Genomic DNA, 107,500 nt, shown 5'->3' with positions numbered 1-107,500 from the left:
GTGCAGAATCTCAAGCACAATTCAACTCAGTGGAGCTGCTGCTCCTAAACACCTGCAAGATGCTGTTGGAAATCAAACTAAGCTCTGAAATCAGCGCTAAAAACAGCACATCAGTAAATCATGTCATACATTACCCAACAGGGCATATGTGTTATGACTTCTTAGTTCTGTCTTTGTTTGTGTTGTGCAGAATAAATTTAAACTGCCCTCAGGAAAGAAGTGATGCTAGTCATCCTAAATGACTGCCTATTTAACTGTTCATAGGGAGTCATACTGTGTTGTAAACCACTGGATTCATGAACTTGATTACATAACATTAGGTGCACTTTGTAGTTCTATGACTACAGACTGTTGTCCATCTGTTTCTCTGATACTTTGTTAGCCCCCTTTTACCCTGTTCTTCAGTGGTCAAGACCCCCATGGACCCTCACATAACAGGTATTATTTGGGTGGTGGAACATTTTCAGCAGGTGGTGGTGTGTTAGTGTGTGTTGTGCTGGTAGGAGTGGATCAGTCACAGCAGTGCTGCTGGAGTTTGTAGACTCAGTGTCATGGCTGGACTGCAAATAGTCCACCAACCAAAAATATCCAGCCAACAGCGTCCTGTAGGCAGCGTCCTGTAACCACTGATAAAGGACTGGAGGATGACCAACACAAACTGTGCAGCAGCAGATGAGCTATCGTGGACTGACAAGGTAGGACTGTCTAATAGTGGACAGTGAGTGGACACAGTGTCGGATCCACTCGTACCAGCACAACACACACTAACACACCACCAATGCGTCAGTATTATTGCAGTACTGAGAATGATCCACCACACAAATAGTAGCTGCTCTGTGAGGGTCCATGGGGGTCCTGACCACTGAAGAGCAGGGTGAAAGGGGGCTAACAAAGTATCAGAGAAACAGATGGACTACAGTCTGTAATTGTAGAACTACAAAGTGCACCTATATATTTCAGCACAATGCTGAAATGTCTGTTCTATGCCATGTCTTGCATCTACTTAGTAGGATGCAAGGGGGTCCAGCCTTTTAGCTCTAGGCAGAAGCCACCCAGAGCTCCAGCCCACGTTCTCAGATTTCTCAACCTCCCTTAATCAGTCTTCCCTGAGTCTTCCATCAGTCTTTTTTTTTTTTTCTTCTCCTTTCTCTGCCGAGCTGATCAGCTGCCCATCCTGTGCGCCTGATGCTGTTGCCTCTACTGCCTTGATTGGTGCCGCTGCTCACCAGCCTTCTGGACCGGTTTGACCACCACTGAGCTTCTTGCTGTACAGCGCTGTGAAGTCCTCACCCTCAGATCTCTCTCTTTCTTTTCCCACTTTACTATAATACTTCTTACTAATAATGTTCGCTGTCCGGTGTCGACCATAGGAGGATGGGTTCCCCTTCTGAGTCTTGGTTCCTCTCAAGGTTTCTTCCTCTTTTAGGGAGTTTTTCCTTGCCACCGTCGCCGCTGGCTTGCTCATGGGGGCTCGGACCCGGAGTTTCTCTCTTCTTTTCTCTTCTCTCTGTAATGCTGATTGTTCTGTAAAGCTGCTTTGTGACAACACCTGTTGTAAAAAGCGCTATATAAATAAATTTTGCTTTGCTTTGCTGCTTGCTTCCCGTATACTATGACCTTGTGATCAACTGTATCCAAAGCTGCATGAAGATCCAATAAGACCAATACAGAAGGATTTTGTACATCAGTGCTGAGCCCACTGACAACATCAACCTATGCTGCCTCAGTACTATGGTTAGAAACCTGACTGAAACTTCTTATATAATTGTTTAAAGACATTTTTTTCTGAGACTTTACTTTAAAAATGAAGGTTTGAGATTGGTCTGAAATTATGAAGTACGTTTTTGGAACCAGCTGCAGGCATCAGTTACAGAATGAGCGTATTTGACCAAAAACTATGAATTTCAAAAGGTAAATCATTAAATATGAAGTATTTATACTGTTTTCATTTTTTACATTTTAGTCCAACTTAAAATCAATTTTAAATTGGGTGAGCTCGTTCCAATTTTTTTTTCAAACTGTAGTTGAAGCCACTTTGCCTCTTCACACCACTTTGACCGTTTAACACCCTTGCTAATGGTCAGTGCAAATTGATGTGTCATTCCACATAGACTCTATCAGCCATACTTACCTCTACAGAAAAGTAGACAGCAATAAATCCCAGCAATGGAAACAAGGCGAATATGTTCAGGATGGAAAAAATTAAGTAATCGGGAAAGGGCTCAGCCAAGGGACCAGAGGCTGCAATCTGCACAAAGACAGCAGGCTGACCAGCATTAGTTCCCTCAGACTGGTTGGGGTTTCCTCCTGAAGGTGGGTTGTTTCCAGCCTGGTGTGATGGACGATGTTGATTCATGCCTGACATTTCTTTTGGATACCTGCCAACCGGAGGGTTAAGTGGTGACTTGTTGGTCTTCCTTGCTTGGTGCTCTGCTTGTCAATAAGCGTAAACTTTGCACTTCTATATGTTCCTACTCTTTTTTAAATATATCATCGTCGTAGGCGAGGCCACTGGATGGGAGGGACGTCAAGGACTACATGGACAAACCTATTTCCCTCTGGTGAAAGAGTGCTTAAGCCTCACATGCTCAATACTACCATAGCAAAACATTTTATATCCATTGTGAAATCTTGATAGGAGAGGGATTTAAAAGGATGTAACCGAAACAGAGCAAGATTTTATTCCATGTCATTTAGGAATATTCATGACAAAATAATTACACAGTGTAAAAGGCAGATGTGTTAAATGAAGAATATAATCAAAACAAAAATACAGGGCTTTGATATGACAATGATGGTATGTTCAAGTTGCACATTCCAAAGAAACGTCAACTATTTCCAGGAACTATCCACCTGAAGGATGTAAAGTCTTTGCTTCTGCCCTATTTCCTTTCTTAAATGTCTCAATGTTAAATTCTAGCTTCAGGCCCGGATTATGGGTTTTAGGGAGCATGCTGAAGGGCCTGTGCCTCTAAGGGGCCACTGTGAATACGACAAAACTGAAACAGCTGTCTTGACTTAATGGGAACTTACAGCAAGAAAGTTCACTTACACTCACAGAAACAAAATCAACTAATTTCTACCTTGTACTACAGACAGTTACAAATCTGATGTCCACTTTCTGTCCACTCACTGCTTAACTCCAGATATTCAAAGGATGTGCCTGGGGAATCTGTAAAAGCGAAACCCAAAACCCAAAGTTGACAAAGGTAAGATACAAATGGTAAGTGGTTCCCAGGTGTCCGACGAAAACAGTACTATTTAGCAACTCGCTCTTTATTCCACCAGGTAAGGCCAACACAGCTGTTTTAGGATGAAATAGTTGAGAAGATATTACTTAGTGATGCCACATATGGTGTACTGTGGAACCTGGTTTGATTTTAATGTCTATATTTATTGGCAAGTACAGGTTAACATGATTTCAAATGTTTTTTTTAATAGTCATCAGATAAATAAAAAATAATTTGACTTTACTTTGGGCTACATTAGGCCCATTTGGGCATTATGCCTTATTAACTATAGATGAATTGTTTTCTTATCATATTCATTGAATAAAGCATACTTTGTCATATAATCTGTATATTTTTAAATTAGACTTTAAATCATACTTAAAAGTACACTTGGTTTTCATATAAACGCTAAAGGTAACTTATTTGAAATTGTAGTTTGTATCATATTTTATACTAATACTAATTGATCCGAAGTCATATTTCTATCTGATCTATTAGTATGTATTAAAAACAACAAACATCATATACCAAATCTTTTAAAAAAGTAAGCGATCAATAATCCTGTTGTACCCAATGTGACATTGTCAAGTTCATGAGCATTTCAAGTCCCTTTGAATGTGATGATAATTTCATTTTAGAATAATACAGCCCTGTCAATCTCTCTCTACATTATTTGCAAAAGAAATTACATTTTTATCTTTGTTTATGATCATGACAGTTTTCTTCAAAAACTTTGCATGTACGTAAACATCATTTGATTCAGATGATTCATGCAAAAGTCTATTTTCCGACTTAACAAATTCCTTCACCACAACGCAGCACCAGCTGCAGTGTTTAAAAATATCCATCCATCCATCCATCCATTTTCTAAGCCGCTTCTCCGTCAGGGTCGCGGGGGGATGCTGGAGCCTATCCCAGCAGTCTTCGGGCGGAAGGCAGGATACACCCTGGACAGGTCACCAGTCCATCGCAGGGCAGACAGACAGACACAGACAGTCTGTGTCAAAATATAATTTCTACAATTAAAAGTTACATTTTAAGATGTTTCGGTTCAAGTGCTTATACATGTCTTTTTATTGTAAAAACATTTACTGATAAAGAACTTTGTTTCTAGATTAAAAGCTAAAAGCGTCTTTACCAAACAATTTACTTTTACTTCTCAGCACATTTTACCTTAAAATTCATAGCCTTGTTTCCTTTGGCATCCAACCAGAGCTTCATTGGGTCATCAAAATGTATGAGCTTATTTACATGAGGATATTGATTACCTAGAACACAGGTGAAAATACAGGCACAATAAAGTAAAAAAAACTTGTTTGCATGTCCATGTGGTGTCTTTTATATTCTATAAGACTCATCATGAGCTAAATGAGTAGTCAACATCCTGGCTGAGTTGTATCACTTTACTGTTACCAAAAGATCTGAAAATCTGAGAAAAGTTTAGTTGGAAAATCGGACTGTCCCAGGCAAACTTCCAGAGAAAACTGTTATACAAATCCCAGGCCAACCACACATCAGGAATAACCCAACCAGTAGCAAATCTTAGCTAAAAAAACTGTTGTGCACTTGTCAACAACTTGTGTTGTGAAGATGGTTGACACAATGTTTAAAAGCTATATATTTAAAGAAAACAGCAAGAAATAGAAATAATGTCTTTTTCTTTTAAAACAACCCAATATAAAAAATAATAAATAAAACATTTAATGGCAATCAAACATTATTAAAAAAAATGTGCAAATTGCACCTGATATCACTCTAAAAGACGTTGCCTTTGGTTTCATGTAGTCATTTATCTCTCCCCATGCAAAACTCTATTGCACATGTACTATTTGCATACAAACCAGAATTGTTTTGGAAAAATATACAATGCAGTACAGTTCTTGTGTTATGATACACACTGTTTTACACAGACTCCTATGAATTGTTTATTTTTGTTATACACTGGAAACAAGGCCAAAAGATAAATATAGGATGACACATCAGAATTTTATTATATTTACATCTCAGTGTTTTATCTTGACTTCTTTGGTTTTAACCCACTCATTTTTAAGTAAGTAAAAATACTGGAACATGTGACTAACAGGTGTTACCCAGGTGCACCCTGCTAGATTAAATATTTAACCAATATCTCACACTGGCTACTCTTGCTTGAGCCTTAATTTTCACTTGTGAAGGCAGCATTTGCTGTTAAAAGGGATAAACCAACCAACATGAAGACCACAAATTGGAGAAAACAGGGACAATCTATCTGAGCCGTTGCACAAACACAGGGCATAGCCAATAAAACAATTTGTAATGTCCTGCAATAGTAAGAAACCACTGCTGTACTAACCACCAGACATCGAACAGGTCAGCCAAAGAAAAACAGCAGTTGATGACAGGAATACTGTGAGAGCTGTGAAGAAAAACTTAAAAACAACAATATCAGGAACCTCCTCATGGCAGGGTTGAAGGTATCACTACCAGCTGTTCGAAGAATACTTTGAGAGCAGAAAAATATAGAGGCCATACGACAAGATCTAAACCACTCATCTGCACTCATCAACTCATGAGGCCAAGATTAACCTCTACCAGTGGTGGGCGAAGTACACAAATCATGTACTTGAGTTAAAGTAGAGACACCCAAGGTAAAAATTACTCCAGTAAAAGTAGAAGTTCCTCCTTTTAGACCTCCCCTTGAGTAAAAGTACAAAAGTATTTGCCTTCAAATGTACTTAAGTATTGATAAAGTATAGTAAAAGTACTAGAAGATTAATTATGGCTCTAATGTCCTGTTATGCATCTCGTGACTGTACTTATCCTGGAAAGATAGTTCCAGTCAAAGAAATCTTAATGCTTTAACATAGGAAGACCTTTTGGAGAATTGTACGATTCTAACTTTGTGACAACAGTTTGGGGAAGAACCTTTTCTGTTCCAGCATGACTGAGACCCAGTGCACAAAGCAAGGTCTGTAAAGGCATGGTTGGGTGAGTTTGACGTAGAAAGTCCCATACAGAGCCCTGACCTCAACACCATCGAACACCTTTGGGATGAACTAGAATGGAGATTGTGAGCCAGGCCCTCATCAGTGTCTGTCCTCACAAATGCTCTTCTGGACGAATGGACAAATATTCCTACAGACACATTCCAAGATCTTGTAGAAAGCTTACCAGAAGAGTGGAAGCTGTTAGAGCTGCAAAGTGGGGAACAAATCCATATTAATGCCTGTACATTTAGAATGGAAAGTCATAAAAGCTCCTGTGGAACTAGGTATCCCAATACTTTTGACCATATGACATTACCTCATTTGACATCAACAGGCTAGTTTATCATTGCTGCATTTTCATTTTTCTCATTGTTGTGACTTTTTACATTTGGCTGATGCTCTTATCCAGAGCAACTTACAATTAGATTATTTTTACATAGGTAGGCCAAGGCAGTATTAGGAGTCTTGCCCAAGGACTCTTATTGGTATAGGGTAGGGTGTTTGCCCAAGTGAGGATTGAACCCCAGTCTACAGTGTAGAAGACAGAAGTGTTAACCACTACACTATCCCAACCACCAGCTTGATAGGTACAGGTTTATACACTGGCATGCATATTTGTTGAATGCTGTATTGATTTTGCGCTGCTTGTTTATACACTGGCATGCATATTTGTTGAATGCTGTATTGATTTTGCGCTGCTTGTGATAGGGTTCAGTTTTTGTCATGTGCTCCATTAGTCGTCCCAGTTAGCAAACCATACAAATGATTTTTTGTGGGGCAAAGTTACGTTGTAGTTATAGTTACGTTGGTCTTTTAGCTGACAGCCAAAGCAGCTAGAGGATCATGTCGCTTCGTTGAGTTATTCCACATATTTTAAACTAAGCACTGTCAAGTTTATTGTAAGGATTATCATCTCACTTAATTTGCTTGTATATATATTTCACTTTACATGCATCTCACTGTAGATCTCTCTAACCGAGAGGAGGTCTGAACTTCTATACAGGAAATAGTGGGTTGTAAAGGAAGTCCACTACTGCCAAGAGTCATTCACTCTTTTCCTGGTTGCCTGTCTTTAATCTACTTTTAGTCTCTTGCAGCTATTTCTGGTCTTACTTTGTCTCTCACTTAACAATAGAGAGCTTATGAATGCTTAAGTATAGTAATAACTGTTAAAGACATGCTGTCTCTCTCAGTGTGAGAGAGAAATGAGCAGTTATTACTGGGTAAAGTTTAGTCTGCTGTTCTTTAAGTTTTCTCTGAGATTTATGTAATACAGGCATCCCAAAAAAATGGACATCATTTGAGATGTGAATATCTGAGTAACTACATGTCCGAGGCAAACGAAGTGAAACAGGCTTCATGTTGAATAACAGCAATGGCTGTAAAAGATTTATTTATCAAAATTCGAACTAGAAATTCAGATTGATGTAGATTTTATATCCGATTTCACAGCTTCACAAATGTTCGATATCCATACCGCCTGTGACACGATGCGTCAAGCTGGTAGTCCAGCTCCTGCCAAACACTGTAGCATGTCTTGCATAACAGTCTCCAGTGCAGTCCCAGTTGGTGCATTTTTATTGAATTTTCTCGAAAAATGCACGCTGCTCACTCTTGTTTGACTGTGTTTGAGCGCATTCTAACACACAAAGTGCCTTTTCATTTCTAGTGAACGCCATTCATCAACCAGAAAAAAAAACATAAAGAATTCAACTTGGTTGGACACATTTTGTTAAAATTTGAGATCATTTGAGGGAGAGTTGGCTGTTATTAGACCACGAAATTATGTCGATTTTTTAAAATCTTGTTTTAAATAAAGTTATAGGTATCTTTTGATCTGATTAGAAGAACACAGGTATGGTTCTGTTTATCCTCAGCACAGCCCAGGACTGAAAGGATTTCTTTAGTTCCACCACCATCTGATTTTTCATAAAGAAGTATTGCTTAGCCCAGCCAGGTATTGGATGGTAACAAATACTGGATTTGGCACTCTGGCAAATACATAATCACAATTTATTATATTTATTTAAATTATGATATCATATATTATTTCATGACCAACAGAAATGCTCTTACGTCGAAATGAAGTAACGTTTTGCCTTTTCCTGCAAAGTTGCCTTTTGCAGATTTTTGTTTTTCATTTTTCTGTGAAACAAAGCATAGATAAGTAGCTGTAGATAACACTTTCTTAATGACTTTTGCCCATTTTCATGCATCCACATCTTTGTAAGTGATTCCATGAAGCCCCTTGATTGACATTTGCTTTTTATTGCTCTTTAATTGTCAGAGGACCTAAACTTTGGTGAGACAAAGACATACTATGAGTTCTTGGTGAACCAGACAGCGCATGTCCCATGAGTGGTAACTGATGTGGAGATCAACTGGTATCGGTATGGTCACCTTGCGAGCAATGACGGTAGGACCCTCGGTACAGGCTATCCATGTGGTACGGGAGTGTCCTCGCCTTCCTCATTCTCTGTGATGCCTGCAGCTGGCAGAGCAGAGGGTGGCGATGGTGGACGACAATGGTTATGGGGTGGGAGGTCATGTTATGACCCAATTTGTTGCCAAATGTCTGATCAGTGGCTGGACATCTTCACAGCTCTGTCCATTTGATCAAATATCTCATCCATCTAACACTCACAGTGAGAGAATACTAACTCTAAAAATGTGAGCCAGGTTCTCATCTATCTAACAACGAGAGTGAGCGAATACTAACTCCAGAAAAGCTCATGTCACGAAATGCCACCATTGACAACCTAAGTAGTGCATGTGCTTTATGGGCCTTCATTTCATTGTAATGAAAAAAAGAAGGTAGGGGTCAACAGTGATGACTCCGTCACTCCTTCTTTTTCCACAGGCAGTGGTCATCTCACAGTTCTGCCGAATAGGAATCTGCAGATTACAAACATTCGTAAGAGTGATCACGGAACCTACACCTGTGTGGCAAACATCAAAGAATGATCAGCCATTAAGAAGGAGCTGGACATCTCTGTTGTTGGAAAAGGTGAGTTGTGAGGGTCTTTATGGGGGACAGAGACATTGTTGAACAAGGAGCTAACCCAAGAGCAGCAGGCTCCTCTGCATTTCAGGATCTGGTGAAAGATAAATATTGCAAAGATTTATTTACCTAAAGGTTTCCTCAACTTTGTTGCTCCCCAAGTCCAACAACTGTGATGATTCGCAAACCATCAGTCAGTGGTGACTCTACTGAAGCACAATTCCAAAGGCTTTCGTTCCTTGTATTCCTAAAGACACGTAACTCAAGCCAGAAATAATGGCTCAAGAAACATAGATGATAAAGTGTGGCTCAAGAAAGTAGGACGTCTGTATGATAGTATACATATACTTAAAGGTGGAGTATTATGCTTTTTCAGTTTGTACTAGAAAGTTTAAGCAATTATTATGGAAGTATATTATTTCACATACATTTTTAGTCTTAATTTTGTGTTATATACTGTAATATATATTTTCTAAAAAATATTGTGGTCTGTGTGAAATTTATATATTTACAGTTATGCTCCAAAATGTGACATTAAAACAAACCTTTTTGTGCATAAATCTGATTTTGTCAAGTTATTTTGTCTCTCGCGTTGCCGTTTTATGTGTTCGAAAGGTGCTGTAGACCAAGTCCAGGTCATTATGCTGCTCGGTCTATTCTTAAATCAAATGCCTGAGTAGCCTAATATCCAGAGATGCTAATTTGAATTGAAATTGAAACTTTTGTCCAGAGATGGTTTTGTTAATCCTGTCTGAAGTGACTGGTTGGAGTCGTAGCTCTGTGAAGGTCAGCTGTGTCTCAACAGTGTCTGAAATGTGAAGCCCAGCATCTAATTGGAATTCAAGGTTGAAATGATTTCAATACATTATCAGACAAAAAAAAAGAGTCAAAACAGAAATGATGTTCAAAATGATTAACATAATGCTCCAAATATTCAATTAAACATTTTTGTCACAGCCTTTTTTGCTAGAAAAAAAAAACAGCATAGACCAGCAGCAAAACCATCATGTCGTCACTGTTGAAACGAAACCTCTTCTATCTGAAAGAGTAAATTTCAAGAAGAAGAAAAAACCTTCTTAACTTGGAGATAAATGTACCAAGTTATTTTTGGATGAAACACAAATTACAACACTGGGGACACAAGTTAATATACCACAAATTACTGAAATGGCGTGGGTTAGGATTTATGCAGGTGTTATATCAGCTGTTTTTTCAGTAGGGTTAAGAATCTAAAGGTCTTCCAGTGACCAACAATATCCTCATTCAGTTAGTTTCTCCATCCCTAGAGATCCCGAGGCAGCATTGTGACACAAAGGGATTATTACTGTCATTCTTTTATTTACAGGAGAAGTGTATAATTTTGGGATATCAGTTATAGAGTCCAGCACAATGATGATTTTCCCACTTTTTCTGTGTGAGGACCATGAACTTCAATTTGGAGGTGCTGATCTGCAAAACAGCTGTTTCAAACTCAGCTGCAAACCGCTCCAGTGCGCGCTGGAAGAATCCATGTGATGGAGCCAAAAGGCCTCCATATGGAATAGAATCTACATTGTTCCTCCTCAAGCCAAGGCTTGACTCTACACCTGGCGGCTTCTACAATGGAAGTTTTGAACAGGATTCATTTGCACTCCATGTCCCCCACTTCTTCTGGCATGTGAGAAAAAAAATTCCTGGAGGTAGGAATTAAACCATTCCAAACAGGTGCCTCTGCCAGTCGTTTTTTCTTCTTCTGTAAAGTTACATGCATGCATATGCTGACTATGTAGGGGCAAAACTTAGCAAATCTAATAACAATGATTAGCTAATAGAACAATCAGAGGAACGGTTGTTAAGCAGTGACTGGGAAAGAACACAAAGTGGACGTTCACGAATGATGGAGAGAACGTCAGGATTGTGATAGTGTTTGGTGGTTACTAATGTCAAGACAGTTCTTTAAATTTTGTGAAAATTACTCATTGGGGCCCCTTAATAAAACAAGCTCCCGTATGTGTCCGTGGGATAATCCAGGCCTGATGCTGAGGGTTGTACATAAACACCCTTAAGAAAAGAAACAGGGAAATTGCAGAGACTTTACTTCCCTCAGGTGGATTCCTCCAATAAATATATGACGTTTTTATTTTATGACATTTAAGTTACACCCTGTTACAACCCTCTCCTATGAATGTTTAACAATTCACTGAGGCTTAACTAGTCTTTCACCAGAATGTTCATATAGTCATTGGTGCCCCTCCTAAACAGTGGCCTCACCCACTGGGATGGTTTATTTTAAAAAGACTAGGAACATATAAGAGTGCAACATTTATACTTATTGAGAAGCAGAGCACCAACCAAGGAAAACCAACACGTCACCAGTTCCGCCTCCAGCTGGCTGGAATCTAGGAATGGAAAAACAGCCTACATCATATTCAGACAACAGTCCTGGTTACAATCCAGCTCCAGGCTACCCCAACCAGACTGGCTACCCTCATGGCCAGCCTTATGGAGCTCCGTATCAGGGTCAGGCTCAGGGTCCGTACCCTGGTCAGCCCGCGGTGACTGTGCAGCCTACGATCTACATGGCCGCCGCTCCACTGGCTCAGCCCTTGCCTGACTACCTGGGCTACTCCATCTTCACCCTGCTGTGCTGCTGCTTGCCACTGGGCGTTGCTGCTCTCGTGTTCTCGATGAAAGTAAGTATGGGCTATAGAGTTTGCGTGGAATAACATGTCCATTTGCACCAAGAAGGGTTGGGATGTAATGCAATAAAAGTATCATACATATGTGTTCAAAAAACAGAAATTGGGTGTCTGCATACAGTACAAGTTACACATTGTAAAGGCAGTGTTTAGAATACAATCACTTAAAATTTTTAGAAGCATACTTTTAGAACACTGGCCCACTAAATTTTAAATATATAACGTAAATAAATTAATATCTGTAAAAGAAACACCATCTTGTTTATTATCTATTAACATGCAGCGTGTAAAAAACAGACACTAAAGTTCCTACTAAAGCTTGTGTAGACTGATTATTAATTAGTGTTACTGAGCTCTGCTAAAGCCTGAGTAGACTGATAAATCAATGTGATCAGTTATTAATCTCAGCGTTACTGAGCTCTGCTAAAGTCTGAGTAGACTGATAAATCAATGTGATCAGTTATTAATCTCAGTGTTACTGAGCTCTGCTAAAGTCTGAGTAAACTGATAAATCAATGTAACGATTGTCACACTGAATTGTCATCAGCTGAAGTTTCTTTTCCAAAGTGTTTTGAATAGCATCATGCTCTACACTACTTGCAACACCACCAGAGGTGGATGAAGTACACAAATCATGTACTTGAGTTAAAGTAGAGACCCCCAAGTTAAAATATTACTCCAGTATAAGTAGAAGTCCTTACTCTAGACCTCAACTTGAGTAAAAGTACTAAAGTATTTCCCTTCAAATGTACTTAAGTATAAAGTAAAAGTACTAAAAGAGTAATTCTGGCTCTGATGTCCTGTTATCATTTTTATAACCAGACTGGCTTTATGAACTCATTTCAGGTGAAAGTCCTCCAGCGTCTCTCTTGGTAAACCAGTCTTTTAATAGAACGTCATTAATTAGTGACGCTGACGTCTATTAAAATGATCAGCAGCACAAAACACTGAAGGTAAACAGTTTCCATCAGGGAGAACCGAGTGGCTCTGAAATCACTTTTTACACACAAGCAAAGTTTCAGCTTCAGATTTATTTACAACTTAGTTCCAAGTTTAAGTTGAATAAAAACTGGCTTTAAACTCAGGATCACAGATGAGCTCCTTTACTATGTTGATCTGTAGGCCTCTGTTCATAAACATAATTTACTAATTTACTATAAAATGAAATGGTGTTTGTATAAATTCAGAAAAAAGCCGCGTCAGTCTCGACTGCATATGTGGACATATTTCTATATTGTGGTCTATTTACACAAAGTTAGGTTAGTTCCATCATGTAGGTAGACTTGAACCGTGTGCTGCACTGGGTCGGTATGACCAACAGGTCAAAACCAGCTCTAAACAAAGTGACCGCTGGGCCCTGATTGGTGCTCTGGCTTTGCGCTTCTTTCGTTTTGACATGTTACGTTTTTATACACACAGAAACCAAAAGGAACGACAGATTTCTCAAAATGTAGGAGGAAAAAGTCGGATATTAGACTCTGAAATGTAGTGGAGTGAAAGTAAAACGGCACCCAAATGGAAAAACTTAAGTAAAGTACAGATACATGAAAAACTACTTAAGTACAGTAACAAATTACATTTACATAGTTACTGTCCACCACTGAACACCACCACCACTTGGTGGTCTATGTGAAGATGAATCTATTTATGTAGATTTGTACATTTTATACTTAGAGTTTATATGTATTTAAACCACCCTTAACACTACATACAGTAGAGAAAATAATATAGTACATTCACTTAAGAATAAGTTCAAAATTTAAGAGGAACTGAAAAGTAGCATAGCGAAAACTACGAGAGCTACAGGAAAGCGGCTTAATGCTATACTGCACACTGTAGTACATTTTAATACACGTGCATTTCAATATGTGTTCAGTTCAAGTGTTGGAATACTTTACACCAGCTAGTAGTTCACAAGGAGCCTTGTAAGCCTCAGCTTTCGAGCAGTTCCATAAATATTGATCAATATTGAATTGATCAGTTATGAGTAGTTATTCATTCAGTTATTAGTAGTTCACTGTTGCCTTCTGAGTAATTAACTAGCACTCCTAACTAGTTAGTAATACTTCCCTATGTTAATGCAGTCCTATTCATTTATCCCTGAATGGTTATCTATTAACTATGAAACCATAATCAGAAGTGTTGCCAGTGCATCACTACCTACAGCATTACAAAGGTCAGTACATTCCATTCTGTTCTTTATCAGGTCTCATTATATGATGGAAATTATAACTTGTGGAGAATACTGCATCACTGTGTTAATGGTATATTAAAGTTTAAGCAGTTTTATTGTCTCATTCTTCACTCTCTAAACTTTATTACATACACAGACCTCGTATCTACATTTATAGTCCTTTTTATCACTTCCACTTACACTACAGTTACAGACTGTAGTCCATCTGTTTCTCTTTATACTTTGTTAGCCCCCTTTTACCCTGTTTTTTAATGATCAAGACCCCCACAGTCCATACAATTGGATCAGACACAGCAGTACTGCTGTCCACTAACTACACTTCACACAAGTCCACCTCTCATCCGTTGCTGCACAGTTTGTGTTGGTGATCCTGGTCATCCATCTGGTCGTCGGTGGTCATAGGATGCTGTTGGCTGGATATTTCTGGTTGGTGACTATTCTCAGTCCAGCAGTGACAACGAGGTGTTTAAAAAGTCCAGCAGCACTGCTGTGTCTGATCCACTCGTACCAGCACAGCACACACTAACAAGACACCACCATGTCAGTGTCACTGCAGTGCTGAGAATGATCCACCTGCTCTGCGGTGGTCCTGTAGGGGTCGTGATCATTGAAGAAAGAGGGCTAACAAAGTTTGCAGAGAAACAGATGGAATTTGTGAAGTGAAGAATATATTTCTTAGTGGAAAACATATTAAATAGATGCTTATTGCTCAAATAAAAGGCTTTACATGTAAGTGAAATTTACATCAGATTTAAAAAGTCAACTTCTTTGCTAATCCTATCCACCCCTCTGACTCAGACCTATGGATCAAACTTTTGAGCTAGATAGTGATTCACTGGTTTAGATCCATAATTTGAATCCAGTAAGAATCTGCATTGAAGTTCCTGTAGCTGGTGAATAATAAGCCTTAGCGAGATATTCGCTTGGGATTTTAAGGAAGAAATTATTAGCCATTCTCGGGTAAAACTAATCCAGCTTGAATAGGGCTTTAGAGTTGGTTTTTTCTTGTTCCAAATAGGGGTTCGAAGTAATAGGTAATGCACGCCAGGGGATGCAGTGACACAGCATGCCTCTTTTCAGTTGTTATATGTATATAGATTGGGAAAGCATTGCACTACATATTGGATTTTATGAATGTAATTTGTGAACGAGGTGCTTTGTTCTGGCACAATTAAGCCCTGCATTAAAACCACACAAACATTGAAAGCAGTAAGATGCAAGAAAAATGCAGGATAAATATGCCTGTTTATGGTGGATGTTTCTTGAAGTTCTCACAATCTCTAAAAAATCCGAAAAGTGCATTTTATAAAAAGATGTAATTTTTTAGGGAAGGTATAATCCACCTGACTTTAACAGAGAATAACTTGCAAACTGAAAAGATGCTAATTTGCCACCAACAACACACAAGTACAGCTGATTTGGTTACCGCCAAGATAGGCCAAATTCATTATCTGCTCATCTGCCAAGCTGTTCTGTAAACAATTGTTAATAATTTGCAAAATTCAATTTGCATTTTTTGTGCAAAATGTACAATATTCTCCAACTGGAGAATATTTGGAGTTCATGACAGGTGCTATTGGGAAAGTTTTGACCAAACACATGAAGACATTAAGGCCCAGTTATTTAGAGAAGCAGTGCTCTATCGGCTTTGTGTCGTTCAGGAATGGCTTTGCTTTCTGTTTGTTTAAACATACTGGCTTTATATCTGTATTGTTTATTTAGTTTGGCTGATGTGAAAAAAAAAACATTTTCCAAACCCAACCACGCGAAATCTTGTGAGATTATACAATTGTGCAGTGGTTCATGAAATTGATGACATTTGCTCAATGTTGGTTTTCAACAGTGTCTTGCAGGTGTTGAATCATGTTGGACGTTCTCTCTATTCTTTCAGACTCGAGATGCCAACACGTCCGGCAACAGACCTGTGGCCGAGAGAAATTCACGGACAGCGTTCATCTTGAACAACACAGCGCTGGGGATTGGAATCGTCTTCACTATCGTGTACATCGTGCTTATCGTCATAATCAACATGTCATACTAAACCACTGTACATCATCACCACTATGCATCCTCTGCAGTGAAACTAAAGCCAGTTAGAGATGAAGGATGTTTCTGAAGACCATACAAACAGTTGATGCGTTTATTTTGCATATGCATTTGTTTATTACAGATGATTATACATAAATCAATGGTTTAAAGACACTACACATCTCCTTATAGACTTTGTAGAAATGTATTAAGTGTATATATATATATATATATATATATATATATATATATATATATATATATATATATATATATATATATTTCTTGTGTTCTTATGCCATTTCTGAATTGAACCCAAATAAATGGATCCAAATAAATTTCCAACATGCTTAAATAAATATGAATTACAGTTCATATTTAGAGCTGAAGCCGATGTCACCAACTGGATATGAATTAAACATCCTTCTGATTTCAAAACACAAAATCAATGCTAAATAAAGGCTTTTTGCAATGATGCAAAGTGATGTGGGGGTTTTTTTTGCACTATATTACACACACGACTGATTAAATATAACATGAAATGTGGTCGGTGCAAAAGTTATGGCACGTTTTATATTTTATGATATCCATTATGTTAAACTTATCAGATAAATTTAAAATGTGCACTAAAATAATCTATCCTCAGACTCTCACTATGGTAACCCAGGCTGTGAGGCAGCAAAGGACCCGTGTTCTTATTGTGGAATGGTATGTTAGCTCTACGACAGACGTAATGGGACCCCCATGTTCCAAAAGGCTTTGGGGTCATCAAGGTATTTTTTGTCAAATGTAAAAAAAAGTTACAGCTTATTTTCTGAATTTCTGAATTCTGAATACAGCTTATTTGGAATTTCATTCCAAACTTTTTTTGGAATGAGTTGTTGGCATCAAATTCAAAATGGGTATATATTTTTCAAAAAACAACAAAATATCTTAGTTTCAAGATTTGAATGCTTGTCTTTGTACTATTTCCAATTAAATATAGGGTTTAAGACATTTGCAGGTCATTGAATATTTTTTTTTTCCAAAAAAAAAGTCAAGTTTTCCATGGATTAGAGCGGAGAGAGCAATGAGCAAGAGTCAGCATTTAACACAAGATGAGGTCAAAGTGTTCACTGTAACCTGCTGTCCAGGCAACATCTTACTGTTCGTGTAGGTTTTCATGAGTGGCAGAAGATAATAGGACCAGCTGAGGGGTCCATAAGGAAGGAAGATATTTTGGCTAATGTAGAGATGTTGTGTGAGCAGTATAGGTTATCCATTAACCCTACATCCTGATTCACTCTACATCACTTGATAGTACAGAGGTTGAATCATTATGACCTAGACAGAAAAGGGTGTGACTGTCTCAGTTCCTGTTCTATTACAGTAAAAACTGTAAAAGCAGAATACTAGGGCAGAGACTGGTGGTATAAGCAAAACTCACCAATGGTGTATCATACATAAAGCCACAGTCCATAGTCCACCTGTGCAACAACTCCTGCACACAGAAATTAGATCCCAATGAATTATGTCTACTGTTAAACGCCTTGGAACCACCGGTGGGTCCAAAACACACTTGGTCATGTTCTTCATAACGTTCATATTCCATAAGCTCCATTCAGAAGCTGGGCGTCGTATGAGGCTGTAGCTCTTCTCTCCAGTCTGATAGACGGTGATGTCATTTTAAACCCTTATAATAAAAGAAGCTGAACTTTGTTTTTCTACTGAAAGTCGAACCGTTTTTCCCCAAATCTGGGCTCTAAACTATAAACAGACGGCGTCTCTTCAGTGATCTGCTCTGGAAACATCACTTTTAGAAGATAACAAAGAGCGTCGGAGATTTTTGGCTTTCAGCAGTAAATTGTGAGCATATAGTGATGTGTAGATCATAAAACACATGTTCTGCTAATTTGAGGGAGCTTTTACAATAAATAAAAGATAAATACATAAAATAAAAATGGACATTTATTTCATGCAGCTACTGTATAATTTGCCCTATGAATGCCCTAAATTCAGACAGACAAACCACAATATACCCTGGAGAATAAAAGGGTAACTTTCAGCGCTATTATATAATAACACCAGCTGCTCCTAATGTTCACTACTTTTGCCAAAGCTTGCTGGTTTGTTTGGGGTAGTTTGGTGTAGTTCCCAGTTATATGATTTCAGTGCAGTGTGCTTTCACTGTTTCATGTAATAAAATTCATATTTCAGCTCTTTAACGACGTCGTCATTCAGGGGATCCAGTGAAGTATCAAGTTTAGATTTTGGCCAGAGGGTAAGATACTGGTCATTTCCAAAAATCCCTTGATGGCAATTTGAGAATGTCAACATGACTTCGGTGCTCTGCATGGAGCTGTCTCATGATGTTGTGTTGGCGTCAGTTTGAAAGATATGGTGGATCCGGTGTCTGGGAAGAAGATGTGCTAGCCTCTATCCTCCTGGCTTGGCAGCAAGTGGGTGGAAGAGGTCACAATTAAATAGGTGAATTAAAAATAAGACAAAACGTGGGCAGTTTTGTGTTTCATTGTGAAAGTTTTTGTCACTAAAAATAAGTTTTAATTGACTAAACATGCAGACATGATACTTTTCTTTTGCATTGTCACTGCAGAACTTCACATGTGTGTTTTCACCACAGGCTAAGTAGAGACAAATATCTCAATTTTCTTGCTCGGCTCGCTGTCTGATGGCTGCCATTCCTCATTTTACTGTGACTAACCATTAACATCTTGTCATTTGGGTCATGCGGTTTTGCTACAATAGCTTAACCACAGTGATTTTGATTATGACATGTCATATGGGGAAATAAACACCACAGATGAGAATGTTTAGCACAATTACCTTAGATCACATCCCAAAGGAACTGAAATCACCATACCGTGAGAAAGTGTAAAGATTATAGAAGACCACAGCAATAATAATATTGTGAAACACATTGTTTGTGAAATAATATTGTGAAAGTGAAACAACACAATTACAATATTAAAAAATGAATATAAGCACAATTTTGGAAACAACAGTGGGAAAAAAAACAGCATGAAAGAGAATTTGAATTAATGTTATGTTACAAAACCAAGAGAAACAACAAGGGTGGCACGGTGGCATGGTTGGTAGCACTGTTGCCTCACTGCAAGGAAGGCCTGGGTTCGATTCCCCGGCTAGGCGACCAGGGTCAGTCTCTGTGTCCGGTTTCCTCTCACGGTCCAATGACATGCTAAATTGCCCCTTGTTGTAAATGTGTCTGTCTGCCCTGTGATGGAGTGGCGACCTGTTCAGGGTGTATCACAGCTGGGATGGGCTCCCCCACAACCCAGAAGGAGAAATGGCTTAGAAGATGTGTGTGTGAAACAACAAAGCAATCGAAATATGTCTGAAAAAATCTTTCCTGGAATGTGCAAATATCTTCCCATCTTAATTTACATACAGTGAGTAGCATAATAACAGCCAGGATGGTCCAGGAAGGAAGAATGGACTCTGATGCCTCCTTCTGGCAGCTAACGAACACTGTATCATTTGGTAACAGCCTCCATAGCAAACTCACCCTTTCACTCTCATTCTCTCTCTCCGTCTGTTTGCTCTCGAGGTTGACTGATAGCGCAGGCCATGTGAGATAAGAACTCTTTCAAATGTAACAGGACTTGGCTTGTGATCGGTGTCCAGTGTGCATATTTCAGCAAAAGGCACAATGAACTGAACTGCAGTCTGTAACTTCTCAGTGACATTCTCAGGGGGAATTTCCACGTCTATAACCTCTAGTTTGCTCTCTCTTAGCTAAAGGCTAAATCATTCCAGTGCTCAAAGATTCTTCAGTTCGTCATTACAGAACATACTCAGAACGAAAAACTGTTCAAAAACCTAAAAATGTCAACTCAACACACTGAAATACCAGCAGAAAGACTGGGCACCAGAGCACCAGACTCATGGGGAGGTCACCATTACCATACAGGCTTCCACCCTGTGGTGACCAACACAAAACACCCACACCCCTCAACACAGAATAAAACAAGTAAAAATATACACATACATGGAATGTCCCTTTTACAATGAGCAAGCGTCTCCCATGAGCCTCTTCAGTGACGCAAGGGGTAGCATCACGTCTTTCAAAGGTTGAATGTCCCAGCGGTCCACCAGTTCAAGTGAAGTCCCTGGGCACACGCTTTCCTGGCCAGCTCAAACCTTCCAGCCCTGGCCCCATCCCCAGGCCTCAGGCTTCGTCATCAAGCCTTTCACTGTCATCTTTGATTAGAAAAATTTGGTTGTGGTAGAAGTATCATTTCCTGGAACCAGCTGCTATATTCCTCCCCTAAAGCATCAGTAGTATTTTTGTTTGGGTTTTTTTTTAAGTTTGGTTGTTTTAATAGGCAGCAGTGGTTGGGTTGGGAGGCCATATGAGGTGTGAGGAGGAAAAGGTGAGAAAATGGATGTGACTGCATTGTAATGTATTATCTTGCTCCTTGTTGAATTAAAATATATTGACAAAAAAAGCTGGTATTCCTGATCATAGAGCTGGTCTGAATCCAGGAGAATGAAAAGAAAAAGGAGAATGTCATAGAAAAAATAAAACTCACTCCAAGTTAAAAAAAAAAAAAGTCTCAAACACCTCATCACATTAAGGCCTAAAAAGTCTTGTCCTCCCAAGATGTTTGCAAAAAAAATCTCTGTCCACGTGAAAACGCAAAAACATAAGGTCTAGTGCTGTCAAGAACAAGCCAAACCAGCAGGCAGCGATATGCTCCTAATCACAAAGCCACGTTGACCAATCAGGGGCCTAAAAAAGTTATTACTGGTAGGTCAACAACAAAGGCACATCAGGAAGGGCGAAATCTGATCTCTGGACTGATAACGAAGTGGAGTTGTTATGCCAATCCAAGCATGCCAAATTCCTAGCTCTTTTCCTTGGGCAGTGCTCTTCTGAGATGTCCCCAGAGTTTCTTCATCATAAGGAGGACATAACCAGGCCCATAATCACCACCACACTGAAGGTAATACAGGGGAAATACAGGCAGACAGTAGACCACTTTGACCTACACTTGACCTCTTGGTTGTGTCAGATGTGTCTGATCAACTACGAAAGTTGGATGGCAGCAGTTTGGCCTCCACGGTGGTAGAAAATGAGAAAAGAGATCTACTTCATGTATGTAGAGTCTAATCATGAATTGTTAAGTAGTCTAAAAGAAACCCAACACAACACCTGGCACATTTCCACCCAACACATCGCCTGGCACATTTGAAGTGCACCTGCTGAGGTGTTAAATGCGTTGCATTAGCTTTTAGTCAGCTCCAGTGTCGTATGTATAAAAGAGTGTAGGAGACGTCATTCATACTTATTTTGTACCAGCGTATCATTTGCAGGTACTTCTGTCATTTCATATCTTAATTTCAAAAAAAGACAGAGTCTCTTATTGATTTCGTGTTTCACATGATGTCAATGGCAACAATCTGAAGAGTATTAAATAGAAAAATTGTATGAAAATTGGGCAGATGTTTGAGTGTTTAACACAAATAAAAACACAAATAAAACATAATTCTGTGAACAATGGCTACTGTAAACTCACAGCTCAGAGGAAATGACGACCATATAGAGCGTCCATCGTTCTCATTTTAAACGCTGTTGTCTTAACAGAGCAACTTTTACCTTAAGGCATCATACCACTTTCTTTTAGCACATGCTCAATATCACACTGCAGGGCTGACAGCTGTGTAACACAAACACACACACACACACACCCATGCTGCAAAGAAGACTAAGGCCAACAGAAAGATCTGCGTCCCTTTTATGGATCAAGGAATTTAATAAGGACTCTCCAGACTATCTTCCCCTTTGTAGTGATGTCTGTGTAGTTGTCTGGTTGTCCTTGTTCATGCTGAATTGGCTCAATGACTCATGTCATCCATCATCTCCTTGGTGGCCTCACAGTAGTTATGGAGCACGAAACAGGCTGATACCAAAGGGAAGGTCATTCTCTGCCAAAAGTGTGTTCTCAGCATGGAAAAATATGGGTGTCGTGGACACGGCTTTGTATGTTAAGGGAAAACCGTCCCTTTCTGTGCAAGAAATCCACAGAATTTGGACCTGGGGAGAAGCCTTGGGCTTGGTGTCACCCGCTACTTTGAACTTAGGATTTCTTTTTCCATCTCCTGCTAAATCAGAACCAGGAAATACCCGGAAACATCAAAGCATACTGTGATAACAGGACGGTAAGTATTTGGGGCGGCGCTGCTGTTGCTGCTGCTATCATTCGCTGCGGCCTCGGCGAGAGAATGATGATACTCACTCTGCAAACATTTCTATGCAATACATTTCTATGTCACTTACACAGTAAAAAGCCCAAGTCCCCTGTTAAATACTGTAAAACGGTAATATTTAGAAACAGTGTGAAGGTATAAAACAAGTGGGTACTGCCCAAACCCAGATGTCCAGCATAAGAATCTCAGATCCCATTTACACCTGGACATTTATGCGTCTTCAGTATCAGGATTATATCTGAATAAGGCCAAACCACATACAAACCCAAGTGTAAATGCAACCAAAACACATTTAAACCTGATCTGATCACTTCAACCACTGGGTACTAGAGTGATACAGCCTTTAGCTAAGAGATAGCATTTAACTTAATGTCGGCTCCCCATTAGAATGTCACAGTGAAGTTAAAGACTGCGCTTCCTTTCTGTCTTTTACTGAAACAAACACCGGACGCTGTAAGCAAACACAAGCCAATGCCTGAAACACGGGAAATGAGTCTTATCTCAAAATTCCATGTCTTTTCAAACAGGGGGGGCGGGGGTTGCTATGTACTCTGCAATCAAATGATGAACAGTGTGTCAGCTGCCAAAAGGAGGCATCAGAGTCTGTTCTTCCTTTATGAAACATCAGGGCTGCCAGTGTTATTGTTTCACACGCTGTAAAAACAAGATACGAAGATAGGTGAACACATTTTTCTGTTGTATTTGGCTTCGTCACAGATACCTACTAATTCACATTCTGTGTAACTCAGTCACTGTCCTCTGTGGTTCGGTTTCCAAAGCTGTGCTCACATCACTTCTTAATGTTGTAATGTTGGGATTTTGCAGTTGGAAAGTACAGAGCAGGTCACACACTAATACATTTGGTTTTTTTATCGAATAACTTTTTAAATATTTAAGCTGGAACAATCATATGTTTACACGGGCAACATATTCATCTCTGCTACACATACACACTTGAACTTTGTTTCTAGCACCTACCATTCAGGAACAATTCCACCTAAAAAATGACAGGAAGTGCAGTGTTATAGTTTACTGTAACAGTGGGTCAGTTTAACACTAGAGAAGTCTGATAAATTAGTGCAAACAAAGTTAATTCAATATATAATTCTTTGTTGTAAATAATATATTGAAATATATTTTCCAAACAAACTGCATGATATGTTATTTACCTATTAGACAGAGAGACAGATCAATCGATAGATACCCACACAAATTATATATGAAAACTGATATGAGGCTGTGTATCAAACAATGTCAAATGATTTCTTTGTCCAGTGTAGGACAGCAAACAACAACATCATAAATATGGTACATATGGTTCTGTATAAGTACAGCTTTACCAACTGTTAACGTCAATTTCATTAATCTACACATATACTAATGGGCTGGAGGTTAGGGAACCAGCCTCGTGGCCGGAAGGTCACCGGTTTGATTCCCAGAGCCGACAGCACATGACTGAGGTGTCCTTGAGCAAGACACCTAACCCCCAACTGCTCCCCGTAACTGAAAAAACCTGTGTTGAGAAAAATGATGTACAACACTCTTTGGCACAGATCTCTTTAAAACACTGACGATTCGCTCTGAATTTTGGTGGGAGACTGCGGCTAGGAAATTTGGTACTGTGGCTAGAAGCACATGCGGCCTGACCTTCTTTACTAACGGCAAAGGTCAGTGTTAATTTGTGTCCCGCGTTAGGCTGTTCCCTGTGCCCCCCTATTACTATTGTTACGGTTGTCTTTGTAGAATCTTCACACTGTCCTACTGTAGTTAGGATGAATTCAGTTTCTTTGAGGTATGAACTAGGGTAACTGTCGCGTTGATCTCCCTACAGGACGTCATAATCAATATCACTGTTGTTAAGCCCTTGTAGGAAAAGCACATGACCCAAATCACAAGATGGCAACGGATAGCCACAGTAAAAGAAGGTGTGGAGGCCATGCAAATAAAATCAGACAGAACATTATCAGACAGTAAGCTGACCAAGCAGTCTCTACTTAGCCTATCTATGGTCAAAGCATACATCTGAAGCAAATTGCCTGCATGTTTAGTCAATTCGACTATCATAATGAAATACAAAACTGCTCACATGTTTCATTTTGTCTTTTTCACGTCTCCCCAATTCAGTTGTGACCTATTCCACCCACTAGTTAGGACACAATTAACTTTTTCCAAGCTGCTGCACCCACCACATCTTTTCAATCTGCTGCTAATGCAGCATCATTAGAAAGCTCAATGCTGACTGAAGACCACTGAAGTCACGCCATCGTTGGGTAATGACCATCAAAGAGTTTTCCTCTATGGCGCCTGTGGCTAGTAAAGTGGTTCTAAATCCAAAGTGTTTTATCTTATGTACATTTGTCAACTGGATCCCGTGAATTATGAGGTCATTCAGAAGCTGATATATGAATTTTGCTGCAAAAAGTACAAAAAACTACCCCTAAAAAACAGTAAGCTTTGTGGATTGTGGGAGTTAAGTTGCTTTGGAAGAACAGTAGTATATGAGGAGCAGCCGATGTTATTATATAATAGTGTTAAGGTTTAATACCTCAATATTTGGTTTGGAGCCTTTTTGTGTACCACTGAGAAGCAAAATTGCCAGTAATTTTTGCTATTGGGAAATCCAGCTTAGACATGGAGTTTCTAATACGGGCATGGTGGAGAATATAGAATGATGCACGACTTCAGAGGTATTTCAGAGGTACATAGAGCAAAGCTATTGACCATCTGGAGACTGAGCTAACAGATGCCCATGTTGGCTAGCATCACACTGTGATGGGAAGAGCAAGGCCAGTTGAACTCTTAGCCATGTATGGCAGAGGCATCAGATTAAATATGCCTGATGCTTAGACGTCTGTGACACTCAGGACTGTAATTTTTAATACAAGCAGTGTATTTCAGACTTAATGCCACTAAAGAGACAAGAAAGATGTTGTTCCGTTGACACCTGTATCTTCTTTGCTTCACTTGTATTATACATCCCATTCCACAATCATGGGCACTAATATGGAGTTTACCCCACTCCCCACTGCAGCTATAATGGCAAAAACAGCATTTGCGATCTCGTTTCACTTCACACTTTGGACATTAACACTAACCACACTCATCAGTCAGCTGCCCCACTCTGTGACTTTGTTTGGTCTGCGGCTTTGTGGCTGAACTGTTGTTGCTTGTAGAAACTCTCTTTTTATGAAATCCTATGAGACCATCATGTTTGAAGTCCCTGAACTCTTCAGAACAACACATTCTACTGCCAGTGATTAGATTTTATACACCTGTTAGCAATGGGTGTGGCTGAGACAGCTGAACTCAGTAACTAGGGGTGTCCATATACTTTTGGCCATATACTGTATTCACTGTATCATATTCACTAATTGCGTTAACTTGCGGCAAAAGCTATGTGCTTGATTTTATACACTGGTTGGAGGTGTCCACATACTTTTGGCCATGTAGAGTATTCACTAATTGCATACACACAGTGGTTTGCAAAATATAGAATTTTACACAGGACAAACATGTACTGCACTTACAGATATCAGTGGTCAGTTCCGCTTGCTACAGCATACGGATGCTTACATGAATGTAAATAATTGAAAATAGAATATGGCCAGGATATGGCCTGTGCAGAAGTTATGGCACCTTATTTCCATCATGCTACACCAATCAAATAAATAGAAACTGCATTTAATTTTTCTGAATATGTATTTTAAATAAGTATATATTCTGCAATTTGGGTAAGAGGGTGGAAATTCAGATGCGGAACTTCCTTTTGAACATGTGACATGAATATATAATATTTGAGAGGGTTGAAATAGGGCCCTCTGTCCAACGACCACTGGATTAGACTCCTGCACGTCCCACAATCCAGAAGGATAAGTAGCTTAAATAATATTAAAATCAAATTTGAGAGACACTACATAAAATTTTTCTGTAACGCCGGGGAGCGAGGAGGCGGACGCATATGTGGGCAAATCCAAAATCTGTGCCATAAAGGTCCATGGTCGGAGAGCCAACGCGGAGAGAACGATAGTCGGACATAATGAAAGTAAACAGGTCAAACAAACAACAGGGCCAGGAGATCAAACCACATAACACATCACACTTCAAACATGAAACATATCAAACAAAGACCAGCAAGACATCTAACGACAAACAAAGATACATGAGGGCTGACTAGGGATCACAAGACACAGGTGGGAACAATCAGGGGCGTAGTAACCAAACAAGGGGCCGGACTGGTATCAAAACAAAAAGCACATGGACTAGACCAATACAAACACACATGGAAGATCAAAAGGTAAACAAAAAGCACATGGACTGGAGTGGGAGGGGCCAATCGTGACATTTTCATAAATTACAATGGACGATTCATGAAAAACAAATGTTTCAATCAAGATTTTAATTTAATTCACAAATTAATGCGAAAACACGAAAATATTTGAAGTGTAATAATTATATAATTAAAATGAGTATATTATATATTATATCAGGGTAAAGTTATAGTGGGCTGAGGCTGGCAAAAATACTGTGGAGAAATTACTGCGGCTGTAAATAGATTTTATTAATGTCTCATGTTCATTTTCTGAAACATGCACATGGGTTGTTGGAAAGGACACTTGTATGAAATTGTTCACTTTTGCTTTAAATACATATTTGTAAATGTAATATCAGTGGGACACAAATAGCACTGTGGAATCACCCTGTTAATTTATCCAAACTTTTGAATAGTAGCATATAACTGCATACTTACTCAGGTGATGTGCGTATTAATGTTAGGTCAATACCAGTAACACATGCTAAATACGGTGCAACCCACTCTCAACACCCACCACAGACAAACACACATACATTTACAAGCAAAAGTCTAGTTTAGCAAAGTTCACTCACTCTGTTTTGCAGAACGCTTCTAGCTCTGTGGTATTTAAGATCTTTATTTCAGACCTACCCACAGGTTTTCAGGGGTATTTGTCAGGGCACTGTGAGGGCACCATTTCAAAAGCTTCAGCTTGTATGTCTTGAAGTAGTTTCTGACTAAATGCCCCATTTGCTCCACAGGTAGCTGGTATTTAGTGTAATTCATTGTTCCATCCACCCAGGTAATCTTTCCTGTGCCACTGCTTGACAGTTGGCATAGAGTTCTTTTCATCAAATGCTGTTCATTTTATCAAACATAGCTTTGGTGATTGTGGCCAAGTTTTGAGATCCAGTTTTGCTTCCTCCACCTAACTTGGCTTCAAAATGCCTCTGGCTTATCGAGATGCTTTTTTGCACTTTTGTGGTGATGTCACAAGTACAATTTCCTTCTGATTGCTCTTCAATGTAGATCACATGTGAGCAGTGCTACATAGTAGAACATTGCACTACCACGGTTGTCTGTTCACCTTCCTGCATGTCTTTTGCTGTCATATGGAGGTTTTGCTTTGCAGTTCTGGCCACCATATGAGCAGTTCTATCTGGGAGTAATTTTGGTCTTCCGAATCTTAACTTTGACAGTTCTTCTTAACTACCCGTTCTTATTGACATTTCAGACAGTGGAAATTGCGAGCTTGAGAGGATTTGAAAAGTCAGAGAATTTATCATGACAGTTCTTGACCTGCTTAGCCCCTTAAATGGACAAGGACCACCAGTGGGCCCAAAGTTCTTTTACACACTTCTGTAACACAAAAAGATTTAAATGATACTTTTTTATTTTTTGATCCCACAACCGGGGAAATTCCACCTCCGCATTTAACCCATCCGTGAAGTGAAACACCACATACACACTAGTGAACACACACACTAGGGGGCAGTGAGCACACTTGCCCGGAGCGGTGGGCAGCCCTATCCATGGCGCCCGGGGAGCAGTTGGGGATTAGGTGTCTTGCTCAAGGACACCTCAGTCATGGACTGTCGGCCCTGGGGATCGAACCGGCAACTTTCCACGACTTTCCAAGCCCACGACTGCCCCCAGCTCAGCCAGACTACACCGAAGTCCCTATAGTTACTTAAAAATAAACCTCGGCCTGAGATTTTAAGGGGTTACCCAGTCCACAGGCCTAGAACGGTGTACAAGCTTTTTGCACATGCCACAATTTAATTTTTTTTAAGTTAATCAAATATAAAGTGACTTATCTGCAAGTGTTAAAGCACAATGTTGCTTTTTAAACATCAACAAAATGTCATTTGGCCAGGTTGCCCAACTGTATATAATGAAGCCATCATCTTTAAGGCCATTATTAAATTTACATTGCAGTCATTTTAAATGAGTTTTTTTTTCTCATTACTGAAGCCTCTGTGTACTGATAAGCTTTTGAGTAGCCTGGCAAACACTGTGGGAAAACCGCCCAGTGACCGTTTGTTTATTGCTCTCCCAAATATCCTGCTTTTCAGCAGAATGTCATGCTTTTATGGCGTCCTAATCATAAAACAGGTGATTTATAATAATAAATAATAACCAGTTCAGCACCTACGTTACCTACTTGCTCAGCGATTACCCAAAATACAACATTTATGGGAGACGCACATTTGAATAACCACAATAACTTTCCCAGTCATGGTTAAAAAAATTAAGATCAGACTTTTCACAGCTCTTTGATGTTATGACAGAACGTTGCTCTTGTCCGTTTTCACTCTTTACCTACTTGACAGTTTCTGTTGTGAAGTCTCACTGTGGTTACTTTCACCCACAAACACTGCAGTCAGAGTTTCCGTCATGGTAGAGCTGCTGGGCAGATATGAAACTTTGTTTTTCCCGGGAGGGAGACGAAGGCAATGTGAACACAAGTTAAGCTTCATTTAATTTACAGCATACCTTAAAAAACACTCTTATCAAGAGAGACAGTATGAAAGCAAACATAGTGCAAAAGGGCACATAAAATTTGACTGGGACTTTCCCCACAGAGGTCCACTACAGACATTTGGGTGGTTTTATAAACCAAATAATAGCTGTAGTTCATTTTTATATTATCATTTTTAATCTACCTTCTTATCTTAAACAGGCGATTTTTACTACTTTAAGACTGATATACAGTATATGGACCCTCTGGAGTCTTCCTGTGCAAGTGACTGGTACAGTCCCATTGCCATGGGGTGGCATGAGGGTACAATGCCCTCTCGACTGGAATACTGTTCCCCCTCAGCTTTGCCTTTCTGTTTTGTCCTGCAAGGCAACCTGTCCTTCAAATTGACTTTAATAACTGGCAATTTGAGCATATCAGAGACAGCTGCGTCCTACTGTTCCCATTTTGGTCCATTTTGGACCAAAGACTTACATCTCTCCCAATGAGTAGTAGCAAAAGAAACTGTAAAAAAAGTGAAATTTACCATATAAAAATGAAATTTAGCTTAACTTGGATCCAGACATAAGTTAACATTGTTGCCATAGTAAATAGATTTTCGTCTCTGCACAGCCACAGTATCTGAAGTATGCTAAACAGGTTAGCCTAGCAGCCTAGTGTGTGCATGTGCATCTATACAGTTTAAGAGCACTGTATTCTGGTCAGATAAAACACAAACAGAGGTCGTAGGCAATAATTCAGCTCATCATGTATATATACATTGAACGCTTGCACATCCTAAAACACCATGCCCACAGTGAAGTACGAAGGCGGGAGCATCATGACATAGGCAGCATTACACATCATCAAAGGAAACATCAACATGCCGGGAGATATTACAGGAGAATTTAAGCTTTGTCCAAGAAAGCGGAGCAGATGAACACTTCAACAACAACCCCAAACATACAGCCAAAATAACTCGACACCGGTTTATAAAAAAGGTGAAGGTGAAGGCATGGACTTAGACTCCGGAGCCACATGCAGCTGTTTTACTGACCTGTTGCAGCTCCATAACAGAATTAGATTTTTAGGTAAAAATAAAATAATTCTCCTTTTGCAGTAAAACAAAGCTCTGCTAATCGTTCTAACACAGTTTAAATGATAAATGTTCTTAAATGCTGGAGTTAATGTAGAACTGCTAATTCACTCTTTAACCCTGAAGGCTGGCAGGCAGACAGTTGATCACCACGCAACGCAGACAACAATCTCGCCTAGCTAGTAGCTAACAAAAAGGCAAAGAGAAAGATTTAAGGCAAATATTGACTGGACTTATTTGCATTTATAATCATGCCTGCTGGTTTCCCGTTATGTTTAATCTGCAACAAGAAACTGTCAAACACCAAAGAGTCGCAAAGCTGAAGTCAGCTTTTCATTTAGCTTGGTAAAAAGTCAAATGTTGATACAAGAAAATATTTTGCAAAAAGGTTTCCTGCCAGAGATTCGAGAAAAGCTGAGCTAAAGCTTAAAGCAGAGAAAAGTAAGTCTGCATTGTCATTTATATAATATTGTTTAATCTATACTAGTATTTTAGCATATACTGAGACATATTTACAGCCAAGATGGTAAAATGTTGTGGCTCCCAAAGTAGTTTGATTTTTGTTGAAAGGACAAAATGGGTTGCCGATCTCCTCACTTGAATCCCATTGAAAATCTATGAAGGATATTAAATTGCAATTACTTCGTAAATCCCCTTGAGAACTGAAGATGGTTTGCGAAGAGAAAAGGGCCACAATGCTGCAGAAAAGCTAATCTCTTCTTAACGTAGACGTCTCAAAGCTGTAATTGCCAAAAACAGCTGCGTAAGTACTAATATTCATTTATGATCTCTGAATACTTTTTTACTGTCAGTTTTATTTATTTGAACCTATTTTTGTTTTTGTTTACAAAGTTAGAAGACATTATTTGTTTACATTTGAAGTGCATATATGCCCTGGAAGCATAATAAATAACAAAGCCCAAAGTGTCTGAATGCTTAGTAATAATACGACACATTTGCTTCTATAGAGGTTTTTGTAGTGAAAGGAATCTCCCATCATTTTCCCCTGTTACGTTTTAGTCCTTCACATTTGCTAATTTCTTGGTCAGGGGCGTCCAAATGATTATCAAAGAGGGCCAGATTGGACCACGTCAAAATACTCGAGGGCCAAGCATACCTGCATAAGCATGTTCTCAGTGGTCATCATGAGGCCATCATCTCTAAGGCCATTCTTTTTTTGTTGGATTGCTTATACAGAGCCAATTTGATTGGTTAGCACTTATAACAAATGACTAATTTGTGTAGGACTGAAATGAAAGTGTTTCTAATGTACTAAGTATATTCCTGTTCAAGTGTTTACTCGTTCAGAAATATAGTTATTGAGATAAACCTAATAAAACTGTGTACATTTTTGGTTTTGTTACATCATGTTCTGCACACACCAAATAAACGAAAGCTCTAACACAAGTTCTACCAGGGAGATTCCAATGTTACGCCACTCATTACTCTGACCAATCACAAGCTTCCACCTGCCTTTAAAATGACTTGATTTACACACCTGCTTTGCTGCTTTCAGATGCTGACATTTTGTCGTTCCCCTCCTTCCTCCACACTGCCACCAGTTGGTCCCCGCCCAGTTGCCCGGGGCTAGGCTTCGCCTCTATACAGCAGGATCTGTGAGGCTCTACACATTTGAAGACCTGGGCCGACGTCAGGGCCCGTGTCAAGGACCTTAACTTACCAAAATGATTAGAAACCTCATTTAGAAATCACTGCATTAAATGAGAAATGCAGATTAAACAGCATAAACAGCCTGAATTTAGACGCACAGTCCAGACCCCCACCGCAAGTCATTTTGGGCCAATTCTTCTTGATCCATTCTTCATGAAACTTACATACAATGTAAAGAGCAACAGGTATTTTCAAATTGTGTCAAAAACTGAAAAACAACAAAAATGGAGATACGAGGTTTTCTTCCAACAGTACTGATATAAAGTGAGCGCTCAGCATTTAAATCAAATGTGTCTGTGATCTGCACATAAGATGAAAGCCTGGGTTCTCCAACAATACCAGCAAAACATCATCTCAAAAATGACCATCAGACAGCTTGTTACCCATTTTAAAGTTTTAGTCAACTTTCAGAGAGCGGTTAAGTTTTCGTTTTGTTTTGTTTTAACCAAGAAAAGCAGTTATCCCCACTTTACGGTGGCTGAGAAGACCCAACAAGCTCTGAATAGAAAACAAGCTACAAACACAGACACAGTTGCAAGACAGCGGAAACGTTTCCGGAGGTCACTCAGAGGACGGAGCCATTCAGGCTTAGCATACACATTCCCCAGTAGAAGGTAATAACGGTGTTGCGTTTAGTGATGCTGAATGATAATGTAGAGTGTAGCTACATCATTTCTCATTTGCAGCACTAGGACTGAACATGCTGTGGTACAGATATGACGTGTCTGGCTTCTTAGCTGTCTGACAAGCTAACCATGACCTTCCTGGTATGTGAGTGTCTGTGGTTTATCAACATCCGTCTTTTCAGTGCTTGTCCTTCACAGATATTCCGTCTCCTTTGAGAGTCCCAGAAACATTCCATAGTGTTGTCTCACTTCAGCTGTGTTATGACTGGCTTTGCAGCATCTCTGAAGTTGTGTTTGCTGTAATTTATGAGTTTGCAATGCGTTTTTAATCGTACCATTGGGTCTTGTCGGCCGCCGTACCACCTCGACGATTGCAATATTCAGAGCTTTAGACAAAATGGATGAATGCAGGTTAAGAGGACAGACATTTTTTATGTTACGCCCTAGTTCTCCCTACTGATCTGGACATTACTATCGCTGTATCACAGTGGAGCAGGGGTTGGGCACCTCTACCCACTTCTGGATGGGACACAAAATAAAATAAATGATGACTTCTATGATTTTTGCCTATAAATATGGCCTTAAAGATTCGTCTCACGTCTGGCAAAACTACCTTGATGACCCCCATTTGTGTGTTTTACATATACCCCCATTCCTTCCCCCCAGGATTCTGCTCTTACATCACTTACAGTAATACAACAGGAACTGGGGCAGCCACCCATCTTTCTGGCCTGGCCTTAAAAATAAAATCAGTCTGCTTTAAAAGGAGCTAAATCCAATCAGAAGGATGTGGGATTAATGGTTAACCTGTTTTTGCCAGCGCTTCTCGGAAGACATCTCTAAATTAGCCGATATATCTTCCTTCCTTATGGACCCATCAGCTGGTGCAGAGTCCTATTATCTTCTGCCGCTGCTGAAAACCTACACAAACAGTAAGATGTTGCCTGGACAGCAGATTACAGTGGGCTTGTGTTAAACGACAAGTCTTGCTCACTGCCCTCTCCGCTCTGATTGCTGGGTCTGGACTTGATCTTGGCTGAGTCTCAACAGAAGTCAGAAAAGTGCTGATTTCAAGCCTTTTCAGAGTTATAGTGCTGAAAGGCTTTCTCTTGCAAAGGTCTTTCGCTTCTAAATTTGACTGCAATTCAAAGGAGTTTGCTTTTTTAAGTAGAGGCATTGATTTTCAGGCTTGATTACCATCCTAACTTTCAGTAAGAGGCTCAGGGAGTGGCCTAATTATGATCTTATGGGTCCCAGTACAAAAAAAACCACAACGGGCCCACCCACACAAAATTGACTTCATTGAATAAAGAATTACATGCACTGTGCAATGCATTGTTCAGTATCTATGGTTATCTCTCAAACAAACTGATGCTCTGTCATGCCATTCCACCAACTAGCATCTAAAGCTAACCTAAATGTTTGCTACCTTTCTAAGATTTTTGATAAACAAGGCATGAAATATGTGATGATGCTAACAAGAAGAAGAACTGTCAAACCAAACTTTTTGTTGCCATTGAAGCTGCATCATTGCCATGGTGAGTGAGCAGCCAGCCAGGGCTGGATTATTGAGCCAACATGGGACCCCCCCAAAATACCAGGTGGTATTTCACACACTGGTTATAAATAATAAGTATATCATCTTGCAGGTTATTTGAAAACGGTCACCATGGATGAGCTGCGTGATGAATAAGATGCAGTAGTATGCTAAAGTTTGAACAGCCCCAGTCAAATGACATTTTGTTGATTTTCTAACATTTAATATATTCCAGTATAACGTGTGTGTGTGTGTGTGGTGTCTGAAGAAAACCTTGAATCTCCAGAATTACAGCTTTACTGGAAAAGGAAAAACCTTCTTTACTTTCAATGGCAGGCAAAAGCTGAAAAATAGAGATACAAGGTTTTCTTCCAACAACAGCAATATATCAGTTCACATTTTCTTTTTCAACAAAGTAAAACAAATAAATAGTAACTGTGGATTAAAATATGAAGAAATCGGTTTCCTGTACACGTGTAGTTTGATCAGGAGCAATGTAATATAATGTTAAAGGAAGCTAATGGAACTGGTCCAGTCGTCATGACTTGCAGTCTGACTGCCCCCTTAAAAGCCTGTCTGCCTGTCTCACACTTCACAAACAAACAAAAACACTGATGACCCCCAAGCCCTTTGAAGTAATGTTCCTACGGACAGAGGGGTCAAAAGTGGAAACGTTTTGAAAAAGTTTTGAAACTTTCTGGAACACGTTACATCTGCTGTAGAGCTAATGCAGCATTCCACAATAAGAATACAGATGCTTTGCTGCTGCTGGGCCTGAGCTACTCACCATATCTGAAAACCATGAATTCTGCTGTCTACCTGAAAAAACACATCTTGCTGGAGAATGTTTGGTCATCAGTCTGTGATCTGCAGCTCAGCCGCAGCTGGGTTAACAAAGATAATGAAGGTTTTGGAGCGGCCTAGTCAAAGACCTGACCCGAACCCTATAGAGATGCTGCGGCAGAACCTTAAACCTGCAGCAGGGCTGAATTAAAGCCATTCTGCTAAGAAGAGTGGGCCAGAATTCCCCCACAGTTACAGCAAGTGTCCGTTTACAGTTGTAGCTGCTACAGGGCAGCACAACTCATTTTAAGTGTGGAGTAATACAAAAAACTTTCCCAGTAAATGATTTAAAAACTGTCTTGTGTTTTCTCCTGTTCTCGTCTTATATTCTATTTAGTAAGAGGATCTCAAACCACATAATGTGACAAATGTGCAAAAATACAGGAACTATTTTTTTTTTTTTTACAGTATTATAATTAGTTTGAGAATAGGCTCTAATTTGCTGTGTAAGATGAAAAGAAAAAAAAAAAAAAACTCAACTTATTACAAAAAGCCTTTATTCAACATATATATTTTGCATTTTGAAATCAAAAGCAAGTTTAATTCACTATCCATGCGTAACTCTTTTAGCTTTAAAGACGTACTGTAAATCACTGCATGTTGGAAATGCATTTTAATCAAAATGCGTTCATTTCAGGAAAGGCATAAGAAGACAAGAAAGAAACTTCCTTTCCATTTCATTCAAGTCGTCTAGTTGATCTGAACTGCTAAGCGACACACATCTACAAAGCGTATGAAGCGAGCTGCGGAACGTGCAATTTTAAACAGACGATTATTACACACGTGTTGATATCAAAAACAAATGCTTATTCAAAATAAACAAATGAACGACTCGTATGGTCTTCAGAAACCCCCTTCGTCTTTAATTGGCTTTCATTATGGTGAAGATGAAGGTGCGCGGCGAAGACGATGGATGGTGGTTTAGCGCGAGACCGCAAAGACTGTGATGTAAAGCACCAAGTACAGGACGATGAAGACGATTCCAATCCCCAGTGCTGTGTTGTTCAAGATGCGCGCCATCCGTGAGCTCCTCTCGGCCTGAGGTCTGTTGCCGGACACGTTGGCCTCTCGAGTCTGAAAGAACAGAGAGAACAGAGAGAACGTCAAACATGATTCAACTCAGCCGAGCTGCTTCTTCAGAACACCTGCAAGAGCTTGTTGGAAACCAAAGGAAGCTCTGACGTCAGAGCTGAGAGAAGCACGTCTGTTAAACCTCCCATCAAATCTTCACAAACCCAAGCAACAAAGGTGAGAAGCTGCAGAGCAAGAACAAAGCAAAGCTGGTTTTCAGCAAATGGCATCAACGCCACAAACCACTGCGCTTACAGTCTTAGCATCTCACAAGAGTTTGTGAAAAACACAGAAACACAGCCAGTACGTTTAAACAAATACAAAGCAAAGCTATTCCTGAATGGCACAAAGCAGTTATAGCACTGTGTCTCTGCCTTTGCATCTTCATGTGTTTGGTCAAAGAGCTCCTCCATCATGAGCTCAAACGTTTTCCAATATGATACAACAACCAAGTTCTTAGCTGTACCCAAGCTTTTTTATCATGCCTTTAAAGCTCATATTTGGAACTTAAACTGGTGCAAATGTAAGTGTTTACAGAACAGCTTGACCGATAAACTGATGATGAATTTTGGCCTATCTTGGCTGTAGCCAGAAGCTAAACCCTTTGTATGTAGCTTTGGGTTCAGCTGTATTCGTGTACTGTTGGTGGCAATTTTGCATCTTTCCAATTTGCAAGTTATTCTCTGCCTTCCCTGAAAAATGACATCTTTTTACAACTCACTCTTTGGTCATCTACCACTCTGGTACTTCTGCAAGTGTTCTAAACATTCTGAAAATGCTCACATTCACAGATTGTGGAGATTACAAAAACTTCCTGTGACATCTGTGTGTGGTTTTATGAAGGGCTTTAATTTGGCACTTCGTTCACGTATTAAACACATTCATACAACCTAAAAGCTACTTAATACTCACAACAACTCAAATGTAGCACGCTGCGTCACCTTGTGTCATGGCACGCATTCACTAGATCCGTCACGCGGCTCTCACCGTTTATTTCTCGCTCAGTAACTCTGAGCTAAACCACTGGCTTGTGACATCAGCTGTTTAGCAATGGGAAGCTCATCTATGAGGGAACGTTTGAGGCCCAAGAGTGCATTCACTAAGGCTGGTACATTGAACACAACATGAATGATCAACACAGCAAGGCTTTCAGTTTTGCTCCTCACAAAAGGGCAGTTTTCCTTATTTTTATTTCGGAAAAGTGATAGGAGACTGAAGAGTTTCACTCTTTCATTTAGGAGCTGAAGCTTTCATCTAGGAGGTCCCGACTCAGTTTGAGCTGCCTTTGGAGATGCAGCTCCATAAAAATTGCTGGAATACAATCAGTCGTCTTGACTGCAGCCATGCCAAAAGCAGAGTTGTGGACATGACCACCTACTGACCTGCTGCACCAGTGACCATTCAGTGATCTGAGAGCTCATCAATCACAACTTAAGCCTTGGTTATGTGTATCAAAAAAACAGCCAGCGTTCATTTTTACATGAACGTTTTCCGACCTCTCTTTCTGCCTTGTTACTGCACCTTTAAGACTGACATATGTAAATGACCTCTCTTCCGATTGGTAGGACGGCACTGTGCTTCATTCACAAGCAGTCCAGGTTGAAACACTAACTGCTGTAGGCTGAATAGGTCTCTATAAATACATCCATAAATAAGTGTGTACATGAACGTGTTCTCTCAAAAGCAGCTTAGTTTCCATATATGGACTGTATGGTCTGGGTAGCGAACAGTCTGTTTAGACACTTTAACAACATTTACATACCACATCACAACTCTTATTTCAAAGACATTTGGTTTTCCATCAAAAAGGCCCATTAAATATAAATGTCAACAAAGAAGTAAACAAGCAAAGGGACCAAAAACGAAAATTTTGGGAAGCTAAGAAAGGAAGTTTGCTTGAAATGTAGAGACGAGCCAGTTTAAGCCAGCGAGATGTATTCCGCCGATGTTCTGCTCGGCTATAAGCAAACAAACTCCAGCACGTAGGCTTTTGTTCCTGCTCACTCTTGCCTATTAAGGGTTAGGCTCCAGTGAACAGCTGACCGCTTACCGTCACTGTGATATTTGATGACAGACAGGTCCACAATACTACGGTTTACATGAAAGCATTGTTGGATTAACACAGGAGTTCAAGGTTTCAGCCCTAGAGGGCCAGATGTTCAGCATTCATGTCACTTAACAGAGCTGATTCAACTCGTCAGCTCATAATCAAGGCCTTGAAGTGCTAAACTTGGCAAAGATGCAAACATCGCCAAGCCTGTGGCCCTCGAGAATCTGTGTCTGACACACGTCCATTAGGGCTTATCCGTTTATTATCTGGTAGGTGATGATATTTATTACATGCACAACATGTTATCAGTACACGCAGTAATTTTAGCCCTACACAGAAATGGTAAACTATGGCTATTAAGTCTAAATCACACTAAACATTTGCACCTTGCATCTTGTGAAATGGACAATGGCAGGTCCAGAAGACTGACAAAAGGTAGCTAGCTAACTCAACACATTATACATATTATATATCTGTGGGAGTTTTATGCTGCACACCAAATTAAGTGCCAATAAAATGTAGGTAATCAGCGTGGTAGTGTGGTAGTTAAGTGACTTGAGTGCAGTTGTAGCCAAGAAGATAACATAGCAGTTAGCACGCTGACTAACTCGCCAACTATAAACAGTAAAAACACAAAAGGCAAACATAATTACATCGGAAAACTATAAACTCACTACAGCATAGAGCTACACACTGATCTGCAGCAAAAAATGCAGATAATTACCAAGTTTGATAGTATTGGGGTGACAGTAGTGGGGTGATTGTGAGCAGCTACAGCCAAGGAGCTCACATAGCAACTAGCAAGCTGACTAACTCGTCATTCATAAACAGTAAAAACACAAAAGAAGTGAACATAATTCTATCAGATAACTATAAAAAAATGCCACAGCACAGTGCTACACGCTGACCTGTAGCAAAGAGGTGTAGATAACTGGCATGGTTGGCAGCAGTGTGGCAACTTGCGTGCAGCTGCAGATAGCCAAAGAGCTAACATTGCAGTTAGCAAAGTAAAAGTAAAACAGTAAAACCGTAAAAGTAAAAAGATAATATTAGAATATGTCAGAATATTCACATGAGTTCTGGTAAAGAACTCCATGCATGATTCAATACCGGGCGCTGATATCACTTCTCAGCACTGGCACTATTTTCTGTTAATAATTACCTGTTAATGATCTGTTAATAACTTGTAACCCAGTGAATCTATCTAGCGCAAAGGTTGTTCCAAAGGTCTGAGTCAACGCAAGAAGTCGGGGGGTGGGGGAGGTTTATAGAAACTGTCTGACATTTTTTTTTTACACTTACATTTATGGCATTTGGCTGACGCTCTTATCCAGAGCGACTTTACAATTTGATCATTTTTACACAGGTAGGCCAAGGTGGTGTTAGGAGGACTCTTATTGGTATAGTGTAGGGTGTTTACCCTGGTGGGGGATTGAACACCAGTCTACAGTGTGAAAGGCAGAGGTGTTAACCACTACACTATTGTGATCACTACAGTGATCTGAGAAGTTGAGAATTTTAGTAAGGACATTTATTAGGGCAGTAAGTATTTGTTTTTTTTTTTTCTTTTCTTTACAGTAATTTGTCAATGTGTATTTAAGTTTATATATTGCTTCTACTGGCAACTGGTGTTTTACTTTTAAAATTGGTGTTTTAAAGTGCATAGTCCTAAGGTAGAGATATATACACACACACACACACGCACGCACACACACACACACACACACACGATGAGACCTGGAAAAAAAAATCTAAAGTTGTGAAGAGTGATGAGTCTTTATATTGCTGCTGTCGCAAGTTATTGTGACCAGATTTTGTTCTCCTGGGCTGTTTCTTTTGGCCCATTTATCATGAAACACACACACACACTCACACACACACACACACGTAAAGGGTAATAGGTATTTTCAATTTATGTCAAAAACTGAAAAATGAAACAAAAACAAAAACAAAAAAAAAAAAAAAAAGAGAAAAGGTTTTGTTCCAACAGCAGCGATAGGTCACTGCATTCACATTACACTTTCCTTCTTTTCTTTCTAAAGGCAGAATAGCCAAAATGCCAAAACAGGCTCACACAAGGACCTAAACATGACATATCACTGAACTGCTTTTACACTAGACAACCTCTAATCCACATGTATACACACACACTAATACAGGGGGATTCAAAGGAGCCAATCACATACTAATTGAAAGAGGGAGTCAGTTTCTGTTGGTCCCCGGAAGATTGCTCTCTTCAGTCTGCGAGGAGATGAGACCCCTGAGCTAAGAGCGTTCTCCACGTCAATAAGGGTGAATCCATCATAACTGTGCAACGTGATTTTCGTGTGCAGTGAAGCTCCAACAGCTCAGAGCGTCCGTCGTTGGTTCCACAGCACTGGATGATCTCCGAAACCGCACTGAAACAGCTGTGAGTGCAGCAACACCCGACATGCTCGATCCAGTATGGGATTCATTTGACTGTGGTGTTGATGTCCGCACAGCTGGAGGAGGTTCATACTGAGCACTTGTAAATTACATAGTAAACTTTATCCTCATTTAAACCATTTACAGTTCACTGCATTGTTCTGTAATGATGTACAAACGAAATAAATCATTTTGAAATCGGACGAGTCTTTGTAAATCACCTTGTTTGGTAATATTAATGAATAAACAAATGAATTTGAGGCCTAATCCTTTAGTTACTTTGGAGAGTAATACTGACATTGGGGTGAATTCCAAATCCAGAAGCTGTTGTAAATCCACAGAAACGTAGGATGATCTCAGTTTACACACATAAACTAGAACTCCAGTATTACGTCATGCCCTATTCCGGTATTACGACATGATGGATACTAAGAGTTCAGTATTTTTAAACTCTCCATATGCATGTGGGAAGGGTGAGTCAATGCTTTCGGACTTTCCACATTCTTCAGAGTTTCCACTTTTCAGATGACTTTCTGATGTATGTAGTCGGACGTTTAGATAGACAGATAGGCAGACAGATAACCAAGATCTTCCTGAATGGATAGAGAGCAGTTAAAAAAAAAAAAAAAATCTTCAGCCAGGCCTCAAAGAATGTTTGATGGTGTCCAGCTGTCTGCCAGTTTCAGCAGAGCTAGAGGCCCCTAACAAGGAGGCCATGTGTTAGAGATTGGGAGGAGAGTCCAGCCACCAAAGTAAACAGACTGGCTGCACATTAGCCTTTCATTTGTTACTGACTGCTTGCGTAATGCTGAATTACAACAGACCAACGTAATCAGGTCAGCTTCAGCATAAACTGTACTCAAGCCCTTTATGATAAGTGGCGGTCGTTGGGTGGAGGTTAGGGAACTGGCCCTGTGACCAGAAGGTCACCGGTTCAATCCCCAGCGCCGACAGTCCATGACTGAGGTGTCCTTGAGCAAGACACCTAACCCCCAACTGCTCCCCGGGCGCCGTGGATAGGGCTGCCCACCGCTCCGGGCAAGTGCGCTCACTGCTGCCTGGTGCGTGTGTGCTCACTAGTGTGTATGTGGTGTTTCACTTCACGGATGGGTTAAATGCGGAGGTGGAATTTCCCCGTTTTTGGGATTTAAAAAAAAGTATCACTTAACTTAAGGTCCTAGATTATCTGTAGTGAGAAAATTAAAGTGAGCCTATATGTATTTATCTACAGTAATTATAATATAATACAGTATGTTACATATGTAGTAAAACTATGTTAACATGTTTCATGTGTATGATAGATATGTAAGCAACTATTTATGTACAATACGCTGGTAGATATACAGTATGCATGTAGCCATATGTAATAATAATAATCCCATATGTATTAATAATAGTAATATAATAATGAAATTAATAATAGTAATCCCATATTATCACTGTCCAAAAAAAATGACATGTACACCATTTGAGTACAGTAGGTGTCCTTTATACTGTGTGAAACTTTAATGATGATCTCTTTATATTAACTTATACTAGAAGTCTGTAAAGTTACCATTTTGGAGATGCTTGTTTTTAGTTCTTGGTTTTATTTTTGGCAGTAATGATATGTAAATCGCTGTTGAAGTAACAAGACCTCATATCTCCATTTTTGTCGTTTGAGTTTTTGACATAATTTGAAAATGCATGTTGGCCTTTACATCGTGTGTAAATTTCGTGAAGGACAGACCAAAATAAATGGCCAAAAATTACTTGGAAAAAAGTCTGACTCCATTGACGTACAGTGAAAGTAATGCATGTTTTTCTTTCTCCTGTAAAGTTACCAATTTGGAGATACGAGGTTTTGTTCCAACAACAGCGAAATGCCTATATGCAATAAAAAAAATAATTTAAAAAAAATTATATATATATATATATATATATATATATATATATATATATATATATATATATATATATATATATATATAAAAATTAAAAGTATCTGTACATAAAAATAAGATGGCATAAATGTATTAGATATGCCTACATTTGATAACAACTTGCTATGTGTGCAATATAAGTATGTATGCAGAACTTTATTTATTACAGGTTTATACGCGTATCGTGGATTTTCTAAATGAATAAAATAAGACTCCACCTATGGACTAAAGCTCTGCGTTTTGATCGTGACATGAAAACATGGGACAGCTTTTTTCAATATTTTATGCATTTAAAAATGAAACTTGTGATAAATCTAAATCTTTCTAAATTCAAAATAAATGAAAAAGTCTTAAAAACAACATTGAAAAAAATGCTAAATGTTTATAAATGATGACTTTGTATACATTTAGCATATAACTTTATATATTAAAAAAAAAAAAAGTACAAAACCACACTTGCGCGCGCGCGCACACACACACACACACACACACACACACACTCTGTCCTAGTACAGTGCTGCATTCTTTGTGCTTTCTGACCCCTCAACCACCCCCCACCTCCACCTCTGCAGTCTGCCAGCTTGTATTTCTGAGATTCAAAAGTCAAATTCCTTTCCCACCCTCATCACTTCCCCTCAGTGACTCGCCAGCTGCCACATGCCTTACCAAAAATGGATATTTCATTAATGAGGGTGGATATTTCACATACAAACAGGTTCTAGTACAGCATGCTATTCTGATGCCATCTGCAAACTTTGACAGCAACTGGACAGATATCTCTCATCAGTCACCCTAAGGACCGTTTTTGTACCATTTCACTGTTTTTCAGTTACTGAGCTGTAATTATAAGTTACAGAGTTCATGCTTTACTGTAATCTTCCGTTTAGTGTCTAATCAGCGCCTCTCTGAGTTTATAAATAACTCACAGTGAGACCTGGACAGGCTAAAGTCCAGCCTCCGCACGGTGGGGTTAGTCTTACTGCAGAGCTACAGATACGTCTGCTCAGGTAAGCAGTGAGAGAAGCCCAGATCTCACACACAAAGCCAAGACGAGTCTGAATTTTCTGTTTAGTTTTATGCAGCAATTCACTGAAAATGTACTGCAGATGTAATATAAATAACTTTATTGTGCTGATATCTGATGATAAATACATCTACTAGGTTTCACACACCCTCCTTTGATGAAACATCTATTTGATGAATGTTTTTATGAATTCAGCTGGAAAGCTTACCTGGTTCTCAGTCTGTTAATTAACCCTCCTATAAATGGTTAGAGCCTGGCAGGTGCTGAAAACAAAGCTTATGATTATCACATGGAGCTATCAGGCCTGCAGTTACTGAAACACAACACTCGCATAACAAGGAATAAAAGCCTTGTCGTTGCGCAGAATCAATTAATAAATGAAAGGAAAGAAAAAAGAAAGAGAAAAAAAAAAGTAAAGAAGGAAGTGGAAAAAAAAAAAAAAAAAATTCAAGAACGCAAAAAGAAAGAAAAAAGTGAAAAAGAAATGAATAGAAATAAATACAAAAAGAACAAAAAAGAGAAAGAAAAAAAGAGTGAAAAATAAAACTGAATGAAAGAAAGAAGCAACTGACAAAATAACAGAAAACAACGAAAAAAGAGTGAAAGAAAAAGTACTAAAAACAAAGACAAAAGAAAAAACAATGAAAGAACAAAATGAATATATTTTTTTATGCAAATAAAAAAAAATAAAACAGAAAAAATATGAAAATGAATAAATAAAAGACTGAAATAACGAATGAAAGAAAGAGAGAGAAAAAACAGAAAGAAAGGCAACAGAAAGAAAACTAAACTAACACAAAAACTAAAGAAAAAAGTGAACAAGAGAAAAAAAAAACTCAATAACAGACAGACAGACAGACAGACAGACAGACAGACAGACAGACAGACAGACAGACAGACAGACAGACAGACAGACAGACAGGCACTCGGCTGACTCTGAGGTGTCCCGTGTCTGACCCTGGACTGAAGCTGCTCAGTTCGCTGTTGACGTTCTTGTTCAGCAGCAGGTCTGATGCAGCACTGAGGCGCCCGGCTCCAGGTCACTGCCTGCCTGTTCAGCATCTCCCCCTCAAAAACACGACTGCAGCTCAACGGGCAGTGGAGGACAGTGTCCGGACAATCGATGAGACTCGTTCAGCCACTGTACACTAACCTCTTGCACCACTTAGGGAGCGTCAAACTCAACCACTGAAAGGCCCTCATTAAAAAGCCTGTACAAGCCGAGGGCCAGAGAGCGCCTCTGTCCCCATCTCAGCTTATAAAAGCTCTGCTGTAAGAAACTCTGAACTGCCCACTGCTTATTCAAAATACGGAAGACATCAGCAAAATACAGGCACGTGTAGCAGACCTTCAAATGTTTTCTGAAAATGAAAAATTGAATTGTGTAGAGTTGAGGTGCAACCATGCTGTTCTCTAGATTGTTTGTTGTTGAAGGGGGGGGGGGGGAGCACAGATTACTTCGTACTGCATGCTGGGGATTGTATCTAGGCCTTGTGTCTGATGTATGGGATCTAGACCCTGGATCTTCACTGGATTACATTTTGCAGTAAAGAGAAATGATTACCACTAAAGCCAGTTCTGATACAACATGCCCAGCTGCTTTATAATACTTTATAATCACAGTGAACCATGACTATTAGAGCTAGGCCTTCAGTTCTGGCCATAACGGTCAATAGAATGAGGGAAAAAACACCATAATATTGCTAACTTCTGCTAGCACCCCTAATGGATTCTAGTAGTAGTATGTTTGTGCATGGACGTTACTTCAGCACTTTCTTTTTTGATCATTTCAGATTAAACATGGATAATTAAAGCTTGTAAAAGACATTACATGTATTATTTTAAGTCTGTAAAACTGCTACAAGGTAAAACATGTTTAAGTATGTTACAGTGACTCAGTTCAGAGTCCTGGCAAAGAGCTGCAACTGCACAGTTTTCCATTTCTAACCACCAACTGTAGTGCATTATTCAGACTGCCACTCATACCCACACTCAGAGACTAGAGCGATGTTTTTCCTCAAGAAAGTGGTTCCCCCAGATTTGGAAATCAAAATGTGACTGTTTTGACTCCACTGTCAGTGCCTAGTGGTTAATCTGACACGTTAGGCCTTCTGTCCAGCTCTTGAAGACCTTACCAATGGGAAAGCCTGCTTGGCTGTATCTACCTAAATACCATGGATTGATTTAAAAAAAAAAAAAAAAAAAAAAAAAAAAAAACTCTATAGGCCTAGAAGGTCCCGAGCATTCCCCTTCTGTATGTTGCAAATAGCCTTAGACGATTAACACTGAATAGAAACGCAGTTGAGCAAAGACAAAGAAATCTGACTCACTTCTGAAATTTTGAAAAAGCAGCTTAAGATAGTCTGCGACCCCTGAACGCAAACTGTTCCAACGTTCCACACGTTTTCATTGGATCTAGTACATCTTGTACACCACACATCCTGTTTCATTTCCCACTATTGCATTTCATGAGTAACTAACTCAAGACCCAGAGAGGGAAAAACCCCCCACTGAGTGACTACGCTCTATATCTGACATTCTGCCTATTGGAATAGTTCCCTGATTGGATCTCCCTGGACATATTACGACATCAAGAAATACAGAATTTCAAACATCTCGCCACTGTTTTCACAGCTGGTGAAGCTGATTTAAAGCAGTCTTTAAATGTGAAAGAACTCAAGGTTTCAGCTTCTGAAAGAAGTGATGAAACTCTTCACGCTACTTTCACTTCTACAAAATAGAGACTGACCGACCGCACCCAGTCTGTAAGATCGGGTTTTCATCATTCCTCCACCCTTAAACTTAACCCGCTTTTCTATGCTCTGTACACCTATGACTGTGTCCCCACCCACTCCTCCAACACCATAGTAAAGTTTGCGGATGACACGACAGTGGTTGGACTTATCTCTGGAGGAGATGAGACCGCCTACAGGGATGAAGTCCAGGGACTGGCTGAGTGGTGTTCAGGAAATAACCTCACCCTGAACTCCTCAAAAACAAAAGAACTCATTATAGACTTCCGGCGGAAAGGAGCAGTCCCCACACCACTGTACAGCAATGGGGACTGTGTTGAGTCCATTCCTTCAGATTTCTGGGCACACACATCTCTGAAGATCTCTCCTGGGCCACCAACACCATGGCAGTGGTCAAGAAGGCGCAACAGAGGCTCTACTTCCTGAGAATTCTCAGGTAAAACAACCTTCAGGAGGAGCTGCTGGTGTCCTACTACCGCTCCACCATTGAGAGCATGCTGACATACTGCATCTCAACGTGGTACAGCAGCTGCTCAGTGGCAGAGAGGGGAGCACTGCAGGGGGTCATAAACATGGCCCAGAAGATCATCGGCTACCCACTGCCCTGCATGGAGGACCTGTTCAGCTCCCGCTGCCTCAGCAGGGCAGCCAACATCCTGAAGGACACATTTCATCCGGGACATCATCTGTTCGACCTGCTGCCCTCTGGTAAACGCTTTATGTCCATCCCATCCTGGACAAACAGACTCAAGAACAGCTTTTACCCCAGAGCCGTGCGGGAACTGAACACTTCCAAACACACACACTGACAAGGACTTTCTATAGAACACTGGGCTCAGTAGAACCGACTGAGCACCACTACTGCTGTGTACTGGCACTGATTCATAGGACACTTTACACTGTTCCAGTGTTCCTGTCCACCTCTGTTCTATTTATTATTCATTTGTTCTCGAGAGTCCAATCTGTGTTCTTACTGTGCAATAATTCTTAGATGTGCAATATTATAAAACGCTATAAGCTGTCCAAGGAATGTGCAACTACAACTGCTACCTCACCTGTCTATTGTCTATTAACTGTTTTAGAATAAATAGTTTTACAGTCCTTTTTCTTTATATTTAAGGTTTTTGATACTGTTTTTTTCCCCTTAAATCTGCACGTTATATACTTTTTAGCCTTATGTTTAAATTGTTTTGTATGCTGTTGGATTGCTGCTCAGTTTCGTTGTACACTGTGCAATGACAATAAATGCATCTTATCTTATAGACTGTGCAAAAGTTTTAGGCATATAAGCAAATGTTTAAACAGTCGACCTCAGCAGTGAGTTTATCACAATATACATTAGAATAAAGTCGTATTCATAATTCAAATAAACAGAAAAACTATAAAAAGTAACAAGAATTTCTCGGGTCCATATTTTTCCTTGACACCTTCACAGCCGCCACAGAGACTCGTTAATATCATCAATTACATCATGAGCTCAATTTACTGAGCACTGATTGGTCCAAACCAGGAGCTGCTTTTTAACTACATATAATACTGGGCTTCCTCGAGGAGAGGCTTGGAGATGGGTAAACAAACAAACACACTCACATCCAGAAAATCACTATACACACACACACACACACACACACACACACACACACACACACACACACACACATACATACATATATATATATATATATAAATAAAACACCATTATTATTATTATTATAACATGCTATAAATTTTGTTTATTCAAATATTAACACTTTTCTCAGCAAATAAACACACAAATATATTTTGAAAATGTGTCTTGGTGACTAAGACTTTCGCACAGTATACAAACTCATACATGACCAATCTCAAGTAGAGATGGCATAGATCTGATACCAGTCCGAATCCTGTAACTAGTCTATCCTAAAACAGCGCTCCCTCACATTGTGTCATATCATGTTAGCTTGTAAAAAGATACACCCTAATGATACTGCTACTTTCCTCAATGCCCACACACACACACACACACACACACACACACACACACACACACACACACACACACACACACACACACACACACACACACACACACACACACACACACACACACACACACACACACACACACACACACACACACACACTTTATAAGCTGCTTCTCCCTATGGGACGCCGGGAGGTGCTGGAGCCTATCCCAGCTGTCATCAGGCGGAAGGCAGGATACACCCTGGACAGGTCACCAGTCCATCGCAGGGCTAATAATATTTTAACACCAAGCATGAACATAAATGTGTCTAGCCTTTCTAGATTAAACACCGGCTTTTGAAACTTGTTGTTGAAACTCAGGGTTTCAACATCAGTGTCAGAGAAGAAGAAGTGCTACTGTGCCATATCTATTTTCAGGCATTATAAAACTGGACCCAAACATTTGACATGACACTGTCCGTCTCCAGTACCTCTCACAGCTGATCTCATCATGAATCAACATGAAATTTCATTTCCGTAAGGCAAATTAAGCCAACAATTGAGACGTGTCTCAATGGCTTGGTGCTCAAATATTAGCTCGTGGACATTCGAGCTCTAAATCCATGTCCTTCATCTAGTTCCTCGCAGTTATGATGCGTTGTTTAAACTAAACATTGGCAGGTTTATTTACCCTACTGCTTCTACGTGGGTGGGTGGGTGGAGGTTGGTCACACTGGCAATCCACAACACAGTACGTTGACATAAAGAACGCTGACACAAAGCTACAGAGATAATATATATTTACTCAGCAAGAATTTTGGCCCTTGTGATGTCAGCTGAAAAATCCCTGACTACAAATGGACGCAATAAGCACAGCAACGTTCACTGAATTACACAACTTCCTATTAGATGGTTAGGGTTAGGGTGACTGGTTTAACTGCAACACTTATCTACTGAATATGGACCACAAAATCTAAAGTGAGATAATCACTGAAAAACACTCGAGTCATCCACTCCTTTAGCCCCGAGTTCTGATATATCAAACAACTGAAGCAAAAACCTCTCAAAACTTCAGCCATTTTAGAAGAGGCACAGTTTGTTAGTAATTAATATGGGCAATATGAGCAGTAATGGGTAATACGAGCTGGTTAAGCAAGTTGCTGCTTCCATCAAGTAAAAAAGAAATGGATGTCGAGACGTATGCACTTTCACGTCAACTATTGTTCGCTCTGGTTGGCTAAATATAAAAAAACAAATTCAAAATTACAGGCAACCTGCTACAGGGGAAAGCCAGCAGCCCACATATAAAGTTCCCTTCTCAAAATAAAAAAAACACAGGAAAGTCCACCCCCACACTTCCCTTCAACAGATAAAATCTCAAAGCTCTAAACCAAGTCACAGTTCTTCTGACTTTCACCAATATTTCACCATTTTTATTGAAAACCACAAATAACATTAGCAGCACTATAGGCCGTATGTTTGCATGCGCATTAATATCATAGCCAACACCTTATGTAAACAAATGAATACCATACCAAATGTGCAGCAACTGGTTAAATGGTTCAAACATGAGAGCGTTCCAACATTTTATTGCGTTTCCCCCTGATAAGCTGATTAAGGCTATCAAAATAACTTAATTATCATGCTATCCTACCTGTAGTTTTATAGGAGGCTGAATTCAGCTTCTTGTTGGAATTCTCCCGTTCCACCTTAAATAGTGCAGCAGTTACATTCTGGCGCCTGAGACGTTATAAATTGCTGTACCATTTAAGATAGACCAGGAAAACTCAAACAAGAAGTTGGCTGACAAATTTTATTTTTAGCTTCGTAGTTTTAATGCTCCAATTCGGATTTCCAGATGGAGAAGCGTGATTGGTCACTCCAGAGAACACGTCTCCACTGCTCTAGAGTCCAGTGGCGGCGCTTTACACCACTGCATTCCACGCTTTGCATTGCGCTTGGTGATGTAAGGCTTGGATGCAGCTGCTCGGCCATGGAAACCCATTCCATGAAGGTTTCTACGCTGTTCTTGAGCTGATCTGAAGGCCACATGAAGTTTGGAGGTCTGTAGTGATTGACTCTGCAGAAAGTTGGTGACCTCTGCGCACTATGCCCCTCAGCATCCGCTGATTTTACGTGGCTGACCACTTCGTGGCTGAGCTGCTGTCGTTCCCAATCGCTTCCACTTTGTTATAATCCCACTGACAGTTGACTGTGGAATATTTAGTAGTGAGGAAATTTCACGACTGGACTTGTTCCACAGGTGGCGTCCGATCACGGTACCACGCTGGAATTCACTGAGCTCCTGAGAGCGACCCATTCTTTCACTAATGTCTGTAGAAGCAGTCTGCAGGCCTAGGGGCTTGGTTTTATACACCTGTGGCCTTGGAAGTGACTGGAACTCCTGAATTCAGTGATTTGGATGGGGGACTGAATACTCTTGGCAATGTAGTGTATTTGTACCATCTAATGCTTCGAAACAATAAAAACAATAAACTAAAAAGCCTGGAGACGAGACAGGGTGTGTGAAGTCAACTTGCATGGCACAATTATGTTCCCTGACTAAAGGTACAGGGATGCAGCCTTGAGACTACCACCCCACCCCAGTGGCAAGTTCTGTACTTTTTTCAGATAACACATGGTTAGCATGGTTTACTGTGAAATCAGTAATAGTTTCATCACAAAGGAGGAACATAACTGAAGATGTTTCCAGACAAGTGACTGCATGATGCATTTAAGCTACTAACATCTTGTGGTACCATCTTGGCTTATTTAAGAATGCAGAACAGGTCCAGTCGACCTCAAATTTGGAATAAACAAAGGAAAACATCTAAATGACTTTGAACCCAGATGATGATAGCGTGCCACTGCTGGCCTGCTGACAGCAAAGCTGCCAGTCTTCTAGCTTTTTATCCTCATCGTTTTCAGGGCACTGCTGTTTAAGCAGAGTATCAGACAAAATGCCGCATTTATCGCTCAATTTCCACAGTCAGAATAATTAGTTTTACCTTCATTTGTTTTTTTCATTATCTTTTGTAAACTAGGTTCCTAATTCATTTCAACAATATCCTAAATAATGCCAGACATCTAGCTTTAACCAATCTGACACAGTGTCAGCAACAAAGTCAAAGTATACCATTTGTTTGCAATATTTGTGTTTGCATGTCAAATCTGTTTGAGGTCGGAGAAGCTAGCTAGACTTTGTATTCAGGACAGTAATCTGCATGGTCCGAAGGTGGCATAGAGTCAGTGGGGTGTTGAGCTTATCAGGCCAGCAGATGAACCATTTTTCACAGATGGAAAGCACATTATGGGGAAACGAATAGCAGGAGCTTCAGCCACAAAGACTACTCAAGTGGTTGCTCAACTAGTGTTTCAATAGGAACAGAGACTAAACAGATGTCTGCGTTCAGATCTTTGGGGAAGATGCCAGTAAACAGGTCTAGAAATTGTGGTTGAAAGTGTGCGCTCAGAGTTGCTCGTGCATCAGTGCAATGCGTAAGTAAAACAGAACAGCAACTGTCTCACAGGTGAGCGAGAATTTCAACCATACAGGATACATGAAGTGAGAGCCAGCATGTCAAAAGTTCTCCAGGACCGTGGTCATGTGGCTTCTTATTTTCCGTTTCGTAGTTTTAATGTTGGTAGGCCTTTCTGATTAAGGTGATCCAATTATCCAACCTAGAGGAGCTACCTGTAAACATTTGCTATGATAGGAAATTTGAACGCAGCACAATTCATCAGAATATAGTCGCTTACCAAAAAAAAAAATGGGAGTGGTCACGAAGATTACTAAAGGGAGGTGGTCACAGCGATTTGCTTTCTGCATGTTCTACAGACAGAATGACCATCAATCAAGTTCTTCTCTATACTCTTGTGTGCTGAGACTGTTGCGAACTTTGGCTGATGCTGGACAGCATTTAATGCAAGATCGACAAAGCGTGGCTATCGGGCATGATAATAAAAACCTATAACAGTAATAGTAGCCATCTGGAATTACACCATGGTTTAGAGTTAAACCAGCAAATGCTTCACCACAAAGAAGAACATAATTCTAGATGCTTCCAGACAAACGACTGCATGGTACATTTAAGCTACTAACAGCAAAAACGCTAAACGGGCCCAGTCGATCTCAAATTTGGAGCAAACAAAGCTAAAGATCCAAGTGACCCCAGATAGCAAAAGGAAGGCCACAGTTTGGAGTGATTGACTCTACAGAAAGGTGACCTCTGCGCACTATGCGCCTCAGCATCCGCTGACCCCACTCCGTCATTTTATGTAGCCGACCACTTCGTGGCTGAGTTGCTGTCGTTCCCAATCGCTTCCACTTTGTTATAATCCCACTGACAGTTGACTGTGGAATATTTACAGGTGGCGTCTGATCACGGTACCACGCTGGAGTTCACTGAGCTCCTGAGAGCGACCCATTCTTTCACTAATGAACTGAGATGTTCTTGCCATCTGTGAAAGATGGTTCATTGTGGGGAAACTAAGAGCAGGAGCTTCAGCCACAAAGACTACTCAACTGGCTGCCCATCTAGTGTTTCAACAGGAACAGAGACTAAATATACCTGTGTTCAGATCTGTGGGAAAGAAATTGTGGTTGAACGTGTCGGAATTTCGGGTGAAATATGTGAAATATGGCAGAAACTAGCCCGTGAGTGATATTAACGAAGAAAGTACCCAACTAGAGGTCAGAGTGACCCAATACGGAAGGATGAGAGAATTATATAGAAAAAATACTTAAGTTTGATGGGAAATAAGGGTTTCCAAAAGAATCAGGAAAACAAGGCGTAATGGTAACCAAAAGGTGATTCGAGGTCATATAAAAAGGGAGGGGTGATAAATTCACCCCAGGGAGGGGTATTAAACTCACCCCAGAGAGGGTATAAAGAAAGATACTTTGTAATAATTTTTGCATTTGGTTATCCTGAAGCCATCTTGCCATTGAAGCTCAATAAATGAAGAAAGGCCTTCGGCTTCCTTCGGAAAGAACTCATCGACTGAAGTGTGGTTCTTATTTTTAAATTTTTTTATTTTATGAGCCTTTTTGCATAAGAGAGCAGAATAAAACGTAGAACTAAAACTTAAAATTAATTAGTTGTAACGTAACAAACACGCGTCCTGACTCGTGCAGAGGGTGGACAGATCTGAGCCCCGACAAAAGCATGCGCTCAGTGACGCTCATGCATTAGTGCGATATTAATGGGTATGTAATGTTTCTGGGAATGTGGTCATGTGGTTTTGGCGAGTCAGAGGGAAGTACGATTCCAACATTAAGCAGACAACATAGATTCTATTCACACTAAAGGAGAAGTTCTGACCAATTCACTAAAATTTACTGACTATATTTCCTCTTTTGGGATTACAGCAAACGTGTCTGAATATTTTGAGCTTAAACATGCAACTGGTGCAATCAGATGAGCTGATTTAAACCGGTTTGTTCAGAAAGCTGTCCAATCTCTCTGCACAGGCTGCTGCTGATTGATGCAAGACTTAAGCAGATAGCATGCGCACCATTTTCGCCTCACTGACAAGCAGGCATGCACCATCACAGTTTACCTTATAGATAATCCTTGCATCAACACAGGGTGTGACCAGCCTCTCAGCAAGAGCAGTCCAGCCACGGCTACATAAAGAGGGATGTTATAGTAGGGCTGCAGTGCATAAACCCTCATTAGCTAGATAAATGCATGGGGTAGGAAAAAGTGATATGTTCAAACGAGTCGCTCTTCCTCCATTTTTGACAGTTTATATTGGTTTCTCCTTGAATTCGTCATCCATCTGATTCTCTAAGGACCTGTGCCATGAAATGCGACCTGTTAAAATCAATGCATGTGTTTACATGAAGTTAATAACCAGACCATGATCGGATTTCTGCAGTTATTCGACGAATCAAATGGTCATGTAAACATCATACTCTGATCTAGAAATACAGTTTAGAAATCTGAGAGAGCTGGATTTTAGCTCAGTAACCAGATGTAAACTCTTACTCTGATTTCTTTCATTTTGACACATGTGCGAAAACAGACGGCAGTACCAGATATAAGTCAGCAGCAATGCCACAAGATAGTAGCAAAACACTTGTGGAGAGGAGCCGAAAGCAAACATGAAATGAAGGACATAGAAATGAAGGATTATATATATATATATATATATATATATATATATATATATATATATATATATATATATAAAAAATATATATATATATAAAAACACACACACACACACACACACACACAGTTTTACTTTGTGTGTACATCACGTCTTCTATGAGTTTAGTGGCTGGTTGCGAAGCAGAAATCCGATTACTGAGTTTTCTCATTATCTGTGTACTCAAGTGCAAGTAAGCATGTTGATCAGATTAATGACCAAATCTGATTTTATTCTGCAGTATTGTGATAACTCGGTGCATATAACTGCCCACATTGAGATGTTCATAGAATCGAGCAGGAAATAAATGTGGGTGGGACGTGATTTTTTTCCTCAGGATTCAACCAAATCACGAAACGTGGCGTTCTGAACCACGGACACTCAGCAGAATTAGAAAAATATCCAGATTTTGTCAAAAATTACGTACTACATTACCCTGATGTGTACTTACTGCAGTTTCTGAAACATAATCTGTTGATTGTTGAAAGCTTGATATTAATATGTGTGTAATTTTATTCTTTAGGCCAATTTCACAGCAAAAGCAAACGAAAAAGACTTCATGAAGAAAGAAGTCAGGTTACTGTTACAGTAAACCTGAGTATTATTGCACCTACCTAACGTGTGAGACTGCAGACATCTGATTATGAGGGTAGCCAGTCTGGTTGGGATAGCCTGGAGGTTGATCGTTTTAAATCTTTTTGAAAAGGGTTCTATATAGCACCAAAATGGTTCCTCTACCGTAACAGGCTTGACATCGTAAGAATAGAAGGACCCTTTTCAACAAGGTTCTACACAGAACCATCTACAGCACATTCTCCATCCATCTGAAGAGCCATTTAATGATGGAAATGAGCGTTTAATCACATAAAGGTTCTTCGAGCGTTAGTGGTTCTATATAACAGTTTTCTTTACTAAAGAACCCCGAAGAACCATCCTTTTAAAGAGTGTAGTCTCGAAGGAGAATGTTTTTACAGCTGACATGCTGTCAAGTTACCAAACTTTCCAGTGTTTGTAGGAAGTGAGTGGCCACCTGCTTGATAAATTCATCTACCCTGATGTTGAAGAAGGAAATCTTGGACAGTAAAGACCACTTTCAACTTGCCTTTAACCAAAATAGCCAGTTGTTTAACAGCAACACTGAGACGCCACAGACCGTCCAGGCTTGAGGGAGGTGTTATTCAGCTCTAAATGCTGCATGGTGTGTGGGAGGGGGTAGGATGAAGCCATGTCTGCCACAAAGATGATCCAACATGATGTAAACCGACCCATCACTCATGGACAAACTGCCATTCATGGCGCTGAGCAGCCACTCCCTGAGCTCGTCCTCGAACAATGGAGTGCCTTGAAGCGCAGAACCAACAAACACGATTGCACTGAAGGCCTTTCCGTGCGCTGACATGCTCGGGCTTATTTACCAAGAGTCAAATATCATTCCAGCTAAAGCGAACATAGATATGATAAATGTTTACTTGGTATATTATTTTCTTTTTTACATTAATTATAATTTTACATGAACACAAATATCATTTACACCGCTAGACGCCAAGATAAACTTAGCATACCTATTAGCATACCAAGCATTAGCAAATACGCTATCATGTCGCTATTCATGTCAACCTGTCAATACACTATTATATTATTACATAGACTATATTATTATTATTATTAATCTGCACTTTTCACGTCTATGTCGTGTTTATTATACAAAACCGCACATTCAGTTATAAGTTTTCTATATATTTAGTATATTTATTTTATTAGTTTTAAGACCTCCAAAGAATTTTTAAATGCTAAGCCAAGTTAGCAAGTGTGACCAGCAGAATGATGATTTCTAGCTTAAATTTAAGGTTCACGAGGGGAAAATGAGCATCAGCTTAAATTAAAGTGTAAAAGCAAATGAACTTGAGTGATTTTAGGGTTATATAACCTACAGTTTGAACTATAACGTATCCCATCTGCTTCAAACCTATAACCATAGGGCTAACGCTTCGCCGGTTAGCTAGTTAGGTCTCTCAATTTTGCTTTTCAATTTCTCTCAACTTTTCAAGCTAATTTAAATAAAGGTGATTTATACACACACACACACACACACACACAAACACACACACAAACACACACACACACACACACACACACACACACACACACACCCATTCTGGAAGTATAAAACGCACAGAGCTGTGTAAGTAAGCGAATTAGCTTCTTCACACTGGCCGCCTAGCGGTGCTGCTGTTTACTGCGCGCTCAGCATTTCGCCCGCTGACGCTGTTCAAACACTTCGGGAAGAGAACTTCCAGAAAACGAACTGAAAAGACTTCAAGAAATTCACCGAAAGAGGCAGCTGTCCAATACACAGGTAACCGGGTGGTCAATATTCTTAGAACAAATCCGTAAATGTAACGTTATTGTTTTTTTTCATAACGCTGCTGCCCCCCCCCCCCCCAAAAAAAAACCAAAACAACACGAACAGCTCGAGTTTCAGTTTTCTGCAGTTCAGCGGTTTCATAACCAACAGAAACGCTCCAATATTGTTCCCAATAAAATCTCCTTACATTAAATTACTTCGAAAGTGAAGCCAGTTTTTGCTCTCTCCTGTAAAGTTCACACTTTGGAGGTAGTTGTTTTTCTTTGGACAGCGCACTTGTGCGAACTCACGTTACCCCACACAGCCCCTAAAGAGCCACAGCTACTTACGTTCACTGAGAACACGAGAGCAGCAACGCCCAGTGGCAAGCAGCAGCACAGCATGGTGAAGATGGAGTAGCCCAGGTAGTCAGGCAAGGGCTGAGCCAGTGGACCGGCGGCCACGTAGATCGTAGGCTGCACAGTCACCGCGGGCTGACCAGGGTACGGACCCTGAGCCTGACCCTGATACGGAGCTCCATAAGGCTGGCCCTGAGGGTAGCCAGTCTGGTTGGGATAGCCTGGAGCTGGATTGTAGCCAGCGCTGTAGTCCTGGTATGGTGGAGGCTGATCCATGCCTGCCTTCTCTCCAGCATTCCAGCCAGACGGAGGGGCACTTGGTGACTTGCTGGGGTCCATTTCGGCTTTGCTCTTTTATTTGGCTCTGAACACCTTCTCTCACTTCTCTGTGCACTCCTCTGCTCTGTGCTCACTTTCTCCCTCTTGCTTTTCTCCTGCTACACTTTTCCCGGCTGCTGCTCTGCTTTTCCAACAAACTTGCACCGTCATACGCGCCTGCTCTTTATCAAATATACCCGCGTGTGGGCGTGGCCACAAGCTTAGGGAGCGGCGACGACTGCAAAAACACGCCCACATGCTGTGACGAGCATCGTCGTCAGTGAGTACTTTATATTAAACGTTATAAACTTGAATGTAACGGGACTTAATTCCACGTATATCTGAACTGAAGAGCACAGCCCCAAAGGAAGGCGTTTTTAGGACAAATGTCCAAACAATAACACGATTTTTTAACATAAAGATGATGGTCCTTTTCCTTATATTTATGTATATACTGTTTTCTTAAATCTGCACTTTATATATTTTAGCCTTATGTTTCATTATTTTGTGTGTAAAGTGCTGTTGGATTGCTGCTCAATTTCGTTGTACGCTGTGCAATGACAATAAAGGCATCTTATATGCTCCTTAAGTTAACGGTCCTCTTGAAAACAAAGGCTGCGTCTCAAATGGCTCCCTGCTCCCTATGTAGTGCACGAGGTAGGTCCCGAAATAAGGGCTGCTCAAACCCAAATATCAATTTATATGCTCAATAGAAAGCCACTGTATATTCAGTCATTAGCTGCACGACTCCCTGTCTAAACGTTAGAGCACTATTTGGCAGCAGAATCCATAGTTATATGACCTATCTAGTGCACTGCACAGGGAGAGGAGAGCCATTCGAGATTCAGCCAAAGTCTCTAATTTTACTATTAGGGGTTTCCATAAGAGTCAAATTCTCAGCACGCATTTCCAGTAAAACATTAAACCGCCTGGAAGCAGAGCCCTCGCTTTGTTTTGTACGTCCATTGCAGGATATCACATGTGTTCCCGAAAAATGTGGGGATATGGCGTAAGATTTCAGGTAGTGACGCGAAAGGGCGGCGTAACACCCCACGCTTCAGGTTACTGCATGCTGGAAAACTTTCAAGTGGGAGGGGCGTACTGAAACTGGTTGGAGCCCGAGAGTCTCTATTGGAGCACAGCTCCAAAAGGGGCGTAACTCAGAGTGCTTCGCTATTGGCTGTTGAGAAGTCCGGTGGGTTTTCTGTGACGCAGAAATCACAGAACATGGTGCTGATTAAAATGGGGGTTTTTTTTGTGTGCGTTAAATATATTTTTTATTTATATATTTTTTAAATAATCTAAACGTAGTTAAATGGGCTATATTCGAGTTTGAGCCCCAGTCTAATCTAATCCCTACCCCTTAAAGGGGAACCCCACCGATCTTTCAAAATTTCTGCATAATTAAATAAACAATGTGTCAACAAAGTCAGTCGGAGTGGTTTTTAGTAAAATGCTACACTCTAGAAAAAATGTACGTAGTCAGAATTGCTCACAGTGGTGGTGGTAGGAACCAGACGTTTGAGGAGTTTAACACCCCTTAAAGGTCCCTTAAAGACAGTTATTACACGAAATGGTTATGAATACACTGCTTGATGTCTGGGACACTGTTTTATGGCAGTTCTCTGATAATGCTTTGGTCTAAAATGTATTTTCATCAGTTCATGGTGCAAGGTAGACACTGTGACCCCCTGGTTCCTATCACCACCACTGTAAAGAAATGAGTCTGTAAATGTCTCTGCAACTGAACAATTTCACATCAAATTACTCCATATGACTTTCTTTATATGTCAACCACCGAATTAGGCAATGGAAGTTTATTTGTACCACACCTTTCATACACAGTGGCAATTCAAAGTGCTTTACACAAACAGAAAGATAAAAGCATTAGACACTATACCAATAAGAGTCCTTGGGCAAGACTCCTAACACTGCCTTTGCCTACCTGTGTAAAATGATCAAACTGTAAGTCACTCTGGATAAGAGCGTCAGCCAAATGCCGTAAATATAATGATAAAGTGAAATTGCACAGCAATCCAATGACACTTTACACACAAAATAATTAAACATACGGCTAAAATATATAAAGTGCAGATTTAAGAAAAATAGTATTAAGAAAAGAACTATAAAACTATATATTTTAAACAGACATTAGACAACAGACAGGTGAGGTGGCAGGTATTGCACATTCCTTGGACAGCTTATGGAGTTCTGTAATATCGCACAGAAAGAATACAGATCACACACTCGAGAACAAACAGTGCAGTGAATGATAAACAGAACAGGAGCACTGGACCAGTCTACAGGGTCCTGAGAGGTCAGTGCCAGTACAGAGCTGTGGTGGTGCTCAGTCACTTCTACTGAGCGCAGTGTTCTATAGAAAGTCCTTGTCAGTGTGTGTGTTTGGAAGTGTTCAGTTCCCGCACGGCTCTGGGGTAAAAGCTGTTCTTGAGTCTGTTTGTCCAGGATGGGATGGAACTAAAGCGTTTACCAGAGGGCAGCAGGTCGAACAGATGATGTCCCGGATGAAATGTGTCCTTCAGGATGTTGGCTGCCCTGCTGAGGCAGCGGGAGCTGAACAGGTCCTCCATGCAGGGCAGTGGGTAGCCGATGATCTTCTGGGCCATGTTTATGACCCCCTGCAGTGCTCCCCTCTCTGCCACTGAGCAGCTGCTGTACCACGTTGAGATGCAGTATGTCAGCATGCTCTCAATGGTGGAGCGGTAGTAGGACACCAGCAGCTCCTCCTGAAGGTTGTTTTACCTAAGAATTCTCAGGAAGTAGAGCCTCTGTTGCGCCTTCTTGACCACTGCCATGGTGTTGGTGGCCCAGGAGAGATCTTCAGAGATGTGTATGCCCAGAAATCTGAAGGAATGGACTCTTTCAACACAGTCCCCATTGATGTACAGTGGTGTGGGGACTGCTCCTTTCCACTGGAAGTCTATAATGAGTTCTTTTGTTTTTGAGGAGTTCAGGGTGAGGTTATTTCCTGAACACCACTCAGCCAGTCCCTGGACTTCATCCCTGTAGGCGGTCTCATCTCCTCCGGAGATAAGTCCAACCACTGTCGTGTCATCCGTAAACTTTACTATGGTGTTGGAGGAGTGGGTGGGGACACAGTCATAGGTGTACAGAGTATAGAAAAGCGGGTTAAGCACGCACCTCTGTGGTGCTCCGGTGCTGAGTTTAAGGGTGGAGGAATGATGAAAACCCAGTCTTACAGACTGGGTGCGGTCGGTCAGAAAGTCTTTGATCCAGAGGCAGGTGGGCTGTGAATATACCATTTCTGAGATCTAGCACCTCAGAAGGGCTTTTGCAAGGACTGTTACAATGACATAAGAAGTGCATAAGAAGTAGGAAATGCAATTGTGATGATCTTCGACTCATTTCCAGCACCTTGAGTGAGGATGAACACCAGAGTTCGTGCTTTCAGCCATTGAATAGCAGCCGTAAATTTAAAAAATCTTACTTGAATTCAGAAACATCAGCCAGCTGTGTTTGCACTCTGTGGAGTTAGAACTCAGCATTTAACCCATCTGTGCAGAGAAAGACTCACATGCATGCACACTGGTGAACACACACTTGCCCAGAGCAGTGGGCAGCCCTATCCATGGCCCAGGGAGCAGTTGGGGGTTAGGTGTCTTGCTCAAAGGCACTTCAGTCATGGACCGTCAGCCGAGGGGATCGAACCAGCGACCTTCTGGTCACAGGGCTGGTTCCCTAACCTCCAGCCTATGACTACCCCATATTTACTTTACAGTAATACCAACCTCTTAGCTGTAAAATGAATTGGAATGCTCATGCTAGCAAAAAATGAAAGAAAGAGTTGATAAAGCAGATGCCTAGGTCCCCTTGACCACCAGGGAGCCTCCTAACAATTTTGGATCATTGCTTTAACCAGGATTGGGAGAATTTTTATAATCAGAATTAAAAGAAAAAAAAACCTGTATTCAGTCTAAGTTACATGTTGTAAAAGTAGTATTCAGAATCATTTACCTTTAACATTTTTAGGAGGACATGGAAATGCTAAAGAAAATCGAAGGATGAAGAGAAAAAGCTTAAAACACAAAGGTATGTTTTGTTTTATTGTGGTGTCATTGTTGCCTGTCGTTCAGACTTGCAGAAGTCGTGGATCTGGGATCCATCTAACTCAGACAGGCCTTCTCAGTGAGTAACTACAACAGTTAGTTATTTTCTCTGTTAAACCTTTAAATGTCCAGAGCCCACCAGCAGGCCCAAAGTTTTATCCCACACTTCTATGGCCCAAGAATAGCTCAGCCAGTTTGTATTGAAGTCCATGTAGTTACTGAATAAAAGCCTTAGTTTGTAATAAGCCTGGGATTTTAAGGTAATTAAGCCCTGGATTAAGAAAGCTGTAATGTAAACTGTAACTTATTAGGACCCCAAACAAACCTCCCGTCAACAGTAATGTTTAGCCAGTTATAAATGAATATGATTTTGACAGCTTCAGTGCTAGTCACTGTTATTAATTAGCCTTTAACTTTACAGTATATCACCTAGCGAGATGAGCTTCCCTCAGAAAATCTCTCCTGGGCTCACAGAGGGGCTAAACCTGACTCTGTTCATAAGGTACTGACACTTATAACCACCAAAAGGGAGTCTTATTGTAAAGTACAGTAAAAGGTCAACATTCCACAGCAGTGAGATAAACACTTAACACTGCAAACCCATTTGGAGTTAAGACAGCAGTTTGGAATTCATACCTGGAGCTAATCCAGCCTGCAAGAATACATAGATGGGGCTAAAGAGGGTCATAGGGGGATGGGAGGTAGAAAATAGCCCAAGACAGGATTGAGTAGAAGAAAAAAAACAGACTTTGTCACATGTTGGCAGGTGGGAAGCTCAAGCTTCAGCAGCTTAATGTAGCATCAGCTTTAAAGGAGAATGCCACCAACTTTTCAACATTTGAAACAACTTTTTCACATGTCTTCTGAGCTTTTATATATAACGATAATAGTGGTGGAAAATCCAGAAACAGAAGTGTTCTCTGGGGACTTTGCGTCACAACACCCTTCATGTAACCCTCACCATAAATGGATTTTAAAAATATATGTTTTAGACTAAAATCTTACCTAAAATCCATCATAAAACAATGTCTGGGGTATCAGGAACTATAATAATAAACACTTTATATATGAATTTTTCGTGAGGGGGTTGTCACAGGCACTAATCTGTTGCACACAAGTACTGAAAGGCCCAAATGAAACATAATGATAGATGAAAACTGTATAGTCAGTAACTATATGTTCACAATATATAGTTATAGATAGGCAACAAATAATTGCATGAATAAACACAAACATTTGTTAATAAATCATTTGTGAAATGTAATTGTATGCGAAATGTAACACGTGAGAGCGATGATGAGGCAGACGCATTTGCGTAGCAAAGCGAGATTTATTGGAGGCAAATCCATTTTCAGGGTCAAGACGGTCCAGGGTCAGGGAGCCAATACGGATTGAACGGGGAACAGACATGACAAAAATGAACACAAGGATAAATAACAATGGAGGCCGGAAGAACAAACACCAAACAATACAAACAATACATTTCAAACAATACATACAATACAGGATCGAACAATTCAAAGACCAGCAAGAGACTAGTGAAAACACAAGGATTAAATACAGGGACAGGTAACGAGATACAGGTGGCTAACAAGAGGGTAACAGGTGAAAACAATCAAGGGCAGGGTCTGGAAACAAGGGGGCAGGACTGGTAAGGAAGCAAAACAAAAGCACATGGCCCAGACCAAAACCAAAACGAAAGCACATGGACCAGACCAAACCAAAACAAAAGCACACGGACCAGACCAAAACCAAAACAAAAGCACACGGACCAGACCAAAACCAAAACAAAAGCACACGGACCAGACCAAAACCAAAACGAAAGCACACGGACCAGACCAAAACCAAAACGAAAGCACACGGACCAGACCAAAACCAAAACGAAAGCACACGGACCAGACCAAAACCAAAACAAAAGCACACAGACCAGACCAAAACCAAAACAAAAGCACACGGACCAGACCAAAACCAAAACAAAAGCACACGGACCAGACCAAAACCAAAACGAAAGCACACGGACCAGACCAAAACCAAAACGAAAGCACACGGACCAGACCAAAACCAAAACGAAAGCACACGGACCAGACCAAAAACAAAACGACAGCACACGGACCAGACCAAAACCAAAACAAAAGCACATGGACAGAACTGGGAGGAGCCAATTGTGATACCTTGACAAAATTTGTGCACCCCTGGTTAACCTCTTATTCTCCAGGGTATATTTAGTTTTTTCCGTCTGAATTTAAACGACCAAATCATAAGGCAAATTATTCAGTAACTGCATGAAATAAATGTACATATTTATTTATTTATTTATTGTAAAAGCCCCTCAAATGAACAGAACGTGTTTTATGATCTAGACATATCGCTATACGCTTACAATTTACTGCTGAAAGCCAAAAATCTCAGATGCTCTTTGTGTTATTTTCTAAAAGTAATGTTTCCAGAGCAGATCACTGAAGAGACGCCGTCTGTTTATAGTTTAGAGCCCAGATTTGGGGAAAAACGGGTCGACTTTCAGTTTCATTTTATTATAAGGGTTTAAAATGACATCACCGTCTATTAGACTGGAGAGAAGAGTTACAGCCTCACACGACGCCCAGCTTCTGAATGGAGCTTATGAAATACGAAAGTTATGAAGAACATGGCGAAGTGCGTTTTGGAACCACTAGTGGTCTCAAGGAGTTGAAGAGGTTGAACATGAGCTTGTTTGACCTATTAGACTCTTATCTAAATCAGATCAATACAAGTCCAGAGTGCAGTGGACCCTCAGGGTGTTGTGCTTATAGCCTTGGGGTAAACTAAGAGTCTGACTGAGGATCTGAAACTGAAATAGAGGACACTTACAAAGCAAGAAAAGATGATAAAAGTAAAAAGTAAGTCTGAAATGAAGAAATGGCAGCCGAGGAGAACAGCTGAAGGGAAGATAAGATCTTGAAGACCGAGACAAACACACTGATAGACTGGTCCAGTAGGCAAAGCAAAACCCCCATGATGTGTTGTGGTGACAGAGGGAAGAAAAGTTTCTATTATCAGCAAATATCAACAAATCCTGAGAGTTAATGTTCCACAGTAAGTGAAGAAACTGAAGAAAAAATGTTGCATAATACATGTACAATGACCCAAAGTGTCCCATCAAAATCAGCCTTGATTTACATCAAGAAATGAAAGATTAAGCTTTTGAAAATGGAAAGAAGCAGCACTCCTGACACTTACCGACTGCTCGGTTGTATTATTGCTGTTTTTGTATATGACACTGGAGGTCACTGGTAAAATTCTTCAAAAATGATTCAAAACGTATATCCTCACCTTTGTGTGGCATCTGTCAACTGCTCATTGATTGGCAAGCACTAAGCATACTGAGGCCACCTCAGATTTTGTTGCTTGGACCATTTAAATGGCAGGCAAGGCAAGCTTATTTATATAGCACCTTTATTTACTGCTGTCATTCAAAGTGCTTTACAAATGAGAAAATACAGAGTCGGAAAAAACAAAGCTGTTTAAGAAGTAAAGTAAAGGAGGGAAGAAATGAGTAGAACATGATTAAACAATGGATTTAAAAGAGAAAATCAAATAAGAAGTGAAATTAGGATGGTTCAAAATTCTAATTCAAATTAAAAATTAGATTAGGATAAAAAAAAACTACCATTACGAAGGAAAAGAACTAGAAATTCATTTAATTAAATAAGATTAAGTGACCCTTATTAGTCCCACAACGGGGAAATTTCACCTCCGCGTTTAACCCATCCGTGAAGTGAAACGCCACATACACACTAGTGAGCGCACACACACTAGGGGGCAGTGAGGACACTTAACCGGAGCGGTGGGCAGCCCTATCCGCAGCGCCCAGGGAGCAGTTGGGGGTTAGGTGTCTTGCTCAAGGGCATTTCAGTCATGTACAGTTGGCTGAGGGGAAAAGGCGACCTTCTGTTCACAGGGCTGGTTCCCTAACCTCCAGCCCATGACTGCCCCCATGCTAACCGTGTTTAAACTGCCCAAAGCCAAGGCTTATTAATGCATGGAAATGAGAGCCAAATGCATGGCCACAACTTAGTAAGGCTTCAGAATGAGGAAATTAGTCGTGGCCACAACTTAGAAAGTGAGGTGTAGGAACGAGATCCTACCTTATTAAGTCCTGGCCACACATTAGGACCTCATTCCCATGCCTTATTACATCATGGCTGGGCGGCATGGTGGTGGCGTGGTGGGTAGCGCTGTCGCCTCACAGCGAAGAGGGCCTGGGTTCAATTCCCCGGCCGGGTGATCAGGGTCCTCTCTGTGTGGAGTTTGCATGTTCTCCCCGTGTTCGCGTGGGTTTCCTCCCACAGTCCAATGACATGCAGTCAGGCCAATTGGACGTGCTACGTTGCCCCTAGGTGTGAGTGTGTGAGTGACTGTCTCTGTCTGTCTGCCCTGCAATGGACTTGCGACCTGTCCAGGGTGTATCCTGCCTTCCACCTGAAGACTGCTGGGATAGGCTCCAGCACCCCCCCGCGACCCTGACGGAGAAGCAACTTGATGGATGGATGGATTATATCATGGCCACGCATTATTTTTATTTATACAGGATGTCAACAGCTTGACTCCATAGACAGCTTTTATGCAACAAAGGTGAATTGCATCTTGCTCTCGCAATGGGTGCAGTAGAGAATAGCAGTTCTTTAGATTTTCTGGCATAAAATAGTAGAAAAAACAGGTTATTTTTCATTTTCCGAAAATACAACTTTAACAGAGTGCTTTATATTTTAGAGTGTCCGCTTCTGGAGTGCACTAACAATCCAGTTCATGTATCAGTGTACAGTGATACTACTGAAACAGCTGAAGGTGTAACTGCAGCATGCTTACAGTCATGGAATTTAAGTCCACCACTGTATTTGACAGGTTTCAGTGTTCAGTGTGGTGCATTGAGCTTGTATGAATTGTACTCATGGATTCTTAACTTGAAGCCATAACTGAGAATCTCAAAACTCTTGAATCATCTCGAAATGCTTAGATAATTCTCTGTTTCTGGCAGTAATTCTTCAGAAAAGCGATGTAATATCTTCAAATATTGATTTAATGTATCAAATACTGACATAATGTCTCAAAATAATGGCTTACTATTGAATTTCGAATGAGATAAGTACAGGAAGGTGTAGTATGTTAGCAGCGAAGCACCATTATTGTGTCTTAATGTTCTCAGCCACATTCACTTTAAAAAGCACTGTAGTGTTACTCAGATTACATTGTTTTAGTTTTTATGTAGTTTTAATTAGAGGGGAAAAAAGCACATCACATCTTACAAAAAGACTTTACTCATCATATGTTTGTGTACAAGGAGTTTATTGTTGGGCATTACATTATACACACACAAGCACACACAAGCACACACACACACACACACACACACACATGTACATATATATCGCTACTGTCGGGTAAAAACCTCATATCTCTAGAACGATGACTTTACAGGAGAAGGAAAAAACATACTTTACTTTTAATGTAAGGTCAAAGGAACCAGACATTTTTCCAAATACTTTTGGGCCGTTTCTCTTGTTCTGTTCATTAAGATAAGATCCTTTAATCCTTTAATTCACAGTATTACAGCAGCAGCAGAGTAACAGGAGTAAGGCACTCAGTAATAGAAACGGGAAACAGTATAAACCTTATCAACACTATAAATAATAAAAAATAAAGCTAAATCTCTGGACTATTTAAGCTTCAGTTTTAAAGAAAGATTATTGTGTGTGCTGGTTCAGTGCACATCAGCAAAGAGATGATAACAAAAAAGATGAGAACAGTTGCAACTCCCAGATCAATGCTGAACACGAAGTACCGCCGTTTTGAGCTTCTCTCGGCCAGAGTTCTGTGACAGGACACGTTGGCAACTCGAGTCTGAAAGAATAGAGAGAGGTGCAGAATAAAAGAGATAAGAAGGTCTGACCGCAGATCTAAGAACTTTATAACAACTAGAAAAAAACATCTTCTCCGAATCTCACATATTAAAACGCCTGAAGTTTCAAAGGAGTGTTCATTTAAGGAGGAAATTTCTGCAGGGCCCATCGTGGCCATACAGATGACATTTTTAACTAATAATAATACACTTTTGGGGGCATGTTAAAGAAGTGTGTACATGTTATTCTGGGTTATTTGTTTGACAGCAGTGGCTCTTTGGGTTTGTTCTGACAAAGACACTTATTCTGAAGGGCGGGGTTAGCCCGCTCACTGTGCATATGCCTATACAACTTCAAGAACTACTAAGATGGAGCTTGGAAGCGAGTGCATGCCTCAGCTAATGCTGGGCTAGCTATTAACCTAAATCAGTGGTTGGCAGCTTGCGACTCTTTCCCTGCCCTGCTGCGGCTCCACAGCAGAATTAGACATTTAGGTAAGACTAAAATAAACATTGAGAGACGTTTTACAAGTAAATATTCTACTATTGTGGAAAAGTTTCCTGCTGGAGATGCGAGAAAAGCAGCTATAGCTGAACTAAAGCTTAAAGCAGAGCAAAGTAAGTCTGCGTTTTCATTTATTTCATATTTTTTAGCCTATACTAGTACATTAACATGTACGGAGACATGTTTACAGCAAAATGGACATAAAACATTTGGCACCTAAGGTGGTTTGACTTTCATGGAAAGCACAAAATGGCTCTTCTTGAGATTTGGGTTGCGACCCCTGGCCTAAAGCCTTGCTTTCTGGGGTAACTATAGCCTTTAAAAAAGCACGGTATGTTTCCAGTAATGGTTAGCAGATTATATAGTGTTTTGGCTCTCTGTATGTGAAAAGTTGAGCTGTTTAGTAAACAATTAGGGCTGAAAGAGGAGGGCCGACAAACCCCTCCTGGGGAAAACTATTCACGCATCTCCACGAAGGCAACCATGCTGAGATAAACCAGACAACACAACAGCAGCTTTCTGGCAATCCAAAAATCACATACAACTGCCACCGCACAATCAGCTGATAGCCAAAACCCATCGAGGGTGCGGTTGGCCTGTTAAGCCCTATGTGCACCAAGCATGTTTTTTTTTTCGGACAGATAAAAAACAGATGTGATTTTTACGTAGTGGAACCTTCACACCAAGTCCAAAGTAATACGCAACACACATCAACACAGGATGTTCCACAGCCTCTTACTAGAGCTAGCTGAAGCTGCATGATGAGCGATACTGCAAGTATTTCTGTCTGTTGGCGGAATTTGAGGCTTTCTTTCTGCTTGTTGCTCATCTCATTAAAAAGCTGTGAATAAACTATGATTAAATATAGTCGCTGTGATGTACACACCACCATTCATAACCTTTCAGCCCACATTCGCCATAAATTGTCTTTTTTAGTCAGCGTTTGCTTGTCGTATGACTGCCAGGCTCCACACTCTATCCTCTGCAACTTTCAAGGTGTAGCAGCCATTGTAAAAGTGCGGGGGACACGGTTGTTAGTATATGGCACCCCTCAGACCCCACACTCACCTCCTGTAAGTTCACTCTTACTATTATAAAGGCTATGCAGTGAAGCTAATTTGAGCACTTTTGATTACAATATTCAAACAGAACCCACAAAGAAAGTTGACCAGCTCACAAACATACGGTCCAAAATTAGTCTTTCAAAGTTAGCTAGACATACAATCTGCACCAAGAGCACAAAACTATGGTTAGGCTCCAAAATAAGAAGCTGACCAGTGATGGGGTACCTACTAAAAAAATATTACTACTTCTCCCAAACTGTAACAGGGTCACTTTGCTTTTTACTTTCAGGGTAAAGAAAACTCACAATTCTCTTTAATTTACATGTATATTACTTTCCAAACTCCAATCTTAAATAGTCAATCGCACCTCCTTTAAAAGGCATCTCACCACTTCATAAGCTAATTCCAGTGCAAGAGAGTGAAAGTAAAACACCATTAGCTGACGACCGTGAGGGGAAAAGGCTACTTAAGTGACCGTTTAAACAGGGAGTGCAGTATTAACTGTTTAAAGTTTGCTTGAGTAGCAAATAATTGGGCTATTCTCTCCTAAATTGATTTGTCGTTGATATTTAAAATTTGACCATTAGAACAGCAAATGTCGGTTTCAGTGATAAAACTATGTGACGCTGCACTTTGGCACTTTAGTTGGCTATGCCATGTGTTCACTTTTGATTTCTCAGCTTATATGAATTGAACGTGCTCAACAGGTCGGAAAACAGCTGACAAGGAGCCACCGGAGCTCCCTTTGCTCACGCTAAATGTTTGTCAGCTTACCACAACCAACAACATAGTATCTGAAGGAGGGACACATAAAGCCTCAGCTTTAGTTTACCTAACACTGCAGCATGAGAAGCCAAAGCCAAGGCAACTGGCAGACTAACTTGGGCCCAGCTACTGTGGACTAGCTACACTCTTTGCACTACAAAGTCGCCAGTCTGTCAGTCAGTGGGCAAATTTCCTCTTTTAGGCCAATAGTTAAACCTTTTATACATGACTGTCACCTGTGTGGTCCAAGGGTGGATGAACAGTGGCCTACAGTCAACAGGGGGCCACCTTATTAAGCTAGAAGCTGCGGAATTATTAGCCTTAGTATTGTTCATAATACTCTTTTAAGATGTATTAAAGAAAGCTTATGTCTAGCATTGAAAGCTTAATGGTTATATTGTACAATTCTAAGAGCTAAGAGTCACCACATAAGGCTGTGTGCTGACTAATGGTGGAATACACAAGGATGTCAGATAACAGGTAATACCTCGAAGCTGATAGTAGTAGACACTGGGATTAGCACACCACACATGTGGTTCATCTGGTCAGATAAGCAGAGCCATTGTCTGGAACACAGGAAATAAACACAGGAAATACCTTAAGCTGACCTTGCAGACGCGCTCACGTCTCGAGCGCATCCTTACACTTTTATGATGTGGATTGGTGAGATGGCCTAACGCACACATTGGAGGCTGGGGTAAGGAAGGAGCGGTCATGCGACTATAAAAAGGGAGTCAGATGAGAAGGGGTCAGAGCTTACTTGGGAGATACATGATGCATGTTCTCTGTTTGTAACCTCTCCAGAATTCTGTAATAAAACCGTTTGTTTCACTTCAGTCTGATCTACTCGTCTCATTTATTTTGCATCAACGAACAACATATGTTTCCTATTTGAGTACACATTTGACAACACTTGCTGGTTTAACAGTTTAAAGTGTAGCAGTGTTAGCTTGCATGTAGCAGTATTTACATTTTCACTTTTTGCTGGGACGTTATCCAGAGGGTCCAGCGACATACAAGGGGGGGAAATGTACATACGACAAAACATATCAAGTTTGGGACATGTTTGTTTACATTTCTAGCATTTGGCAGACACTCTTATCCAGAGCGACACACAATTTGATCATTTTAAACAGGTAGACAAAGGTGATGTTATATGCATATATGCTATACTAACATTTGTATCCAGAGCGACTTACAATTTGATTGTTTACACTGGTAGGTGAAGGTAGTGTTAGGAGTCTTGCCCAAGGACTCTTATTTGGCATAGTGTAGGGTGCTTACCCAGGTGGGGACTGAAGCCCAGTTTACAGCATAGGTAGAGATGTTAGCCACTACACTACACCTTAGGGTGCAACAGCAGCAGTTACCAAAACCACTGATATGAGCATGGTGCTGATTACCAAATGATAAAATAAAAGAGGTCTAGACGCCTGGGATTTTAAAGGAATTTAACACGTAAACCGGCACTTAAAGCAAGGTGTCTTTGAATGCATCTCTAAGTGCTCAAGGCCTTCCTAGCAATCAAATCCATGCGTTCAGAACTAGAAAGCAAGAAGAACCACCAAACTCTTATTCACAAGTGGCTTCAGTTCCTGTGCATCAGCTCCACTAAATCAAACTGCATTCTCTTGCAGTTAGGTGGCTTCCCCAAAAGTTCAGTTTGCTTGCCAAAATGAATGCTGTTCCCATAAGTTCACTGAACTTGACAAAATAGCAAACAAACTGTCACAGTTTAATTACTTTCAGGGAAGAACAAAACAACACTGTAATTTAAACCTTGTTTCAGTGATCAAGATGATAAATAAAGCAGCAAAAAATGAACACTGTATACATAATTTCCATTTGGCTTGTCTTATCAGGCCCTGAAGTTTATACTTTAAACTAAAACAGGTGTAAAATACAAAAGATTAGAGAGCAGCATGAAGGACAAACAATGGATTTCGGCCTTATGTTGTCTTAGCCAAAAGGAGCACATTACATAACTTCACTTGTACTTGTGTGTTGCTGGGGGACAAAACAGCTACTAAAGTTGTTATATGTGGTGAAACATCTCACGACTATTTACGTTAACTGGAAACAGATCAGTAATATGATCTGGTAAAAAAAAAAAAAAAAGCAACACAGAAAAGCTTTCAGAAGTTAAAATGGGGAGGGGTTCACGCTCTGAAAGACTGCAAAGGCAAATAATCCAACAACCTATGAAGAAGATTTCTCAACACAAAATACAAAGAACTTGGGGATGTCATCATCTACAGTACATAATATCGTAGAAAGATTTAGACAATCCAGAGAAATCTCTGTATTCAAGGTACAGGCCAAAAACTAATATTTGCTGGTCGTGATCTTTGGGCTCTCAGGCAGCACTGCATTAAAAACAGACATGATTTTGTAGAGGAAATCACTGCATGGGCTCAGAAACGCTTGTGAAAACCATTGTCTGTAAACACAGTTCATCACTGCATCCACAAATGCAAGTTAAATCTACCATGCAAAGAAGAAACCATAAAAAAAATGGATTCAGAAACACTGCCACCTTCTCTGGGCCCAAGCTCATTTTAGATGGACTGAGAAAAAGTTTACAAGTGTCCTGTGGTCCAACAAAACAAAATGGATGGTGCATCTTCTGGGTTATCCATGCACAGTTCAAAAGCCAGCATCTCTGATGGTAAGGGGGTGATATGTGAAGGCAGCATTAAAACTGAACGATATATATACAGGTTTTGGAGCAACATTTGCAGCCATCCAGACAACGTCTTTTTCAGAGAAGGCCTTGCTTATTTTAGACACGACAAACCACATTCTGCATGTATTACAACAGCATGGGTCCTTAGTTAAAGAGTCTGGGGGCTAAACTGTCCTTCCTGCAGTCCAGAAAACATTTGGTACATTATGAAGCGCAAAAAACAACAAAAAAGAGACTCCAAACTGTTGAGCAGCTGAAATCCTATATGAAACAAGAATAAACTACAGAAATTGGTCTTATCAATTGACAAATGCTACAATACAGAGTATTGTTAAAAGAAGAGGTAATGCGACAGAGTAGTAAACATACCCCTGTCCCAACCTTTTTGAAATGTGTTGCTGGCATCAAATTTAAAATGAGCATACATTTTTCAAAAAACTGAAATGAAATTATTCTGCTATGTTGTCTTAATACTATTTTCAATATAATATAAGATTTAAATAATTTACACATAATTGCATTCTGTTTGTATTTACATTTTGCACAGTGTCGCAACTTCTTTGGAAATGGGGTTGTAGTTAGCTGCAGACATAAAACTGTAGGTTGGATATTTTGACAGCCTACATCATTTTATCTTAGGGAGTAAGTTGTAATATCATACTTATAAACTGAATCTGTACAGTAAACTTGAAGTAAAGCTGAATTAACACTAAAAACACAATATAACATGTTATAAGCTATTGGAATGCACATGCTTCAACCAAAAACGTCCTGTGAAAAATTCTTGGGTTTTTGTTCCCTGTGCTGTTTGTGTCTAATCACCATTTATTGCACAACTAATCATGAGGGGGAAGCCGAGTGGGATGAGAAATGGGAGTTTGTGCCACAGCAGCTGATGAGCAGTGGTGGCATTGTTTAAAGTTGGCAATGAATGAGACTCACGTAACTCAAATTCAGACTCTTTTCCTCTTTCTTTTACGCAAGCCTCCGTCAAAACATCCCTCAAGTCAATTATGATCAAGAAAAGATTAGACTCTGAGCATTTTGACTCTGAGTCATTGGCCAAGAGTCAGCTTCCACTCCCAGACATGTTGGAGATAAAGAATCTATTCCTTTAGAATCGACTCCCCATCACTAAATGGTTAGTGCCAGTAAATGCAACGCATCTGATCCTTTTTACCTTCGTCTTGCTCTATTAATGAACAGCTGAGGGGTGTTAAGCACAAATTTTCTTCATGAAGAAAGTAAATTGTAAATTGTTACTGATTAGTATATTAATTTTCCTGTGGCGTTCCTGATTTGGTCGTGTGCACGCAGGTATTTACAGGTTCACTCGCATTAAATGAGAGATGTGAGTGACATATCTCAAACCAGATGGTTCACATTTGTGTAAAGATCATTTCTAAGCAAAAATCATAATTGAGCAATGAGACAAATGTAGCCAAAGTGGCTCAGATCAGGGTTAAGCGCCTGCACCACTTTGAAAACATCAGATCTGCGTCATACTAGGGCAAGACTTAGATTTGTGCCACCTGAACCTGGAAATGCAAACATGGTTGCAGTAAAAACACAAATATCTTTAATGAGGTTCAACTATGTTTTTAGAATCGGCCAAAAAAGGTTCGACTGTACTAATGTAAGCACAGCAGCAGTCTAACAGTCTAATGGTATTAATTTTCTTTCTGCTGAATTATTTCAAACTGTGGTCCCACAATAAAAAACTAAACAAATCAAAAACAGCGGTTGGTGTTCAGACCTTAGATTTTTCATCTGCCTTCACACGCATATGAACTTGAGTGGCATCCCATTCTTAATCCATAGGGTTTAATACGATGTCAGCCCACCCTTTGCAGCTATAACAGCTTCAGCTCTTCTAGGAAGGCTTTCCACAAGGGTTAGGAGTGTTTATGGGAATTTTTGACCGTTCATCCAGAAGCACGTTTGTGAGGTCAGACACTGATGTTGGACGAGAAGGCCTGGCTCACAGTCTCCGCTCTAATTCATCCCAAAGGTGTTCTATGGGGTTGAGGTCAGGACTCTGTGCAGGCCAGTCAAGTTCTTCCACACCAAACTTGCTCATCCGTGTCTTTATGGACCTGCTCACGTTGGAACAGGAAGGGGCCGTCCCCAAACTGTTCCCACAACATTGAGAGCATGAAATTGTCCAAAATCTCTTGGGGCTGAAGCATTAAAAGTTCCTTTCGCTGGAACTAAGGTGCCGAGCTCAATTCCTGAAAAACAACCCCACACCATAAGGTAAAGTGGTTTGAGCTCTGATTCTGAACCAGGTAGGATGCTATCATTGGGGGAGTGCCCCTCTTGTCACTGGGGTGGGACCCTCAAGGGTACATCTCAGTATATTTAGTCAGGGAACATAACTGAACCATAATCCACTGAAATAATGTTTTCTAAGCTGTACTGACTCCACACACCCCGCCTTGCCTCCAGACGTTTTATTGTACTGTTCTGTTTTAAAACATTCAGTTATGAAAAGGTACAAATATGTATTTTCACCTGGGAGAAACTTATTTAAGGTATACAACTGGACCTTAAAACCACTGCTGTACATTTGAGTGAACATTTACATTGTTTGTACCTCAATGAACAAAAAGTAGTACCTTTATTTCTAACAGTGTAGAATCATCCATATACTGAATGTTAGTGTATGGCTACCTGAGGCTGAGCTGGTGTCACCAGCCTGTGTTTAAAGACTTTCCTGTTCCGTTATAATTAGCCACAGCTGTGGCTGATTTGGTGAGGCTCCCCAGCAGAAAGGGGAGACAGAGAGGTGAGAGAACAACTAGAGAGTATGTTTGGTTAGCTGCTCTGAAGCATTTACTGGCTTTTTTTGTGCTATGGGCCTTCCCACTCAAAGCAGGGGTTCAGGAATGTGCACTCGGAGGCAGCACAGCAGAAAAGCTGGGTTCTCTTCCGTAAGGCACTTCAAGCTGATGTTTAGTTTCAACCAGCCTAGAGATTTCTGAACTGCTTGTCTACATTATTGCCCACACAGTGTCATTTGATACTGGAAGCACCCAAAGGATTGTGTAGCTCTCTCACTGGAGTTACATATTTTAAACCAAGCACAGTCAATATCAGGATTATTCTTTATTATTATTGAGGCTGAAAAACTAAAAAGGCCATGGCAAACATAAACCTAACAAATGGACAGACAATAACGCCACATCGAATTGCAAACTTCCTCATTTATATTCAGATTAACTTAGTTACTTCTCCAAGGCCTCATATCATAGGAAAACAGGTTTCCTCACTTTTTAGAATAAAAGAGGACACACTGTTAACCTCTTCAACTCCTTGGGACCACCGGTGGTTCTAAACCGCACTTGGTCATATTCTTCATAACGTTCATATTCCATAAGCTCCGTTCAGAAGCTGGGCGTCGTGTGAGGCTGTAGCTCTTCTCTCCAGTCTAATAGACGGTGACGTCATTTTAAACCCTTATAATAAAAGAAGCTGAACTTTGTTTTTCTACTGAAAGTCGACCCGTTTTCCCCCAAATCTGGGCTCTAAACTATAAACAGACGGCGTCTCTTCAGTGATCTGCTCTGGAAACATGACTTTTATACAATAACACAAAGAGCGTCTGAGATTTTTTGCTTAAAGCAGTAAATTGTAAGCCTATAGCAATATGTGGGATTGTAAAACACATTTTCTGTTAATTTGAGGGGAACTTTTACAAAAATAAAAATAAAAAATAAAATAAAAAATGATTTCATGCAGTTACTGAATAATTTGCAGGTCTGAAATATATTCACGCATATTTAATATATATGTACATATTTTTAAAATGATAGTTACATATATTTCAGCTATATCTACATATATGTGTGTGTATAATATATTATATATTTTATTCTCTTTATACAGCACTTAAATGAGCACTATATTAAGTATTGATTGTATTGTATTGTAGTGTATTTTTGTGTAGTGTAGTTTATTGTATTGTATTGTAGTATATTGTATTGTTGTGTATTGTATTGTAGTGTAGTGTATTGTATTGTATTGTAGTGTAGTGTAGTGTAGTGTAGTTTATTGTATTGTATTGTAGTATATTGTATTGTCGTGTATAGTATTGTATTGTAGTGTAGTGTAGTTTATTGTATTGTATTGTAGTATATTGTATTGTTGTGTATTGTATTGTAGTGTAGTGTATTGTATTGTATTGTAGTGTAGTGTAGTTTATTGTATTGTATTGTAGTATATTGTATTGTAGTGTATTGTATTGAAGTGTACTGTATTGTATTGTATTGTAGTGTAGTGTAGTTTATTGTATTGTAGTGTATTGACTGTATTGTATTGTAGTGTAGTGTATTGTATTGTATTGTAGTGTAGTGTAGTGTATTGTATTGTATTGTAGTGTATTGACTGCATTGTATTGTAGTGTAGTGTATTGTATTGTATTTCACTGCTCTGTGTTATCAACAGTGACTTTGTGTTTCTAGCAGTATCTGAGCTCAGGACCGGCTTTCTCTCTAACCTATTGGTAACTAGCAAAGATACTTTCTCTAGATAGACAAAGCATTTCACTCTGGGTAAAAGTGTCTGCTAAATGCTGTAAATGTAAATGTTAATCCACGTTTGTGCATATATTTCAATATGGTGACATATTAGGTTTCTATATATAGATATATATTATTAATACTTTAATAATACTTTATAATTAATAATACTTTAGAATATGTGTTAGTTGTCCAGTTTCTTTGACCTACACAACGGAATATGCAACAAAATCTCCCTAATTTTAATCTGTTCCTCTAGATTTCAGAAAAGGGGAATTACAGTGCAACATTCAAACAGTGGACAGTCATATGACCAACTTAGTTTCTCTAGAACACTCAGTCATTATAACCGGTGACAAATGTTCCCAAAGGCTAGACCACAAAAGGTCATTACAGGTTTGTAAGTACTTATTTTCAGCCTTTGGTTGAGAAATGCTGGGCATGCATGATGAAATGCAAGGCAACTCAAAATCCACATGTTCCTGTCAACATGCAGATTCTCCACAGTTTATATCAGCCTAAGTATGTGAAAGGAACATTTCAGCACTAGAGTTTAGCAGTTTTACCATGTGGCTCCTACAAGTGATCGTCCACACAGTACTGTGCAAAGGCACCCAAGAAAAATGTGTAGAACTAGTTCTGTTGGTGAGTAATTTTGCCTGTAAAAACAGAATAAATACAAATACAGTAAAATGTAAGACGGTCCCATGTTAGGGAAATACAACTTTTCCTGAATTACCATATAAACAATTTTAAAGTTTCAAAGACTGCCGTTCCCTCCCCAGGCCATTCGCTCCATATACATGTACTTAACAGCCCACACGGAATTGATTTTAAACCAATGCATTTTCATACGTCTGACTATTTAGGCTACTGCAGTTTAGCTCCACCCAGTTCATGTTGATTGATATGTTAATTCAGAACGACATAGAGAAGTTGGCAGCATGGTGGCTTGGTGGGTCACACTGTCGCCACACAGCAAACAGGGCCTGGGTTTGATTCCCCGGCCGGGTGACCAGCGTCCTCTCTGTGGAGTTAGAATGTTCTCCCCGTGTCTGTGTGGGTTTCCTCCGGGTTCTCCGGTTTCCTCCCACAGTCCAAAGACATGCAGTCAGGCCAATTGGACGTGCTAAATTGCCCCTTGGTGTGAGTGAATGTGTGGGTGTCTGTCTGCCCTGCAATGGACTGGTGACCTGTCCAGGGTGTATCCTGCCTTCTGCCCAGTGACCGCTGAGATATGCTCCAGCACCCCCCGCGACCCAGAAGGAGAAGTGGTTAAGAAGTTGGGAAATAGTTATGTCAAAAAATAAATGTCTGTTCCATGACCTCATGGAAAGGAAAAAAACAATATACACTACAAAGTAAAATTTTCTTAAATCTAGCTGATATACACTCACCGGCCACTTTGTTCACTTGCTTGTTAACACAAATAGCTCATCAGCCAATCACACGGCCACAACTCAATGCATTTAGGCATGTAGAGGTGGTCAAGACAACTTGCTGAAGTGCAGACCGAGCACCAGAACGGGGAAGAAAGAGGATTTAAGTGACTTTGAACGTGGCGTGGTTGTTGGTGCCAGACGGGCTGGTCTGAGTATTTCAGAAACTGCTGATCTACTGGGATTTTCACACGCAACCATCTCTAGGGTTTACAGAGAACGGTCCAAAATAGAGGAAATATCCAGTGAGTGGTCAGTTGTGTGGATGAAAATGCCTTGTTGATGTTAGGGGTCAGAGGAGAATGGGCAGACTGGTTCCAGGTGATAGAAAGGCAACAGTAACTCAAATAACCAACCAAAATCTCTGAGGAACGTTTCCAACACCTTGTTGAAAGTCTGCCACGAAGAATTAAGGCAGTTCTGAAGGCAAAAGGGGGTCCAACCTTTTACTAGCAAGGTAATAAAGTGGCCAGTGAGTGTATATCTAATAACTCTCATTTTAAGATTTAATTTGTAAGCTTATAAGTTTATTTAGCTTATTTCTAGAAACCACGGTGTGTTTCTCCCGCATTCTCTGTTCTAGGTCATTAGGCATAGTTATGCTGGAACAGAGAAGGGCTTTCTCAAAAGTTGTATAAAATGTCTTAGTATACTGAAGCATTACGATTTCCCTTCACTGGAACTAAGGGCCCTAGGCCAACCCCTAAAAACACCCCTATAGCATTATACCTCCTCCACCAAACTTTACATTTGGCGCAGTGCAGTCAGGCAGGTAACATTTTCCTGGCATTCGCCAAATCCAGACTCGTCCATCAGACTACAGATAGAGAAGTGTGATTCGTTACTCCTCAGAATACATTTCCACTACTCCAGAGACCAGCAGTGGCGTGCTTTACACCACTCCATCCAATGCTTGGCATTGTGCTGGATGCTGGACGACTGACATGTTGCAGTGGTGACATCCTATTACAGCCTCACACTCAAACTCAGTGAGCTCTTTAGAACAACCCATTCTTTCACAAATATTTGTAAAGGCAGACTGCATAGCTACGTGCTTGATTTCATTCACCGGGACTGAATAAAACACCTGAATTCAGTGATTAAGCGGTGCGTCCCAAAGCTTTTGACTATAAACTGTATCTCACCTCCATGCAAAGATTAAAAAAATGTTTTAATCCAAAGAATCATCTCTAAACTATTATTATTATATACAATGTCTCAGACATCAAGCTTTTATCAAAGCTGTAATCACTTTGTGGGATAATGTTCTATGAGGGAGCTTTTAGAAACATTAATCCAGACATTAGACATCTGGTTCCTATCACTAGCACTGTGAACAATTTTGACTCTCTGTAACAGAGCATTTCACACCAAACCACTCTGAATGACTTTGTTTACATCTTAAACATTTTGCTATGCAGACATTTTGCAAAAGCAGAGTTTCCCCTTTAACTTAATGTATTGGATGGTAAATGTAAATACTGGGCTGCCCCAAGGCGTCCAATGGAAACAGTTAAGCTAATACTCTGACAGACATGATATCATTAGGCATTGTTTATTTGTTTTGATCAAATACTACATACTGCCCAGATAAATGGTTTTACAGCTAAACATGGTTCAACAATGGTTCCCAGCTACACAGTCTGAGTAGGGTGGGCGACATGACTATATTTTATCATTATTGTGATCAATTATGTCACAATGCACTTTTCTGGGCATATTGTGGCTATAACTATGCATGTTGTTACAATATGAGCATAGTGAGGCCTGTTTAATTGGATTTAGTGTAGCACAGTTTGAAAGTGTTGTATACAATTGTATGTCATTGTATGTCATATGTAGTAATATTATTATTATTGCCATTATTATTATTATTGTTGTTGTTGTTGTTGTTGTTGTTGTGTGTTATATGTGCCACTGCAGGTTCTTTTAAGTCTGTCCCAACTTTTAAAATTAAAAAAAAAATTAATATTGTACTGATTATTGTATTAGGGCTGTAAGGATTCTGAAACTGAAACCGAAACTGCGATAAACGATAAACGAGTGTCCCGTTGCGGTTCTGTCTTTTATAACCTTTGGATGTTTTGTGTCATGGTTTTGTCCTTGGTTTCAAATCCCTTCAACCCCAAACTGCTACCACCATCGCTGGTGCAGCCTGTTGAGCTCTCATTATATTACTAATGTAACCAAATTCATTTTGCATTTCACAATTAACAGTGTAATACATGTAAGTCACAAACTTCTATTAAAAGTTATTGTTCTGTTTAAAGTTAGAGCAGGCTGGATACCATGTTCTTTAGTGTCCTGAATTGTTGGCAATTGAACAAATCACTCAAGAATCTGGATGGATTTGGATCATTACATGGTTAATCATGACCTATGATTATTTGTGCCATATCGCCCACCGAGTCTGAGAATATGAGACATTTGCTGAGCGCTGTAGGTAAAGAGGCTATGATGATGTTCTACAAACCACAAAGAGGCTAAACCGAATTTTTCCATCCTTCACACTTCCTGAGAGCAGACTAAAATGTGTAGGCCCTTAAAATAATAATGTGTGTGTTTATATGCGGAGCAAGGTTATAAAAGAAAAAAAGCTCAAAATGCTAACATGTGGCTCTTTTACTGCCCTCTTGAGGTTCTACAGCAGAATTTGGTTTTTAGGCAGACATAAAATTATCCTCCTTTGTAGTAAAATAAAGCTCTGCTTGTCTTTCTAACTCAGGTTTCACAAACAAACAAAAACGCTTTTAAATGCTGTTCACCATAGGAACGCAGACAACAGTCTAAACTAGCTAGTAGATAACGAAAACGCAAAGAATAACACCAAGAATTTGGAGAATTTGCATTTATAATCACTCCAGCTGGTTTTCTGATACGTTTAATCTGCAACGAGAAACTGTCAGACACTAAAAAGTCTTCTCATTCGCCAACTTCTTGTTTGAACTTTCCCGTTCCCGCACCTTAAATGGTGCAGCAGTGCAGCCTCAGGTACCATTTAAGCAGGCATGGGAAAATCCAAACAAGAAGCTGGCAAATGAGAAGCTGAATTCAGTCTCATAAAAAGTCAAACGTTAACAGCCATTTTACAAGAAACTATTAAACTTTTGCGGCAAGGTTTCCTGCTGGAGATGCGAGAAAAGCAGCTATAGCAGAGCTACAACTGAAAGCAGGGCAAGGTAAGTCTGCATTATCACATACTAAAACATATTTACAGCCAAGATGGTAAAAATAGTGTAGCCAACTTCCAGAAATAGACCAGAACTGGACTGAGGAGCTCCAACTACTGTGGACGTGTGACAAATATAGCAGGCCTTACACCTGCAGTACACTTCAGCAGCAGGCTTTAAGACTGTATCTCAAGTTTTCTCTCTTATTCACTATTTATATGCTATACTGGGATAAACAAGGTGGCTGGACAGTGATAAAAAAAAACAGATGAAAGTTATTGTCTTAAATGTGACACAATCATGATAGTCAATATCTTTAAATTTGGGTTAATGACCCCTGCGTTATCCCAAAATGCAGTTCCACACAGCCCAGATAATTCCTACTTACTCTGATTGGAAAGAAGAGAGCAGCAGCACCCTGAGGTAAACAGCAGCACGGCGTGTTGAGCAAGGGCTGAGTTGTGGTAACAGTGGTCACATAGACTGTAGGCTGCACAGTGGGCTGACCAGCACACAGACCAGGAGACTTACCCTCATGAGGCTGGCCAAACATAGCTCCATAAGGCTGGCCCTGAGGGTAGCCAGACTGGATGGGGTAGCCTCCTGGAATGGGACTATTACCAGCGTTGTCGACAGGAAAAGGTGGAGGCAGATCCATGGCTGATTTCTCTCCTGGATTAGTGTGCTGACCAGCATATAAAACAGGAGACTGACCCTCATGAGGCTGGAAATATGGAGCTCTGAAAGGCTGGACCTGAGGGTAGCCTCTTGGATTGAAAGTATTGCCAGCAGTGTCACCAGGGTAAGGTGGAGGCTGATCCATAGCTGATTTTTCTCCTGGATTGGTGGGCTGATGAGCAGACAAACCAGGACACTGAACCTCATGAGGCTGGCCGTACAGAGCTCCATAACTCTGGCTCTGACAGTCGCCAGACTGGTTAGGGTGGCCTCCTGGAATGAGACCGTTACCAGCGTTGTTGCCTTCGGATGGTGGAGGATGATCCATGGCTGATTTCTCTCCTGGAGAGCAAGCAGGTGGGGCTCTTGGGCCTATTTTAATTGTTTTCCTCTCCTTCTCAAACAATGCTCCTCACTGATGCTCCACTTGCCAAAGAGTTTCAGCTTTGCTGACTCACATTTGTTATTTACCCTCTTCATAGGCGTGTCTGCCAGATGCTGAGCCAAATTGGACACTCTCTTACTGTCCATTGTTAGACATGCCATTTCCCATTGCCCCCCTAAAGAGGCAGCTTGTGCCTGAGGGGAGAACAAGTCTGCGAGCCTGCAGTGATTCCAGTCCTTAAAGGGGAATTCCACCCAGTATTCAGAACTTCTGTCTAGCCCTGCTAAAATAACCCATAGAAACCATTTAGTGTTTCTGTTGGTAGTGTGTTTTAGCTTTTTTAATCCATCCATCCATTTTCTAAGCCGCTTCTCCCTCAGGGTTGCCTGAGCCTATCCCAGCAGTCATCGGGCTGAAGGCAGGATACACACTGGACAGGTCGCCAGTCCATCGCAGGGCAGACAGACAGACACAGACGGTCACTCACACCTAGGGGCAATGTATTGGGCCCATGTGTGAGGCAAGGCTGGAGCCAAATACAGCCATAAATACAACTCAGCAGTTGTATGGGAACCACTGTGTTTTCTTGTATAATGTAAAACGCCACAATGCACTCATGGTGGAGAGATACATGCAGGGTGTTATGAGGCAAAATAGGCCCCAGTGAAACTCATGTTTTTACCATCATCATTGGTACGTTCCTGTACTTATGTAGGTTCACTGGTGGCTTTGGATAGTAAATAATATAATCATTATAATGAAAAAAATGATTATATTTGCAGAAGTAAACATTGCAGCTCCTGCTTCCCGTCACCACTTTACAGAGAACTGTAAAGAAATTCAACTCAGTAAGTTTCTCTGCTATGAAGAAAGCCCTCTGAATGACTTTACCACCTCATAGAGTGCATTTACATGCACTTAATACTCCGATAACTGCAGAAAATCAGATTTAGTCAGTAATCTGATCAATGCGTTTACATGTACTTGAGTAATCAGATAATGTGAAACTCCAGGTCCACATGAATCAGTCAGTAATCAGATTTCTGCTTTGCAACCAGGCAATAAACTCACAGAAGAAGTGAACTCAAAGTTTTTAAACACTGTGTCCACTCACTGTCCACTCTATTAGATGCACCTGTGTTGTTGGTCCACCGTATTAAAGTAAACCCAGAGACGATAGATAATCTGTACAGTAAGAGCTAATCATCTTCTAGTCCTTCACTGGTTGTCACAGGACGCTGGTCACAGGACGCTGTTGGCTTGGTTGGTGGACTATTCTCAGTCCAGCAGTGACACGGAGGTGTTTAAAAGCTCCAGCAGCACTACTGTGTCTGATCCACTCACACCAGCACAACACACTAACACATCACCATCACATCAATGTTACTGCAGTGCTGAGAATGATCCATGGGGTCCATGGGGGTCCTGACCACTGAAGAACAGGGTAAAAAGGGGGTATGCGGAGAAACAGATGGACTACAGTCTGTAGTTGTAGAACTACATAGTGGACAATGAGCGTAAAAGCAAGGTGGTCATAATGTTATGCCTGATTGGTGTACATCATCTAGAAGTTCATTGCTCCAAAAGTGGTTTGCTGCCATCTCATGGCAACATTGCTTACTTCCCGTCTGTTCTTACGCATGTGCAGACTGAGAAATCCGAAAGAAATCAGAGTAAGAGTTCACATGCACTGAGAAAACTGATTACTGAGCTAAAATCCAGCTCTCTTTGTCAGATTTCTAGATTGGAGCATGCTGTATACATGACCAATCAGATAACTGCAGAAATCTGATTATAATGGGATTATTGAGTGTCCTTAAACGGCACTCATTGAGTGCAGAGGACTGCATTGATATGCAGAGGCTTTGACAAGTCGGTGGAATTCCCCTTTAAAAGGACTCCATGTAACAGGCGCCACACTTCTCAGCGTGGAGGCCTGGACGCACTCAGCTCTGAAGTTTTGTTCTTTCACTGCAAACTGCAAACTGTTCTGAGATGTTGTAATAGGGTTTGGGGTCCCCAAGCTGCAGAGCCGTTACACAATCCCAGCTGCATGAATGGGAGGCTTCTGGGAAACTGAGCAGATCTCCTAAAGTAACTTCTGGAAAGAGAACCAGGGGCACAGAGAGAAGGTTCGCAATAGGGTTGCCAAGTTAGGGCCCAGTGTTTTCAGTGGGGAGGCAAACTACACAAAAAAAACTAAATTGATGTAGAAATCTATTTAGGTGCTTTAGGTGTCCAAAAACTGTGTTCAATATATAGTGCACCATTTTGGTGTTCAACCATTTTGTAGTGGTGTCCAAAAACATAGTGCAGAAGATCCAGTGCACTCAAACCATCCCATAATGCACCACAATACGTAATGTTCTACTGATGTACCCTGTCGGATAGGCAATACCCATAATGCACAGCATTGTTTGTAAGCAATGAGCAAAGCTGTTAAAGCATGTAGCGTCTGAAATCGTTTACTACCATCACAAATTCTGTTCCCTACAATAGGGTTCACTCTTAACAAAGATGGTTCTTCAAGAAAAATGGCTCTATAAAAGAACCATAACCACTCAAAGAACCCTTTGCATGATAAAGGGTTCATCAAACTGATGGAGAATGTGCTGCAGTTGGTTGTATATAGAACCCTTTTGAAAACAACAGAAGACCCCCTTTTCAAAAAGGGTTCAGAAGAATCCTTTGACGGTGGAAAGGGTGTTCATGGTTCTTTATAGAACCATTTTACTGAGCAACCCCTGAAGAACCTTTTTTTTGTCTTTTCAGATTCAGATTTTTGATATACACACCTTTAAAATGATGCTATTTCAAGGGTTCTTTAGTAAAATAGGTCTATATAGAACCAAGAATGAGAACCATGCAAGAGTAAATGGTTTTTTGCATTGTGAAGGAGTTCTTCAGAATGAAGGAGCATAGATGGTTCTACATAGAACTTTTTTGTAAAGGATTCTACATAGTCCTAAAAAAGGTTCTGCTATTGTTACAGGTCCGACATCGTGACAATAGCAGAACCTCTTTGCTGCTATACATTTCAGAGTGTAGGATTGTAATGTTAGCTGCTTCATTCCCAGCATTCACTGGTCTCGTTTAAATTTTGGCCTATCAGAGCAAAGATAAGCCATTTAACCATTTAGGCAGCGTAAGCTGACTGTTTCACTTTGCATAACTGGAGTGACCAGCAGGGTGACCATACATCACACTAGGGTACATCTGGCCACACCTTGGCTACACCCCTTATATCGCTCCTTATAAAATGGATAGTTCAGGTCCTAAAATTTGATTGGCTGAGCGGCAGTCAAAGCCGCTCCACGATATACATGAATATATCGCGTCTTGGAATTTTCCCATTCCACCTAAATGCTGCACACACAATGCTGTGCCGTCACTGTCTTGGGAGGGCACAACAAAGCGTGAGTATGGTAGGCCAACGACCCAATCCCATTTCTTCTTTTTACCCCTACCCCTTGTTTTACTCCTTGAGTGTCACCCTAACCCCTTTGAACTGAGTTACAAGGGGTAGTGGTTGAAATCTTGCCCTATGAAATGGGACCCTCAAATTAAGAAAAACAACAAAATGTTACTATGGTACTATGCGCTGCTCTGTAGGCGACCCTGTCCGTCTGCAGTGACAGCAGAGAATGGAAAAGTTCAGCTCCTCACTGCTGGGCTTTATGTACATATAGGGCATCATATGCCTTCAAAGAGGGGGCAATTATTTATTATCACCCACCCCTAATTCTTTGGTGATATGAAGCTGAAGTCAGACATTCACCAGCTTCTTTTTAGATTTTTCACGGTCCACCTTAAAACGTGCAGCAGTTACATTCTGACGCTTCGGGCATCAACGCTGCTAGACTATTTAAGGTGGAACGGGAAGTCAGCTAGCCATCTACCAAAACATTAGTATGCTATTAGCAATTTTTATGCTTGTTATGAAGAAAACGACCAAAATACATTGAAATAACATTAAACTAAGATAATACAATAGTTATTGTAATTTTTTAACAGAGAAAATTCACATTTGTGGGTTTCTTTGGTCGCTCGTGCAGCCATCCTGCCGGTTTTTCATTTTTTTCTTATATCACTCTGTTTGGAGTGTTGTCTCTGAAAAACCTCTGTTTGGAGGGCCATGTGACCCTAACGCTTCACCCTACACCTCTATCTCAAAAACTGGGACACCCTACCCTAGACGTGAACGTGCAAAACAGAGGGCTAAGGGCTAAGTGGTTGGGGCGAGGGGTGAAATGGGACTGGGCCTAAGACTCGCACGTGGCCGGACCGTCTGTGCAGACAGAAAGTTGCAGATTACACACAAACAGAGGCAGCATGACTTCCTTCTCTGCTTGGGACGATATTTCAAACTAGATCTTTACATGCAGAATGATGAGCCAGTCATCCCGAACCAGTGGGCTGAGAAGCTGATAAGATTCACCTGTGTCTTGTTTCTGCCAGACAACTTAGTCACATCCTCTCTCAGGAGAAGGCAGAGCCCAGAGAGAGAAGGAGATCACTGGAAACTCAAGGCTAAGCAAGCTGTGTTGTTTTCAGAACCTCACTCCTCCCAGCCTCCGGAAGATCATTACTGTGTGTTCAAAACCCATTAGAGGAGATTTGATCTAATTAGGCCTTGCATGCAGGAGAGTAATGTGGGTGGTCCGAGCGTGGGCCAGCACTGGCATACAGTTAACTGGGTGCTGACCTTATCAAGCCAGGAGAATGATGTGTGCTTTCTATCTGAGTCAGTCTCAGCTGGTAAATCAGATAAGAGTTAAAAAAAAGGATGTTTACTTTAGGGTGTAGTTTCCTTCACAGCGTCCTGCACCGCCCTCTCCATCATGACGTTTGTCTCAAAAAGTATGTTTTAGGCCAAAACTATCATGGAAATGCTTTTCTAAGGAGCTTATCCAAGCTGCGTCCAAATGGACCAACAGTGGGTGCAATTTTAAAAGGGAAACTCCACCGATTTTTTACAAAATACACATAATTAAATGGTTGCGATGAAAACAAAGGCATTCCGAGCTGGTTGGTGTGAAATGCTCTGTTCTAGAGAAACTAGTCGAGTTAGAATTGTTCACAGTGGTGGTGATAGGAACCAGACATTTAATGCCTCTAAGTAATATGCTACTAGAGCACGTGGTGAGATTTATGAGAGTTTTATGATAAAGTTTTGGCTGAAAATGTATTTTCATTCAGTTATTTTAATCTATTCTTAGATAAGGGTACATGCAGGGTGTGGTGAGACAAAAATAGTCCCACTTTTACAAATTTATTGCTATTTTACTATCATCAGCATTAGATATCAAAACTAGAAGACAGGTGTAGGTTCACTGCTGGTTTTGGATAGTAAATTAAATGTATAGACATCCCGACCCCTGGTTCCTATCACCACCACTGTGAAGAAATCTGAGTCTGCATGCTTCTCTATGACAAACTACGTCCCATCAAACCGCTCTCAATCCAGATATTATATCACAGCCACTCAATTATTCAGAAATTTTGGAAAATTGGTGGAATTCCCCTTTAAAGTAGCTTAATTTACTAATTAGAAGGATATATTTCTGTATGTTTGTGGACATATAGTGTACTATTGAACAAAAACATAACATTTAACATAACCCATCATCAAGAAAGCGCTCAGCAGGCTCAGACCCCTCCCCCAAAACTAAATGACTTTAAAGGGCGCCCATAATAGAAAAGCAAGCTGTAATAGGCCTGTGTAAACACGGCTGGACCATTATTAAAATAATTTGGGACATATGTTTCACTCATAAAGTACATATTTAGGAACCAAACATGAACAGCCCACAGCAGTTTAGCCCCACCCACTCCTATGGGTGGTGTTTCTCCGCCTGATCTGTTTTCAGAGTGAGCAGCAAGGCATGGCAGCCAATCAGAACAGAGGTCAGTCTTAAAGGCACAATAACAAAGACAGGGGGAACAAAAATAAATAAATAAATAAATAAATAAATAATAATATAGGATATGGGCTCTTTAATGTTTATCGTACAGTAACTAATTGATTATGTCTAAATAGGAATAGGGCTGATGCCAGACAGCCTCCTATGATTTTGCCTTGTATCTACATTTCTGGGCCAATTCTGGCTTGGATGTTGAAGATGAACAATGTAGTTGGTCCAAAATTTGGTCCACATTCATTATTTCTATTCACTTCACAGTGTGTGGGCCTGATCGGGGCCAAGCACCCAGCTGTATACTGGACCAAAACAAACCACCCAGGATGTGGCCTGTAAGTGGACCAGGCAAATTTTGCTAACTGGAAATGTGAGATTTTGGCAGATTATGTCAAAATAATGGCTTAATTTTTAGATTTTGACTGATTATGTCGAAATAAAGTCGTGGGCTGAAGGTTAGGGTACCAGCCCTGACATTTTCATGTGATTTTGAATGATCATGTCAACACAATGGCTCATTTTCTATAGATTTTGACAGATTATTTTAACAATGTCTTCTCAATATTTTAAAATAATGGCTTACTTTATTTAGATTTTGACTGATTATGTTGAAATAAGGGCTTATTTTCTCAAACATTTGAATGGTTGTTAAATTGGGTTAAATTGTCAATATAAAAAGTCACTGCTGAATATTTTTGTTATAAAATATTTTGTTAATTAAAGTATAGGGTCCTACAGCAAAATAACTTTTAGTCCCAGATATGTGTCAGACTGAACAGTCCCTGTCAGTTCACAATGGGTTTTCAACAGAATCATCCATAGACTCATCCCTACATTTATAAAAATGAAAGCATGTTTTGTTTCAGGCCATCCTTTGAATTTCCCAGTGGTTAAAATGCCTCATGGCATTAGAGTATTAATGCTCCTGTTGTCCATGCACAATGGTGTATGGTGCTGCAAAATACCGGATATGTTCGGTCATGTCTGTAATGAGATGATAAACCACTCTAAATGACTCAACTCAATGAGCTAGGAAATATTTTCTTGGCTGACAGTTTTATGCACACTTGCTCTGCCAACTAGCTCGTATCTCTGGCCACACAGGCCTTAGTAAAGTATGCTCAAACTTGACCAGGTCTCAGGTCTCAAATAGTGATCTTTTTTTAGCATAACGCTGCATAATGGGTCCAGACTTGTATGACTGAAGAGGAGAACACACTGCTTGGATACCTGCATTATAAATTATACAAAACACATCTAAAGTACTGTTTCAGTATTCAGTGTTCAGAGAAACAAATGGGCTGTTTTTATCCAGTCTTATCAGTTTAGGACATTCCATTAAGGCCTACACGTTGAGCTGGCTTCCTTCTTTTATCTTGTAGCTCTGTATTCTTGCCCTGGAAAAGAGTGCTAAGCACATATGATAGGACCCTGAAATTATGAATATGCATTGTTGGAACAGTAAAAGAAGCAGGTGCTTTTTGTTAGTATTACAACCATGAAGTAAATGCTATAAACCAAAATTGTTAAAAACATATTTAGAGAGGAATTCCACCAATTTTTCTAAATTTTGGCTTAATTAAATGGTCAAGATGTAAACAAAGTCATTGAGTTATTTGATATGAAATGCTCGGTTCTAGAGAAACCTGGTCAGTGAGGGTCAGTATCAGTAAGGGTCACAGTGGTGGTGATAGGAGCCAGAATTCTAAAGAATTTAAAGGGCCTCTCATGATAAACACATTGATTTCCCGATATTGGTGGGACACTGTAGTTGAGCGTGTTTCAGTAAAATATTTGGGAAACCAAAATGGTCGCCTCCAAGTAAGCCTTTGTTGTGACCTGAGCACTGCAGCAGCATGTCCACAGACGGAATTTAGACTGTGAATACTGTCCAAAGTCACATCATGGATTTTGAGGTTGGGGTTGACCTGTGGGGTCAAACTTCCTACTGGGACCTTGGAAATTCCGACTTCCCAGTTCAAATGGAACGTGTTATTACATTTTGTGTATGCTGGAATCTTAGCCTCTTAACCCCTTTCCTCTTCCTCTGGTGGGAGAGAAAAAGGTAAAGGTTCGGTTTAAAAATTGATGATATCCTGTTCAGAATGCTAGGTCTTGGTTAGTTTAGTTTATAGGGACCCTTTTAATGCTTGTGCTTCTGTAAAGACTCTTATTTTGAAGGGCAGGGCTGGGTTCTGTGTGTATATTATTGTAGCAAGCTTCAAGGAGCCTTGTAGTAAACGGTGTCCCAAATCAGGGGCTGTTTCTTTCGTAGCACGTGCTCTATGAAGGTGTGTCCTTCGAAGGCTGCATAGACCCACAAAGGCTGAACCGAAATGAGGCTGTCTGCGCTCTCCTCACCGCTGTGTCATGGATCGCCACTCCTGTCAAGTTCTTTTAAAGATGGAGCCAAATTTTTTTCATTTAATAGAGCTGCAGATGCTCTCTGTTCACTCCTTGCACATTAAAATGAAACATTAGCGTAAGTTTTGCTTCAAACCACATTGTTTTGTTTTTTTTATCATTTATATCGTTAGATATTCAACTCAGTTTAAACATATATGTGTATATATATGTTTTAAAGTGTCTCCTCAGCCACCGCTCGCTGGTCTCCTGACGCCGTCTTGTTCATGAATCATCGCCGGGACACAATGAACCTCAGGATATCGATTGCCGAAGGATCTACCCGTTGCACTGAAAAGAAGGACACATTTCTCGGCCGTGTATGAAAGAGCCTTCAAAATGGGACGGCCTAGTTGTGCTGTTGTGATGCAGTCGGCCTTCAAATGTCGCTCTCTGAAGGACGCAGCCCCTGAATTGGGACATAGCTAGTGTGTGCATAGCCAGCAGGCTGCATGGGCTGAGTGTTTAACTCTTGTATTCGGTTTGCTGTGCTGAGTTTCCAATAAAGCCGAGTTATGGAACTCAACCTCTGAGTCTCTTCTGCGATGAATAAGGATGACAAAACTGTTCAGACACCACAAATACTCAACAGTACATTGTTACAAGGCCATTGCTGGCTGTTACAGCTTTGAGATGTCTATAGTAAGAAGTCATTTGCTGTACTGTGGTTCGGTTTCGGCCCATTCCTTTCAGCTAACCATCCTCAAGGGTATGAGAGTTACTCTCATGGACTTTTCCAAAACCCTCCATCAATCTTTCAACAGGATTCAAATCAGGGGACTGGCCAGGCCATACAAGCACCTTCGCTTTCTTTTCTTAGAAACCAGTATCCAGCCATTTTAATTATGTTTGGGGTCATTGTCATGTTGCAGCATCCATCTTGTCCCCAGATTCAATTTCTTGGTCAATAAAATTAAATTACTCTCTAATGTCTTCCAGTTCATTGCTCCATGCATGTTTCCTTTGACGGTGTGTAATGTCCCAGTGCCATTTGCAAAGAAGCAGCCCCATATCATGATGCTCTGACCTTCCTGCCGTGCTGGGGGTACGGTGCTTTTGGGATAGTATGCAAAACCTTTCTTTCTGCAAGCATGATGAGCTGAATTAAGAGTTCTATTTTTGGGTTTCTGACTAGAGCACATTGTTCTGAAACGAGACATCTCTGTGCTTCTTTATCAGCTAAGTTGTTTTGCGCTGGGTGTAGATACAGAAATGATTTCATTGCAGTTCCTTGCTTACTGTCCTCTGTTGTCCCTTCTGTTTTCTGTCATTGGCTTCTCTATTCACCGTTGTACCCTCAAAAGTACAGCAATGCTTATAAGATTCAGTTGTGTACCATAAATAAGGTTTTTTTTTTGTCCCAGGGGAAAGTTACATAATTGTAACTTTTCATAGTAATGTTTTAAAACAGGTCAGTGAAATAAAAAGCCTGGAGTCAAGGCCAGATGTGAGCAGGCCTGGTCATCCAATAGGTTTTATAGGTACATGCCTAAGGGCCCAAGCCACTAGGAGCCCCCTGCGAGCAAATTGAGAAAATCCAAGCAGCTGTTTTGACTTGTGGAGGAAACTTTGCGCTCTCCGACATCATGGACATGAATGAGGCACTGTTTTAAACTTCTGTGACTCGAGTTTAAAAGCTCCTAAAAATATAACAGCGGTGTTAAAATGTTATGCTGTTCTGTGTCCAGAAAATGATTCTATTATTTTACATTAAAAATGTTAAAGAATTTATAAACTATGATTTTGCTGAAATGCTCCATATCAACCCAGTCACTTTGGACTCTCCCGGGAGCGCCCTCTAGTGTTTGAGAAAACCAGAAGACATTACAGAGCGGTAATTGTCCTCTCTACAAGTTGGTCTTGTCTTCCATGGAATGAAGTAAAGAGGGATCTCAGGAGTCTTCCAATACAGAATGTGGAGAGGAAACAGCCACAGTGTTGGACGTTAGAGGTGTTTGTTTTGTGTTAGCGAATTAGCCAAGTAGACTAGGCAGGTGAAAGTTGCCCACCAGCAGGGTACAGAAACATCTGGATGGTCCTTTACTTCTTTGGCCCAAAGAACATGACATCTTAAGCAATCTATAAAGTTGGCTCCTCTGACCACAGCACTTTTTCTCAGAACTATTTTGCTAATGCATTATTTGGCAAAGTGACAAAGCCTCACCCCATACCTTCTCATAAAGGAGTGGTCTTTCCAGAATGCTTCTATTTTATCCAAGCACTCCATCACCTCTTTTAGAATGTTTAATAACGTTTCTACTCTTAAATTGTACCTGTCACAACAGTTTTTTTGGAGCATGCTGCAGGCATCGATTATACACTACATATTTCCAAAAGTATTCGCTCGTCTGCCTTCACACACATCTGAACTTGAGTCATGTCCCATTTTCAATACATAGGGTTTAATATGTTGTCAGCCCACTCTTTGCAGCTATAACAGCTTCAACTCTTCTGGGAAGGCTTTCCACAAGGGTTAGGAGTGTTCATGGGGATTTTTGACCGTTCTTCCAGAAGCACATTTGTGAGGTCAGACACTGATGTTGGACGAGAAGGCCTGGCTCGCAGTCTCTGCTCTAATTCATCCCAAAGGTGTTCTATCAGGTTGAGGTCAGGACTCTGTGCAGGCCAGTCAAGTTCTTCCACACCAAACTGGCTCATCCATGTCTTTATGGACCTGCTTTGTGCACTGGTGTGCAGTCATGGTGGAACAGGAAGGGGCCGTCCCCAAACTGTTCCCACAAAGTTCAGAGCAGGAAATTGTTCAAAATCTCTTGGTGCTGAAGCTTTAAGAGTTCCTTTCACTGGAACTAAGTGGCAGAGCCCAACTCCTGAAAACAACCCCACACCATGATCCCCCCTCCACCAAACTTTACACTTGGCACAATGCAGTCAGACAAGTACCGTTCTCCTGGCAACCACCAAACCCAGACTCATCCATCAGCTTGTCAGACGGAGGTCTGTAGTTATTGACTCTGCAGAAAGTTGGCTATCTCTATGCGCTCAGCATCCGCTGACCCCGCTCTGTCTTTTTATGTTGCTGACCACTTCATGGCTGAGTTGCTGTCATTCCTTCCACTTTGTTATAATACCACTGACAGTTGACTGTGGAATATTTAGTAGTGAGGAAATTTAACAATGAGACTTGTTGCACAGGTGGCGTCCTTTCATGGTACCACCCTTCATTGTTCATTCAGTCAACATTGGAGACACATGCAAAATGGTGTGCAAAGAGTTTATAGTTGCTAAAGTGACTGCAGCCATTTTTTGGAAAGTAGCAATGAAAACAACTGAGCATTTTGATATGAAACATATGGGTATCATGTTATATGCAGATAAATGTATGAAGAAAAAGATTAGGACTTGATTTTAAGAACTTGATATATTTTTATTTTTAGAATCTTTACACCTTTTTGCATAGCAGCTTTTTTTACCCTCACTATATAGAACTATGAACATGCATTTAAATGGTGCTTTGCATGGTTACATTTTTTTTTGTATAATGGAAAACCTTACATATGTTTTTTAAGAAAGCTTTTGAAAAAGGGTTCCACTGTTTTTATTAATTTAACTGAATTAAAGTGGACCTACATAGTTCTTAACAGTTCTTATCCTGGATATATTGGTCTGAGCAAATGGTTTTATTTGGTATAAAGCCTTTCTATGTTGAGGTCCTTTGAAAAGGTTCTTCTCCTTTACAAAATATTGAATATCCATTGATTAAATAATGTAATTTAAACCAATTAATTTATGTTTACAAAACCATCTGTTACAGCTGAAGCTGTTGCCTCTGGTGTGAAGCAAATGCAATATGTCTTTACATGCAATAGCAACAGTCGCTGTCTTTGTTCTTATCAGTAAATGTTGAGCATGTGTGCGTAAAAGATAAACATTGGTTGCACGAAACTCAAGCTCCCAACCAGGAATGGATTACTGGCCTGGGTCCAGGAGCATCTGGCTACCAGAGGCCTTGAAAGGCCTCTGACCACAAGATTCAATTTGGCTTAAACACTTAAACACTGCTTAAACATCACTGCAGATGTAGACATTAGATGAATAAATAGGCCTTGAATATGTACAAATCACGTAATGACAGAATGTTTTGTTCTCAGGCCCCAAGTTTCATGTCTTGACTCACTGGATTGTTGTTGTTGCCATAATATTTGATTCTTTTTAACCTTCTATAAAGCAGGAGGTAGCAAAGTGTAGTAAAATGTATTAAGTCAGCTTGACTAGTTGGCTTCTTCTGGGATCATTTTCACCCACACTACCAAAATCAGATCTGTGCCAGCTGCCTTTCATAGTGTGAGCATGAGGGAAAGGGAATTCACTGGCCCAACCCCTGCTTCACAGCTTCGGGATCAAACATAAGGTCTATTAAAGTGGTCTTGCTGTGGGTCCAGAGATGATGCCCAAGAGGCAGACCTCAGGACTCGGGTGCTATCCTCCCAGCCCTTGTGGTTATCATCCCCCCCCCGCAGTCCTTGCAGATCATCACCTGCGCTGGGTTTGGGCCTGCCTTCATGCTAGAGTTCAGAGGGGGACAGGCACCTGGCACAGGGAGTTTGCTGAACATTATTTAATGTGGTGTTCCACAAGGCTCTGTTGTAGGGCCATTACTGGTCTCCTTTTATTTATATAGTCCTTAGACCACTTTGCTCAGCTGAGGCTGGCATACTGCTAACTTTTAGAACAAATTACAACTCAGTTGGTGAAAGATCCTTTTCTTGTATAGCTCTGGAATAGTTTTCCAGAGAACATTAGGAACGCAAAACGTTATCTTTCCACCAAAAAAAGCTGTGCCATAAGATGATTCACATTTTTCCTACGATTGTCTAAAGAATATAGCTTACAAATTGCCCAAAATTAAATAATTCTATGTTCATACATCTAGGCTGTGCGACAGGTACTGTGTGCACATGAGATTATAAAGCAAATCTTGAACAGAGTAATAAAACCCTAGAGAAAAACACAGTGTGTTACAAGAAGGCTTTACTTAACATATATTTTCTATGTTTCACAACAAATATGTTGCCAGCCATCACATATGCACAGTATAAAAACATTCATCAAAATGTTGTTAATCACTTCAAATCACTTCTGATTCATTTCAGAAATGACATTGGAAAAAAGGAAAATCTGTTTCTTCATATATGTTGCATTCAGTATAATATTCTTAGGCAATTCACAACGAACACAACAATCCCAATCGCCACTGCAGCGCTGTTCAGCATGCATGCTGTCTGAGAGTTTTTCTTGGCTCGTTGGTTGTCGCCGCTCAGGTTGGCACCTCGAGTCTGAGAGAAGAGAGAGTGCAGAATATCAAATTTGGTGCAGTAGCTTCTATACAGCATTTGCTGTTAGGAAGACAAGAGCTAAGAACAGCACAAACCATTAGAACACTTTCACTTTCACATGCATTAAAATGCCACACATGAAAACGAGGCATGAGTAACAGTACAGCATCAGAGAAAATCTTGAAAACTCAGTAACATATGGTTACAAAAATGTATAAATATAAACTTTTCCTCTGGTAAAACTCATTTAAGGTGCACAGTTGAACTATAAGAATATCTTTGTACCTTTTTTTCTGATCAACTTTTTAAACTTTTAAACTTTTTTTTAAATTTTAGATTGTTTTACAACACTGATTTTTCCACTGATCCAAAAAACATGACTGTTCTTGAACATTAGTATAATGTTGTGTCTTTACTTTAACTGATTGCACCTGGATTCCTAGACCTAGTTAAACAACCTTCATAATCCTGCAAGTTCACCCCATTCAGGACTGTAACTGTAGGCACTGTACTGGTTCAAATTCTCAGGTATGAGTGGTCATAACATACAAGTATGTCAAAAAGTAGCACAGGTAACGCAATTAGCAAACAGTACAAATCATGCTAATGTTACCCACTTTACCCTGGAGTCAAGGGTTTTTCAGTCACATTTCAAATAAAAATGAAAACGCAGCTTTCGACTCCTGATCACTTCTTTTTGTCTAGTCCATTTCATGTAAAGTCCACTTTGGTTTTGAAGCAGTGCACATAAAGTAACGACCAGTCTTTTAGAGCTAGCATTAGTCAAGTCAAAAATTGTTTATATAGTGCTTTTAACAGCCAATGTCACAAAGCAGTTTTACAGAAAAACTGAATAAACAAAAAAAACATGCATTTCTGAGATCCTGCTAGTGTGGGTTTCCTCGCTTTCAACGATGCATAGAAAAGTGATAAACATTTCTTGTTTGTAAGAAGTTTTTATTAAGAGATAAAATAAAATGCTTGTCATTATTGTGGAGGTGCTCTAGAATTTAGCAGATAAGCTTCGTTTCTGCTTGCCAAAACCTTAAAAAAAATGTATGTACTTAACCCTTGATCTTTGTCCAGCCATGCTCTTGAGTGACTGTCTATCAAGCAAGTTTATTTCGCACATCACCCTGAGGCATTTAATTTCAGTTTTGTGCTTTGAAATGTCATTTGACACCTGTGTTTTTGTAAGGATGATCATTTACAGTAAGTGGGGCTGGAAAACTGGACAAACCTGAAAAACTAGCCTACATAACATGGTGGCACTGAATCGCAACAGTTTCACCACAACTTCCCACTTCCTGTTCAATTTTGTTGAACCAAAGTACTCATGAAGTTTTAGTGGCATAATCATTAATGTTGAGATGACGACAACAACAACAACAACAACAACAACAACAACAACAACACTCCAGGTTCTGTCCTGATTCAGAAAAAAATTTTTAATCTGTTTATTTTAGAAGGGGGAGGGGGCATTATGATCAATTCAATCAGTGGGCAACTATATCACCATCTAAAACAGGGGTTCTCAACCTTGTTCACCCCAAGGCCCGCATGTTTATCACTAGAAAGCAGGAAGGCCTGCGAGATAAAACCTACAAAAATTATTTTTGGGAAATTTTCAACACAGTCATTTGTGAGGGTCTACTCTTAAAATATGTGTATTCGTGAACACAAAATATCAGCAGAATTGGAGCAAGTGGACAACTGAAAGGTCAAGGACTGACATATACTGTTATTGTGGGGCTTGTATTAATGTTAACTGTCTGAAAACATTGTTTCTCTTTTTTATTGTTAAGTCAATATTTCTTCAGTAATTTTTATGCCAAAGTTCCATCTCGGGCCCACTACACGTCACTGCCCCCATCCAGTACAGGTCCAAGGACTGCCAAAGGGTGCTTCGCGGCCCACTTGTCCTCGGTCCAGTGGTTGAGAAACCCTGATCTTAAACATCCTAAAAGCCAAGTCCCTCACTATAACAGAAGGAAAATGTTCTCAATATTTGGAGTGTTTTGTGCTTCGGTTTGGGTCTTTACTCAGTCAGTCCTCACCAGTTAGTCTTAAATCTTTTTACTAAATTAGATTCCACTAAGAATCTGTAAGTAATATCTTAGACTTGAGCTAATGCTGCCTTCAAGCCATCCTTGGAACGTCCTACTTATGAATTATGATGTCCTTAGTATGACGTGGTTTATGTTCAAGTGGTTTGGAAAATCTGCTGAAAATAAATAAGGCTTTTTTTTCACTTTTGTTTTCCTCTCATCAGTGAGTCTGTTTGAAACGCTTGAGATGAACAATGTTTTTAAACCAGTGAGAAGCATCACATCCCATGCTTATATTCATGTGTGGATGATTTTAGCCTATAGTGTTCATGTGCGTTTGCTAAAATCATAACCATCTACAGTACTTCTACAATCACTTTTTTGTTGACACGCCCCCAAAACAGATAAACCAGAGTTTATAAATAAATACGGCCTTGTTGTGACTTTCATGTCATAAATCATCTCATATATGATACATCAGACAAAAAAAGACTTCAGCTTTAACCCGACGTAAACCAATTTAAAACCAGTTATTATAAAACAGAGTTCCGGTCCTAAAATCTGATTGGCTGAAGCCGTTGTAAAAACCATGGGCGCCTCACAACAACTGAACTCCTTTACGGCACCAAAGCACAAAAAACCTTCTGCTGTTAATGGATTTATGTCTGACTCAAGAGCACCGACTGTTCTGATGAAGTAAGAACCCGTTTTTGTTTGAAATGAGGGGTTGAAATCCCCTTTAGTAGAACTAGGCTGGTCAGCTAGCTAACAGGCTAAAAGACAGCAAACATGCCAAACAACTCCAACATTAATATCACAGTCTTCAATTAAGATATGATTTCACTGAAAAACAGCAATATAAAAGTCTGAAGAATGTCATCTGAATGGATTACACGCTCCAAAGGTTCATGTTTCAGTCAGAAGTAACTTGGCATCAAACACTGAATCCCAAACGGCTCTGTACTCCCAGCTAAACCGCTAGCACACGGTCATTGCTAGGTTTAGTGGGTGTGTTTAAGTAAGGACACTGGACACAGTGCTGGACACTGACCCTCCAGGCCCAAAGCTGTGCACCCCTGCTGTACGGACAGCACACTTCTGCACATTTTAAATGCACGAATACTGATTATTTGCTGAATTGAATCCGCTGAGAAGAGAATTTTCTGGCTTGAGATCATTTGTCTTCTCAGGATAACAAAATTATCTTGAAATGACAAGTTTCTCTTGTTATCTGAAGGCTGAGGCTATATAGAAAATTATAGCCTCTGGACTGTGGTAGTCATGGCCTCAGGACTGTGGTAGTCATGGCCTCAGGACTGTGGTAGTTATGGTATATTTAATATTTTAGTTGTTTTGTTTAACCACTATATTAAACTCAAACATATAGACAAATATAGAAACTGTGTACTAGCAACGTGCAGACAAGTGTCATTCGGGTAAAAGACATGCATTGGAGTCTCTATAGAGCATGTGTTAACTTATTTCCACTAAACAGGTCATTTGACCAGGCGTGTTCAAACTTTTGCACATGGCTGTAAGAGCCTATTCGCAGGTACTGAGAGCCATTTACCAGTTTCACAATTTAAAATCAGCACAGCAAATTTTGACCCCGATGAAATATCTGGTGGTCAGTGTAAATGCTGTTCCACATAACCTGCATTATCCATACTTGCCTTTACAGAGAAGACGAGAGCAGCGATGCCCAGTGGTAGGCAGCAGCACAGCATGGTGAAGATGGAATAACAGAGGTAATCAGGCTCGCGTTTTGCACCTGCGGTGACAAAGACTGTAGGCTGCACAGTGACAATTTGCTGGCCTGCAAATAAAGGCTGGAAGTGACCCCCATATTGCTGACTGTAAGAAGCTCCATAAGGTAGGTCTTGAGGGTAGACAGGCTGGTTGGGGTAGCCTGGAGGTGGATTGTAACCAGCTCTGTAGTCCTGGTATGGTGGAGGCTGATCTACATCTTGTTTATCTCCTGGATTCCAGTCAAGAGGAGGGGCACTCGGTAGACTTTTGGGGTCCATATTAATTCTGCTCTTCAGTTTGGTTTTCAATGCCCTGTTATATATTGACTTTGTTCCTCTGTGACAGATACTGGCTGATTTCTTTTCTGATTCTGCTCAACATTCCTGGGGTGTGGCTACTGGATGGGAGAGGCATCAGCTACAAGAACACACCCATTTTACTTGGCCCAAAACATTTGAAATGTCTCCAGGTAAGCATGAATAAGTATGCAGATCTGTTCCCAATCCTAAAGGAAAATGCATGAAAAGGCTGTTTTACAGTGTCATTCACTCTCCATACTAATCCATACAGTCCATATATGGAAACTAAAATACACCCCCACACCCACGAGTTAAGCCAGAGGTGTACCAGTAACATTCAGACATCTATACAGACACGTACAGACATGTAACTGCTGTAGTACTAAAACGTGGAACGGACATTCAAGAAGCCAACATCCACCTCAGGTGTATATCGTAAGAAATTCAGAGTGATGGTGTGATTCTGAAATGACGAGCAGCTCTAGAGGCACCGAAAAGACAAGAGTGTAGACGTTACTTAAGGAGGAAGAGGACATATCCGAGTTAGAAGGCAGTGAGAAATGCCGACCTTAGCTAGCATTAGTTAGTAATATATAATATAATATAGTAATATAAAATGGCTGTGGTTATGACCGTCACCTTTAAAATAAAAGTGTTAGCCAGTTTTCTATTTACGTCTAGCCGGCCTTATTTATGAGTGTAGCATATAAATGATGAGACTAGTAGGAAGATACTGTATATTGAAAAATACAGATTTTAGAAAAAGTTAGTGTATGAAGGCAATGCTGTGTGTGTGGGCTGGGAAGAGAAACAGAGTTCGGGGTGCTTTGGGTGGTCTGTATCACATAACTCTTGGTCTGAAAAGAGGTCCCACTCCAGCCTTGGAAGGCAGTTGTATTTTCTGCTTCTCACAATTCAAATATCACAAACTTATGGAAACAGAAGAAAATGAGAAAGTTCATTCTGAGTAAAGCGCCAGGTCTGCTTTTGGTATACGTTCTGTATTGTGGTTAGCTAATCACGTACTGTTGACTGGTGGTTGGTTAGTGTAGTGGGTAACACGTCTGCCTTCTGTGCTGTAAGCTGGGGTTCAATCCCCACCTTGGTAAGCACCCTACACTATACCAATAAGAGTCCTTGGGCAAGACTCCTAACACTGCCTTCGCCTGCCTGTGTAAAATCATGAAATGATAAGAGCGTCTGGTAAATGTAAAAAAAAGCACTGTTGATACACACGTTTAAGCGCGATGGCACACAGTGCCAGAGACTTCTGTAGCAGCGGATAAGGTCTGGGACTGGTGTGGATTGCAGCAGCGCTTTGATAAGCAAAGCACCACCTTGTTTAAAGTGGTCATAATAACCTAGAAAAGGTCTAGAATTTGACTTTACCCTTGCTCCTAGTTGGGCCTGGGAATAAAAAAGTTATGCCTTGTCTTTGTGAATATTCAGCTTACGACCAGTCGGTGCAGCAGCCTTAGAGTTACGTCCAGTACGTTACGGCCGACTCAGCTTACAACCAAGCCCCGTCGGTGCAACGGCAGCCAGCAGTGTTTTTGTTTGATATGTACGTCTTGATCTTCTCAGAATTGTGCTTGGCGTCGTGTGGCACTGAAAAATTAATAACCTGTACATAGCAGCCGTTCTGACTTCATGAACTAAAGGGTGATGTCTGACTTTACTGTGTTTAGTACATAAACCCACAAAGTTTACCGGACCTTAAAATAGCAAGACTGTCATACTTGTTTCTACCATCACCACACTGTAGTGTTATTTTTTGGAAAATGTGTGTAAAACAGTTTAGAGTAATGATAATCTGCACGATAACGCAGATAACCAAGCCCAAGCAGTTTGGGATACAAGCCAAACAAGATGTTATTTCCTCTAACAGATCGTTCCCATAGCTTAAAGCATGTCTGTCAAAAGAAAGCAGCACAGCCGGTTAAACAGCATTAAAACTAAACGCAACCGTGAGTTTCCATGGTATGCGTTTCGTCATTAATCTTTTTTGCTGCTTCATTTTTAACAAACTTCCCAATTGGGGATAATGAAACTTAACTTGAACTAAAACCCAAGATTTATTATTCAGTATCTACTGTGGTTTATTCAGTGACTAAGTATTAAGTGAAAGTCATCCATTGATCTTTAGAGTTAATGGGTTTTAAAGAATAAGAAAGTGAAACAAAGATTGTTCCAAATGTTTACGTATTTGTTACTGTCAACGTCTATTGTATGAAGTGTCGATGTATAACTGGCCACTTTATTAGAAACACCTACCTTGCCCTTCCTTCCGCTGGCCGCTTTATTAGAAACACCTACCTTGCCCTTCCTTCCGCTGGCCGCTTTATTAGAAACACCTACCTTGCCCTTCCTTCCGCTGGCCGCTTTATTAGAAACACCTACCTTGCCCTTCCTTCCGCTGGCCGCTTTATTAGAAACACCTACCTTGCCCTTCCTTCCGCTGGCCGCTTTATTAGAAACACCTACCTTGCCCTTCCTTCCGCTGGCCGCTTTATTAGAAACACCTACCTTGCCCTTCCTTCCGCTGGCCGCTTTATTAGAAATACCTACCTTGCCCTTCCTTCCGCTGGCCGCTTTATTAGAAACACCTACCTTGCCCTTCCTTCCGCTGGCCACTTTATTAGAAACACCTACCTTGCCCTTCCTTCCGCTGGCCACTTTATTAGAAACACCTACCTTTGCCCTTCCTTCCACTGGCCACTTTATTAGAAACACCTACCTTTGCCCTTCCTTCCGCTGGCCACTTTATTAGAAACACCTACCTTTGCCCTTCCTTCCGCTGGCCACTTTATTAGAAACACCTACCTTGCCTTTCCTTACTCTGGCCACTTTATTAGGAACACCAATATATGCTTGCTGTCTGTGTACAGATCCGTGAGAAAGGGAGACTATCAAATACTGATTGGTGTAGATTTAACAGAGCTGCACTGTCTGGCAGGAAAGACAAACCTGCGATTTTACAGATCTGTATAGAAATATTTATATAAATATTCCACACTACGCTGCATATAGATGGATTCTGTAAGTCCATCAGAGGTGCCCAGGTCAAGGGTAATGGGTGACCCACTCAGAAGGAAATTCAAACAGAGTGGGTCACCAACACAGGATCAAAGACAACCCTAATCCAGACCTAATAATGAGTCCGAAAACAGGTTGGAAACTGTACGGAAGCAGGCCAGCAGGGAATAAAAACAAACACAGAGTGAAGGTTCCTTAACCAAAAGATTTCTTTATCTCAAACAGGAGACAGAGAGAACCTAACAGAGCACATCATTCAATACTGTTTTTTTCTAAACTAGTAAGGAGTAGCAACTCAAGAAGAGACAGGATAAAGCTCAAGTTACTGGACAGTGAAGAGAGGCCCTCATCTCTACCCAAATTACCGGCCAAGTCGTTTGTAAGAATTTCCAACAAAGACTAAGCGAAGCTGCCATTGAGCCTCGCTCTTAAATAGGCCGTCCCATAGGTGTACTGGATCTGCACCAGAGGGCAGTGCAGGGCTGCTCCTAATCAGGGGAGATTCCATAGACCGCCTTATGCCCATATTAGGAACTACGGGTCTAAGCTTCATCTCTCTATGGCCAGAATGAATAGGGTTTTCTAAACAATTTTCCTGTGAAAAGTTTTGTCCTGTGAACATTCTTCTCCCAAATACCACTGGATCCTCCGAATTATGAGGTCGTTAAAGAGCTGAAATATGAATATTGCTAGAATGTGAACTAAAGCTACTGCCTAATGAATTCACCTCATTAGACTGGCAGCCGCCTTAAGCGGGTTTTGGCAGTAAACATTTCCATGTCCAGACTGAGGGGAAATGAACAGGAGTCAGAACAACATCAGCAGGTTTCCCTGCAGTTCTCTGTTCTTCATCTGATGCTCCCTGAAACTCTGCACTCAGGCTGATCCAGTACAGACTCAGCTGAATAATCACTGCTGACCGCTGATGAACTGATTTCGGCTCTCAGAATATCCTGATTATCATTTTAATGCCAGTAACATTTTACTGAGGACATTTTCTCAGGACATGCGCCAGCTTTTTGTTCGACTTTTCCCGTTCCACCTTAAATGGCGCAGCTGTCACGTTCTGAAGTGCTGCGCCATTTAAGGTGGAATGGGAAAATTCGAACAAGCAGCCGGGGAAAAGAAGCTGACTTGAAGAAATGGCCTGATATGAGGACGTTATTGTTTGTGTGACATGTATGTGTAGATGGTGGTGATGCACAGAGAACCTGTTGATGTGATTGTTTTATATTAAGCTTATTTCATTGAATAATCTTTTTAGGGGATCTTAACTTTATGTAGTAGTTAGCTTATTTATAATCATGGTTATTGATGTTTAGGTAAATTATAGCATTCCTCAATCCTTGTAGATATTCAGAATAGATTGTCAGCACCTGGGATAGGCTCCAGCATCCCCCCGCGACCCTGACGGAGAAGCGGCTTAGAAAATGGATGGATGGATGGGTGGATTGTTAGCACCCTCTTACAGGAACTTGAAGTCAGCTTCTTATTTGCCAGCTTCTTGTTTGAATTTCCCGTTCCACCTTAAATGGTGCAGCTTCAGATACCAGAAAGTTACGGCGAAATGGGAAAACCCGAAGAAGCTGGTGAATAGGAAGCCATTCAGCTTCGTCCTTCTTACTGTGTTTTGGGGGTTTATTTTATCTTTAAGTGTATTAAGGTTAGAAGTGATTCACACATTGTTTTGATGTTTCTACTAGAGTTTGCACTAATCATTAAGATTAAGTGACCCTTATTAGTCCCACAACAGGGAAATTTCACCTCTGCATTTATCCCATCATTGCAGTGAAACACCACATACACTCTAGTGAGCACACACACACACACACACACACACACTAGGGGGCAGTGAGCACACTTGCCCGGAGTGGTGGGCAGCCCAATCTGCAGCGCCCGGGGAGCAGTTGGGGGTTAGGTGTCTTGCTCAAGGACACCCCAGTCATGTGCTGTCGGCTCTGGGGATCAAACCAGCGACCTTCCAGTCACGAGGCTGGTTCCCTAACTTCCAGCCCATGACTGCCCCAGAATCATGATTCTTCACATCAGGTGCAGACTGAATACTTTCCTGCTGATCTTCTACCAAGATCAGTCAGTGCAACTTAGATTAATCTATGCCTGAGGATTATAACTAAACAAACTTGGTGAAAACCAGTTGAGTGATAAGGAAGTTGTGGCCAATCAACTCTCAAAACAAGTGAATTCGTTCACCAGGGGATCTTGACCGCAGCAACATGGATGACGTGCAGACGTATCGCCTCACATAGACAACAGGCAACATGGCATCTAGGTATGTATATCTATGGGGAGATCCAGTACACCTGTGGGATGGCTTATATAGTTTCAGCCTCGCAAAGTCTTTGCTTGTAGTTCCTACAAAGGACTTGGCCAATCTCCAGTCCTGGCCCTTACACCAAATTACATTTACTCAGTTACAGTTAAATGATTGGCATTTAGGGGCGGGGTTTAGTGAACAGAGTGCTATGATTGCTTGGCCTCAATTTGAAAGTGCATCATATTCTTTAGTATATTTTACAATGTCAACTTTTTTCTCACAGTTCAGAGTAACAATACATTCCTTCCAAAGGACGTGCAGTGAAAGAGTAGGAAGTTTTACTATGTATTGAAGTGGAAGTAAACGTTGTAAATATACTTTAATAACTTACACTACATTGCCAAAAGTATTCAGTCGTATGCCTTCACAAGCATATGAACTTGAGTGAGAGCTCATTTTTAATCCATCCATCCATCCATCCATTTTCTAAGCCGCTTCTCCGTCAGGGTCGTGGGGGGTGCTGGAGCCTATCCCAGCAGTCTTCGGGCGAAAGGCAGGATACACCCTGGACAGGTCGCCAGTCCATCGCAGGGCAGACAGACAGACACAGACAGTCACTCACACCTAGGGGCAATTTAGCATGTCCAATTGGCCTGACTGCATGTCTTTGGACTGTGGGAGGAAACCGGAGAACCCGGAGGAAACCCACGCAGACACGGGGAGAACATGCAAACTCCACACAGAGAGGACCCTGGCCGCCCGGCCGGGGAATCGAACCCAGGCCCTCCTCGCTGTGAGGCAACAGCGCTACCCACCACGCCACCGTGCCGCCCATTTTTAATCCATAGGGTTTAATGTCGACCTTTTGCAGCTATAGCAGCTTCAACTCTTCTGGGAAGGCTTTCCACAAGGGTTAGGAGTGTGTTCATGGGAATTTTTGACCGTTCTTCCAGAAGCGCATTTGTGAGGTCAGACACTGATGTTGGACGAGAAGGTCATCCCAAAGGTGTTCTATCGGGTTGAGGTCAGGACACTGTGCAGGCCAGTCAAGTCTCCACTGCTCTAGAGTCCAGTGGCGGCGCTTTATACCACTGCATTCCACACTTTGCATTGCACTTGGTGATGTAAGGCTTGGATGCAGCTGCTCGGCCATGGAAACCCATTCCATGAAGCTCCCAACGCTGTTCTTGAGCTGATCTGAAGGCCACATGAAGTTTGGAGGTCTGTAGTGATTGACTCTGCAGAAAGTTGGTGACCTCTGTGCACTATGCCCCTCAGCATCCGCTGACCCCGCTCTGTCATTTTACGTGGCCGACCACTTCGTGGCTGAGCTGTTGTCGTTCCCAATCGCTTCCACTTTGTTATAATCCTACTGACAGTTGACTGTGGAATAGTAGTGAGGAAATTTCACGACTGGACTTGCTGCACAGGTGGCGTCCGATCACGGCACCACGCTGGAATTCACTGAGCTCCTGAGAGTGACCCATTCTTTCACTAATGTCTGTAGAAGCAGTCTGCAGGCCTAGGGGAACAGTTGAATTCAGTGATTTCGATGGGTGAGTGAATACTTTTGGCAATAAAGTGTATATACACACACACAGTCCATCACTGTGCATTACATAACACAGTGTATTGTGGAGATAAATCTGGAATATTTATACTGGAATATTTGATCAGAGAAGATCCGGATGTTTTCTATGTTCTGTGTACTGTATGTGTTGGTCACATACTGCATACGTCTAGCCATATATAGCAGGCTGTTTCAAGCAGAGTTATGGTCTGTAGTAGTGAACAAAAGAGGCCTGGAATTCTTGAACCGTCTAGTGATCAAATAGCACCCTTTTCTCAGAGGTCCTCTGGCAGCTGGCCAGAAGGCTTTCCTGGAAACCTACTAACATTGCTAAAGACACAAAGCCACACCTTGGCAACCTAAATGTTAAGAAGAGCCATTTTATCCTTTAAACAAAAATCCAACTACTTTGGAAGCAACATTTTATGTCCATTTTACCATTTTGACTGTAAATATATTTTCAGTATGTACTAGTAAAGGCTAAAAATATAAACAAAAACACAGGCTTATTTTGCTCTGCTTTAATATTTAGGTCA

The 107,500-nt window shown here is 40.5% G+C and overlaps 4 protein-coding genes across 5 annotated transcripts; 1 reads left to right on the top strand and 3 right to left on the bottom strand.

The window, feature by feature from the left end:
- The first annotated feature begins 11,413 nt into the window (after positions 1–11,413).
- Positions 11,414–16,572, top strand: LOC108433851 (synapse differentiation-inducing gene protein 1-like). The gene is made up of 2 exons (XM_017708685.2): positions 11,414–11,869; positions 15,961–16,572. The coding sequence occupies exons 1-2, from the start codon at positions 11,582–11,584 to the stop codon at positions 16,108–16,110; spliced, it is 438 nt and encodes a 145-aa protein (XP_017564174.2). The 5' UTR covers positions 11,414–11,581; the 3' UTR covers positions 16,111–16,572.
- An 18,758-nt stretch (positions 16,573–35,330) lies between these two features.
- LOC108433904 (trafficking regulator of GLUT4 1-like) lies at positions 35,331–57,391 on the bottom strand. The gene is made up of 2 exons (XM_017708765.2): positions 56,871–57,391; positions 35,331–35,924 (listed from the first exon to the last, which is right to left on the bottom strand). Exons 1-2 carry the CDS (start codon positions 57,216–57,218, stop codon positions 35,772–35,774), a joined length of 501 nt encoding a protein of 166 aa, XP_017564254.1. The 5' UTR covers positions 57,219–57,391; the 3' UTR covers positions 35,331–35,771.
- Positions 57,392–66,770: 9,379 nt separating this feature from the next.
- LOC108433902 (basic salivary proline-rich protein 3-like) lies at positions 66,771–82,391 on the bottom strand. Of its 2 annotated transcripts, none has more exons than XM_037533903.1 (2): positions 81,698–82,391; positions 66,771–67,162 (listed from the first exon to the last, which is right to left on the bottom strand). In XM_037533903.1, exons 1-2 carry the CDS (start codon positions 82,313–82,315, stop codon positions 66,995–66,997), a joined length of 786 nt encoding a protein of 261 aa, XP_037389800.1. In that variant the 5' UTR covers positions 82,316–82,391; the 3' UTR covers positions 66,771–66,994. The 2 variants fall into 2 exon arrangements, with proteins under 2 accessions (XP_037389800.1, XP_017564252.1); XM_017708763.1 differs by having other exon boundaries at positions 81,841–82,391.
- A 13,274-nt stretch (positions 82,392–95,665) lies between these two features.
- On the bottom strand, positions 95,666–101,191 carry LOC108433903 (synapse differentiation-inducing gene protein 1-like). The gene is made up of 2 exons (XM_017708764.2): positions 99,709–101,191; positions 95,666–95,987 (listed from the first exon to the last, which is right to left on the bottom strand). The coding sequence occupies exons 1-2, from the start codon at positions 100,060–100,062 to the stop codon at positions 95,853–95,855; spliced, it is 489 nt and encodes a 162-aa protein (XP_017564253.1). The 5' UTR covers positions 100,063–101,191; the 3' UTR covers positions 95,666–95,852.
- Between the last annotated feature and the right edge of the window lie 6,309 nt (positions 101,192–107,500).

The sequence above is a fragment of the Pygocentrus nattereri genome, chromosome 24 (genome assembly GCF_015220715.1).
Source record: "Pygocentrus nattereri isolate fPygNat1 chromosome 24, fPygNat1.pri, whole genome shotgun sequence".
NCBI lineage: Eukaryota > Metazoa > Chordata > Actinopteri > Characiformes > Serrasalmidae > Pygocentrus > Pygocentrus nattereri.
The sequence above is the reverse complement of the archived record's forward strand: the minus strand, read 5'-3'. Positions and strand labels throughout refer to the sequence as shown.

Bases quoted from the DNA above. Each gene is read 5' to 3' on its own strand.
- LOC108433851 (XM_017708685.2), top strand. From the start codon at position 11,582: ATGGAAAAACAGCCTACATCATATTCAGACAACAGTCCTGGTTACAAT. The intron at 11,870-15,960 runs GTAAGTATGGGC...CTATTCTTTCAG, and splicing joins CTCTCGTGTTCTCGATGAAA to ACTCGAGATGCCAACACGTC.
- LOC108433904 (XM_017708765.2), bottom strand. From the start codon at position 57,218: ATGGACCCCAGCAAGTCACCAAGTGCCCCTCCGTCTGGCTGGAATGCT. The intron at 35,925-56,870 runs GTAAGTAGCTGT...CTGTTCTTTCAG, and splicing joins CTCTCGTGTTCTCAGTGAAC to ACTCGAGAGGCCAACGTGTC.
- LOC108433902 (XM_037533903.1), bottom strand. From the start codon at position 82,315: ATGGATCATCCTCCACCATCCGAAGGCAACAACGCTGGTAACGGTCTC. The intron at 67,163-81,697 runs GTAAGTAGGAAT...CTATTCTTTCAG, and splicing joins CTCTCTTCTTTCCAATCAGA to ACTCGAGTTGCCAACGTGTC.
- LOC108433903 (XM_017708764.2), bottom strand. From the start codon at position 100,062: ATGGACCCCAAAAGTCTACCGAGTGCCCCTCCTCTTGACTGGAATCCA. The intron at 95,988-99,708 runs GCAAGTATGGAT...CTCTTCTCTCAG, and splicing joins CTCTCGTCTTCTCTGTAAAG to ACTCGAGGTGCCAACCTGAG.